Source organism: Haliotis asinina, chromosome 7 (assembly GCF_037392515.1).
Source record: "Haliotis asinina isolate JCU_RB_2024 chromosome 7, JCU_Hal_asi_v2, whole genome shotgun sequence".
NCBI classification, from domain to species: domain Eukaryota; kingdom Metazoa; phylum Mollusca; class Gastropoda; order Lepetellida; family Haliotidae; genus Haliotis; species Haliotis asinina.
In genome coordinates this window covers 47,669,248-47,813,426 of record NC_090286.1, presented here as the reverse complement: position 1 = coordinate 47,813,426, position 144,179 = coordinate 47,669,248, and the positions used below count along the sequence as shown (strand labels likewise).

Below are 144,179 nucleotides of genomic sequence, written 5' to 3'. Positions count from 1 at the left end.
GAAATATTCTGTCTGTTTTGTTTTCGTGAGGCATTTTTAGGGGCACAGTAGCTTTTACATTTGCTTGTGGCAGAAGTTCCAGCGGACAGGATATGCACACATGTTCGCAAACCCTTGCTGTCGACATTACTTAATACACTTGTTGATTATATATTCGGCATCGTGCAATCGATCCTGCTTCCAGAAGAGATTTCTTAAGCATGTGTAAGGATTACATTGCCATCATTTGTAGCAACCATTAAGTCCATCTACAAAATAGATAGCAACTCAGTTAACACTCTTAAACTAACTTCTTATTATATGTACAGAATACATTGTTAAAGCTTGCGAGGATGCACAAATGCATTTAATGCAAATTCAACTTAAAAGATAAAAAAATAAAGCGAGGAAGGAAACCATCGAAATCAGAGTTCAAACGAGTCACTGAGTCACTAATTTCACCCCACCATGCAATACACAGTTTCAGTCACTAACATATACAGTTAGAAATTAACTTTTATCATTCTATACACCATAAAGCAAGTGAGCCAATGAAAGTCTTCGGTACACGCTCACCCCCACTGACTGAATTCGGTATCAAGGATGCTTCCTTTCGAGTGTTGTAACCCAAAGTACAAAATATTTCAGTTTTGATTTTCGATTGTACGCATATATTATCTGTCATGAATAATTGGTTGTTGTGTTTAATTATGCTTAATTTTGGTTGCATCTTAGCTTTAATGGATAAACTGGACCCAGTATGCATATTAGTACGACAACTTAACTCATGTAGGTTTGTGCTTATGGTCTGAACACAGAACACAAATGTGTAGACACTCTTTAACTCAGGATTCCAGTTTCCTTGATTTCTCAGTATTGATTTGAGCTATTTTCATATTCAACGGAAAACCGATCCATGTAATACATATGCTTACACACGTGCCATACACCTGTTACACGCAGCTTTACAGCTCGCCGAGCACCCGTGTCACATGCGTGTCATGTGCAGTTCTCTGGGGGCTGGTTCGAGCAGGGATCGCCTTCTCAACGTTTTCCACAGAAATGAACTCGTAGGAAGTTATCCGAACACTCAATGTAGCAGAATCATGGATCACAATCGTGGTCAGTAAACAGCCTGTTCTGGCAATGATTCATGACCGGTTTCCTGACGTAGTTAATACTACTCAATGTTAAGGTCCCAGCTTGGTTTCCCTTGGCCAAATATTGATTATGTCTTAAGACAGACATCGTATCTCTTTATTCCTACAAATATTTCACGTTTAATGTCTTATCAACACATTTTGCAAGGTTGGTAAATTGATTTCAAATAACGACCCAACTTCAACAATGCCAAAGTGAAAGTACGTACCAATTCTTGTCATAAGATGAAGAGCAAACATGCATTGGAAACAGTTGTAATTCAGTTCCACTGCCTCTTCGTCTTGCTTTAGAGTTGGTGCACGACAAAAATCCCACGATGCAGTGATACTGTCCATGAAATACAGTGCTTTAAGTGAATAGGAAACAGAATAATGAAACAATATAGTTCCCAAAGTGCGCGTTTAGAACAGGCAATGTTGATGTAAATCACACATACGAACCGTAGGTAAAGTTCTGTCAGATACTGTTCAAGCTGAAGGACAAACGTGGATTTCAAGAAATTCACACATCTAGACATATACCTGGGGTCTTCAAGGAAGAATATCGATTATAACTTTCCGTTGGAAGGCCTTGATGGTAAAATGGTAAAATCGTACCGAAGTTTTGTGAACATGATTAATTGCAATGCACGACGGGTATTTATGATATTTTAAGTTGACATTAAACGAGAGTTGGTCTTCCTGATAACTTCAGGGAAGTCCGTTAGAAAGAGAGAAGTCAATTATCTATTTTGCGTGTAAAACTGCAATTTTAATTGAGTTACTACTCATATGACGTAATTAAAGGTCAAGCTAACAAAATGAACAGCACGACTGGACAACGCACTTCTGCACGAATAACCCGAACCTTTCTTGACTCCGTTCATAGCCTCATACTACACGCCGTCCCTACATGTCCACAATCCATGTTTTTCTACTTCAACAACAAACACTACACATCCAAACTCCGTCCACACTCCACATTACACGTCCAAACGTCGTCCATAGTCTCGCACTATACATCCAAACGCCGTTTGTACATCTACAACGAACGTCCACAATCCACGTCTTTCTGCACCAACGACAAACACAACACATCCAACACATATGCAAACGCCGTTCGTACATCTACATCTCATATCCGTACTCTATCCCTGCAGAAACGGACAGAAGTAACACTCTCCGTCCATGCATTCAATACTCTTCACAACCACACGCCATATCTGCACCCACGTACACATCAACACTGTACATACATTCGTTCTAGAAGCGGTATAATACTATACTCACAACCATCACAACCGAGAAGATCTCACCATGGCCCTACCAAACTTTTTTCTGATTCTTCTCTCCCCTGCATCTGAAAACCCTACTGGTTTCCGAAAAAGTGTGATCAGATTTGATTTCACATATTAATCCTCATCAAATTTCATTCAAGATGTTGGAACAGTGAGAGCATATTCTCCAGGATGAAAAAGGAATATTATATTGCCTAAGAATATATAAACATACATAATGATAGATATCCCGAGAACGAACTATCTGAATCGCGTATCATAGCAAACCTGATAAAGACCCAAAGCAGTAAAAAGTTTCCCCCGAATTTCATCCTAATTCAACATAATCATGTTTGCAATAAATTACAGCAAAAATGCCAGATAATTCCGTTAAATAAGGTAATCGGATTTTCATAAACATTCTAATTAATTCCATTGAACAAACGATGATCTCTCACAAAGTGATTCCAGAAAATCCGCCCTACAGTTTTATGGAATAATTATTCCCGAGGCTCTTTATTCCAGTGAAGATTGATAATAGCCAGAAACACGTAACTGACAGAACTAAAACAAGCTTCTAAAGTCACTCCCATCAGTAATTCTCGTTTGGATATTTTTGAGTCCTGTGACTGTCAAAGCTTAAACCAAATATCTCACGATGAATTTGACATGTAACAAAATCGTTATTGTATCAAAGTTTCCATTGCTACTTTTCGCTCCAGAACCAGTTGCAGTGAAAAAGAAGGAAAAGGGAGTTTGTATTTAAATATTTACGTATTTACGCTTTTTTGAAGCGGCTTTGTAAATAATTGAATCTGGACTACACAATCCAGTGATCGAGGTACGATGATAAAGAATTGCCCAAGACTGATTACCCCAACCAGCACAAAGTCATGGGTTCTAATCCAAACCCGGAAATCCTTTGAGGTTAGGATTAGAGGGAAAGCAGCGGGGTGGTATACTGCACAAAAATAATGGTGATGACATACTGAATTCACTAGAATTGTAGGTGTGTGGAAGTGTTCATCGTATTTCCACTTTGAAGAATACAGACACAACAGAAGTAATGATATAACATTTATTCCGAGGACAGACATAGGGTCATGAGTCTGTAAAGTGGTATGAAATGTCCAAATAATGTTTCTTTAAGCACGAGGATGTTACATTTTCATGTCCTTTGCGCAAACACTTCATGTTCTTGATACCAAAAGCGGTAGTATGGTTTATGGGTACCAAAAACTCATAGCATCCTTAACACTGCCAAAAAGATGATTTCAATTATCCAGTGATATTCTGTCCCCTCCATTTCTTGTGCTACCCGCCACAAACATATGGAGGATCAAGTGTTTCATCCTAGCTAACATAGGAATAAGACAAAATGAGCAGTTTCACCAGACATCATGTGTTAGTACCTAATCTAATCCAACCCTATTATATTTTCTTGTAACGCAGACAATCCTTAAATGGAAATCACTCAATACAGTAAGGATTGTAATTCTGTGCACAGCGACTCAATTAGTTTTGATAGTTGAATCTGAATTGAACGTGTCTCTCAATCAAATAATAAAATATCAGGCAAACCATACTGTTAGATCTACTTTTTCAGATAATAGATTTTTGTTTTTAGAAAAAAATGAATCTATTCACGAATGTGTGCCTTTTGAAAAACACACAGGCCGTAGACATACATCAACAGTTAAGGTATGAACTATCTGGGGACGTGTATTCATGTGGTTAAACCTTCATATACCCTTACATCTGCAATTCCCCAGCCTCCCACGCATCTTGTTAGATCTAAATAGAACTTGGTTGTTATTAATTACCATACCATTTGTTCCTGATTGGTATGGTGTGATTTACCTGGCTTGAAGAAAGTGTGTGTGACTCCATACACAGACGTGAGAACATCAGAAAATAGATTTCAAATTGCCCTCTTTGGTTCCTATCGTGTTGCTGTGATCCCTTTAGTCGCCAAGGACACACAAAGGATGTAGTTCGGGTTGATGAAACAGGCTGCCGTGAACTGAAGGAGAACCAGACTGAACCATAGTGTCTTCCCTTCTACGTCCCCTTTTCATGTGAGAAATTACTTTGATGGTTAGCGGAGTTGTAAAGCGTGTTCTTGCAGCAACTTTGATCATTGCAATGGGTACATTCACATGCAATTTAGTATTTTCTATTGACGACGCAGTTTAGTATTTTCTATTGACGACGCGGTGGATTTGTTCTCATTTCAGTTTTAATTGACAAATATAGATGCGCCGTTCGTCTACACTGGAGAACTTTCCCGCAAATATGCAAAATTAATAACGTTCAAGAAAGTGAAGTATATTTAATCTATTTTCAGGATTAGTTTGTAAACCAGTCATGCTGCGATGCGCTGTGTATCGGCCTTCATTACTGCCCGTATCACTAATTCCGTCAAATGTCCAACCGTTGTTGTTACGATGAGGAAACACATTTTCATTTTTGTTTCGGAATTATACAATACAAGCATAATCTGCATGGATTTCTTGACCAAGTGGTAATCGTCGGAAACGTTTCAGAAATTCCTAACATTTCAACAACTTCGTTAGTTAGTTACATGTTTGTTGCGCACTGACACCTGTTTTTGCTGACAATCACGATAGGTTACTGTTTTGTACACAGATACACACGGAACTCTGTATTAGTTGCATACGTTTGAGGTTTGCTTTGGATTATGCTGTGATGGAAGCAACGCAATTCATGACGTTACACAACGTTGCCATTTGGAATGCCACACTCGATTTGGAGTGCAGTCTTACCACTGGAAATATGGGGTATGGACATAGGCAAAGTATGTGAACTTTGAAGTCAACTATAATTTGCCATAAATTTGCACAAATGTACACCCCGTTGCAGAGAATAGTTCCAAACCACTGCATTATGTTGAGTAAGGTTCGAAATTGTTGTGATCTTTGTGAGTTTTACAAAACTGTGCTCATGGGTCATTTATTTATCATATGTTTGTACACAGCCGGTATACATACCGAAAATAAATACCAAATACCCTTAATGATATGTCTCTGACACAAATGCCCTTTCACTGAAACACATAGCAATAACAAGCCACATTACATCAAAAGCCTTTCCGGTATCATCATGTGTGTCTACTAACACTCATGATTGAAATTATCTAGTGCGTCAGGTCCTAGTCGCACAGGATCCTGTTTGAAGGATGTTTATTTTGGAGCCCAGAGGATTAGGTCAGTTTTCGAGCTTCAGTGTGTAAGTGGAAGCTTTGTCTGTATGGCATAGGAAGAGAGCGGTCTGTTTAAGTTGTTTTATGAAACGATAAAAGTATCTCACTCGCTGATGTATGATAACATCATTTCGATAACATTTACTGACTATGAAACGTTAACAAATCTGAGAGTGAAAAGGTTTTCAAGAGGGTAAATTGACCGTCACTGACAATAGCAAGGTCTGCTTGAACCGATACAGTTTGATGTTATATCAATATAGTCTGCTCGCAATATCCCCAGTATAATGTGTGTGAGGTGTAAAATGCTCAGTTTGCAGATACTAGTTATAATGAATAATGATAGCTGTTTTATCTTCTCCCAAATGCCTTAATTGATATCCCATACTGTATTTTTGTAGTATAAGGGTAACGCTGTTTTTCTGGGCATTATCATTTGCAGAAGTCCGAGGTCTTTCATTTGCTGCCAGACGAAGGAGGTCAGTTGAAAAGGCCGAAGGCTCCTGCAAATGATAATGCCCTGCACAATAGCGTTACCGTTATTATAGTTAAAATGAAACGAATCTTTAATAAATTAGGGATAAAAACAACGGCATCGGTTTAGAAGCATTTACTGCAAACAACGGGGGTTACTGAGATTTTGCGGGCATTATCAAATCACAGTGGCCCGCTCATTTCTGACAACGTACGGGCGTTTTAATGACAATTCTATCCATTTTAGCTATAACAAATGGTGATCAAATGATTAATAATCATTAGTGTAAAATCCGTTCTTACATTTTAAATTTCCCCACGACCGAGGCCGTAAGTTTAACAGATATTTCACACTTTCACATGCTGACTGCATAAATTGTATTTATAAATGTGCAAAACGTTTCTTTTTCTATTTTCGACAGTACTTTAGAGCATTCTCTATCCTGTTCAGGCAAATATAGATTGAAAGTTTAGGATTAATGCAACACCCCTGGTCTCATTCAGTTTTTTGAGTAGTTTATGCACATGCATCCAATTTCACGATTATGGCAACGTAATAGGTACCAAGATAGAAGAGGTGTCGTGGGGATAGAGCGACAGAGAGGAATGTTACGTGCAACAATTCACTGAATAAGTCCACACACTTCCAGTGGATCGCCGAATTCCTCGTTAACACAATGTCATACACACAACCCATGCTCTATGTAAATCTTCAATAACTTGTCCAATAACTTCACCATTTTCCAACAGTGTGGATGTTGTCAACTGACACTTACGATTTATCTCTTTGACAGTCCAAGGCGATTTTCAAATTCGTTACCAAGATATTGTGTTTTGTAGCTCTGTGGTGATAGTATTTTACGAACACAATCGAACGTGTTTTGTGGCGGGCCTGTATATGATGGTGTTTGTTTCAATGTGTGACGTTCCGTAACTAAGTTTGGATAGGGTTGATTTCAACTTTCCAGCCCTTGGTATTTACAGTTTACAACCTTAGATGTAAAGATCATTCTGGCACTACAATATGTGATCCTCGATTCTGACTGGTTGAGAGCTCATCAAAACCGCTGTTTAATGACAGTTTAAGGACCGCCAATGAAAGTGACCAAGTAAGAATACAATGAACTTCTTGACCTTTTTGTTTGTAAACAAATATGCCTTACATCGGAGACACCGGCGGCATCTTTGATGTTTTTGAACTGAAAAGCGAATAATTCTACGAAGAATTTCTGGAGCCAAACGCAAATAAAGAAACTTCGATGCTGGAAACTTCTATAGGTATGAATGATTCGTTTCCATGATGTGACGAAGACCTACTTTAAAATGTTTTGCAAATGAACTGTCCAGAAGGTGGGTGTCTTCAGCTAATGGGTGATGGGGTATATAATTTTTGTCAGTCACATCCACCTTATTTGTCGTATATGCAATGAAAAGAAGAGGGCGAAGTATAGATCCCTGGGGTACACCACACTGTACTAAGGAGATTTGATGTATCCAAGAGAACTGCTTTCAAGACAAGATTGAAACCAGATTAAAGGCACTCCATGAATTCCAAACTGTACTTTGAGCTGATGGTCGATTGTATCAAAGGGGAAGGAGAGATCAAGCAAGGTAAGGGTAGCCAGTTTGCCTTCATCAACAGCTGTGAGCAAGTCATTAAGGACTCTGAGACTTTTATAAATGTTAGGATTGAGACTATTCTTTTTAAGCCAAAGGGGTGCATGTTTGAATGAATCTGGGAAGACGTCACTTGGCAAATTAATGTTCACTAACTTTGCAATCACCGGGAGCAAGAAATAAATGAATCAGTTTACCAAAGTTGTGGGAATGAGGTCCATGAGACATGTCTTTGGCTTCGAGTTACAGATAATTTTCAGTACGTCCTGTTCGCAAAATGGATGAAACTCTGCAAGTAGTGTGCCTGAAAACTCCTTGGTATCTGTGGATGTATCTCTAACACATTTGTAACAGGAATGAACCTTGTCAAATCGAAATGAATTCATGGGAAGAGTCAGGACGTTCATTGAGGAGGTTGAATCGGGAGTAGAACTGGATCGTTCGTTTTTTCAAGACGACTATTAATAAATTTATGCATTCAAATCAGATTCTTCTTGAAACATTAGCTCTTCTTAGCGAGTGCTATGTGTTTCCTTGATTGATAATACATTAACGATGAACATCAATTTGTACGCCAAAGTCTCTCAGATTTAGGTTTTTGAATCTTTGCTAAACAGACTTCATCATTATACAAGTGAGAATTTGATTGCACAACAGTTTTTGTAACAGCAAGAGCATGTTTATCTAGGACTGTAGTAACCGTATCCTGGTAGAGGTCTGTCAAAGTCATTAGAGGCCTAGAGGGTTTACTCACCAGACTCGACTTGACCTGATCAATATTCTCGGTTAGACAATCCTGGAAAGGTCCACATTCATCTAAGCACAGCGTAACTATAGATGTAGAAAAACCACAGTCCCTTACTGAAAGTCAACAGAAAAAAATGCTAAACAGATATAACACTGTTCTTCAGTATCTACAAACACTGCCACATGACAACCTGCATATGTAAGATAACCAGGCTGTCGGGTAAACTGGAGTGTTGTCATACCAGTCATTTTCACCTCTGTGCGGCATTACTCCATTACTCCTTATTATCACGGTGTGTTCGCCGTGATAACAACCAACAAATTGCAGGTTTCTTTGACGCATGACACATCGAATGTGTAAAATCAGCATAGACTAAATGTTTGCCGTTATCTGAAGACAACATAATGTAGTGCATGACATTACTTGTTGAATGCGTAGTGTGTTACATTAAATCTACAGAAGTCTTCAACATAGTGTGTGGCGTCACTTTAAGGCAAATGACTTGATCATGAGCAGCACTCAGGTTGCATTGCTTAACGTGATGTTGTTGGACTCGTGGATTCGTCAACATAGATTGTGTAGATTTCCTTAAAGGCATCACTGCATATTGCCATCATTACATTGCACACTAGGCTCCATATACCACACAGCCGGGTCGACTAAATAATTGATAAAAGAAATGCAAGCAGCTGCACCCTTAGGCAGATGCCCATGCAACAAACTCACGAAACAATCTATTGTGACGTATTGTGCCAGTTTCCAGCCGTCGGCAACTGCTACGGAAATTACATGTGATAATAAGATATTAATTGCAGACACTTTGGACATGAATGTATCTTGTGTAATCGTTTAAGGATATGGTGGAAAATGTTGGAAGTATCTGAGCGACTGTGTAAGATGGAATGGGATTGAATGTCCAGGGTTTTAGCTTGGGAACCCCCCGCCCTCTAATATGAAACGTGGACGATGCTTCTGGGGGTTCAGATGATTGGTGTGAGTCTGAGTGGGAATCTGTGCATATTTTGGAGATGCTGTTCTGTCTCAAGGACACTTTACCCAAAAAGTAGTATATGCCTGTGCATAGCTTTGCTTTTTTGGAACAGATTAAATGTGTTTAAGTATTGTGAATGGCTTAAACACAATAGGCACTCTATCTATAGCGATATATGTATCAATGTCGCATAGCGTTAAGCATACTTAAACGTTCATTTGTCAATAATGACACAATGTGAGAAGACCATGCATGTATTCGCGTTTCATGATGTTGATGGATGGGAATATCACCCAAACATAATCCTTTTAATTTATTAATCAAGTCAGATTTAACTTTAGTAGCAGAATCTCTACACTTATAAACAGCAGACCTAGTTCAAAATAAATATTGTTTCTAGTGAATGGGTAACTGGTTTCTCATGCATCAGTTGATTGTCTGCTCAGGAATCGAATATTTGCAAGCAGCTGTCCTTTAATAGCAGTTATTCTGTGCAGATAACCAGCAAACACCTATCTGGTACTACCGATGGGTGGGGCGGGCTTGTTCTTTTCGTGAGCACCCGTAAAACCTATAATTTTTAGAAATTTCTTTTAGCCTCAACAGGACGTGTTTAGCTAGTAGGTCGAGTATGTTGCTATTTTTGGGTCAGTTTGTGAAGACACCTGCCGCCAGATCGCTATATTGTTGATGTTAACAGTAACGATTACATCTTCCTCCCCCGTACCGAATACTTCATGTGGCATCAGGTGGCTAATGGCTTTACACACACACAACTGGACCCTGGGGGTGAAGTTTCAGACATGTTGCTGGTAACAGACAAATGAATACTTAGAACCTGTCGAGTGAAACTGATTTCAGAACATGTCCAACGTTGGGTCGTTAGCTCGCAATGAGGACAGTCATGCTGCATTTCCTATTCATAGAAGGACAGGCGCTGTACCTAGCGTGAACTGCGTAACACCCCATGTTGACGGCTAGATTCAGCCTTTGGTGTCTACATTACACGACCTTTAGGGTAAAATGAAGCATACTGTTAATGCAACGACTTCAAAGAGTGCCTGTCGACTGTTACTTAAGAGCTGTCTGAACGAGGATAAAACATCTCAGGTCTCAACAATGTTGGAAAACATTTCATAAAGTTTCCATGTAGCATACTGTCCCCGACTTATCTGTCGTGTATTTTCCATTGTGTGCGGGGTGGTGAGGTAGCCAACATGCGAGTGGTTAAGGCGTTGTGCAGAAGATCCAAGTTATATTACCCACATGGGCACGATGTGTGAAGCCCATTACTAGTGTGCCCCTACTTGATATTGCTGGAATATTGCTAAATTAACCGTGATACTAAACTCACTCGCTCGCCCCATTGCGTGGTTCTTCAGATGAAGAATGTACTTGCTTTAGCAGCTATTGTTGACGGGTGCCACCATTAGGGCCTGTTACATATAATCTCTATTAGAAAGCATCTATGCTTATAAAATTGTCCGACTCTTACATACTATCGAGTCGGACTCTGCTTTTAGCAAACATGTGTTACTGGTATGGTTATATACACCTGGAAATTAATCAAGCAACACCCCAATTTTTTCTATTGGAGCAACTTTGAAGTGTTCTGACAATCAAAATATGCCGGGTTGATATAGTTTGACACTTTTTTATTCAACAGACGATCTCTGACAAACAACTTAAAGGGAAAAAGTATCAAGACTTTGCTTTATTGCAACGAAATCCAAATTCTTAAAACTGTCTTAAATTCATGAAAAAATGGACACAATTTACTATTCATCCACAGACGTTGTTGTCAGGTGTATTAACACAAATGTCACATGGAAAGAAAGAACAGTCATCTGAGAGTCTGCACACCGACTTTCATCAATATCTAGTGTGTCCTCCCTGCGCACGCACCACCGATTCCAGACGCCTCCTCATTCCTTGGATGAGTCTCCGGATCTGATTCTGGGGGATCCTGTTCCACTCCTCATGCAGGGCAGCCGTCAATTCGTTGAGATTATGGACTGGTGGGTCTCTCTGCCTCACACGACGGCCAATAAAGTCCCACAAATGTTCAATGGGGTTGAGGTCAGGGCTCATGGCAGGCCATGGAATTCTGTCAATTGCATTTTGCCGCAAAAAATCATTTACAGCATGCGCCCTGTGAGGTCTAGCATTGTCGTCCATAAATATGGGTCTCGTTGCCAGAGGATGGTTCTCAAAATGAGGTACCACAGCCCTGTCAAGAACCTCCTGTTGGTAACGAACACCGTTAAGGTTGCCACGGATGGTAATGATATCCAACTTGCAGTTCATGGAAATGCACCCCCATACCATAACGGAACCTCCCCCAAAGGCCACAGTCTCCTGGATGTTCCGTGGAGCCATTGCTGTGTTCCTCTGCCTCCAGACCCGAGTACGACCGTCCACCATGTGCAGCAAGAACCGGCTCTCATCTGAGAAATGGACCTTCCTCCAAGAGGCAATGTTCCAGTGCAAACGGTCATTACACCAGGCCAGTCGGGCTGCCTTATGGGCTGGAGACAGTCTGGGTCGCTTGATTGGCCTCCTTGCCCGGTATCCTGCAGCTTTCAGACGATTCCGAACAGTCCTGTTCGAGATGGGTCTCCCTGGAAGCCACTCCTGTCTCAACCGAGAGCTCGAGTCGAAGGACCTGCGCCGTACAAGTCTCAGTAAAGCTCTGTCCTCCCGGACTGTGGTCTTCCTGGGTCTTCCTGGTCTAGGCAGGTCTTTAACTTCATTAGTGGCCCGGTATTTTTTCAAAAGTTTTGAAATTATGGAATGATGTCGTCCGATTTGAGTCCCGATTTGTCTTAGAGACATACCAGCATTCCTCATGCCGATTATTTGCCAACGAGTGGCCTCTGATAATTTCCTACGTGCCATGACATTGAAATGAATGAAAAACCGAATGCAATCGACAACCTGCGCTTGTAAACACCCCAGGGAAAAAGTGCATTTTTCGAAAGTTGAGGTTAAAGCAATGCACGTGCGCTGTGCAAGCTTCACGCGCGTCATATCAACCCATGAAAAGCTCATGCTGTATGTCAATACATCAAAATTGAATAATCAATCATCAAAATTACTTCGTTAAACTTTGTTAAGTTTTTATGTGTCTTTGAATTTGGTGTTGCTTAATCAATTTCCATATGTATAGATTCTGTCTCTTTTATACTGTGTAAGTGAGTGATGTTTTGTTTGAAAGCATGGGAATCAAACATTTAGTGTAAGGCAATGAACGCAACCAGAACCTTTGGGCATAACCTTAAAACTCGTGGAGAAGCTGGTTTGTCATTTTGTTACTCATAGTCAGTTGCGAGGATACCTATATTGTTTTCTTTTACAATAGCGCACAAAGACAATTGATGACAGGTATATATAATCATCAATAACAGTATTGATAATTCTGAACATTTAGCGTACAATATGAATATTGTTGCTCAAACGTTGCTTGTTTCTGAATTTGATGTTGACATCATCAAACGTATCCGTGTTTGTATTTGTGACCCAGACATCAGCCCACAGAGGACGTCGATCATCGTCACCGCCTTGGGCGCCGCACCAACTTCGGAGCTTTGTCAGAGCGATGGCATGGCGAAATCGGGTGCACATTGCCACTCAGACAAGGGACCGGCATTCCCAGAGGGGTTGAAATCGTCTACACAATCGTCTAGAATTCAGAAGCAGAATATCCTCTCTTCACTCCTAATTTTTCAGTTTCTTACTTGGGTTCAAGCATGATCACTGGGTACTGACAGACTGAGAAGTGTTACAGAATGAACCTTACCGTTGTATATTGGTTATGAACATTCCATATCGTACCAATAGTTATGAATATGTGGGCTAAACTAGTTTCAGACTATTACTCTTCCATGTTTACAAGCATCCCTTGCCAAAAGGCAGTGTTGATCATAGTTTCTACAGGAATCATTATCAAATAGTTATGGTAGCAGTATAATGAAAGCGGTGAGGATACCCTCCATCACAAGAAGCCCCTTTCACAAGCACATGTTAATATTTCTTCACCTGAAAACATTAACATAGGATACAGACAAAATTTCTTATAGTTTCTGACATCCCGTAACCGATGCGTTGTCTATGTGTTGACCATGAGACGCCATGAAGATGTTTCACTGAAGGGAAGAATGCCATCAAATCCTTTTGGGTGATATGTGCATGATGCTCTTCGATACATATCCCCGACTTTTTAAAAGTTTCAGCAGTCGTAACATTATTTGCCACAAAGAGGGGTGGTGGTGTGTGCGTGTGTGTGTGTATGTGTGCGTGTGAGTTTTGGAAGTTGAAGTCACCCCTTTTGCCATACGTACTTAGCTATAGAACTCTTCTACTTACACAGATCTAAATAAGATGCTTACGAACGCTGTCACCCTCTTCTCCTTTGTTGTAGTTAAAGGTCACATGCAACGTAAAACACAACTTTGCAGATTCTGGTACCTTTCGGTATGCACTTACCGAGACAAATCATAAAAAATGCCAATTCAACCTATAAAGTTGAAAAAAAAACCGCGATGATAAAAGCCCGCGAAATCGGAGTTCAAACGTTTCACTAAATTCCCCCCAGCGCTGGGGGGAAAACTGGTTTCAACAGCTGTGCTGTGCTGCGTCCATAACTCGTTACGTAAAAAAAACCTGGTTGATTGTGGTAAGCAGTCTCTGTCACAGAGAAAGCTCAGTGTCTGGTTTATTCACACCTATATCTGCCTGCCTGTCTGCTAAAGACAACACGCAGTACACAGCTTCAATCATTGACTTAACACCTTTCAGACTATACGACATAAAGAAAATAAATTGATTTATGACTCGTGCACCCGAATCCCGTCTCTGTCACATTATGTAATTTAGGCAGGTGTGATACACATGACATGTTTTTATGTCTGTGGGTTGCAAACAAACTACATCCATTTTTTTCGGATGATTGGATCTGACGGAAACTGGTGCAAACTCTTGTCAGTTTCAAGTCCTGCTTTGAACTTGGACGAATGACAGATTCCAGCTACGCAGTAGTTTACCATCTCTACTGATATGATTTTTGATTGGATCGAGCGCAGATTCAGAGAACATGTATTTTCAAAACCTAACATCACTATATACATTCTTCATGGATAACAACTTCTTTTAGTGTATATGATTTTTTGTTTGACAACAGTATATAAATCCATACTGAAACGACGCATCAAGTACACAAAAAGAAGTTGTTATCCATAAAGAATCTTACTTTCTTGTGACTCGCCATACTTCTAAAATGCCCATCAAATAGATCATCTTTCTATACACACAATGAACCCTCAGCATATCAGTAAATGAAACAGCCAATCGGAAGCCGTCGTTACACTTGAGTCCAGATCCACCCGCTATACACACAATGAACAATAGTTCCTCGGCGTGTACATTGCATCTGTTAATGTGCGGTGTTCCTGCTGTGTTTGGCGCAGCCTGAGATGTCTCCACGTCATGTTTTTAGCCCTATGTACAATGCTGTACCGATGTATAGAAGAAGAAGAAATAATCGGCTCTTGCACATTTTTATTATTGCTTCAGAATTTGACTTGCATTTTTGTTTTCCAGTTTCTTTAATGATTTAGTGAAAGGTCATAGCTTGATATTGGTCTCTAATGTTACCAATGGCATGAAAATTACTTTATTATGTTTTTTTAGAGTCGAACATAATCTGGATTCTTCCATTACAATTCAAGCATGCTATGAAATTTTCAAGAAGGCTATATGCGTATACAAATGAATTATTGAATCATTTTATTTTCAATCAAGACAAACGGTTATGCGGAGACAACATTTTCACCAAGGATGTCGCTAGAAAGCCAGTTCAAGAAGCTGACTAAAAGCTGAATGTTATTAGCACTGGCTATTGTTAGATTAAATGTTACCGTTATAATTTTATGGCTACTGAACATTATACTACCACTGTAATTAATTTGCACTAATTTGTGCAGCCAAGCTTGTGAGCCAAGCTATTTCTACAATTGTTAACTCGTTAAATTGTTAACGAATATAACGAATATATGTTATATTGTTAACACGTTAAATTGTTAACTCGTACAATTGTTAAATTGTTAAAGAGTAAATTGGTTGTTTTGTTTGCAGGTTTCACAACTGTGTCTTAATTGACTTGATTTGAATCGATATGCAACTACAAGCGTATCCATCTATCCAAAATTCATAAACCATGAATATGGAAAGGCCACATTGCAGTTAGAAGTAATCATTTAACGGAACAGTTTGTAACGTTTTAATTGCTTTAGTGCCCAGTAATAAATTTAGTTGGACGTTAAGGACGTCCACATTCGTGAAGGTATTGGTTTTGGGATAGCTTCTTAACTGAATTAATGCAAAGTGACAAATGGATACGGCAAAAAAATTCGAACAATGAAACGAGTCTCATTCCGACTAAACAATATCATAAATACATTCTCGTCGCTCTTGTATTTCTCCCCACCGGTAACCTTGTCTGATCGCTAAAGACAATTAATGTTGATCGGGTTGCCAGACAGTGACGTGTCTTCGTGTTCCTTTAACGTGGATAGTTGCTAATTATGATGTTACGGAAGGTACTGTTTAACAGGCGTTAAGCCTTCAATCATAGATAGCGAGAGATTTATAAATGGGGACCCCATGTCCAGTTTAAAGCTGTACGTGTATACTCTACTGCTGGAATTGGTATATTGGGTCTTTGATGTGGGAATGTATGAATGTATGTTTAGCCTTTCCTCCCTCTAATATATTGTTAGTGAGTGGATATAGTATTGGCAATGTCCTATCAGTATCACGACGGGGGACACCAGAAATGGGTGTTGACGAGATATGGTCATTTATGTAAGCATCGATTTATTTGAAAACATAACACAGGAGAAAGTTGATGCATTATATATGGGACAGATAGTGAAAATGAGGTTCACATTCATAGTTCAGACTTTTCAGTCCTTTATATGTTGACTACTTTAAAGCCAAGACAGCTCTGGCTCGGGATGGATATATATCACTGAAATAAAAGCACGTTCAAACATGAAGTATGGACTAATTGCACGTGTTTGTGGCTGGTGTCTAAGCAGCGAGAGAGTAGGTTGACACCAGGTGTCGTTAATACTTGATTGTGATTGAATACACACCCTGATGATATGGACTTACAACAGCGCTTGGTCATCATTACCAAGGATATTGTGCAAATGAAATTTAATTTCAAAGAAATTGCCGTATTATATCTGGCACAACGGTTCTTGCATTTCCACGCCTTTGTCCATTTGAATATTATACTAAACAAGTAGTACAACATCTGGATTTCCATCGAACATTATCATAATGCCATCAACACATATGTAAGGGAACGTATGATTTGAATGTAGATATCATCAAAGGGTATGTTTAAGACGCATAATTATATTAGTATCGTATCACTACATATATGGCAGTAAGCAATAAATTCAAACTGAATCCTACTTTCAATCATAGGCACATTGCAGGGCGAATGAAGCATGGTGTCCTGCTAATTGTGTGGCCCTAATGGTTTATAATAGGAGACAAAGAACAAGGATGGCTGGACAACACCACAGAAGGTATGTGTGCAGATGCGTGACAACATAACAGAGGAAACAAGGTTTTGCCTTCGATTCAGATGACAGAGCATGCTGCTGGTGCAATGACGGTATGTATGCCTGAGCAATGATTCTGATCGGTGTTTGGGCGTCAACGTTAGAGCCCTGGGCGGCATCATACAAGACAGGCGAAATGTTTGGTCTACTTTACAGATTCAGAGTTTGGGTCAGGGAATGTGATATATCGGTCGTTCTGTATTCAGCTCTAAATAGTTTACTTTTATACTAACATTGTCCAAAAATGCTGTTGTGATAAGGTGGTAATTTGCGTCAAAGAGTGCCAACGTAATCATAACATCGGTAGACTTACTTTGAGGAGAGTTAAATGCCCTTCTCAGGCTGACACGAGCATAAGAATGTTCTTCGTGACATCAAAGTTTCAGCTGAGAAAAATACCACTGGAATGATTATACCTTTGATGTCATTGAGAGTTTAGGCAAAGCGGCCCAATGGGAGTCGACTGAATGTTCCTACACAAAATTTGCCTGGTGGTAAGGTACGGCTATTATTTTGTCTTGTCACTCCCTGGAAGGCAAGAATAAAAGGAAATCCGTTCAATGATGCCAGTACATCATTGGCATGTTGCTAGAATCGCAAACCCACAAAAAACGTGAAGGCCGGGAATGCTAAACGTTTTCTGGAGTACCACACTTTGTCCTTGTTTCTAGGAATATAACACAAACTGCAGTTATATTTTCAATTGTCTTAATGACATGTCACGCGCTAAAGAAGAAACTGGAGGCAATTTTAAGCACTTGAAATATAACAAAGGATCTTTGTTGAATAGTCCAAAAGAAACGCACCTTATGCAGGTAATGGACATATTTTGTAATTTCTAATCAGCTAAAGTGACCATTATTTGACATGAAGGCAGAAGCCGATAAACAGTTTCCAGAAATCAGTTCTTGTCTGTAATCATATTCAGATAAAAATACCTTTTCTGAAGCTACATTCCTAACAAGGTGTTATTATGATGTTGAAAAAAATCTCAGTCGAGAAAAAGAAAATTACATAAATTATTACTCTAACAGTAGTACGGATGGACCAAATTAGTTTCACCCTCAATAACCAGATTCTTGAACCAGTCCCTGATTCTGTATGCTTAAGATCCACTGCTTGTATCCTTGACCATGGGTTCTGGAATCAAAAACATGTGTCAACAGCAATTATAATAGTATAAAGTCGCGTTGTTCGTCACTTATGCGTTATTTTAAAAGTTTAAATATAACTTTGACACTTAACCCAATCAAATTCTGTCAATCTCCAATCTTTATCTCTGTAACTGATTTGACATGATTTACTCAATGTTTAAAAATATTTGTCAATATCACATGGACTGGAGTCCTCATGTCCATTAAAATGATTGATTGATACACAATATTGTTCCAAATATTTATGAATTATACACATTATTTTATGCGCATAGACATGGTCTTCAGTGGTAGATAAAGTATTGGTAATTTTAGGAAACGATGATAATATTTGGAATGAAGACTTCCCTGTATTCCTTTGAATGATATCCACAGAATATGAGATTTGTAATTGTATTGAACCATGTTGTGTTAGATAAACATGAAACTTAAACTGAATCCTAGTTCTATCATGAAACAATAGCCAAAGACAATCAGAGCTCGCATAAACATCATATCAATGTAAATGGTAAAACACGACACGGGATATAACACTTTGGTAAATATATCAGTTAGGTGGGTCAAAAAAACACAAGACTCTTCACTGATGAAGCAAACCATTTAGCTCAAGACCCTGAATGTTTTTTTAGGTCATAAAAATGTCCTTTTACGAGAGACCTGTTTCTTCCGATGTTTCCTCAAGACTACCACATAAATGTCGCCTGGACGAATGCAGCGCTCGAGATTCCAGTACGCCTGAATTACAAACGGACATTTATCCATCTGTCTGAGAAGGTGTGTGTTTTGGCTATAAAAGAAGACCGTCGTGAAATGAGGAAAACCAGATTCGTTGATGCGTTTCATTAGTTACCAAACGGAAGAGAGAGAGAGAGAGAGAGAAAGAGAGAGAGAGAGAGAGAGAGAGAGAGAGAGCGAGAGAGAGAGTGTGTGTGTGTGTGTGTGTGTGTGTGTGTGAAGATGCACTCTTCGCCGCTGAAAGATCAATTGTGAAAGTTGGCTGAGAATGTTTACTTTGATGATTGATACGCAAAAGAAGGACTACTGAGATAGCACTGTTGAAAGATTCTCATCAATTCAATAAGGCAGGTGGAACATATTAAAACATATTTAAACATGTGTGAATGCGACAAATGTCGCATTATACGCTCGTAATATCCCCCTGTTAATGACCTTGGTTCAGAGTGGCTTTCCTCGGTTGGTTATGGGCAATTTCCATCCCGCCTTCTGACATGGATAGACCTCTTAATTTAACCAACAAGCATGCCGAAGACTGTAGTAAAAAGATCGAGTAACTGAACACTTTCTTATTATAAACGTCGAATAATCTTTGAATGCAAACATGAGTATTTACAAAGTGGCTTTTCTTCACATTTTTTTAGAGTAAACTGAATCAATGTCTTCTATCGCTTATAGAATTACATCAAAAAGACATGCGTGTTCCAAAATTGATTAAAAGAAGAACTGCTTCTGGCAAATCAGATATCCTCACACCTTGAATAAAATTAGTTTCATCACCATTTTTGTCATCTAACAAAAATTGCATGTTATTCTTCCATTTAATTCCGTAGTTACGGTGGTCCTAGTTCCACGTTTTTTGCAAAGAAAATCTTAAGACCGTAGGGCAGGAGACGCGAACCCTCACTATCGACACTATTTGATAGTGAATCATTAACGCAGACAGAGTCGGACACGGTGTAATCGAGATGTCTTAAGGCTGTTTAAGGGTTGTGCTGCCTTTATTTGCAGCATCTTTTAAGTCCATCTATAAAATATGACATATAATCAGTTAAGACACTCGGAATAACATATAAATGATGTATGTACAACATATATTGTTAATGGGTAGACTGGGATATAGTAGGATGCTTTGTGTAGATACGCATACAACACAAGTCAAGACAGCCCAAGTTTGTGTTTATGGTCTGAAAAACACTGATTAACTCATCATTTGTGTCTCATTGATTTCTTTTAGCTCAATTGAACCGGTTAACTGAAGGATGTATACCTATATACACGTCACAGACACCTGTCACAGACTCTCGGTCAACGGGTTCCCAACTGTATAGAAGTCTTCTAACATCCATGCCACATGGAAGGAACTTGTAGGCAATTATGTAAAATGCTCAACGCAGAAGGGTCATTGATCACAATTGTGGCCAGTAAAACAATGTGTTCCGGCAGTGATTCATGACCGGATTTCTGACGTAGTTAAAACCACTCAATGTTAGTGTTTCAACTTTATTTCCATTGGCCACATATTGATTATCGCTCGCAACAGACCTAGTGTCTCTTTATTCCTGCACATATTGCATGGTTATATACTTATCACGCAGGTTTTGTAAAGTGATTACAAATAAGAACCCCGTTGAAAGTAAAAGTGAAAGCATTTACCACTTATTTCTTGTTCTTCAAAACTCATCTACGTCATAAGATAAAGAGCAAACATCCATTAGACAGTGCTGTTAGTCAGTTCCACTGCCTCTTCGTCATGTTCTGAAAGTCGCGCTACGACAAAGGGCCTAATTATGGGTTAACTGAGGCAATTACCTGGGATCTTTACGACAGAATATCGAGTGTAAGTCTCCGCTGGAAGTCAGCATGAAAGTAGAGTTGTGCATTCAAAAACATACCAATGTCATGTAAAAATTGACTTTTTGTTTTTGATTAATTGCACTCTTTGTATGTAAATGCTGCGTAAAGCACCATGGATATTCATGATATTTTAATCTGACAATGAAACTAGACCAGCCTGTTCTATTTAACGTCAGTAAAATCACTTTGTCTTTTCAAATGATAGATGTCATTAGAAGGAATTGTTTTTGCTTGATGTTTGATAACTGTAATTGAATAACTATTCGAAAACATTAGAGTAAATAGTTTGTTATTTTATGTAATTAAATTGCAAGTGTATCAAGTAAGAAACACAACATTCCGTACCTATAAATTTAACCTTCACTATCCGTCCATTGCCACTACGTACACGTCCCAATTCCGTCCATAGCCTCGCACTACATGCTTACGCTCCGTTCATACCCTAACACTACAGGTTCAAACTCCGTTCATACCCTAATACTACAGGTTCAAACTCCGTCCATAGCCTAACACTAACACATCCCACCGCCGTTCCTACATCCACAATGCACAACCACACTCCATCGCTGCACCAGACATGACGCTCTGTCCATAAATCTACGGTATCTCACCCCAAGGTACACATCCACACTCTATCCACACTCACTTCACATTTGCACTCCATCGCTGCATCCGGACAAGTACTTCAGTACTATACAGTCAATGTCTGTGATTAAAAAAATCCTTCTTCAGGATGTATTATTCTAGCCTACATCCATCACGTCCGAAAATATGTTACTATGCCCTACCAACAACATTCCGACTCTCCCTCTCAACCTGCTGATGATTTTATGAAACATTATGATGCATAAGAATGGAGATATTTATGGACATCAACTTCTTCATTATGAGAACACAACGTTTCGGAGTTAATGCTTAATCCTTCATGACTCCTTCACCCGATGAAGGAGTAAGCATTAGCTCCGAAATGTTGTTCTCATAATAAAGAATTTGATATCCATAAAAATCTTCATTCGTATGTATTTCACTTCTAAATGCCCTTCAAAGACTTGATTATGATACAGTATGATTTGTAAAGACATATTCTCTTACATATTCTGATTAGGGAGCTGGGACAGTAACATCATATTGTCTAAGATGGAAGGGGAATATTGTATAGCCTAAAATAATATAGACGTTTGCATAATGGTGATGTCCCTAGAAGGAACTACTTAAATCGCGTGTATTCGTCAAAGCAAGACTGATGAAGACTCAAAACAGTGAGAAGATTTCCATAAAGTTACATCCATCCTCATCATTATTATGTTCCAATAAATTACAGCAAAAACATGCAAAGTAACTGTATTAAACAGTTAATCTCATTTTCATAAAAAGTCTAATAAATTGGATTCCATTGAGCAAACGTCACAAGGTGACGTCATAATATCCGTCCTACATTTTTATAAACCGAGGCTCTTTATTCCAATGAAGATTGATAATAACCAGAAACACATGACTGACAGAACTAATACAAGCTTCTAAAGTCACAACCATCAGTCATTCTTGTTTGGATATTTTGGAGTCCTATGACTGTCAAAGCTTAAACCTAATATCGACGATGTATGTCACATGCAAAGGAATCAGTAATGTATCAAAGTCTCAATTCCCTTTGTTTCGCTCCATAACAAATTGCAGTGAAATAGGAAATGGGTGTTTGGCTGATACATCCAGTCGTATTTACGCTATAAGTTAGCGGCCTAAGAATAATCAAATCTACACTACATAATCCAGTGATCGACAGTGCGAACATTTTGCCATGGGGTTCTATTTAAACGCATTGACCAAGATTGATTGCCCCATCCATTTAGCTCTCATCTTCCTACCAACATAAATTCATGGGTTCTAGGCATAGCCTGGGAATTATTAGGGGTAATCATTAGAGAGAATACAGCGGACTGTATACTGTTTCTGTGATACAGGTTTCCTGAATGCATATAGCAAAACATGTCTAAAGATGGTTCAAATCTACGGGTGCCATGAATCCAAATTGAGATAAATTGCGTTGTATATATTCATCGACAATCGGTTGTATGGTAAACATATCCTAAATAATTTTGTATGATATTATATAGTAACGATATTTATACATATTGCCTCTCTTATATACATGATAATGCCATTCAGAGTCACTTGATGTGCGTGGAAGAAACAATGTGTTCATTGTATTAACTCTTTTCAGATAGCATACACGAAAGTCATAGAGTTGTTCGGTGACATTTCGGTCATGCGTCTGCTAAAGTGATCTATAGTGTCAAATTGATGTTATTATGTGCACGGTAGTGAAAACTGTAGCATTACATTCACGAGTATAAAATACTCAAGGGATCCTTTACTTTAACAATTATTCCATAGAGATTTCAACTGTCCAATGATATCTTATCCCTCCACTTTTGCTGTGTCTTTGTCACAAACATATGTAGGGGCTACTCAATCTTTCACATGGGACCAAGCTGTATTAGCCAAAATGAAGAATTTGGCCCGACATTCTAGTAACTAGTTTCATCCAAATCAAATTTCTAATTATGATGGGGGTGAAAATCGGTCGGAAACGCTGTAACTACGTACCGTGGTCGTATCAACCATATGTCAACCGTAAAACTTTCTGGAAGGTCTGTTGAACGCTTTTAAATGCTGTAACCCAGATCAAACAACGTTTTGAACAAGAGTCATGTGATCCTCCGTGATCTTTTAGTGGAATGAACATGCTCGAATGGACTTCAAAAGCCGTGTTGTATACGCATCAAAGGCGACAACTATCAGAAGTTGATGAATGAAGATTTGAAATACACTGTAACATAATCTTGTGGATATTCCTTGCTACCCGTTATCAACAGTTCTAAATATTACGACACAGATGTAGCCGTTTCAGTGCTACCTGCTTTTGTTCAGAGGCGTACGTGTGAGGGAGGCAGCAGGCTGTTTGACCGTTATTCACCGACTCAGATAATCGATTTACCTTAACCTGAAGTTAAACATCTTGGTCAAGTTCCTGTGTTTATATTTTCCGTATATTCCGCGGATTCTTACATCAACGACCACATGTACAGTTACATTCAATCCTTAAATGGAATACACTTCATACATTAAGCAGTGTAATCCTGTGTGTATGTGTATGCCACAGTAATTGACGTAACTGATAAAATATCATGCAAGCTCAGACGGGAAAATCTACTTTTTCAGATAGTAGCAGTTTCTCGAAAAGTAAAAGTGTATACATCCACTAATGTATGCCTCTTGAAAAATCAAGGACGATGTTGTACATGAACTAAAACCACACAGGCCGTAGAGATACGCCATGAGTTAAGGTATGACTTATGTAGGGAGGTGTATCCGTGTCGTTAAAACTTCACATACCCTACATCCACACTTTCTCAGCCTCCCAGGCATCTAGTTAGATCAAAATAGAACTTTAATGTTAATTGATTACCTCCCCATTTGTTCTTGATTGTGATTAACATGGCTTGGAGAAAGCGCGTGGAACTTCATACAAAGATGTGAGAATACCAGGAAATAGATTTCAGATATCGGTTCCTATCGTGTTGCTGTGATCCCCTTAGTCGCCAAGGACACACTGGATGCAGGTCAGGTTGATGAAGCAGGTTGCCGTGAACTGAAGGAGAACCAGACTGAACCGTGACAGGTCATTAGTGTTGGGCATGTAATGTATTGTCTTTCCTTTGACTGCCCCTTTTTCATACGGGAAATTACTTTGGTGGTTAGCGGAGAGTCGTAACACGTGTCCTCTCAACTGCTTTGATCATTGCAATGGGTACATTCACACGCTGTTTAGTATTTTCTATTGACGATGCAGTGTGTTTTTTTCTAGCGGTGTATTTGTTCTAATTTCAGTTATAATTGACAACTATAGATAGGCTGTTCGTCTTCCGAGCCACTGGAGGCCAGCTTTCGCCTAATAATGCAGAATGAATAACGTTCCACAAAATGAAATATTATAATCTATTGCAATTTCGGTGTGTTTTCAGGATCGATTTGTAAACCAGTCATCGACATGCTGCGATGGGATTGTGCATTGTCCTTCATTACAGAGAAGTCTTTTTCCAATAGCTCCTCCAAATGTCTGTCCATAGGTGCCAACGATGAGGCAGTAAACGGTCAACATTTTGCAAACCCCAGGTATCATTAGTGGAATCATAATTTGCTCGGATTTCTGATGATTTCATGTTCTTATGAACCAAATGTTTTTGTTTTTGTTTTTGTTTTTCAATAATTAATTTGTTTAGACCTTAAGGCGCATTGATACCGGTTTGGGTTGAAAATTAAAAAAGTGTTATTGACTAGTGTTGACGGTGGACACCGCATTACTGTGGAAATGTTTTTGTCGACATATACAGTTACACTGAAAAGGCGTTGATAGCTATATATCTGTTTGCGATTTGCCTTGGATAATGTTGTGTCTTGAAACAACGCAATTCAGCGCAAAGCCGCTACCCAACGTTGTCACATTTGGGACAGCAAACTTGAACTGGATTAGAGGTTTACTTTTTGAAATGTAGACTACGGATTTAGCAAAGTATGTAAACTTTGAAACAGAAATCACTGATTATTTCTTGTAAATGCGTGTGGTACGATAATAAGAGACACATTAAAGTTAATATCATATTGCAAATGTCGGTGTAAAAATTGTTACATGTCCGGTATATTTTTTCGAACATGTAATGGCATAGGGAAAATAAATTCTGAATTCTTAAAGATATGTTTGTGACATAAATACTTCTTTCACTGAACTAGAAAGCAGTAGCAAGCCTTATCTCCACATTACATCAAAAAACCTTTACGGTATCAACTCTTGAAAGAAATTATCCTACACTGCCTCGCTTTCTAGTGGCACATAAAGGTTTGTTTGAGGATTCTGACTGATATGAAAATTCAGATGATTAGGTGCAATCGTTGTCAGGATTTCGTCAATACATTGCAACCTCCTATTGCAACCTCCTCTCTCAGTGATTCTGGTTTCTGGATACTTCGGATGGCACTTTCACAATTGCACAGGTACAGTCTGTCTTCCAGGGATGTGTACTTCACTCTCAGCAGTGGGCAACCTCCTCCAATGCCAAGAGCTGAGACAGAGGCCGTAAATCAAGGAACGTCACCTTGAGCCAAGGTCATTGCAAGGATCAGTATTATACGAGCGTTGTCCTGTTCTCAGTAATAGAAAGAAACACACACACACACACAAACACACACACACACACACACACACACACACACACAAAACAAACAAAAAAAACAGCTCACAGTCTACCTCTCACATACATGTATGGCGTTAGTTCTTATCACAAGTGTGTTGCCGTCTCTGCAATTATGTTACCACAGAAAACGTTTGTGTCTTTCCAAATATTCATGGAACAAACAACTTTTGTTGCAATCATACATCATTAAACAAACATCGATATCTTTCACTTGCCTGTATTAAATTGTTTGGCACTCACAACAGCATACAACAGTGTGATTTCTATAGTTCTTTTGTGCATGCAGCATCAAAGCCAACCTTTTCAGCCAGCTTTCACAATTGATCTTTCAACTTCTGAGCCAAAGAGCGCAACTTCACATACACAGTCATCCTCTCTCTTCCGTTTGGTCACTAATGAAACGCATCAACGAATCTGACTTCCCTCATTTCACGACTGTCTCCTTTTATTGCCAAACAGGCACCGTCGTAGAACATAGATATATGTTATCACTAAAACCGTATAGACGTGTTTCTGTTTGTACTTCGAGCGTACTGGAATCTAGTGTGTTGTCCAGGCGACATTTATGTGGTAGTCTTGAGGAAACATCGGAGGAAACAGGTCGCTTTTAAAAAGTGGACATTTTATGACCGAAAGAAATACACTCCGGTTGTTGAAATGAATAGTTTGCTATATCAGTTCATGAAGATTTGTGTATAAGTGTTTTATGTTTATTCATGATGGCAACCTGTTTGCGATATATTTAAAAACAAAATGTTTATACATTTTACAGTGCCATGATGTTTATCAGAGTTCAAAGGGTCTTTCAGTGTTTGTGAACAGATGTCTTAGGGCTTCTCAGCTTTAGGTGCTCAGGGCTTTCGACTGTGTCTTCTAATAAATGAAGCTGTGGTGTCCAGGTTGAGCATGAAATGAAATAATCGGGTCGGAATTGGTCTACAGCACAACCAGTACTATGTCTTGTGGTAATAGGCGCTAAGCGGGATTCTACGGTCAAGCTCACTAAACCATGTCTGATTGGAGAACCATGGTCACGGACATACTGTTGTATTACAATGGTGCTTGAACATAGATAATCAGTTAATGATGGCTGATTCAGATATGACGAAGGCATTTTGGGCATCTGTATCACTGCTGGAGTATTAATTTACCTTATATTTCTTTGCTAAAACAGTTAAAATGTAGATATTTCTTCTGTTGCAATGACGACTGATAGTACTTCTCAGATCTCAACAATATTTACCTGGTTGTATGTGGCGCCAAGAAAATACATGTGTTTGAAAATAAATATAGATCACGCAATCTAAAAGCTATCCGTTTACAAACTACGGTGATCATTACTAGGGTTTCCTCTTGTTTAAAAGGAACTTTCCAAAGAACACATGCTGTATAACCATATGATAACACCTGTAAGGAATGCAGACTTTAAAGAAATGTATGTATGTCTGAATTACGAATCTTCAGTTTTGTTTCCAGAGACAATATCAACAGAAAGGAGAATGCTTTTGCTGAAACTGTCCTTGGGTTTCTGCTTCCATTTAAAGTAATGGTTACTTTAACTGATTACAGATTATCAAAGACGGTACTGCACATTACCCGTTCAAAGCACTTTTCTGTAAGATAATTTCACAATTATCATTCGTATGTTTAAAGTAACTATAGTTGCTTCCAGATGCGTCCTTAACGCGCGATTATTTCCATCAAAACAGAAAATAAATGTGCAGCTTCTGATAAAATTCCGGAACCAAAGACAAAATGTAAAGTACTCCAGAAAACGTTTAAAATTCTCTGCCTTCATGTTCAGAGGGTGTTGGTCTAGTAAAGTAACTCACCACTTTTCAAGAAGATAATCACCCCTTCCTCGACAACAATGATGTAATGGTATGTTTTGAGCGGATTTCGTGCAAGAAAATTCAGTGGACTCCCACTGATCCGCTTTGCCTGAACTGTCAATGTCATCTACAGTATAATCATTCTAGCGTTATTTTTCTCCGCCACGTCATCTAAAACTTTGATGTAAGAAGAAAATTGCTGGGAAATGCTTTTAAATTTCCCTCTTCAACTCTCCAAAAAGTGCACGGATATCATGGTTATCTAGGCAATTTGTGGTCATAGGACATCTTGATATAAAAATAAGCTGAATAAAGAAAGGAGAGACGATGAGTGTGAATTATTCGCATTTTCCTTTGTCTAAAAGAGATTTACAAAAGAACACATGTTGGATAACCGATTATTGCTAAAACGAATGTCCGCAGATATCTCGAATGCCCTGACCCTAACCCTTTACTGTAAAACATACTTTGGGCGTGTAGATCACGAAAATGAGTGTCACATTCACAACACTTTGATGGTGAATAACGTGGGTGGTTGCCCTTTATAGTAAAGGTAATTGTGAATATTGATTGTTGTTAGGCCTTATGATAAGCATGTATTTTCCATCACGGTCATGTAGTGATGATACCATGTGTTGGAATAATCTGTCTCCATGGTGGCACCCGTCACAAACACGTTCAAATAGTTCGTTGGTAAACATCCCTTCATTTCAACGATTATCAGAGGCTAAGACGTTATTGGCTTGACCTGTAAAGTAATCAATATATTAAGGACAGGAAAGGCCTGACTTTTGTTATGAATATCGAACTATTCATTATCTATCCCCATACGATGAGAGACACCCCTCTAAGAGACACGATGACATGACATCAAACAAGCTAATCTGGTCACCCGTTCAGAATTAACTGTCCCAGGCGTGGTCTCGCTGGCCAACGGTTTGATTGAAGGCTTAACGACATAAATAGGTTACCTGAGGGGATCTAAGATAAGCAGCTGGAATGTATTTACGATAGTATTTCGTATGGATGAGATTCATTTCTCAGAATTTTGGAGGTCGAACCAGGCTAGCTATTCTCGAAACGTACGTAGCCGTACGAATTTCTTAAGCCCATTCTTAACACACTGGCTACGATCAAAGTTACGAATTCTTAGGGCTACCAACATTTCGAGAATAAGGGCCCAGGATTTTTGCCAGAGGAAGGTGTCACGCAGATTAATTAACTATGTTATCCCAACACCAGTAACAGAAAACGTTGCTTGCCAAGTTAAGGGTCTTTTCAGTTCAGTGTTACAATTTAAGATTAGCTTTTATATTTTTATTTGACAGGATATCCAAGGTGAAGATATTATCTCCACACAACCGTTGATCTTGATTTAATTCCGATGTGACGTGAAGGCCAACTCAACTTGATTTAATATGACACGAAATACACGTGAGCGTGTCCACTTGTATAGTTTTATTACCTTCTGGAAAGTTCCAAACCACGCTGGATTTGGCCATATTGATAAGGGTATCCAGATAGGATTTGCCTCTTAACAAAATTAAATACAGCTTTTATCCGGCTACTAACAATGGATAGTTGTCATTGTTATAATATCCATTATATATAATCCACATGTGACTTGTGAGGTTATTCCGTGTTTGACATTAACATTTAGCAACAGAATTTCCAGAACATATCAACGATAATGCCAAGATCACTTTTATCGAGATAAAAGGGCATCACCACGTTAAAACAAGTCTACACAGAGACATGACACTGAGACACGTGGCAACAATGTTTCAGTACCTGCTCATCACAGGTAACAATATAGTGACTCTGGCAGAACAAAGGAACTCCTACACGCGGTAAGACCACCATTGAAAAGGCTCAATGAACGGCTCTGCCTTCACGTTTTGTACGCGAGGAACATATTCCTGCCATTAGCTGCTGCACTGGTCTTCTGGTAAGCAGATACTAATTTTGCCTGGTAGTCGGCTACGTCTCTTTGTTAAAAAAGCCCCGACAATCGGGGATTAAAATGCTCATGTGCTGTACGTCAGGGACAAAAGAGGAACTGGCAATGAGTTGAGGTCTGTGGCTTAGAAGACCGGGTTTCAACTATTCCGAACTGGAGAATCACAGTATGACGTAGGACCCAGGGAACGTTGCTTTTTAGAATTCTGGATGAGTGTGCCTTATGTTGCGGGATGAATTGGCACATTTCCTTATACTGGATATACTATCGGACTGCTGAGCTCTATACCGACCAAAAAGACGACACCCAAGTGCACACGGCAAGGATTACGACCAACTTTTTGCATAACAACTACGTTGCTGCCCACACTGTGATATGGGTGTCCAGTCTGACATTGTTGCCACATTGAGCTGTATTTTATGTCCCTTTCTCTCCACTAAAGTGATAATGTTGGTATTGTCGTTGTTTAGAAGATAACTGTTGATATCAAACATGGATATCGGGGATTAAAATGCGCATGCGCTTTAGAATAATGAGAAAAGAGGAACTGACAAAGCGTTGAGGTATGTGTCTATTAAGAATGGGTTCCAGACTTCCTGAACTGGAGAATCACCGTAAGGCGTCGAGGGGGAAAACGTTGCTTTATGAAATTCTACACACATGGATGAAGTAGCGACATGCTATGAAATGAATTGGCAATGACGCCATAACACCATTGGTCGTATACAATGCTGGTCGAACTGCCAAACTCATACATACGACCAAACTGACCACGCTCGACTGCACATGGAAAGGATTACGACCAACAACCACGCTGACGTCTTGCATCAAATTTCAGGCTCCATTTGGGGAATTAAGTCGGATACCGTGAGACTTCATTAGACGTCTAATGTTCTCAGTTCAGCGTCGTTACATTAGATGTAAGTTTTCGCGTCAGTAGAGGTCAAAGATGTTTTTGATCTAGCTGATTTCAGCTCCTTTAGCTGACTTTATTGTGCATGAGGACACGAACTATTTGCCGTGATGCTAAACACTTGACCCCCACCTTCATAACAGTTAGCACATGCGTGACAAAATTACACAATAATCGCGATGGTAATGCTGCGGCGATTTTGAGCAGACTCTTGATTTTTCATCTACTGATGCATGTTTTATGCAAACATGCAAATGTGATTTGAGTTCATTTGGGTGACTTAATTGTGCATGAATACACTTTTTGCTTGATGTTTTGCTTCAGTACTAAACACGTGACCTCACCTTCATAACTGTTAGCAACATGCTGTGGTGAAACTGAGCAGGGCCTCTTGTTTTTTACGACGTCAAATGTTGCATGTTCTATGTAAACATTCAACGTTTAAAATCTCAAGTGGTATGGACTGAACCCTACTTTTGACAGAAAACTGAGTATGCGAATTGACGTTTCTTTCTTTGTATGCAGCACCATTTTTCCGAACCTAATTGTAACCGACGGGCAGTTATGGCAAGCACAAAAAACACGTTCTTCTGCGGCATTTGTCAACACTACTTTGCAACGTTTGGGCTTTCCTGATTGAATTATAGTTTACTTATCACCTGTTGTACTAACATGACTGTAAATCCATACTGCCAGTGCTCTTGCGTGTCATATTCGGTGAGTTTAATTGTCCTACCGACTTCTTGGAGGAAGAGACAAGGCTTCAACACGGAGAATAGTAGATTGGCAGTGCTCTTGCGATAGATGTTGGTCTACAGGGGCAATTGCTCGTCGATACAACAGTTAATTCAGATCCTTAGACAAAGGCTTGCAAGTTATCGCGTTTGGCTGACCAACCGCTGCTTGATCATAGAGCAATATAAAGGTACGATGTGACGCTTAAATTCACGTAGTCCAATATGAAAATCAGTCAGAAACATTTAAAGAAAAGTGAAACATACTTCCTGTGACTGACAATTTTACTGAGAAGTATCGCCTTTACACTAGTAATTCAAAAGAATATCGGAGAAGGAAAGTACCGATTCTTTGTTTGGAGTGCTCTACAAAAAGGCATAAAAACAGAGAAGTCAACCAGATATATGTAAATAGTCATGCAGTTAGTATGACATTCACGTGCTGACTCAAATGCATGCTTTTCGTTCTGTCATGTTACAAGCGACTGAGGGGTGTAAAACGAAATATTCTCACTGCTTTCTTATCGACGTGTCAATAAGTGAACAGTGCTGAAATTGAACCTAACTTTTTTTGGGCATGCCGAGGCGGAGGCTCCAGATTGAATATCAGTCACACTATCAATAGTCGCCTTGTAAGGAAACACGCAGCCACTGGTTACGTCAAGGATCGTCCACGACCAGGAAGGCCGAGAAAGACCACTCCCCGCGATGACCGTGGCCTAGTGCGCCTAGTGAGACGCAGGCCCATGGCCAATGCCAAAGATCTCAGAGAACAATGGAGAGTGGGTGTTCGTCTCTCAACCAGCACCATCCGAAGGATGCTCAGGTCCGCCTAACTCCGTGCATGTCGTCCAATCAGTCGTCCCTTACTCACTGATAGACACAAGGCTCAATGTTTGACGTGGTGTAATCAAAACCACAGTCTGAGGACATGGCGCAGGATCCATTGGTCCGATGAAAGCCGTTTTCCTCTTCGTGTTACTGATGACCTTTGCCAAGTTTGGAAAAGGAGTAATGAGGCTTATCAATAGCAGATGATCCATGCAGTTGAACCCTTTGGCGATGGCTCTGTAATGGTGTGGGGTGTATCTCCTATAACTGTAAGCTGATTCTTATCACCATTCAAGGGACACTCACTGGTCAGAGATACCGACAGGAAGTACGGGAAGCTGCTTTTGTCCCGCATTTTGATGACAACCCCTCGCCAATAGGCCAGTATTTATGGACGATGATGCTAGACCCTATCGTTCCAGAGCTGTTATCGTATACTTGCAAAACAACGCAGTTGACAGATTGCATTGGCCTGCGAGAAGCCCTGATCTCAACCCATTTGAACATTTATGAGACCATCTGGGGCGTCAAGTTCAAGTAAGGGATCAACCTGTTCAAAATATACAGGAATTAGCCCAGGCTGTTCAGGAGGAATGGCAGAGGCTTCCAGTGATGCGTATTTGGCGTTTGATTTCCAGCATGAGGAGGAGGGTTGCAGCAGTTACCCGTGCGAGGGGATGATTCACCAAATACTGATGTCACCATTGCTGTTGACTTAGGATTTAAATGTGAACGTTTTTTTGAACTCCGTATACGTTGAACCACAGACATTGTCTCTGTGACCATAGTTATGGACATGACTATTGATAACGTTTAAGTGCCTCCATATGACAGTCAATACATTACAGCCGAAGGTAGCAGCAGTGTTTGATGGATTGACACTTTAGATGGTTAGCGAAATTATAACCATGTATTTGGTTTCCATTTCATGAATGACCAGTGCGTCGTGTTAAACACAATCTTATACCATTACAATGGGTGGTGCTTAATTAATGCTCATGTGTATATTAACTCACTTACCATTACAGAGCTGATACCATTTGTAAAACGGCGTTCAATCAGCTCACGTACACGGAGCACCTATTACGACCTCTCGTGTACGTGGTATACGTACCATCTTGCCAGGGGAAAATATCCTTGGACACTCATTTAGGGTCATTGGTGGTGGTATCGTTTCAGCTTATATCTAAATCTAACACGGATTGTCTGTGTTCTCTGTCTATTCTCGAAAGACATAGTGCTAGTGAAACAGCTCTCCCATTTGTCTGAGTATGCTGGTGTCTATGTTGAATAATTACCGAAATTTGGGAATAAATTGTTGCGTTTACGCCGCCGCTCGAACCTTGGAGGAACTTCACATGGTTTCCAAAGAAAAGTCTTTCAATACTAACAACAATAAAGCAAGGAAAAAACGGTTTCAAGTAAAATTAACAGAAACTAGAAAATATATTTCCTGGATACATCTGTGCCTGGAATTAAGATCATCAGGGATTCCAATGTCTAAACGACAAAAGGCAATTTGGAGAAAATGAAAATTACAGTACAAGACAACAAAAGAAAAGGTACTTCTCCAAATTGTCGATTCCCTTAAGGCAAAAATAAAAATAAAGACAGAAAGATAGAAAAAATGGGAAAAGAGAAACAAATTTATCAAACGAAATAAACTATTTAGAAATAATGAAATTTTACAGGGAACTCAACACAAGTGGTGTTGATGAGCATGGTAAACGGCCTCCCATGGCTGCCAGTGAAAGGTTCTGGAAACAGTTGTGGTCTATACCCGGCGACTGTAACCTGGAGGCACCATGGGTCAGTGATTATGACCATGCAATGCATGAGAAATTAACCAGGTCGTTTGTCTGCTACATCTCACCAGATTGCCTGAAGACTGTTATAAAGAAGTCCAAATCTAATACAGCTCCAGGGCCTGATGACATTCGAAACCGGTATTGGAAACTGAAGCACCACTTCTTCACAGGGGTGCAAGGATCAACTTCTTGTACAGAAAGTGATTTTGGAGGAGGCTAAAGCGTATCACCGCAACCTCTCCATGCGCTGGATTGACTAAAAAAAGCATATGACTCTGTCCCTCACGAATGGATTCTGAAGTCTCTTCAGTGCATTGACCTCCCTGAGCAACTACTTGATTTACTCAAGTCTTTAATGAGTTGCTGGTCGACTCAACTTGAGATGTACTCGCAAGGGCAGGTGTAGACTTCGGGATCTATTCCAATCCGAAGGGGGATTTTCCAGGGGGACTCTTTTAGTGCTTTGCTGTTTTGTTTGTCGCTACATCCTTTGAGTTTTCTGCTCAGTAGGGGGGGGGGGGGGGGGGGGGGGGGGGGGGCTGGCTACCATCCTGAACCTCCTCAGCACAGATTCCCAACACCTTACTCATCTCCTGTACATGTTTGATATCGAGCTCCTTTGCCAAATGAGAGACCAATTTGAAACAACAGGTTCTCCTTATCGAGTCCTTTTCTATTGATATTGGGATGACATTTAGGACTCGACAAATGTAATAGTCTTAATTTAAAACGTGGCAAGGTAACCAATAATGGATCGGTCAGGTTACAAGGGGGAGGAGTTATTGAGCATCTTGTGGAAGATCAGGCCTACACCTATCTTGGAATGCAAGTTCGAGACAAGCTCCAGAATGCCCTGATTCAAGATAAACTTCGTCCTGTATAAATCGCGTTTGAAGAAAATCTGGGGTTCAGAGCTAAATGCTCGAAACAAGGTCAAAGCCACCAATGCTTTTGCTGTGCCAGTCCTCTCCTATTCCTTTGGAGTAGTTGATTGACAAAACAAGACATCCAGAGTCTTGACCACTTGACCAGAAGGCTCATGTCTGATAACAGAATCCACCACCCTCATTCCTCTCTAAATCGTTTATATATATGCCAATCAGTTTGATTAATGTGGAAGCTCTTCATGACAGAATTTTATTGAGCACATATTTATTTGTCGGATGATCCTCTGATGATGCACGTCAAGACTCACGATGAAAGCAAGGAATTCCACAGCTATTTTAAGCGTGCGAGGGTTGTTGGACACAATCTGAAATTTGAAGTTGATTTTGTTGATGGCAATGTAATGCTGGACGGTACAGTGATGGGAGTAAACCAGGTGAAGTCCTTTACCAAGTCTGCTCAGAGTTGGTCCATTGTAGAGAAGCGGTCTGAGAAGCCATTGCATCTTGTGTACATGCAGTGTGTGGAACAGATCGGCAATCTAACCGACTCCTTCGCCTGGGTGAAGTCGGCTGGTCTCAAATGTGAAACCGAGGGCTTCCTTTTTGCTGCTCAGGACCAGTCACTTCCCACTCGTTAACTAAAATGTTAACATTAAATGTCGACTGTGCAGTGAATTTTACACAGAGACTGTCCAACACCTTGTCAGTGGATGCCCTTTCTTGGCACAAACAGCATATCTTAAAAGACATGATGGCATGGCTCGCTGCTTTTACTCTCGTCTCCGCCATACCTGTGGCTTTGATCCTGAGGTCCATCCATGGTGTGTGCAGTGAATTTTACACAGAGACTGTCCAACACCTTGTCAGTGGATGCCCTTTCTTGGCACAAACAGCATATCTTAAAAGACATGATGGCATGGCTCGCTGCTTTTACTCTCGTCTCCGCCATACCTGTGGCTTTGATCCTGAGGTCCATCCATGGTACGACCCTGAACATGTCCAGGGCGTCCTTGAAAATGATGCTTTCAAACTTCTCTGGAATATGCCAATATACAGCCTAAGACGAATTCCTGCCAACAAACCTGATGTTGTCCTTTTTGATGAAGCAAATGAAAAAATTATTTATAGAATTGAATTTTCTGTCCCTTTTGACAGCAATGTGATTGGCAAGATTCAGGAAAAGCATGATAAATATGCGGACCTCGTCTTTGAAATGTCTCGCTTGCATCCCAAGTATACTGTCGTCAGGCTTCCGATTGCTCTCGGTGCCCTTGGTTTGGTACCTCCTGATCGTTTGTCGCAGATGAGGACAATACCCGGGTTCTCCACCGGGAGCATGGCCCTTCTGACAATCTGTGTAATGCAGAAGGCTGCAGTGTTGGGGAGCCTTCATATTCTCCAGAAAGTTCTTGGGTGGGTTCGACTAGGCAGTGTTTCCTGGGAGAAGTCCCATTCGCTGTCTGGGCTGCGTGTAGAGGGGACGAGGGCCCTGAGCTGATGATGAGCTTTACCAGCCTGATTGTGCCAGGATAACCAGAACCCTCTCTGCTGCATTCTATCCTAATATTTAGAACATAGTAAGGGTATTAAAAGAGCGCTAGTTCCACATCATTGAGGGGCATGCTCAAAGCGCGTATCACATATATGCATATGCACAGGACGGACAACAGTAGGTACAGTTAGTGGTAGCATTGGAAGAGATACGTTTTTAGTCCAGATTTAAACAGATAGCGTAGGTGCATTCTTGAGATTAAATGGGAGAGAATTCCATAATGAGGCAGCTGCATGTGAGAAGGATCGAGCCCCAAAAGATTTCAGTTTATATTTTAGTACAGTCAAGAGCAGTTGGTCAGCTGATCGGAGATTTCTAGAGGACTTGTAGTGGACAAACATCTCCTGAAGATAGACAGCGGGCAGCGTTTTTAAAAGACTTGTAGACTAAAGAAAAGATCTTAAAGTCAATCCTTTGCGAGTTGAAGGGCACTAGAAATTGAGGTTCATACGTAGAACTTCCCTTCTGTGCCAGATGAGAACTTGGATAAGTTGGTACTTTGTATGCGAATGCTCTTCTAAACCCCAAATCCCTGTGTCTTATTCTATTATTTCACAGACTGTCTAGAGCTCTGAACGAGGTTCTGTTTGAGACAAATATATCTAATTATCGGTGCAGACGTGAACTAACAACTCATGGAATCATACCCTTATATTTATAGTTATTGATGAGTCCGATTACACATCCGAGGGCCTTACCCCCTTAAACCATGTATAGGACAGTATTCTTTGAGCAAAAGGACGAAATGCTTTTAAAAAGTAACAAACTGAAACCTGCGACTCACCTATATAGGCATATATACACGTATAAGGTGACTGGATTGCCAAGAAGCCCTACAATAGAGTGGTAAAGCTTGTTTAGTACACGATGGAACTGTTTCAACAAATTCAAACAGAAAAACCAGTAGAAACAAAAGTATTACGATTGTTTCGTTTGAGAGGAGCCTGTGACAAGTTGATGTCCTTGTTACTGTTGTTAATGGTTACTGTCTCTTGACGGGAATTGCTACCTGTGTGTATAACATTTTGAAGCATTTGGTGATAGAGGTGTTTGATTCCACCCCACTCCATGCTGTGGTCGGTGTTGTCACAGATATAATCGATGAAGCTGACCTGGAGCCAGATTTAGTAATGGAGCTGTATGATTCAAAAATTTCAGTATATTCGACGATCCGTCAATTTATGCATGTATCAGTGAAATAGAATACAGCATCATACATCTCATCAGACATTTTAGTAGTGATAACAGATACAGCTTCTGACCGGAGTAGAATTGTCTCACTGTAGAAATGCATGTTGTAAGAGGCAACTAACGGGATCGGGCGGTCGTGCTCACTGACTTCGTTGACACATGTCATCGTATCCCAAGTGCCTAGACAGATGCTTATGAAGTTACAGTTACAGAACCATACAGTTTCGTTTATATAGCCTCAGAGATTCAAATCATCAATTTGTCCAAAATGGGAGCTTTGTCAAGAAAGCCCGAAAACGGTATACTAAATGCATGTGAATCGGATATAAAAACAATGATTTTTCTTTTCAAAGGCTGCACTTGATCCTCAAGCAAATCAAAACTCAGATATCGTTAAAAAGCGGTAAAACTGATTTATCTGCCTGAACCAAAACTAAAGGAGACTAGTGTGACCGTTTCAGTTAGTTTCCTATTGAGATCTGTGTTTATAGAAGAGTTCAGAGTAGCAAAGACCGCTTCACGCGATTGTGTGACAAGAGGGGTGATTTCAACTTTGCAGTAATCAACCTTCCCCTTATGGCAAACAATAATCCCACTGCTCCAACCTTAAAATTGATAAGAGGCGAGGATGTATTTTCTAAGACGATATCAACAAGTGTCATGGTAATCTCGCTCAAAAACGTTTTAATGGATAAAACCATCTCTACAGTACAGACATGCATACAATTATGTATTCCCTGAGGCATGCTTCTGATCAGTCGACCACTGCCATCTTGACACGTGTTGTTCCGCAGTTGTCGGGATTGTGTGTTGGTAATGCATGACCCAGATGTTTTACGAGGAGCACGTGCATTATCATCTTTCAACGGAAAACGTTTCCCAACACATTCTGGAAATGAGATGACAATTATGTTTTCCGATTAGTATTTGACTTGTAACTCTGCCATAGACAATATGAAGCGCAGTTCGACCAGTTACTGTGATAACCCCCAAACCCCAAACCATCATTAAACCATCATTAACGCCCATTTACAGTTCATTAAGAAGTCCCTAAACTTGGAACGTTGATTATCCCGGTGCTGATGTTCCCTGCACCACTGATACTTCTGATTCAGATGGCGTGGATGAATGATGGTCCCTTATGTGGCAGCCGTCGTGCTATTAGTCTGACTAAGCTGTCACAGACTGGAGCTGATGCTCCTGGGACGCCCACAGTGGCGTACTCTGTGTGTTGTAGCATGGTTCACAAATACGGCTGATGATGACAGCTTCGACAAAAAAGCAACGATTGAGCAACAGTATTCAGACATGTGTCTGTTAATAATAATTCACTTATATAGAGCCTAGTATCCACCTGGCTAGTTGCTCACTGGACGCAATAATCAGAATCGGAATCTTATTACCCCAGATAACCCAAGGTGCCACCCAGGCACTAGAAGGCTTTACCCTCTGCTTGGTGAACAGAGGCACTTTTAACAAACCCACTTTCCTGAGGTGAGACCACTTGTGCTTCGTTGTGGGGCATGATTGAAGAATGTCAGGATTCAAGCTGCCAAACACGGTCACCCATCCACGGACCACCCGAGATCGACGGTGCTTAACTTCAACCGATTGCGCACAGGACCGCTCGTAACCACGATACATTTTACACGAATGTTGTACTTTAAATGTTCAGAATGACCAATACTCAAACTTCTATGATGATTATATACCTTTCTTACATACTCGTGGGTGAGAAACCCGTTGAGAAAACGCATGTGTGAGATCGACTTCTAATCCCGTAACTCCATGGTGATGACCTTGGGTCAAGTTATGACGGACTACTTTCCTGCTTAAAATTCATTGATAAGTTACTCATGCTTCAATCGAACAGAAACCCGTTACTTGTGTGTAAGTGAAACTTTACATGTACATGTTATTATCGTGATTGCATCATAAACGTGTATTTACAATAAAACACAAACAGAATATATATATCACGAATGTATTTATTTTCTAATTCCTTTTATTAAAACTTGTGATTCCAGTCATGAATTCAAAATGGCTCGAACAATCAGAGATAATGTGTAAACAAATAAATCGCCGTTAGAGATAAATCCCGGGATTCCCTTCGAACATTCAAAATGTATGACACTGGTACTTTTACTCAAGAGATGCGGCATGTGTCACGTACCGTCTTGCAAAAACACCTGCCACGATAACGTCAGTGCCTGACCATTGTGGGATCGATGTGCCTCGTTGTTACATTGATGAATGGGTGAACGTGACTTTTTCACTGATTTACATGATGATTCTTTCGATAAAGATCCACTTCCAGCTAAGAGCTGATATCCGATTCCAGTGTTTACAATCAAATGTCATCGATGACAATCAGATCCAAAACACACTTGTTGAAACAATGTACAGCATGGATGTTAGCAAGCGTACAATAGTGCAAAGAGCAACGCGCGTCTTTTCTATTCAATTGAAAATGGACAGGAATGGTTGATGTACACGTACCGTCATTGCTTTTAAGATGTTCCTCCGGTGCATGATAATGCAGAATTCAAGTCGTCATACCACACAGCATGAAATCAGCTAACATACACTGACAACTCCGCAAAGTCCACAACATTTAAAGTGGCCGTTTAGGCTCGGGAATAGGAGGAGACTCCTATAGTCCCCTATAGATAGTGAACGTAACCCCAGCAATGTCACATTCAAGCACACGGGTTCATACCATACCTTACCTCCGGTCGATGAGAGAACACTGAACGTACAGTGGTACACAAGTACAGATATCCAATGTACGAACACTTCCAAAACTATCTTAAAATGGCGACAACCACCAAACGATCATGATAACGTCACACACTCAACCGTGTTATGCTTGCAAGAAGTAAAATCATCCATATTTACATGGTAACATCGTCGTTTTAGACGGTTTGAGTATTTTTATGTGATATTATCTATCTTGCATTATCACCTTGGCTTTGATGACGCAAAGATGTGGCTGGAGCTAATGTTGTGGATGTTTACCGAGGGGATGAGCAGTGATTAGGAAGATAAATGACATATCTTATTCATAAACTTGCGTTGTGTATTATTGCGCAGCTATGATGAGTTAATATGAAACTTTAGTATATTCTACCATGAAATGTTGCGAGCTTAAGGTGTGTAAGAAACAGATTACCGCAACTCGTTGTAAGATAAATGGTATCTGACAAGATACTCGTTTAGTAATCTATTTGGCGCTATTTAAAAAGAAACCAGCATGTATTTGTTCGTAAATGAGTGTTACTAATATGAATAGGACAAACCAGCTCTTGCGCGATCATTGAGGTCACGTCCAATTGTTGTGTTTGGCAACTTGATTTTTTTTTGGATAAGAAAGTAAGTAAGAAAGTAACAACACCCATTGTATTCAGAAATGGGCTTCAAGCATTGTGCCCATGCGGGGAATCGAACCCGGATCTTCACGTTAAAGAGCGAACGCCTTAACCACTTGGCTACCCACCGTCCCATACACAATGGAAAACATACTGCAGGTAAGTATGAGTCGTTATGTTAGACGGTCAAATTTAAGACGTTTTCCACTTTCAGCGGACAACATTGTAGAGGCCTCAAATGTTTTATCATTCTTCAGACAACTTTTGAGTGTGCGTTAAATGACGTTCTTTGAAGTCTTCGCGTTGACAGCATGCTTAATTTTTACCCAGAAGTCTTGAAATGTAGACACGAAGAGCTTAAAGTAAACGCTAGCATGGGCGTGTCACTTCACACTGCGTCAATCCTTCTATAAATAGGAAATGCAGCACGACTGTCCTCATTGCGAGCTAACGACCGAACTTTGGGCATGTTCTGAAATCAGTTTGGCGCGACAACATCATTCGAATAAAGTGGCAGGTTCTAAGTATTTATTTGTCTGTTACCAGCAACATGTCTGAAACTTCAGCCCCAGGGTCCAGTTGTGTGTGTCGAAAGCCATTAACCACCTGATGCCACTTGAAATACTTGGTACCGGGAAGGAAAATGTAATCGTTCCGAACATCAACCGACAACAATATTGCAGTGTTATCGCAGTTGTCTTAAAAAACACGAAAATACTAAAGTACTATATATATCAAGAGAATAATCAGTCTTGATCCTCTCGCGAAACACATCCTGTTGGTTTCGGGACGTTGCACTGCATTTCTGCATACATGGGACTGCCTGCTGATAATCAAGTCTTGACCAGACAGTCAGGTGATAGACAGTCTGGTTACATGAAAACTCTACTCATGAGACTAGAAACGATGTATTTGTTTTGAACTCTATGAATGATTATGCTGCTTACGTTTAGTCTGACGTTTAGTTCATTCATGAATGCCTAAAGGATTATGTCTGAGTGATATTTCCATCCATCAAAATCATGAAACGCGAAAACAAGCATAGTCTTCACACATTGTGTCAGTATTGTTAGCTGAATGATCACTTGCAGTACGGCATTTATACATTTATCGCTGAGGTTGTATTGTACGTTCATAGTGTTAAGACCTTTCACAATACATTAAAAAACAACAGCCAGGAACCCCGTGTACAGGCATATACAATCTTTGTTTAAAACGTATATCAAGTTTGGAAAATAAACATACTGACTCATAAACATACTCATGCACACAAACTCCCACTCAGACTAATGACACCACACCAATAATCATCTTAACTTCAATCAGCCTCACCCACACTGGCATCCCTATTATCTGCATCCCTGTGGTCTAGAATGAGGGGGATATTTTCCCCTAGGCTGACACCCACACTCAACCCATCTCCCTCACAGAATCACATACATATTTAATACATTGCGAGCCATTTCCTTAAACGAACGGCTACACAAGGTAAGGGTGAGTCCATATTTTTGATCTACAATTCATATCCTATTATAACATGTAATTTCCGTTATACAGTTGCCATCGGCTAGTGACTGAACGTCATAATACAGTATAAAAACAGGCTTATAAAACATTGATGCAGATATCGGTATAGTTATAGAGTCCTTTGAGTTGAAGCCTCTCTCAATACTTAAACGTATTGAAGGTATTCCAAAAGGAAACAGTAACCCTATGTACAATCATACACACCTTTTAGGTAAACTATCTTTGGGAAATTCCAACATCTCCATAATTATGTTAAGATCTATATAAAATATGCACAGATTCCCACTCAGACTAACAGCTTCACACTTGTAATCATCTAGACCTCGCCCACACCGGTGTCATATTAGTGGGGTGTATTTACCCGAAGGTAACACCCTCGGCAATAACCCCTGGACAGTCAATTCCATCTTACACAGTCGCTCAGATGCGTCCAACATTTTCCTCCACTTCCGTAACCGATTACACAAGGTACAATCATGTCCAAAGAGTCTGTAATTAATATCTTATTATCACATGTAATTTCCGTTTAGTTGCCATCGGCTAGAAACTGTCACAAAACGTCACAATAGATTGTTTCGTGAGTTTGTTGTGTGGACTTCAGCCCAAAGATGTAGCTGCTGGTATTTCTTTTATCAATTATTTAGTCCACCCGGGTGTGTGGTTTATGGAGCCTTGTGTGCAATGTGATGAAGGGTGAGGCCTTCAAGGAAAATTGTACAATCTATGTTAACGACTCCATGTGTCCAACAACACCATGTTAAGCAATGCAGCCTGAATGGTTTTCATTATCAAGTCATTGGCCTTTAAGTGATGCCTGACACTATGTTGACTATCGTACAGTTGTTCTGAAGCTTTAAGGTGGTACTTTGTATTGTGAACACGATACTTCGCGTCGGATGTCTCATATGACGCTTTCAAGTGGCGTCATGCACAACTGTACACGTCTGATGCCTTCAGAAAACGGCATGCATTTAGTTACTACAGACTTCACACATTTGACGTGTCATGCTTTAAAGAAACTTGCAGTGTGGGCTTGTTTCACATATATAGATTGTAATTTGGAGGTGTTTGTAGATACTGAAAAACAGTGTCATATTTGTCTAATATTATTTTTCTTGATACTAAATAAGGAGCTGGTTTGCTATATGTGTGCCTGTGCCTGTGTTTAGACCAACAAAGCACGGACCTTTCCAGTATGAACTAACCGCGAATATTATGGGCAGTTCCTTAACAGTTATACTTTGCATACAGGGTGCGTCCTTTTCTTAGTCATGTCACCTAACATCTCACATTACAAGGATACCATCCGTTCTGTGAAGATACCTTGGTTCTTGACCTATTTTTGAAGTTTGATTACTGTTGCACCTGCAAACAATTAACACTGCCTGCGTTGCTATGTTTTATATTACAGTACCTTTGAGATTTATAGTACCGTTGTAATTCCTTTGTAGTGTTTATATTTTTTGTGAACTAACTAAATACAGTCCTTTATTATATCACATCCCTTTGTTGTTTGTTGGTTTCACGTCAAGTTCTTTCCAAACAGATTTCCAGTTAACCGGATAGTTAAAAGTTGGGCATCAGCACGCAGCAAAGAAGATGGGTGCCATGGGCCATTAGGCCCACGCCTTTTCCTTAGTCATCTCACTTAACATTACGAGGATACCATCAGATGTGTGAAGATAAGAAGATAACTATATTACATGGCCTACTTTTGAGGTTTAATTTCTGTTGCAGCTTGCTGAAAACAATCAACACTGTCTTTGTTGCCTATGTAAACATATTAAAGCTAAACGAAACCTTACGGAGGCCTTAACTACGGTAACTCTGATCAAACAACATCCAAACAAGAGTGGAATGATGTTTTTTGAAATGTTAGTGAAAGGGCATAATCGAGTTAACCTCCAAGGTTGTTATATGTAAGGACCAAAGCCTGGAAATTCACAACTGGAAAGTTGAAATTAACCCTATTCAACATTAGGCTGGTACTGGTAATAGTTGGTCAAATCCCTTTCCTATTTCCCATTCCTAGTGCTGGTTTGTTGGCTTGTCTAGGAGACCAGATGGTTCAGATAAAGCAGAAGGACGTTCATGCTTAAAGACATCTGCAACATTCTTAGCAGATTCTTTTTCAACTGTAACTAAACGCTGAAATAGCAGCTGGGGGTCTACGTAGATTGTATCATCATCAACTCGCGCAGTAGATTCGTGACCAATCACTACTTGGTCTTTCTGCTAGAAAGGACTTTGTGATGTTGTTGCCAACTTCTGCTCTGTCTGCATCAACTGCACCATTAGTTGTAGCCCCAGTGGCATTGTTACGAAGAGTGGGGTTAAATAGATCCCTTTCCTGAAGAAACTAAAGTAGTTTCATTGTCTCCTTGTCATCCCGTATTCGTCTGGTATCAGCAGGGGTCGATTTCGTTTTTTATAATAGACTGCACCTTGTGCAACCATAATGAGTAAATGGGCTGCTCAGAACATAATGGTTGCACTATAGTTTCACCTGTTTCTCATTACTTTTGAAATTTGAAAAAAAAAGAAAAAAAAGAAACAATAATGGAAAAAAGCTTGATCATATGAAGTAATTTGAACAGTTCTGTTTGCTCCATTTCAGATTTCAACTCTTCTATGCTCTCTGACGCGTCACTGGACCATGCAAAGTCACTCTCAGGGTCATCCTTGTTCTTTGTCACTGTTTTCTTGTAGGCATGTTTGCTGTAGCGTTTTGTCTCTCCAATCCAAAGTGCCATGCGTTTCCTGGGCCAAAGCCCTGTACATTTGGTCCATTTATTTGAATGGACATTAGATCTGTGAGGCTATTTGTGGTCAGGTTTGATCTCCAGTCAGCCTTCACTCTTTTAAGCAGAGAAAATCCCCTCTCACAAATTGCTGTATTCGCAGGTAAAGAGAGGATCATTCTGACAAGTGCTAGCAAGTCTCGCTGCTGTTTGTTCATAGAGTTTGAAACAGCTAATTTTTCTACTCACCAAGCTAGCCACGTTTTGGTGCATATTTGAGCAATCTGAGCACCTGAATTTTTGCAGATGTCCAGTGATTGAGTATATTTTCAAGCTGTATTTGCTTTCTACTGCATTACGGATGTTGTGAAGACCAGAACCATCAGTTTGGAATACCAAACTCAACTTTGCAAGAAGACAATGTAAAAATTCAAAACTTCATAAACATCACAAATTTGATTGTTTGCAGGTTCATCAGTATTTTTTCGATTCTTCCCGATTGTCCTTATTTCCAGTTTTGGCTTCAATTTCTAAGTGAGTGACAAGAGCATCATACGACTGATGCACAGCTTTGATGGCTCGCTCACGGTGGGGAAGCCACCTCACGCCTGACACTTTCACAGGGTGCAACCGTCTAACATCCATGGCCTCAGTAGTAGCTTGCAACCCGTCCCACCTATTTGCAGAGTATTTGTAAAGGCTATATATGTCATGAAGTGCATTGTAATTATAGAAATATATACGTATGACTTTGCTGTATCTTTAACCACCAGTTCCAGTCTGTGGGCGCAAAAATATATAACAAGCAAATGTGGTGAAAATGTTTTACGTCTAACTGCAACTCCACTTCGGCAGCCCATCATTACTGATGTACCATTAAAGCACACTCCAGCAAGGCTTGATTGTCACTCAGTAGCTCCACAGCCACGTGTAGAAGCAAACATGTCTAGTAGTACTTCCTTAATGTGAACTGCATCTCGCGTAACTACCGCTGAAACACATACAGACGCTGGTTTTGGTTTGCCTTCATGAATGTAGGCAATAAACTGTATTTCTTGTTCACTTGTACTCACATCTGTTGTACCATCACAGAGAACAGAAAAGAGCACTTTTCAGCTCAGAAATGATTTCTTTTAAAACTGTTTCATTCATACACATGATAAATTATCTTGTTTTTTTATCTGTAGAATAGCTGTGACCTATACCCAAACCCAGCGATTTCAAGTGGTCAACGCTCTTTAGAAAATCTGTGTAGGGTTTCTCATTCATTGCAATGTGGCATGCTATTCAATATAATCCCATTAATATTGCAGTAGTTTTACAGTCTATCTTCATAACGGCTTGTTCTAGTGGCACTTTTGATGTACATGTTTATGCAACTCATGTTTTTCGTGAATTTTAATCTCTTGAAGCCTCAATGAAAAACAGCCCGATCTAAAAGCATTATGTCGACACTTTTGTCATGTTTCTGACAGAAGGTACAAAACATCGATCTTTCAGTTTCACCAGCCATTCTCTACCTTCCAAGAATCGCGAAAAAATACTTTCTCTTTCTTGACATCAGGTTTCTTTTCATCTTTTGATTCAGATTCTGCACTAGCGTCGCTCGATTTGGACACGAATCATCAACATATGCAGTGACAGTTTTGTGTAACACACTGACAGTTGGGCGGGTATCAGCACTTCTAGTAGTGCTTGCCGCAGGGTTTTTTTGGATGAAAAAGTGTGTTATCGAAGCCTGTTTTCCATTTGCTATGACGATACTCAGGCCGAAACAAGCTTATTAATCGTCACAGTCGATGTGGGCCTAACATCTTCAAGTTCAATTCATCTGCTAGTGAGACACACAGACAGACAGACAAACAAAGTGTCATAGCCAATCAAAAGACGTTTGATAGGATAACCTTCGCGCGACTAGCCGAACGATTAATGTTCAAGATAAACTTTTACGTTTCGTACTCTGATTGGCTGACCTGTATATTTCATGAGGATCCGGAGTTTAATTATTCAAAACGAATATTTCAAACATGTTCGAGGGCCTATCTAAGTTTTCTGTTCAGCTTGACAAAAATACTGGATCGCTACTGGAACCGGTTTGCTTCTCTTTACCTTTTGTAATGTGATCGAAAAAATCCTCGTTTTAGTTGAAATGGAAGTAAAAGTAAGTGATCGAATCGACGATATTTTTGTAAACTTACACGTTCTAAAAGGGGTTTGTGACAAAGGGTTTTTATCACTGCACTGGGTGCTACCTCAAAAACAAGGTAGTACGAGCAAGTACAATCTGGAATGGATAACAACCACTGTGCACGTTGTGATGCTTTCAAACCCCTGCCTCTTGCTAAACCACGTCCAGACGACAGTCCAGCTCAGTATCTGTCGCTACGGTGGATGACGTGGTAGCCAGAAACAGCTGAAATACTTCTGGATTTGTTCTTCTTCATCTTCAAGATGAAGTATTTCTTGTAAGTAGATGTATGTGGATTTAGTATACAGGTTGTGTCCAGAAGCAGCAAAATAAGCCAACGAGACCTTCATGGATTTGAGATGGAGAAACCAGTTGCCTGCCCCTTCTGTTTTGATGAAAATTCGTAGTAGATCAGTCATCTCCATACACTGTTGCCACAGACGAGCCGTGCGAGAAGAATCCAATGATTTCACACTGCTGCACTCCATCAAGCACCCCTATGTTCACAGACAAGATTGTAAGAGAATACTGCATGCAGCAGCTGATTAAAGAGAATTCATGTTTCAAAGTCACTCAACTTAGGAGCCTCATAAAATTCACGATGAAGTATCGATGCTGTTTTCCTAAATGTTACAACACAGGTTTTTCCATTTATAGCTGTCACAAGTTACGAAAGTAATCTTCAATTCTTTTCTTTATATACTTGATACTGTAGGGGTCGTGACACCTAAATTCCTTCATTTTCTGATCACTGATGGTTAACTGTTCATTGTCATTTTCTATCAAATATTCTGTGATTCTCTGAAATGCTTCCTCCCTCTTGTTATCCCTGGATCATCCTTGAGTCTTTACTTTTGCAGTGCTCTCAGAAAACCCAAGGGAATCTGTTTGCCCGTTCTAAAATTGTTATTACATACTAAGTGATAAACAGCATCATCGGCATGTAAATCATGAGCAAAGCCAGTTCTGAGAAGGACCTTCTGTGAAGTGTCCTTACGGTCCATGCAGATCTGGCGAACTGTTGTCTGGAAATCAGACGTTCTGACTGGAAACACGCCTTCGCACAGAACTTGGCAGGGCAGCAGGAGAGGCAGTGTTCGCCAAATATGAATTCTGGTTCCTCGGAACGTAATGTTCTAGACGTTTCGTTTTCCGGCTAGATTTTGTATCTTTGTTAATATTGTTCTTGTTGCAAGAACATTATCTATTATTCTTTATCTTTATCTTTATTGATCGCATTGCTGCCCTACTCTCTCAGCACAACAGTTGGTTGTCCATTGTCAAGTTGCTCTTTGCAAATATGGCAAACATCCATGATGAGTCATCTGAAATCATAATACATTCAATTCATCACTTTTGATGCAATTATATGTTGCCCACGGTTGAAAATACAACTTTTATAAACGTGAAAATAACATGACATTTCACTGACATTTTGCCCCTAAAATGTTTACATACTTTTTGGCGGGTAACTATAATTTACTTTTTTCAATGAAACAAGTTGCCATTTGATCACAAGTCATCACTAGACACATAAAAAAATATACATTGAGTGACGTTTTTCTCAGTAACAATTCAGACGTTCACGAATTTGACGTTGACATTCAGTTTAACATTCAAAAGCTTTCTTTTACAACCAAACGGTGCAATTGTGTTCTGTCATTAAATATGTATCAAATTCACATAATTCGGCCGTAGCTTACCCACATTTATTGATCTTGCCAAAACGTCTTGTGCAAGACTGGCGTCCTAGATGTCTGCTGTTAGAGTTGTCACCCTTTGATTCTACAGCGGTCGGTCGGGCCATAATTTTACAGCGTTCCATTTACACATATTAACGCTTAAAAGGGTTTTCCACATTTATCTACATTTTTATTATGTCTGTTTGAAATAATGTTTCTTTCAATTCCAAAGGGATTTTCTTTGCAATTTGTTCTAGGTCTAAGTGTATTTCCTGGACTAATGATGGAGTATAAGTGGCAGAAATTCGGTGTTTCGTGTGAATTTCCCATTCTTAACTTTAACAAATATGCCATTTACGAGGTAGGCAAATGTTTACACACGTATTGTTGCATATTTGTGGATTGGGATGTAATTTTACAGTTCTTTCTGATTAAGAAGTTAGATATCGTTTGTTTATGTTTGGGTTGTGTATTGTAATTGAGACTGAATATTTTTATAATAGAAGGTTCCCTAATACTTGCGGAAGTAAAATCACATAAATGCATTTGTTCGAATTTTATGAAATGTTTTGTAAGCATTTACATCATGTCTGTTGTGTTGATATTAGTTATGTTGATGGTCAAGCTGAAGCAGCGTGGCAGTGTTGTAAACGTGCGCAGTGAAATCAGTCGCAGTTTCAATCCAAACTGATACCATCTGGTTTTATTGATTGTCCAATTCAAGCCTTTCACGTACCCATGGTAGAATCGGAGATAATTTTGAATTTTCCACGAATAAGGTCGACCTTATTGGATTTATGTATCTCAAACATTTACCTCCCATTTTTGGTAATTTTCGTCTTCAAACTTTTTAACTAATGACTGAGAGAGGAGGCTGAACTATGTTGACAAAATCGATTCTTACAAGTCTTATGTGGAATACATATCACTGAAGGCAGTAAGAGATGCTAAAGCGGGATTACGGAAAAGATTAAAAACTAGCATTACTGATTATATCTATAATATCTGTAAACCAAACCATAATGCGAATATGAAACTACTTGTTTAATGGGCATTCTAGAAGTTGGTGAGTCAAAAAGGAAACATAGAGCTCTATTGATTTACAGCAGCTTCTTTATTACATTGAGCGACGTTTCGAAGCTTCTCACTATTTGGTTGTATTCACATTTAGCTTGGAAACGATGTAGGAATCACAGAATAAATAACATGGTTTCGTCCCATCTTAGCGCTAGCAGAGCTTCGAAAATCTAGCTCCAGACTATAATGATATAACTTTATCAGTTGAAACAGATCTTGTCATTGTCAGTTAAGGTCATTTTACTCTCTGGATCTTGGAATACAGACCTTTCCACTCTCAGATCTGTTAGTAAGTGGAACTCAGACGCATCATATGATGTTATCATGACGCGACTTGTCAGATAGTGACAATGTTATCGCTTCTTGAAAACAACTGGAATATACCTGCCTGCTCTGACGGTGAACAGACTAAGAGCTTCCACTTAAAAACTGAATAAACTAATGGACAAAAAGATGCACCAAATCATCTGGACTCCCATAATGAATAAATTCAAACAGGAACCTTAAAAGTTATTTGCGGCTAGAGCCTAAGACAATGTGGAGTAATTCAAAACAAGAGTGTCATATACACATGTGCTAATACCGGAAAGATTTTTAATGTAATGAGGAGACAAGGCTTGCTGCGGAACTGGTTCTAGGGCTTTTTCTTCGTGACTCTTTCCGGTGTTTTGCAATGGCACTGTGTTTCAGTAAAAGAGGTATTTTTGTCTGAGATGTTTTCATCTATCTACCCAGTACCACGACATTACATGTTCGGTGTATATACCTGATGTGTAGGAATTAAACTGAAATTTACAATATGCTAATTAACCATTTCAGGTGGAATATATTTACATTGCCTCTTAGCAACGTGGGGTTTAAACAGACCGTGAGCCTTGACATCAAAGTATCAGATATACATACACAAGCGCGCGCGTGTGCGTGCGTGTGCATGTGAGTGTGCGTGTGCGTGTGCGTGTGCGTGTGTGAAAACGTAAACAGGACAAATGTTCCATGAGCAGATTTTTATGAAAATCTCTTTTTAAATTAGCAATGCTGTGCTTTTAACAATCTTTTCATTATTGAGCAACGACAGGGGTGTGAAACTATTCTCTTAAACTGGCTTTACATTTAGAACAAATTTATAGGCAATAATAGTTAACGTCTGTTTCAAAGGTTATACAATTTGCCTGAATCCATTGCAAACATGTACAGCGGTAAAACTCAACTCTAATTCAAGTGTGCCATCTCAAATGTAGCAAAGCTGTGTTTCCTTACTAATGCTTGTCGGAAGCGGCGTGACACCGAATTGTTTTGCTTAAACTACAACATAATCCAAGGCAAATGTCAAACATATCGAACTAACAATGACTTTCATGTGTAGCTGCATACATTCATGGAAAGAAGTGACAAAACAATTACCACAGTACAAAAGTATTTACCAGTCAATAATCTCTCTTGACTATGAACAAAACAGGCGTCAGTGCGATAAGACACACACACGCAAATAATATATATATAAAGAAAGTTATGAGATTACCGAGCGTATAGTTGTAGATATATAAAAAGTATATTCCGAAATAATGCACGGATCTTCTCCTACGTGTTTCATTCTGCGCATTCTGTCCCTCAAGCACTCCATTTGTCCAATATATTCTTCATGACACCCTTGGCATATAATAACATAAATAATATGTTTAGCGGAGCAGTCCATGTTAGAGCGTACTTGAAGCATTTGTTTTCTGTTTTTGAACTTAATACATGAGCTTTCAAGCATATACTCACAAGTTCCACAATTTCCCCGTTTACATTTTGAGACACTGAATTCTGTAGGTTTAATACATGAGTCGAATTTGGCACGTGTCAATATGTGTTTTATGTTACGGCTATGGCGTTTACTTTTTATCATAGTTACATTTTCCATAATTTGATTCATTTTAATGTCAGCATTTAAGATTGAAACATTTTGTCTTATGATATGAAAAAGTTCCGGATTCCTGGAGTTTTGTGTTGACACATAGGGCAGATTGGCGGCATTATTTATTTGTTTAAGCAAAACACATAAACTACGGAAACTACTTCTTATATATAATATATGTGTGGTCCTTGTATGTTGTTACAATACATATATATGGTCGTTGTATGTTGTTACAATACTGGCCATGTAACAGTCAAGCATCTGGCTATACACAGCTGACATTAGTAATACAACAACCTGAATTACAGTTGTTCAGATAAGTTTGAAAAGATACGATATGAAATATGAAGTTTACACACATTTTACTATGTAAGATAATAAAACAGATAATTGTAATTATAGAGATGCAAGAACAACATACCAGTGGTATGACCTCTAAGTCACACTAGGAGGCCATAGTGGACACCATCACTTGCCTTCAACAGTACCTACAATATGTAAACAATTAACAACTAAATTCCCTTAACAATGTCGTTACACATGTAAATATTATGATGAAACCAGAGCACATATTTACAGACCTGGCATAGCACACAATAAATACTGAACACACTAATACTTTCGTAAATGCACATACATTCACAACACATACACTAGAAAAGCTTCATAAACATATTCCCGCCATATAGCTGGAATATTGCTGAGCGCGGCGTAAAACTAAACTCACTCATAAACATATTCAAATATCTGACTATCTAGGAGATTTTGTTATTTACTAAATCTCTCACAAATGTTCACTTTACCTTATTTGGTAAAAGTAATATAATGTTTATGTAACCTTATCTGTGCAAAGATAATATTATACACATGTGTTTATGTATTTTATATAAAATAAACATACCTTGGCAGTATGAAGAATGTTAAATGTTTGAAACTTGCTGAAGTCTGTTCGTGACTTCTCTGTCTGGTGTTAACTGAGAATAATAGAGTGAGCAACTCAACCAGAACATTTGCCCTGGTTTTAACAAAAGAAACAAGTAGGGTGGTGACTGACTCAAGCACTGCTAAGTTAAGATATTTAAATGGTAATATCACCTCTTAATTAAAATCCTTTTCACAAATAATACAAACTAATATCAAATGCTTATATTAATACTAATACATATACCTAATACTAATATCAATAGCTGATAGTAATACTAATAACTACTACTAATACCTATACTAATACTATATACACTATAAACTATTATAGCTAAAATGGATTGAATTATCATTAAAACGACCGCACGTTATCAGAAATGAGCGGTCCACTGTAACTTGATAATGCCCGCAAAATGCTTGACGACGGGGCATTATCAAGCCCGTTGTTAGGTGACGTCATAAGTAGCTCAGCTTGTTGAAGTTCAGTCACCTACGGCTCGTTTGAACTTGGGTTCATTATTGACCATATATCTGGCTCACATTCGTCACATGTGCCCGTGCGATTATGCACTTTCCTGCCTGTGTCAACCATACCAATTGTACCATAAATGACAACATACAGCAATGAAAATATCGACTTGAAGTCTAACGTTGTTGATCACTGAAAACAATGGCGGCTGGTAGTATGAGCATAGGTCAAGGTCGAATGTCGTCACTCTCAATAGTGACATCATCTGTGTTCTATGACGTGACTATATTTGTAAAATGTGTGTCAGTGACCTCCGTCGTTTTGTTGTTGGCAGTAAATGCTTCTAAACCGATGCCGCTGTTTTCATTCTTATTTTATTAAAAATTCTATTCATTTTAGCTATAACAACGATAACGCTATTTTTCAGGGCATTATCAATTGCAGAAGCCCTCGGTCTTTTCAACTGTTATTGAAATTTGCTTCTGCAAATGATAATGCCCTGAAAAATAGTGTTACCCGTATAATAACTAGTACTGATACCTCACTAAAACTAATAACTAGTACTAATACTAACATTAAAACTAATAACTAGTACTAATACTAACACCAAACCTAATAACTGGTATTAATGCTATCACTAAAACTAATAACCTGTACTCATACTATCACTAAAACAATAACCAGTACTAATACTAACAATAACTACACTGTACAAAGTTGACAGCCATGTGAATGTATGTCACTGCCACGTGTTTATAACCCATAAAAGTACATCACTGGATCGTTACAAATCCATAGCTAACTAGCGAAGTTGTTGAAATGTTGCGAAATTGTGAAAATGTTCAGACCATGTCTATTTGGTACATATATACAAGAAATCACCAGAAAGAAGTGTATTGTATGATCCCGACACAATCATGAATGTGCGTTCATGTAACACTGCTAAGAGATGATGAAAGCTTTGGCTCCCGAAACGTTTGTCGTTTACCGCCTCATCGTTGGCACCAACGGCTGTATATTTGGCTATGCATAATTATGTCGATGACTGGTTTACAAAATGATTCTGAAAGCACATCGAAATTGCAGCTGGTTATATATATTTCATTTTGTGAAGCGTTATTAATTCTGAATTATTAGGAGAAAACTGGCCTCCAGGATCACGCAAGATGGACAGAGTATGTATATTTGTCAATTAAAACAGAGACAAGAACAAATTCGTTGCACAAAATACTCCACAGCTTCTTCCTGCGTCGTCAGGAGAAAATTCTAAATTGCATGTGAGTGTACTCATTGCAATGATCAAAGCAGTTGGAAGACCGCGTTATAGCTCTCCGTTATCCATCAAAGTAATTTCCCGGAATAAAAAGGGGCACTCAAAGGAAAGACAATATTTTACATGCCCTACTCTAATGACCTGTCACGTTTCGGTCTGGTTCTCCTTCAGTGCACGGCAAACTGCTTCATCAACCTGACCTGTATCCCATTTGTCCTTGGTGACTAAGGGGATCAGAGCAACACGATAGGAACCAAAGACGGCAAACTGAAATCCATTTCCTGGTGTTCTTAGGTCTTTGTATGAAATTAGACAAGCCTTCATCAAGCCATGTTAACCACATCATACCAATCACGAACGAATGGTGGAGGTAATTAATAACGTTCAAGTTCTAATTAGATCTAACAAGATGCGTGGGAGGCAACGGGAGAGCGAATGTAGTGTATGTGAAGGATAAAGAAGTGTGAATGTAGTGTATATGAAGGCTAAGGAAGTGTGAGTGTAGTGTATATGGGGTTAAGGAAGTGTGAATGTAGTGTATATGAAGGTCGAGGGAGTGTGAATGTAGTGTATATGGAGGCTAAGGGAGTGTGAATGTACTGTATATGAAGGCTGTGGAAGTGTGAATATAGTGTATTATGAAGGTGAAGGAAGTGTGAATGTAGTGTATATGAAGGCTAAATAAGAGTGAATGTAGTGTATACGAAGAATAAGAATGTGTGAATGTAGTGTATATGAAGGCTAAAGAAGTGTGAATGTAGTGTATATGAAGGTTTAACGACCTGGATGACATGGCTGGCCAAACTGTATGACCTGTATTTCAAGAACAACCTAATCTTCGATATTTTAAGTGGTATACATTCTTGAATATGTACAACTTTTTCTAAAACCTACTCGTTACTGCCTGAAAACGTAGAGTTAACCGTATTTATTTGCATTATATTTTATCATCTAATTGACAGCCGGGTTCAATTCAAATTCAACTATCAAGGCTATTTAATTACTGAATTACTGAAATATAAATTCATAAAATATATGAATTGCGCAGCCATGCCGTCATCAAAGGCCAGTTTGTGAGACATAAAAGCAAATATCATCTGAAGTTTACTGAGAAAACAATACGTGAATGTAAAATGCTCATCGAACTGTTTCTTTATGCTCATGAATCGGAATTTTACTCGAACTGGAAAATAACTTCAGCTTAAGATTATTCGATTATCTGAATTGCTCAATAACGGCCAAATAGTCAGCTACCTCCCACTCTCGCCTCTCAACGAAAAAGATGTAACAGCGAAACGGTTGCATCTGTTTCAAGATTAGATCTATTGATAATGAGTGGTATATCTATATGGTTGTTCGAAAAGAGCGGGTATTTCAAATGTTCATTCATCAAACGCCCTGCATTTATCTTTGGTGTGTACACATAACAGCTTTTGAAGTACGTTCGAACAAGGTCATTCTCTCATAGATCAGAAAGGATCATGTGGCGCTTAAATAATGATAATAATTTGTGCATTTACATTGCGCTAAACTCCATTCACGAGGTGAATGCTCATAGCGCTAACAGTTAATGCAGGCATATAATTACCCCGGGTAACCCAAGCTGCTTGTTAGGCGCGAGAAGGTTATATATAGTCACATGACTTATTCCTCCGGGTATCCATTTTCTACTGGGTGAACAGAGGCAATTTTGAGCAAACACACTTGTCTAAGATGAGACCACGTGCCATGTGCTTCGCTGTGGAGCAGAACTGAAGTCTTAGAAACTCTCAGGAATCATACTGCCGGTCACACATCCGAGCACTGTCCTCGCCCATCGTTGTTTAACTCCACTGCGACCGGAGTCTTATGCACAAGACCATACGCTTGTACAAAACGTTAATTGAAATGGGTTACAGTATATAATGCGCTCAACAGAGCTTCCAGTACGTTTTATGGCTTACATGATGTAGATTTTGCACCTTTCCCGGCCGATTGTCTTCGTTATACAGCTTGGTCCCATGTTATATGAGTAGTCCCTACATACGTTTGTGACAGGGGCACAGAAAAAGTGGAGGGACAGGATATCATTAGATAGGTGAAATCTATTTGAAAATATTAAAGAGTTAGGGATCACATGAGTATTTTATACCCATCACTGCTTTCAGTATCAAAGAACATAAAGTTTTTAAAAACAGGCAGCTACAATTCAGCGTAATGACAGCTGAGTGTTGCAGTACAAATCCTATTTCCTTTCACACTGCAAATTGTTCTGGAGCGGAATACAGGGAAAGGAAACTTCGATGATACAATTACGATTTTGTTACATGTCAACTACGTTCTTAGATATTTGGTTTAAGCCCTGACAGCCAAATCCAAAATATTGAATCGAGAATTTCTGGCCGTTGTGACTTTAGAAGCTTGTATTAGTGCTGTCAGTCATCTGATTCTGGTTACCATCAATCTTCATTGGAATAAAGAGCCTCGGGAATAATTCTATTACAAATGTAGGACGGATATTTTGGGATCAGCTTGTGGGAGATCATTGCTTAAACTATTTTAGACAACATAATATTCCTCTTCCATCTCAGACAATATTATGTTACTGTTCCAGTTCCTTGAATGTAATATAATCGGTATTTGTAAGAGAATATGATTTGCCAAATCAAAATTGTGAATAAGTTTTCATAAAAGATCAGCAGACATTTCAGATTCAGCGGAGAGTCGGGATAGGGTTTTGTAGGAGGTCTTTACGGTCAAGAGGGGTGTAGCAGCAAGAACACAAGACTTGAAACTCGCGCCACAGGTTTTAATCATTTTCGTTTCATCGTTGTACGGTCGTTTACAATAACAGTATAGCGTTGAACAATTCATGCCGAGGAGTGGCGAGGTTCAAAAACTACAATAAAAACAAACAAAGAACCTCTGTACTACAGATCATATAAAAATATCAAAATTCATATGCAGATGTTAACAAACCTTGTTTAACATATTGTTACTTATTTGGGGCTTTAAACAACATTTCAAAACCATTTTACACATTTCATTTCGGCTTAGTCATGAAAATAACAAAAACATACAAATTTACAGTAAATTTCCCTTCAAATGACATATTTCACACCAGAAACATTTCTAAGACAATAATGGCAAATATTCATTACATTAAACATACCTGAAAGCAATTAAATAGGACATATGACAAAATTTTACTCACATCATGTGTAGCCACATGGACTTGGTAACCTTTTCAAAATGGTGTGACCTTCTTGACTGCAAGGTGATATGCACTCACGTAGCCACCAGGGGCAGACTGATATGCAAATTAGGTCACCTGACCTACTGTTTATAAACATTGCCATGTGCTTTTGTTATGATTTTGCAGGTAGTGGCTTGATCACTGTTATTATTTGGAAATATGAATTTGAAAATGAAATATTTTGAATTTAACCTATTTTGTGATAATAAATGAAAACATAAATTTGTCAATAAATGAACTTAATGAGCATTTTTGCATAAAATTGAAAAATAATGATTTTAGCCTTTACACATTCGGCCTCTTAAACATACCTAGCATTTTTAACACACAAAATAAAGGCTAAATAGTTCAGACAGAAAAACATACTAAATTCACTGATTGCTTGCTAGCAAAAGCACAAGCTTGTGGATAGGCCTACGAAGTGTAGACCCCTGTGTCTTTACCGTTACAGTTCTGACATATCCTTGTTGATCAGGTTCTGTTTCTACGATTCGTCCCATAGACCAGTAGGTTCGTGGTAAAGACTCATCCTTTAACAATACAATATCTCCAATTTCCAAATTACGTTTTGGAGCATCCACTTTTGTCGTTTTTGTAAAGCAAGGAGGTATTTGTTTTTCCATCTTGTCCAGAAGAGATTGGTTAAGTGTTGAACACGTCTCCAACGTTTACGCATGTAGATGTCGTTCTTCTGGAATTCTCCAGGTGGGGGGATGAAGACTTTGCTTTTCACCATGAGGAGATGGTTCGGTGATATAGGTTCGAGATCAAGTGGGTCATCAGACATCGTTGTCAAGGGGCGAGAATTGACAATCCCTTCAACTTCTGTCAGCAGTGTTCTGTAGGACTCGTCATCTATGCGTTCTCCAAATTCTCGCAGCAGCGGGTTTAGAACAGTGCGGACTGACCGTATTAACCTCTCCCAGACGCCGCCCATATGACTAGCTGAAGGCGGGTTGAATTTCCAGGATATGTCTTGTTTCAACAAGAATTCATCTATTCTTGACTGACTCATCTCATTTACAGATTGTTTGAGTTCTTTGGCTGCTCCTGTAAAATTCGTACCATTATCACAATGGATTTCTGTAACTGGTCCTGTTCGAGCAATGAATCTCCGTAAGGCCTGTATAAACGAATCAGTGCTCAAAGAATTGGCGACTTCAATGTGGATAGCTCTGCTGGTGAAACATGTGAAGAGAGCCCCGTAACGTTTGACGTTTTTTCTCCCTTCTTTCACGACATGTGGGCCGAAGAAATCTACCCCACAATAAGCAAATGGGGGCGCTGGATTGACTCTCTTCTCTGGTAAGTTGGACATCAGTTGAGTACTTGTCTGCATCTTGTATCGTCGACATGTAGTACAGTTGCTGATGATGTTACGGACAGCGCTGTTTGCCTTTGTTATCCAGTATTGCTCTATCAGCGCTGCTAGAACCTGGGATCGTCCAACATGTCCAGATCTCTCATGTGTCTCTCTGATTATCAGGGTGCTCACAGGGCTGTTTCGAGGGATCAAGATAGGATGCTTCATATCGTCCGGTATGTTTGCTCTTGAACTACGTCCTCCAACACGCAGTATTCCATTGTGAAAATATGGCCTCAAGCTCTGGATACAACTTGTTCTTGATACTGATCTAGATTTCTCTATGTCTTCTATCTCTGACTTGTAGTGCTGTGCCTGTATGTACCTGATAATACACATTTCAGCTTCTTTCAATTCTTCCACAGTGAATTTCTGCTTTGTTTGCAGAACTTTCAGGCCACGTTTTGTTCGTGCAGACAAGATCTTTGCCAATCGTTTGTGCACTGCCACAGCTCTTTTCAAGCGATACCATGATGAATAATGGTCTATCAACTTCTCTATACCACAAGTTGACATTTTGGGCTGATTTGAATGTATAGCGGCAACACACTCTTCGGCCTCAGTGTGATCTCTGTCATATACAGTGTCTACAGGTTGGGACGGCCATTCTGACTGAGGTTGTCTAAGGAATTGTGGGCCTTCAAACCATGATTTCGACTTTACCAGACCTTCACAGCTGCTTCCTCGCGAGGCGATATCTGCTGGGTTGTTGGTAGAATCCACATAGAGCCATTGCGGAGGAGTGGAGAAGTCCCGTATGAGCTTAACTCTGTTTGCTATAAAGACTGGGAATATTCTGTGCTCACTCTTATGTAGTGAAGGACGGTGGTCGAGTCTGTGAAACAGGTGATATGTTCATCATCAATATCAAGTTCACCAAGCAATTGTCGGCCAATCTTTACCGCCACTGTGGCTGCTGTCAGCTCCAGTCGAGGGATGCTCTGGGGTTTCAGCGGTGCCAAACGTAACTTTCCCATGAGGAGTACAGTGTGAATATTGTCGCTATCATCTGTGAGTCTAAGGTAAGCCGAACATCCATATCCATTTGTGCTGGCGTCAGAGAAAACATACAGATGCTTTGCCGTAATGTTTCCAAACGAGTCCGGTTTCATGCAGCGGTTAATTTTCAGTGTGCTGAGATTGTAGGTTTGCAAGCCATGTGTTCCATAGTCTCTGATTCTCTTCGTTGACTAGATCATCCCAATCCAGGCTCTTGTCTTTGCACAAGTCTTGTAAGATCTTCTTGGCTGGTAAGAGTACAGGGGATACTAGTCCACGAGGGTCATACAATGAGGAAACTGTCGACAAAATACCTCTCCTTGTCAAGGGTTTGACTGGTAAGGAAACAGCGTACTGAAATGTGTCAGATTCTGTGTGCCACTGTAGTCCAAGTGCACGCTCTACAGGCAACTTGTCATAATCCATATCTATGGTCTGAATGTCTTTAGATCTGTCTTCAGGAGGGATAGATAGCACAACCTTTTTGCTGTTGCTAACAAACTTTGCCAGTCTGAATCCACCTTCCATACATGCTAATTGTAGATCCTTAATCAGTATAATGGCATTGTCCTCTGTGTCGACAGACTTAAGACAATCATCTACATAAAAATTTCTCCTCAGTGTTTCTGTCACACTTTCGTCATACTTGTTTTCAGACTTGTCGGCAGTGGCCTTAAGTGCAAAGTTTGCGATCGACGGAGATGATACGCTTCCAAACACCTGAACTGTCATGCAGTACTCCTCCAGAACTGAGTCTAGGTTCCCATTAGGCCACCACACGAAACGGAAGAAGTCCTGATGTTCTGGGGGTAGTCTGGCCTGGTGGAACATAGCATCTATGTCTCCCATGAACGCAATTCTGTCAGTCCTAAAGCGGAACAGAACACCCAACAGTGAATTTGTGAGGTCGGGACCCTGAAGCAAAACATCGTTCAGACACACACCTTTACATCTTGCACTGCAATCGAACACCACCCTGATTTTGTTTGGTTTCTTTGGATGGTAGATTCCGTGGTGGGGCAAGTACCATGCACGTCCAGGTCGTACATCATGTTCGGCAGGTGGAATCTTGCGGGCATATCCTTTCTGGAGCAGGGAGTCAATGAATGATACATAATCTCTATAGTAGCTTTCATCACGGAGCATCTTTTTCTTCTGTCCCAAGGCTCTCTTGACAGCGATTTCTCGATTGTACGGCATAGTTTGATTCAACTTTTTGAAAGGAAGTGGAACTTGAAAATGTCCGTTGGTGAAACAGTGTTGACCTTTAACGATTTCCATAAACCTTTTATCCTCTACCAAGAGTCCTAATTCACCCGGACATTTGCCTTGATCGTTCTCACTAAAGTCTTGTTCAAACATCTTGAGGACAGCTTCAGGCATGCACTCGTTCGCTATAGTGACTGGACGAAGAACAATTCTGTTACAAACCACTGTGTCGTTTTCCTCATTGTGCTTTACGTGTATAGGGCCGTTAATTGTCCATCCATGTCGATAGCGCACGGCAAACAAATCTGAGTTCTTGTCTGATCTTACTTCAAATGGCTGGTGGGCAGAGGAACAGTTTATTCCAATAAGAAGTCCAATTTCTACGTTTGGCTGGTACGGAGGCAACTTGTCGGCGATTCCTTGAGAATGCTGCCATTTTTTCAAAACATGACGTTGTGGGATATGACTGTGATCTACAGGCATCACATCTCGACAGAATGTCTTGGGGAGAGCAGATTGATTTCCATCAGACAGGTCAGTAATGATGAGGTCGTTTACAACATTCGTTTCAACCACTTCAGTTCCATTCATGGTTGTAAGCTTGAGTAATGTCTTTATGGCTTCAGCATTCAGCTTTTCCTTCAAGTCATTGGTTATGAAACATCCTGTGCTTCCATTATCTAGGAAAGCATATGTCGTTATTACCTTGTCTTTGCCTTTCTGCTTTATTTTGACAGGAATGATAGGCTGTAGAACTGTCTCCACAATGCTTGTCCCAGTAACATTACAGGCTGTCCCTACACTTGTATCCTGACCACCAGAACCTGATACTTTTTCACTGTTCATCTGTGATGTATCCTCTGGCTTGTAGTTGTAGTCATGTAAAGATGTAGGATGGCGTCTCTCACAAACAGCACATACACGACGTTTCAGACATCCCCTGGAAGTATTGTTTTTACCATAGCATCCAAAACACCTTTTGTTGTCAATTAGGTAAGACCTTCTCTCTCTTAGTGACTTCTGTTTAAAAGATTTACAGTCATCAATATCATGATTCTTCTTGCAAAAATAACAAGACCAACTCTTACCATCCATAGGTCGCTTTTCCTGTTTCTGGTCGTTGCCGTTTACTCTTGCAGGAAAACTGCTGAATTCCTGTTTCCGAGAAGTCTGGTTGCTCCTTTTGTGATCCTCCTTTCGGCGCTTTGACGATTCATTACAAGCTGTTAGAGCTTCCTTCCCGAAAATTGGCTCGTTTGCAGATTTAGCTGCAAAATCGACAAAATCTACTAAGGTTTTGAAATCAACATCTTTCTGTCCATCCACTATAAGTTGAGTGACCTTATCTCTCCATTTGTTCTGCAAAGCGAAAGGCAGCTTCTGCACAATAGCTTGAAGGTTAGGAGCGTGATTTAGCACTGACATGTGAGAGATACTATGCATGACGTGATAGCACTTAAACAGCAAAACTGATAACTGTTTTAGTCCAATGTTATCGTCGTTCCTAATTGTCGGCTAAGAAACTACTTTGCTCAGATAGGCCCTTGAGACACTGTATGGATCTCCATATTCTTTCTGCAAGAGTTGACGTGCCATCTTGTAGCCCTCTGTTGGTTCTATGTACAAACAGCCTGATATCAGATCCTTCGCCTCGCCCTCTAATTGCTGGTCCAGATAGTAGAGTCTGTCAGCATCACTACTTGTATGGGGTACAATGCGCGCATCGAAAGACATGATAAATGTTCCAAATTCCATACGATCTCCTTTAAATGTAGGAACTTTGGGCTGTGGCAATAGCATCGCACTTGTCATCTGTTTATGAACTTGTGTCATACTGTCATGTGCACGTTCTCCCTGGTTAGTGTACTGTCTACTTGAACTGCCCACTTGCTCCATCGTACTGGTAGGAATCTGTCTGGGGTAGTTACTAGAGGCTCCTGTGTAAGTCACATGATCATCTGGGAGTGTCCCTGATTTCAAGGTTGTCATGTGCAGAGGTGAACGATTATGAATCTCAGCATCTTGTAAGGCAAGTCTGTTCATTTGTTCAGTTGCCTTGAATACTCCTTTCACTGATGTCTGTTCCATGCCATCATTTTCAGCAGCAGCGAATACTCTCTCACGAGCCTGTACCTTGGCTATTTCAATGTCAAGCTGTAACTCTTTGGCCTTTTGTGCAGCTCCCATCATAGAACGCTCTGCCATCAATTCTGCAAGTTTAGCCTTCTCAAATGTACGAGCAGATTTAGTAGAACTAGCATCTGACGGTTTAGATTTCACACTTTTAGACCTATGGGTACGCTGAGAACTTCTATTAGACACAGAATCATATTGTATTTCATCTAAAAGCTCATGTTCTTGTCGTTTGATAGCTTCTAACACCTGTATGCGGAACTCCTTCATTGTTTGTAGCCTTTCTTGAGCCTGAATAGTATACCCCTGTATCTCCTCTGCAGACTCCATTGCCTTAGTATAAGAATCAACACATTTCTCATAGCTGAAACACAAATCATGATATCTACTGAAACATGACTTAATCAAATGCAAATTGTCTGTATTAGATTCATGCAACAGTCTACTGAGTTCATTCTTGCACTTAGTCACAGCAGTGAGTGCAGCAGTAGCACCCAGTCTCAAACGGTTCAAAAGTTCAGTCTTTCCTCTCTCCGTTAGAACTCGGTGTCGAGTAGGACGTTCACTAAACTCAGTTTCATCAAAGTCTAGATCAGTTCTATGCGTTTGTCCTATACCGAGCTGATCGTATGTGTTAGTGTCAAAGTCACTGGTACCACTTCTGTTGGACATATCCATATGAATCATTAATGTCCTCCACAATTAACATAATACAATTACAACAGAACTGTCACCATTCACAAGTCACTATTCACTGCGTTCTTCGTTGTCTGACTTGTCCTGTCAGTCCCGGCCTGGCATCCTCATCACGTCAGTCCATCTTGTAAGATTTTTTGAACTATGTAACAGCAAGAACACAAGACTTGAAACTCGCGCCACAGGTTTTAATCATTTTCGTTTCATCGTTGTACGGTCGTTTACAATAACAGTATAGCGTTGAACAATTCATGCCGAGGAGTGGCGAGGTTCAAAAACTACAATAAAAACAAACAAAGAACCTCTGTACTACAGATCATATAAAAAATATCAAAATTCATATGCAGATGTTAACAAACCTTGTTTAACATATTGTTACTTATTTGGGGCTTTAAACAACATTTCAAAACCATTTTACACATTTCATTTCGGCTTAGTCATGAAAATAACAAAAACATACAAATTTACAGTAAATTTCCCTTCAAATGACATATTTCACACCAGAAACATTTCTAAGACAATAATGGCAAATATTCATTACATTAAACATTCTTGAAAGCAATTAAATAGGACATATGACAAAATTTTACTCACATCATGTGTAGCCACATGGACTTGGTAACCTTTTCAAAATGGTGTGACCTTCTTGACTGCAAGGTGATATGCACTCACGTAGCCACCAGGGGCAGACTGATATGCAAATTAGGTCACCTGACCTACTGTTTATAAACATTGCCATGTGCTTTTGTTATGATTATGCAGGTAGTGGCTTGATCACTGTTATTATTTGGAAATATGAATTTGAAAATGAAATATTTTGAATTTAACCTATTTTGTGATAATAAATGAAAACATAAATTTGTCAATAAATGAACTTAATGAGCATTTTTGCATAAAATTGAAAAATAATGATTTTAGCCTTTACAAGGGGTGTGAGTATAGCATTACACCGATTCTAGAAGGAACTTTCAGGGACTTCACAGGACTTAAAATAAACGGTACGTGGGGCCGATATCTAGTGTGGGTGCATTGATGGCGTGCGGTTGTCAAGTGTGGTTGTCTCTGTTACGAATGTGTAGCATGGGTGAACGTATTGACTGGTGAGATTTATGGACGAAGAGTCATGTGAGGCGTTGGTGCACAGATGGAATGTGGTATGCGTTGTGGATGTAGGAACGGCTTTGGTGTATGTAGTGTGAGGCTATGGACTGAGTTTAAACCAGTAGTGTGAGGCTGTGGACGGAGTTTGGAAGTGTAGTTTGAGGCTATGGACGGTGCTTGAATCTGCAGTGTGTGACTATGAACGGAATTTGGACATGTAGTGTAAGGCTATGGTTGGGGTTTGGATGTGTAGTGTGAGGCTATGGACGGGGTTTGGATGTGTAGTGTGAGGCTATAGACGAATTTTGAATGTGTAGTGTGAGGCTGTGGACGGGGTTTGGATATGTAGTGTGACGTTATGGACGAATTTTGAATGTGTAGTGTGAGCCTATGGTTGTGGTTTGGATGTGTAGTGTGAGGCTATGGTTATGGTTTGGATGTGTAGTGTGAGGCTGTGGACGGGGTTTGGATGTGTAGTGTAAGGCTATGGACGTGGTTTGGATGTGAAGTGTGAGGCTATAGACGAATTTTGAATGTGTAGTGTGAGTCTATGGACGAGTTTTGAATGTGTAGTGTGAGGCTATAGACGAATTTTGAATGTGTAGTGTGAGGCTATAGACGAATTTTGAATGTGTAGTGTGAGGCTATGGACGAATTTTGAATGTGTAGTGTGAGGCTGTGGACGGGGTTTGGATGTGTAGTGTGAGGCTATGATTGTGGTTTGGATGTGTAGTGTGAGGCTATGGACGGGGTTTGGATGTGTAGTGTGAGGCTATAGACAAATTTTGAATGTGTAGTGTGAGGCTATGGTTGTGGTTTGGATGTGTAGTGTGAGTCTGTGGACGGGGTTTGGACGTGTAGCGTGAGGCTATGGACGGGGTTTGAATGTGTAGTGTGAGGCTATGGTTGTGGTTTGAATGTGTAGTGTGAGGCTATGGTTGGGGTTTGGACGTGTAGTGTGAGGCTATGGTTGTGGTTTGAATGTGTAGTGTGAGGCTGTGGACGGGGATTGGATGTGTAGTGTGAGGCTATAGTTGTGGTTTGAATGTGTAGTGTGAGGCTGTGGACGGGGATTGGATGTGTAGTGTGAGGCTATGGTTGTGGTTTGAATGTGTAGTGTGAGGCTGTGGACGGGGATTGGATGTGAAGTGTGAGGCTATGAACAGTGTTTGAACCTGCAGTGTGTGACTATGAACGGAAAGTGGACGTGTAGTGTGAGGCTGTGGGCGGAGTTTGGACGTGTAGTGTGAGTCTATGGATGGAGAATGATGGTGAATTTTATAGGTACAGAAGCGATATGTCGTGTTCCACATTTGGTTAGGTTTCCCTGTAATTACATCATATAGTAGAGTATTACGCTAAAGTTTTCTAAATGTTGTTCAGTTACAATAGCATCTATTAAACATAAAATAAACAATTCCCCATAATACCATCGGGTTTTGATAAGATTGATTGATTTTCCTGACGTTAAGCGGATGAAAGAGGCCACATTTCATCATATCATAAATACCCGTGTTGCATTCGGCACCAGTTAAATACAACATGTACAATATAGCACGTTCACAGAACGCTGTTACGTTTTTCAATGCACATCTACCTTCCTGCTGACATGGGCAGCATTTCCAGTCGATATTCCATGAAGATACCAGGTAATTGCCTTGAGTAACCCATAAGGGAATTTGTTGTAATCTCCTTTTGACCTTCAGAATGAAGAGTATCTAATAGAACTTTATTTACGGGTTGAATCTGTGAATAACAACCACAAAATGAACGGGGGGAATCATCAATATTACCTACTCCTGTTTCAAGAGGGCACTTTTGAAAATTTATTGTTTCATTATTCTGTTTCCTATTCAATTAAAGCACTGTATTTCATGGCCAGTATTACTGCATCGAGGGCTTTTTTGTCAACAGCAGCTATGAGGACAAGACGAAGAGGCAATGGAATTGAATCACAGTATTGTCCAATGATTGTTTGCTCTTTATCTTATGACTTCGATCAAAGTCTTGAAGAAGACGACGTAAGTGGTAAGTAATTTCATCTTTGCTTTCAGTTGGGTTGTTATTTGAAATCAATTTACCAAATTTGTAGGTTGTGTTTATAGGGCACTAGGCATGAACTATTTGCAAGAATAAAACGAAACGTGCTGTCTGTTTTAAGCGATAATCAATATGTGGCCAATGGAAACAAAACTGGAACCCTACCACTGGGTGATATTAACTACGTCATGAATCATTTCCAGAAAAGCTTGTTCTACTGACCACGATTCTGATTAATGATCCAGCTGCATTTGGTATTTTGTGTAACTGGCTACAAGTTCATTCCTCTGAAAAGCATTGAGAATCGGTCCAAGCTCAAGATCTTGTAACACGCATGTGACAAGGGTGATATGCGGATTCTAGAACAGCTGAGCACACGTCCACAGCGCGTGTTTAACATGTTAAGGCGCGTATTTAAGCAAACGTGTTTCACGGAACCGGTTTTCAGTTGAATGTTAAAATGGTCCGAATGAACATCGAACTAAGAGAAATAGTGAGATTCAAATCATGAGTTAATGAGCGCCTACTCACTTGTGTTCTTCAGGCCATGAGCAAAAGCTCAGGCCGTCTTTACTTGTGTGTCTACAGAAAGCATTTTACTTGGGCCCAGTTTACCCTTTAACAATATAGCTTGCACATATTCAACATGTTATTCGAAGTGTGTTAAATTAGTTTGTGTGCATTTTGTAGCTGGACTGAAAAGATGATGCAAATAAAGGCAATGCAGCCCTTTAAACATCCTCAAGATATCGACTGCACGATTCCGACTTTATCATCACCCTGTGTTTATGAATCACTTCGAAACAGTGACGATAGCAAGGGTTCGCAAAATGGTGAGCGTATTCTCCCCATCGCTGGTACCACCGTAAACAGAAGTATAAAGGCAAACCGTGCTCATGAAAAATGCCTCAAGAAAAACAGTCAGAACAGTTGTGGATTGCAAATAAAAAGATAGTCTGTTTACTGAGCCTCAATTCTTTTGACTAAGGTGAGCTGGGTCCCACGCTACTTAACCTGCATTAGGACACTTGTGGTGTTTGTTTGGTGAATGGTGAAATGGTTGAAAAACAGTGGAACATGGGATAGCTGCTTGTTTAGTGCTTGACTGGGGGCTTTCAGGATTAGGTGAGAATCAAGTGCTTTTCTTGTGACAGGTAATCCAGTATAGAGTGGCTAGATGAGAACCGTTTTGTGAGATCGACCTCCGTTACCACTCTGTATGGAATCATCCTGGTTTATATAGATCCGAATAAGCACCGATGCTTTTATCTATTGTCGTAAAAGCCGATGGGGCGTCGGTACACAACACAAACAGTAAAATACAATAAATATATTTTGCTAAAGTCTCACCATTTCTACAACAGGTGTTAAGTACAGCATTTTGAATATTTAAAAGTGCCAGCCAAAAGGATTACCAGAGACTATATTTTACAAAATTAGGATACTTTATACCCATCTAAAAGGAGGGTTGGGTTCTGGTGCACATTTTTAAGGAAGAGGAATTGCACAGTTTATATTCACAGGAGTTTCATTGGCCATTTCAGAAAATTTCAGGACAAAAGATGTGGTGCGCACCCCTGCAGCCCCACCCTCTGGATCCGCCCATGTATTGTTATAAATAAAGACATAATATGAAAATATACCAATAAGGAGTTTAATAGATGAAGTACACAATTAAATATTATTATAAGTAAATCATTAATTCATGATGACCGCCCCACACTGCTCTGGGGGAGATGTTTGCTCAAGCTTGGCATCTGCTTGGTCCGTGGGGTATGCTGACACAAGTAGTGAGGCGTCGGCCGACCGGGACTATCAACTATCAACATTGCATTCATGTACTGACGCACATTCGTAAAATAATTAAAGCAACACCAGGTTCTGTACTCACATAGGTTTACTCAACCCCTTTCTTCAATACAAGGTGACACTGCAGGGCAAGCTCTTTACCAAACATGGAACGGCGACGATCGCGATGTGAAACAAGCACCACTTTACTAGTGCTAACGGTATCTTTTAAGGTGTCCCGATACACCTAAAAGCAAGGTGTTCGGGTTACTTCGATCAGGTAGATCATTGCTGCATTTGCAGAACAGAAATTTCATCTTATTTGGACAACATGTATCGACCAGAATGTGAATAAACAATTTCTGTAAAACTGAATTAACCGCCCCTGGTAAACTCTTAACCTAATGTGCAGAACATGACTTAGTACATACATTTCATCTTCATCGTGTAATCGGTTGTTCACCGGGCATCCTCTAAATCCTAGAGACATGTCGTTTACTAAACGCACCTGTACTAATGGCATGGTGATCATCACCGCAATGTTTCATGACATTCAATCAACAAAGACATCGAGTCTGATCGTCTGATCCATAAAGTCGCCTCTTGTGACCAGCATGGAAGCTTTGACCCTTGATCTTACCCTGAATTCTCGCAGGTTTATTTCTCCTTGTAATTTACTTTGCAAATCCGTGAAACTAGGTCAGTCCATCTGGGTAAACTACAAAAACCATTTACTGGAATAGTGTTGCATACAACATCAATTTATGTTAGATGACAAAAATGGCGTTCAAGAAAATTTAATCACACTTGCGAGGATTTCCAATTTGCCAGAAGCAGTCTTTCTTTAAAATAATTCTGGTAGGGACATCTGGAATCGGTGTTGGAACACTGCAAGAAAAAGTGAACATTTCAAAGGAAACGCCAAGTAAAATTACCCTTTCAATACATTTGTGTGGAAATATAACAGTAAAGAAAAGTTCCATGTAATCGCTGGCTCGATGTATCCTCTGTCCAAGTAGCGTGTGAGTGGTGTGGCTCTTCAAGTAAGTGACTGGCCATCTTACTGACCACATTGTAATTCTCAGGATGGATACAGAAATTAGAGAAAGGAGATGGGACTGTGGGTGAGGGTGAGGTTTCGGGTGTGCAAAGTTATTTTAATCCGTTTTTATGAGAGTTTCAACTGTCACTTCGTGACAAAGGAGGCGAAGCCTAGATCCACCTATGATCTAATACTGATAGAAGACAAAGTATCGCCATGAAGTCGTCTCATTATCAAACAGTGAGACATGGAGATACCAGTGCCGTTGTGTTTGTATCAAAATGTAAGGTTATCCCTGACAAAAAAATGTTCCATATTGTAAACATTTATGTGTGGGATATCAAAGAGTGCTCTGTGCACCGTTCGTGTTCAGCTCATTCCATTCAAAAGTGACGTTTAATGTGTTTTATATATCAAATCGTTAAGTTCCAGAAAGACCCAATGCATTTTACATCTAAAGCTCTTCTGGAACCCTGAAACAGTGTGTCTGGGATATAGGATGTATAGATTTGCAGCATACCGAGTCTGCATGTCTTATCCTTCAAAACAGCCCATGGTAAGTTTCTAGTCCCATTTCAGAGCTGCTCCACATATAGATCCAAAAGTCTTTATCTTTCTTTCCAGAAAGATCACTTGTAAGGTTTCGAAGAAAAGTAAACTCTTATCGGCAGCTCCTAAGAAATGTAAACTTGAAGCGTGTGCCAATCATACATGGTGCTATAAACTGCTAGGCTAGATTAAGAGTATTATTATTTTATTTTATTAATAAACTATTATGGGTTCCCTTCTACTTCTATACAGCAATTAGTATCTCAAACATTCGTCATCTTGCCAAGGAATAGTTTATGATGCCTAAACAAAGAGGATATTCTCTTTTACAAAAGCCTTTAAAATCGATAAATCTCCATTGTAGAAAACCCACTCCCTTCACGTTGTGTTGTAATTGTCATTCTATTGCTATGGTCAGGAGCACAAATGATCTTCCCCATGTGAGTTCAGCGGATGCCAGTTGAAACGTAAGTCTATAATCGATGCACCCAAGATAATTGCTCACTTGAGTACTCAGAGGCTGAACTGTGCGTCATTGTTATAGTCCAGAGGTTCTTAAAGGGGACCACTCAAACATACTTCGTGCTTTCTGAATTTATACCACTTATATGTATCGTCCTAGAGACTGCCATATCGTCATGGGTGTGTGGGCAGCGATTCGTCTTTGAAAAGCCTTCAACAGAATCGAATCTCATCAAATATATCGTGGAGTGGCATTTTAAAAGCTGCAGTTGCATGGATTTTACATTTCAGAAATATCTCAGAAGTTGAAATCTATAAGCCAAGCCGGCCTAGATATGACACATGCTGAAGTATTGCAAATATTTTAGTGAAGTTCCTGACGTTAGGGCTTTGATAGGAAACATCGCTATTTCACTTGAAAATAATCTATTGTCAATTTTGACGATTGAAGGTCGTATCAAACTAAGTAGTTGGCAAGAAAAAAAAGGAAATCAATGCTAGGTGCATACACACTGTAATGCCATCTACCTTCAGTTGTTGGCGATCTATTGCCGGTGTTTTATAGTGTACTGTACATGTCCGCTTTAATTACTGGAAGGTTTTACTTTTCCATGCTAGTTTTATGCTCATCTGTGATACCTTGTCTTTTAACTGTCCACTGTGACAGGTTTCATTCTTCAAAATGTTTTCATTTTTCTTATATAAATTGTCTTCAACACGGTATGGATGTGATATTGCCGGTGTGACGTTAAATATTAACTCACTCTCTGACTGTAAATCTATGTGTGTTTCATAAACATTGTCGCGAATTAAAAGAAGTCATAATTTGTAGTGTAGTCATAACAGAAGCCAAAGCATTCTCCAGCTAATGCCAGTTCCGAGTAAAAAATGTTGACATCACAGAGAAATGTCTCAACTAAGATTAAGTTGCCATGTTTGCAACAAAACATGCGTGGGGAATATTCGTGAACATTCTTTTCAGGTTTGCATTGTATTTTTGCAATTAATGTTATTTTTGAAGTAAAGAACCCTTTGATCATACGTCTCACAGTAGCACATATCCATTCTGTTTAGAGCAGCAATGGCTTACGTGTGTAAACTTAGGATTATCGTAAAGTGAAATAAGCTAATGCTTTCAATGATGACGTAGTTATTTTGTGTCAAAGCGTTACTCCCAACATCAATCACCGGGTTGCTAGATCACCAACAATGTTTGTCATAAGAGGCGAATTAGAAGATCCGATGCTGAGGTTCGCTGACATAGTTTCTTGCCTGTCAGTGCAACCCTGGGTTGTGAAACTTTGCTCTTAACATCAATCACAGGGTTGTTAGGCTCTGGCTTTTTTTATTTCAGACCGTAAAGATGAAATAATTAAAGTTGGTCATGAAACAACATACAGGTGAAACTAGACTTATGTAAGTGCTAACATGAAACATTCGGCATTCAAAGGGTCATAAATCCGAGAACAGCAGATCGTGTCAAGGATAAGGGGAGCAACTCCTTGGGCGAATCGCATCATGGTCATAACTTCTGTTTTCTTTATTTCAGTAATTTGAAAACATAACATGTTGTATTTTTAAAGGTTCTTGTAGATAACATTTTTACAATGGCGCCATTCAACGAAAGGTACTATTCACATGAGACATTGTCTGTTTTATGCCAATGAATGTTTTGTCGCTATTTGGCCAACAATTAATTTGTTATTTAAAGGTCCAACCATGCAGTATTAGCGATGCGTTGACGTCAGAGAAGACAAAAACCACAAGGATACACGACTTTTTCATTTGCTAGGTAGACACTTGACACACACAACCACCAGGACACTCCTGTTGAGAGAGAAGGGATAAGCACATGAGTGTCATATCAGCGACATGTTTCCTTCACAATTTCTACTACAATTTCTTTAAGATAAGTTGCAAAGGTAAAAATGAAGGCAGTGAAAATGATGATATAATTATGTTTTTTAAATCACGAAGAAGGCGTAATTTCTGAAGTTGAAAACAAGTTAGAAACAGGTCAGTCAATAGTGGGCATCAGCAAATGCAAATTGATTAACTCACACAATATTGTTTTATTCTTCGAGGGCTGTTCAAGTGAAATGTCAGCTGATGCCTGTATACAATGTAACCAGTCTATGAAGGTATACCATTCTGGGTGTGTGAATGAGTTGTCTGCCAACACTCACAGCACTCAGTCAAACACACACACACACACACACACACACACACACACACACACACACACACACACACACACACACACACACACACACACACACACACCGTGAATTCATTAAACATAATATTCTTATCTTTTTTTTTCAAAAGTCACATATGCCATTTCGAATGTTGTGTTTGAATTATGTAGTTTTAACTGATTGAAATGTGTACAAATGTGTATGCAGTCATTTTTCGAAACGGGTTACGGGTCGAATATATTATTTAGTAGTGTTCAGGCTGAGAAGCTGGACATTAGTCAGACACTGAGACAATGGTGTAGATTTAAACAAAAGCCAAATAAAAGTTCTTGTAAGTCAGGATTATATGGAAAAGAAAGTTACACAAACTGTCTTTTCAGAATTGGTTTGCATGTATCATCTGAAAACAATGACCATACCTTACGCTTTGGAGAAATACAATTAAAATTGTAACGTACATAAATACATAATTACACATACACATAAATATCTATTTTTTTCATGCAACTCTTTTAACCTTTGGATCAAATTTCATTCAAAAGAAGAGAACGCTTACAATAGATGGCAAAAGGATAGAATCAAATAAATAATGGGATACACATTTGTCAGAAATTTTCCTTTTGCTCCGCATCATCTGGGTTCACTAACTCTGTGAAAGAAATCGTTTCGTCATGCACTGTAGGCATACCTCGTTCACCGTCTTAAATCCGTGTTTTGGACATCAAATTTATATTTGTGTGTGCTTTAGCGTGGAATTATTTCGACTTGAAATGCAAATATACGGCAAGACATAGAACTAATATTTTTCAAGTTATTCTCTTCAAAGCAGGTGAAGAATGATAAACGTCATCCAAAACAGGTTAGACTTTGTCAAAAGTGAACACCTTGAAGCAAAGATAAAAAGTGTATATATGTTTAAATAACGTTTTATCCGTTGGAGGTATGTAGCGTGGAACCAACACAAGGTTACAAGGTATTTGTTCAGCGAGACGGTTTTATTATCCTAACATTATTCAAAAGGGCCACTTGTTATTTGTGTGTCATTTATTTCACAAAATGTGCTTCCAAAGCTGTGACAAAACAGGTTGTTCGTCAAAACTGCACAATACAATTAGGCATCTTTGTCATCCCATAACACACAGTTGTTCATGCTGTTGATCACTGGATTCTCTTGTCCAGACTCGATTATTTACAGACCGCTCTATATAGCTGCAATATTACTGAGCGTGGCGTTAAACAACATTGGCTAGGTGGGGTAGTCTCGAGGTTGAAGAGTCCGCCGGTCACGAAGAGGACTAGTGGTTGAAGCGTTCACCGGTCAGACAGAAGCCTGGTGGTTGAATCGTTTGCCGGTCACGATGGCCCGTAGAGGTTGAAGCGTTCGCCAGTCAGACAGAAGCCTAGTGGTTGACGCGTTTGCCGGTCAGACAGAAGCCTAGTGGTTGAAGCGTCCGCCATTACCGCAGAAGCCTAGTGGTTGAAGCGTCCACCAGTCCCGCAGAAGCCTAGTGGTTGAAGCGCCCGCCAGTCAAGCAGAAGCCTAGTGGTTGAAGCGTCCGCCAGTCAGACAGAACTAGTGGGTGAAGTGTGCTCCGGTCACGCAGACCCCTAGTGTTTGAAGCGTTCGCCAGTCACGCAGAAGCCTAGCGTTTGAAGTGTGCTCCGGTCACGCAGAAGCCTAGTGGTTGAAACGTCCGCCGGTTCCGCAGAAGCCTAGTGGTGGAAGCGTCCGCCGGTCCCGCAAAAGCCTAGTGGTTGTAACGTTCGCCGGTCACGCAGAAGCCTAGTGATTGAACCTCGGGCGTGATGTTGCTGGAATATTGGCAGGAGCGGAGTATAAATACATTCGTCCATTCACTTACGTCGGCGTCTTGTTAACGCTACATAATTTTATCTTATCAAGGCAAGGGTGGACAACACATAAATGTACATGTAGCTTTGGATATCATTACTGGGAAGACGTATTGAAACATTGGATATGCCGTTTGCTATTACTTGAAAATACATATGATACAAGTTAGACAATGTTATTTAAATACAATATATAATATATAATATATAATTCATCATATTCAGGCCTACTGTACACTGTCGGGATTTCCAGAATACAATGTACGGTATTGGAGATAATTTGCGGTGCCAAACTCAAAGCAGACAGTATATTGGGAACATGGCAATTGTTCTTGTATACGTTCATACATAAGTTTCTCAAAATACAGTTAACGGATGGTGTTGACAGACAGAAACGGTTACCTCGGAGGTTGTACTGCAAGAGTAGCGTCCCTTGACACGTGTGAATCTGACATTGCGTGAGACATTGCGTGAGGCTTGAGAATGTTATTTTTTAAATCTATCACATGAACACACCTACATATTCATGAGGGACAGTGCATTAAGTTCAGAATGTTAGAAGTGTCGACAGTGATTGACTTCAGCATGTGAGACTCGTAGATACAGTTGTTTAAGTCATAGATATATTGAATAAATTGCTTGCTGAGTATGGATATGTGGTGGAGTAGGAGAGACGGGTAAGAACGTATTGTCGGTGTTTGGCAAATGTGTTTGTGTGTGTGTGTGTGTGCGTGCGTGCGTGCGTGCGTGCGTGCGTGCGTATATTGGTGTGTGCGTGCATGCCGTTTTGCAAAACATGGTTTGTTACAATATCGCGTTTCATGCCTATGCTTGTGATTGTGTCAGTGATTAGTCAATCCATGGTCGGTGGGGTAGCATAGCGGTTTAAGCGTTCGCTCGTCACGCCGAAGACCCGGTTTCGATTCCCTACATGGATACAATGTGTGAAGCCTGTTTCTGGTGACACCCTCGTGATATTGCTGGAATAGTGTTAAAAGCGGTGTAAAACTAAATTCACTCTCACTAACAAACCATTCCAGTATTGACGTGCTATGTTAAAGTTAGTGAGGACTTAAAATGATAAAATCGATGCTCCACTAGCTGCTAACCTGAGATCAAAATAAGATGGTTCTACACTGTGGTGCAAGGACATGCAACGGGGAATTCTGTAATTTTGTAATTTTGATGGAAACAAGTAATTCTACTTTCATTATCGAAAAGGAACTCCGGTGAGTTTGAAGGTTCAGGAGCTGAGGAAATCTAGACTTGCATTGCGAATAGATGTGTGCGGAAGAGGTGGTCGTATCGCTACGACTGCCGTAAGTCTATGTTAAAGTATGGGAGTTAAAATCATCCGGTTCCTTTCATTCAGTGTTATGACTCCTGGCAGAGGCAGTATATATCTCAATGGGTTTGTTTTATGTTGAAAACTCCAGTGCTCTCTGGTACACGTGGTGTGTACTCTAACCCACAGATTATGAAAGTCATAAAGTTTACTGATACAAAAAACACACCTAATTCCTTCGTATACAGTACCATTGTTATGTATGGGTTCAAATTCCTTAGACACTTCGATTATTAACATTGACCTGCACATACCGGCAGGTCCGGGTTCGAATTGATCTTCAGTAACCCATGTTTGTCCAGAGGAGACTAACGGGACAGGATGGTCAGGTTTGTTTATTTGGCTATAATTGCGCAGATCGATGCTCATGGTGTTGATCACTGGATTGTCTGGTCGAGACTCAATTATTCTCAGATCGGGGTCATATAGTTGGAATATTGCGGCCTAAAACTCACCCACTAACGCACTATTCTGGACAGTGCATATGCTGATAGTTTCAGCAATTAGGTAGACTGTTCTCTTTACACACACTCATATGAATATTGTTTAAAGCGACCCTGGGACAACATCGTTGACTCACAATAGATTCTCCAGAATGCTGGTATCAGAAACGTCTATCAGACAACACTACCGAGATTCTGCCATCAATCATAGTTACATAGCGAACGCCACAACACTTAGCGGTCAGTATCAGTTATCCCAATTTCCTCTTTACTTCTCACGAACAGTGATTGATAATTCAATATTCGTTCAGATCAAGCCTGCCTACTAACCTACCTCACTGACAGTTATACGTCGCCTATTATCGACCGCATGGTGAATGCGAGGGGGTTGTCTATTGTCGTGTCTATTTCATGGCACGGTGTCGTATAACAGCTATTATATCGGTAAATATTTCTCAGGTGGTTGCACATTTCAACACAGCCATGTCGAAATGTTGTAAATAAACCTTTCATAAACATCTATAGAATTCGACACGATCGTACATTGAGAATTGAACAGTCGAACCAGTAATGAGTTTGCTTTAGCAAAAAGAGACAAGGTTTGGGGACACAATGTCATTGATACCGTGAAAAGGGGCAACTAAACGCCTCACAAAGGGATCCAATGGGCTTGACTTGACAAATAAATCGCCAAGTGATTTCAGCTAAGTGGTGGCTATGGGCTTGTCATTTTCAGGGGTGTTCGCTTGACAACCAGTCAATACACAATGAAAGTGACAACCGCTTGCATGGATATACACCGCTAGTGCCCGGATTATCAGCTAAAAGTGGATTATTAGAGAAAAACAACGTGTGAATGGATGTATCTTTAACTCAGGTATGTTCGGAGTTAAATTAAGAGGTACCTCCAGAGGTTTTAGCTAAAGATATTGGTGAAGAATGAAGAGTATGAGTAGAGCAATGCGTATCTAAGACACTGATGAAAGGATCTAACACCACCACTGCAAATGATTTAACGTGAACAAAAAATCAACAGATTTCATTCAACAGCAAACAATCATCCCAGATAACACTTATAAAATGACACCCTTCACCCTAAAATGAAAACATAGTGAGAACGTGTTGTATTTGATCTGTGTGATATGTTTCGTATGTGTTTTGTTTTGTTCATAGATATTTATAAAAAAGTACATTTCGACTATCAAACGAGACTGTTTTATAACCTAGACGGTTTGTCAGTAGCTATGGGTGTTAAGTTTGATTACCAATCGAACATGAAAGTTGAATGCAATATTCGTACCCTCGCTAACCTACAGATCAATTTACTTCATATAAGTGATACCCGACACAGATTTACACAAAATCCTACAAAACTGACCCATGCCCACTTGGTCGGGAAATCCTGCCAGTTTGTTTTCAGCCTAAACGTATTTATTAACAGAAAAGAGTTCAGTTCGAATGATTTGAAGTTAGATCGTCCTCTATAATGGCCTGCACATTATGCACTCTTCACAACTAGTACTTAAACGTAAGACAGCTCTATTTGACTTGTACGTGTTCACATTTATTGTTCTTTTAAACCTTTGTTGTCATTATGTATCTATGCACTTACTATTAGGGGTTTTATTTCACTTTCTATTAGGGGTTTTATTTGACAGGATGAGGAACAGAGTGCTATTGTCATGGAGACTATTACTGCTGTGCACGTAGAAATATATTGAAGGGGACATAAGAAATTGTACATGATTCATTTATCCAAACACTTGTGTGTCTATGTATCTTCTTACCTAACGTAAAATATAGTGCATTATGTGCAGCAGTGTAAGTATCTCGGTACTTTTTACAGTCGGATAATGACACCCTTCGCATATGTATGCCTACGGTGAACCAGTATTACTATTATCTTGAAATATGTCATAATCTCACGTCCACAAAAAGTAAGGGTACATTATACCAGTGACTCAAAGAGTATTTATCTGAAAGTGTATAAAAGTGCTTGTACATTACACACTAAACAACTACTCATATTTTGTTAAATATGTGCAACTGCATATTTCTGGAAAAAGGCAACATGACGTAAAAAGGATAATCATATATAACATTTCCAGATTCACAATGAAGTCCATCATTAAGGCTTGACACAAAATAGCTGATTGTAAAGTACAGTTTTACCCAAAGAGCGCATACCTTTCCAAATCTGTGGAACCAAAATGTAACATTTTTATGGCCCAATGAGTATGTACTAATTGGTAGTTTTTCGGGTTTTTAAAAAAAGTTATTGGCAAAGTTCCTCGAGTGTATTTACGTATAGTGTTTTTATACTACCGTATTCAACTGCTTGATGTAAAATACGCAACTAGCGTATACGACATCATGTACGAATCGAAGCACTAAAACCTTCCTATAATCATAAAATATATCAAGTATCATCATAAAAACACACACACGCGCGCAAAGACAGCTGAAAAACTCACCGGAACATATCGTCAAAAGTAGAAATCGAACATCACACTTCTCACAGATGCGTCACATTTGGAAATGTTCACTGCATGTCGCTATGAAAGCTACACTGTGGCATTGAACGTTGTCGCCCTGATCAAAAACATTTTGAGCAATGGGGTATGACGTTGTTTGAAAAAATGAATATTCTCGGTATGTAGAAGCCGAGGGATGGAGCTGCTGGGATATTGCTCGCTCACTCATCACTCAATTTCCTATGAAATATCGATACTGTACGACTGTACACTCACGTACATGGGTTAAACCATTTACGTACATGCTGTCACAGGGATGAGCGGCAGTAGGTTAAGATTAAGCTAGTCTCGTCGAAGAACATGGTTCGATTCTCCACAATGTATAGAACCCTGTCTGGTTGGTAATCAGAGTTTTTATTTGCCTACTGTATTTATCGATAGGCAAATTACTGTATTTGTTGTATTGATAGATATAGATTCATATGTACACGTGCTCTTTAAAAATTCTATGCCAGTACTTCTGTAATCTGTCTAAATTGAAAAAAGACTATCTATAGAAACACATATATCTTGACCGTCCCCGTTGTACCCAATGATAGTGATATTGTGTGTTGACCTACCCGTAATACATACAAAGCTCAGCGCCCAACCAACATAAGCAACGTGTTAATAAAGGACTAGGGTGGATTTAAGAAAGTGCACAATGACACTTGGTCAGAGAGTAACTCGGTGTACATAGTAACGTAGGACTGTGGTTGTTTGGTTGGGGTCGATAACGTCTAGCGAAGGGAAAACAAGCAGGAAATATAAAACAGTGCACTGGTACACCGGGCTGTCGAGGGGGCTTGTGACACAGCTAGCGGAGTATGGGAATAGGGTTGTGTCCGCTGGACGCCTAGATGTGTAGATAATGGGATATATTAACTTTGTGGTTACATATTAGTTGTTTATGACGTCACAGATAATGGTTTGATCTTTATCAAAGTGTATATACTGGTAGACTAACTCTGCAATCGTGCATTGATATCAAGCTTAGAACCAGTAATACTGCTGCTGCTGCTGCTACTACTACTACTACTACTACTACTACTACTACCATCACCACCACCACTACTACTACTTATACCCAATACTACCCTAATACTACTACTGCAAAAGTCACGTGCGTAGTATCCTCTACTAATACTACAATTACCACTTCTGTTGTTACTGCTGTTGTTACCAGTTGTTACTGTTGCTGCTACTAATACTGCTATTGTAGCTGCTGTTACTATGCAACTACTACTTCTGATGCTGCAGCTGCTTCCAGAACGACGAAAGTCAATACTGCGCTCAATATCTACAACCAACAACTGCTCCTACTGCTGTTGCTAGTCCCACTACTACCAAAGTCCTAAATACCTGGATAATGTCACTTTGATTTAATTACGTGAAAGGAATTATATCAGATTATTTAATATTACTGCGCGTATCTACATGATATTAGGTCCAACTGAATTACATTTGTTCATAGACTTGGTTTGTCTGCTTCAAAATCCTTTGAGTCTCTGGAACGTGATTGTAGTTGTGTGGGTGGCAATAAGATGAGTGGTTATTACACAAAGCCTCTGTACAAAAACCGTTAAATACGGAAAAAGTGGGAATCCCATCAACATTATGCTTCTTCACTTCTCCTGAAACTGTTAATACTGATTTATTACTAACATATATCTGCTTTTAGCATTTTTTGGTGTTACATAACAAGAAATATTGGACACCCGCGACATGTATATAAATTGGCTGTAGTTACGCGAACATTTCATTATGCTTTTTAATAGCTCTCAAGGCGACGTTTTTCAGGCTCCGTCGGACATAAACTCTCCACACATTTATCAAGTGATACTCGAAATCAAACAACTAAACCAATAGTATTTGCATATTTACAAAGGAACAACAGCCTTTCCAACATGACAGCTTTAACTGAAAGGCATTCCCTCCTAACACTACTGCGAATATAAATGATTTTTTTTCGATTGTAAAAAGAAATTATGCTATACACAGTCAAACCCGACGACCCGTTGAAACTAAATGCAAGGCAAACACAACTTTATTATTCAACAATAATTTGAAGCCATGGGCAATGAGATAAGGCTTTGTTAGTTGAAAGTTTTCGATCTGTTCCTCGTGGTGGTTGATAATAGCTGGATAAGAATGACACGTTGGGAGGGAGATCAATCGTGTCTCCCATTCGTACGGTAGTTCGGAATAATACTCGCTCATTGTACCTCCTTGGTCATACGGGATAGCTCTAGATAGGGACATGTGATCGCATATTTCGTCGACTTCTATTCCTACCGGGACGACTGTATCTTGGGACCAGACGTACAGTGCGGCAGCCATAGAACAACATGGCCGCTTTGTCGTCTGGTCAATGCGTTACAAAATGGAGAAGGGACAGTTTACGTCCACCCTCATTTTCTTAAACGGAAAATGAAGCACTTTTCAGTATTTACTTATTTGTGCGTATTTCAGAATGAATGGACGTACATCTTACAAGGTGTCTGTTGAGTACAGAGGCACAGAAACTGTCGGCTGAAGAAAGTAAAAGCAAGAAAACAAGATGTATGAAACGACGACTACACACTACTCGGGTTACAGACCTGGCGGGCACTACCTCACATCACTTGATGTCGGAGGTGAAGTATGCTTATGTCGAACATTTACATAGTGGACATTCCGTATTGCCTGTTTGATTTTATATAACTGATGACTTTTATAGTGTTCAAGAACTAACCCATGCACATTTCATGCTGAAGTTATTGGCCAGTAGTTTGTTCAGTGACTATTTGGATCACAATCCTGGGGAATCATTAGATTATTTTGATTGGAGTTACTGTGACAGCCAAACTAGTGGCTGATGGCATGTGTTATCGACACTTCACATATGTCAGTTTCATTTTGCACGTGTACCGGTGTTCCTTGCTTACCGGGAGTATTTGAATCTGAGTGGGTTTTGACAGTTCGAGTTTCTTCTCTTCAAACAGGCTCACCTTCGAATGCTTGAAAACATAATAACACACGTTCATTCATGTCCTTTCGTATGAAGCCGTGGTTCATGTTCGACTAAATCAAAATATACAGATGTATACTGACTGCCATATGGATAGGGTGGGTATGTGTATTTACAGATGTCGTTATTTGCATTGTTCCAGAATATGGCGAGAGGGCCAGTGCCAAGAAGAGGAGGCAGAACCTTTACAAGGAAGACCTCCAGCTGCAGATGGCTGAGAGGAATGCAGCAAAACAAAGGTGCCTGGCCATAACTAGTGATGTTGAGAGAGACCTTACTGTGTCTACTTGAAATAGGTAGTGGGAAAGTCAGAAGTAGTTTGATGACAGCACCATAATGTGATGGACGAATCAGGGATTCGAACCCACGTAAACAGGAAAATGTCCTGTATAACGCACAACGCTCCCTGACCTTTTCTGCCATCAAGTGTTTTCAGCATGTAATATATTTGCCACCTGTATTCATATCACAGGAATCTTTGTTTAGGTATGAAATGAGTCAGAATCGCTGTTGAATATAATGCGTTTTAGACGAAGGTGGAAGGGTCGCACTTCGGATTGTCACCAAAGGGATAGGTCCGGGGCGGATCCGGGTTAGAACTGGTCTTCAGTAAACCAAGTCGTAAGATGCGACTAACGGGATCGGATGGTCAGGCTTGGTTGACACATATCTTACCTCAACTGCGCAGATCGATGCTCATGTTGTTGATCACTGGTCTGTGTGGTCCAGACTCGATTATTTACAGACAGTCGCCATATAGCTGGAATATTGCTGAGTAAAAGTAAAAAGTAAACTCACTCACTCACCCGAAGCGATAAATGTCTGAGACCTGCATCACAGGCAGATTCTTGATGAGTTGTATTTGCTTACACCACGAATATTGTATTACCGTGTCGGCATGTACAATGTTCTGTAAACAGCCTCATCAAGGCCAAAGTTTTACCGATATTTTAATTACTCTATTCCGACTCTATTCATTATTTAAGATGTCACTTTATCATTCGTTTAATATATTTTCATCTCTATATGCATTGAGAACGGCATTAGTAGGCAATCCGATGTTTCCATTTCGTACCATAGAATATGTGTAAAGAGAAATACCTGCAGAATTTAAATAGGAATTTACGAAGCCTTTTCAAGCATTTGAGAGATTTCGGGAGTTAGGACACAATATCGGGATTGTACAGAATGTGCTTGTTTCGCGAATCAAGTGCGATATTGGATTCACGATGAACGCTGGCAAACTTTATTACTCCATAACAGAATAATCATTCTTTGATCTCATTTGCTGGTCACGCACTTGCTTGATCTTTATGACCGTATTATTGCCTGTTCCAGAGAAAGGATCCAGGATATGAGCGTCAATGCATCCGGCTACCTGGATCCGGAGAAAGGCCCGGAGAGGTTAAAGCCCCTTGGAGGCACTGACTGGACACAGTATCGGTCAAGGTGGGACTCGAGGGTTCGGCCATATCACACGCTGTTCCTGTACGATGAAAACAAGTAAGTATAATAAACGTACTGTTATCTCATAGTACAGAGTTTAATAACGATGCTAGTTGCGCACTTCCCCGTAGTTTTGTTGTGGCACTGTTGTATCATACATTAAGAATGCTTGATCCAGATGTCATATGCCTACTACATATAGTTTTATTATTCATATACGTTCACGAATTCGTTGACGAGAGTTATCATTTAATAATATTGTTCACAGTTCATTGCCTCTTTAAGATATATGTTATGGCTTCACAGAAATACCTCTAAGTTCCATAAGAAGCAGTATGTTTTATCAGCTCATTTTATTTCAATTTATTTTTATTTATTTATTATGCTTCTAAATATTGCAGAAATGCATCCATGCATACATTACCCAACTACGTTAATTTAAAGAGTAATTGGATTGTTGATGTGATTGATGATTTCGTTAGTCTTCGCATATGCACATAGAGAATATTTCATCGTATTGTAAATCATGACTTAAAGAATCCGTCACCCATTATCAAGTTAGAGTTATGGAATAGATGATTGAAATACATCTCAGCGACAATCAGACAGGGATTTTGGACTGTTTCTGTGATGAAGAAAAACAGATTCATTATTCCACTTTACTGTCATGTGTGCGTTAATATAAGTGACCTTGACGATAGGAAGGTGTAGTACTTATACTTGTCTGTCCTTTCTTGATAAGGCGGCCTCGTGCACCACCACCTGTAGTAGTACATGGTTCAATCTCACCATCGCCCACCGTAACAGTTCCGGTACGAGTAGTACCCCAAGCATCTTCTCCCGTCCGTAGAGTCATCTGGTAGGCTATTCACGATAAGCTCTCTCTGTAGACACACCTATCCTGTGTAGAATGTGTTAGTAGGTATCAAAACTATGAAGCTGAAAAGGAAATTTAAAAAATAAGAAAAAACATATTTGAAAATAATATGACAGAACGTGAGTGTTCAAAGTCACTGCACAGTAACTGTGAAGCGGTTTTACTGTACTTGGTTATCTGTACTTACTGCAAAATGAAAGTGATAGAAGTCATTGAAAAACAGCAGTATTTACAATACATTTCTAATTTCATTTTGCATTCGTGGCTATTCCAACTGTTTCAGTTTAGCTTAATAAATGGTCCTGTCTTTATTGTAATATATTATGGCATCCTGTTTATATTGTGTGGATCTCTGAAACAGAAGAACGTGCGTGTTTTAAATTTCTTGGGTTTCGTGCGATGCAACATGTCATGTTACATCATATTGGCTGTATACATATATATCCTTGTAGCATTAGTTATTCTTTGTCAGATCTTATACAGTATTATTGTAGCTTTCCAATACGAACAACGCATTATATACATAGGAAGGCGGTACGATTATTAGATTCTTGATAACTATAGTTTACTAGTTTGTCATGTTTCCGGTAAACATTTACAACTGCACTGCGAGCGTTAAGAGACCCAAGAAGAAGCTAAAAGCCTGCCAGGCATACACAATACTTCGGGTTTCGTCAAGAAATGTTGCCTAAATTTTCAACAGGCAAGGGTCTCCCCGTACAGCTAGAGTCGATTATTCTCCCCGTCCCATGAGCTTGCCGTCATATAGTGAACCACGAGCAAGACCAAGGGAACCGATAGTTTCCAGTGAGAAGCCTAATTTGGGTACTCTTGATCCACCCCATCGGTTAAACTTCACAGCTCCGTGAGTTTTCTTCCTTGAAGATGCCTCTAGAGGCAAAGCAGTGCTTTAGAAGATTAACCCTCCTCTTTCTTTTATTTCTAGACGTGTCACACATGCCACTGTAGTTGATGTGTAGATTCTTTTAGGGATTCTTTTTAACTTTTCACGTTGTATTTTTGTCCTAGAGATGTCAAGCCAGAGAAACCAGAACAGTAAGATATGTGTTTGTGAAGTGTGATGTTTGAATCCCTTTATGCACCTATATATGTGTGTGTGCACATAGACATGACCTTGTAAATCGGTGCATCACATCAGCACATATTGCAGATATTGACAAGATATCTTGAAGGGGTTATATTGTCGGCACGTTTAGACCGACCTGGCATATTCAGGTGATTATTTTCGGAAGAATAAGCGCTGTTTGGTTTCATTGATTATCAAGGCATAACACTGGGGAAAAGTAAAAGTCAAGTATGAATTCGTACATCATAAGGATATTCTAGCATGTCGTGAAAGCTTGAGATATTGATTTCTTAGGTTGGAAGGTCATGTGTTAGCCTACTGTATTCAACCACTGCAAAACAAATATCCGTTTTACTAGTGTTTACGTCATTTAAAATGTTTCAACTACACAAGGTTCAGTTGATCAGTTTTCTTTTTATGAATGTAAAGTGATCGGATTATAATTCACAGGTAATTGAAACAGAAAACAATAAAACCGTAAAATGAAAGTTAGGTGGTGTATTTACACATTTTTGGTATCCTAAGTATTTTTCATAAGTCGGAATCGAAAATCGATCGCATTTAGCAGATATTTCGTCGAAAGGGCTGTGCTGTATATATACTTTGCTGATGTGTGCATCGAAGGGCTGTTATTATCACTGTATTCTTTATGCATGAACTCTTTCCACAGTCCCATCTACTGTGTATTCTACTAAATCTGTCAAGTTTCTGGAAACACTAACAGCATGCATGGACGTGCCATTATCACATCAACTGATAGGCATGTCTGTCAGATCGGTTTGATTGGATCGGTTTGGTTGAAAAGAAGGGTATTGTTAAAAAACTTATGTCTTCATTTTCTGTCCTTCCTGCACGGCTTTATCATCCTCCCTTGCACACTGATTACTGAAATCCACATATATCTTAAATATAACATTTTATTCAAAACAATAAAGAAACTAGCTAAATTTCATTTAATCTGACTATCTTCATACTGGCTTTATGTATATCGGGACAATTCCTTTGTCAATTTCGTTGCGTGAAAGTGACTAAGGTTTTCCACAAGGCAGTGTATCCATGTCTGCATCAGGAATCAGTATACGGGATATTTGCACCACAACCTCACAATTGTCTGATCCACCGGCTAAATGTTGATAGCTCAAAGACACACAGTTCTTGAAAGGATGTTTCACATTTTTCAGACATCATCTCCAGGCATTGATGTTTTGATAAAGTAGGCGTTAAGTATTGTTGATTAGGGACTATATTTAAATCGTGCTTTTTACTAATGCTTTTAGTTGCTTTAGAACAGAGTATAAAGTAACATTAATGTTAATGAATTGAATAAATGATAATTCATATCTCAATAGTCTCGTGTTTCATGTTTAAATGCCTAATCTTTCGTACGAAACCTTCACACCATTTGAAATGTACTAGTATGTTAAAGCACATTGTATTGGGTGATATGCGTGTATCAGTGCATTATCCAAACACACCGTTGCTACGCTAGTTGTAGTGAATCTATTGGCTTGTAAAGGCAATAGTGCTTTGTGGAATTCTTTTCATGAATGAATGTCCTCAAACGCACATAAAAGATATGCTACTCGGCTCCAATTCTCCTTAAGAGAGACCCTTGAAAGGCTTAACTTAATCAATCACCTCTCCACATAAGAAAATTCTCAATACGTATGTACACATAGATTCCTATGAAAGTCTGACTATCCATTTACTTGTCGGTGACAGATATAGTACATTCAGCAATATAAATGTCATGCCTGACTTGCTGCAATTTTGAAGGTAAGACTGTAGTATGAAACAAACAAGTGGGTTATATATTTGCTACGTACTAGGTAGCACTGCATGGGAATTGCTACGACCTGTCCTATTACGTCTGCGAGTTACTAAAATTGTACATTTTCTACCAATACACACATATGCTTCATGTTTCCTACACCAAGCAGGGTGCCAGCACCGGCTCCACTGAGCTACAGAGCCCCAATGGACAGTGGTTACGGCATCATGGCGGCCAGGGACATAAGTCTAGGTAGGTTGTATTTCAACATTTAAATGTCATTTACTAATACAGATTAAGCAATGTGTAAACGTGGTTTAATGTTATTTCGATGCAATTTTACGTTATGTAAATATGGCTTATTTCGTGCAAAATACTGTGTTATGTGAATAAGCATGGACTGGCATTATTTGAATGTGGGTTTATGATATGTAAATATGGGTTATTTTCATATAAATGTTGTTCTATGCCACGTATTTATGGTTGTTGGTTGTCATGGTAATTGTCGTTAAATGTCATGTAACTAGGGTTGCAATTTTAGGTAAATGTGGTTTATGTTATGTAAATATGGAACACATCATGCCAGTGTTGTTTCATGTCGTGTAACGATTTTTTTTAGGTAAATGAAGTCTTATGTCATCTAGCTACATGTAAATAGACGGTTAATGGCTGTCTCAATATGCTCATGTTGTTTCAGTCCCTCAGGTGCCACTAGTCCAGCCCCTACAACCTATACACTACCCAGACACCAGGCCGATCATCATACAACAACCTGCACCAGCCATTCCGTGGTAAGTAGATTGCCAGAGGGTCAATACTTTTGTTACTGAAGTCTCTGAAGGGCGTTTGAAGTAGACTGCACAAGAAAAGCAAGATTTCTGGATGTCAGCTTCTTTATTGCGAATAACACGACGTTTCGGGGCATACGCGTGCTCCTTCATCAGGTGAACAGTAGACACTACCAAAGGGGTATATATTGATGTACCTACAAAAGGCACTGCAAAGAAACCATAAAGAATGAAAATAGAATGTTGTTTTAGTGCATTACTGGCCTCATGTTTGTATATTTTCATTCTTCACGCATGTTAAGCATGCTTTCATTGTAGTACCTCTTGTATGTATGTATGTATGTATGTATGTATGTATGTATGTATGTATGTATGTATGTATGTATGTATGTATGTATGTATGTCTCTCTGTGTATGTATGTATGTATGTCTCTCTCTCTCACACACACACACACACGCACGCACGCACCCCATTGGTAGTGTCTACTACCCGTATTCACCAGATAAAGGAGCTTGCATACGCTCCGAAATGTCGTGTTATTCACAAAGTTGACATCCAGAAATCTTGTTGCTCGTTGCTAAAAAATACCACCGCTCCGTGAGAACCCCCATTTTTTATTATTCTGTTCACAATCAGATGCAGCTTTTTTCTGTTGAGGTTAAAGTAAACTCGTTGAATACATGATTTCACGGGGTTCATTGTGAGGAATATTTGAACAAGCTTTACGTAGATCCTTTGACAGAATTTCGTTCTCTTGACTTGATGTTTATCTCCGCACTGAACTATATTCAGCAACACGTCACATGTAAATAAGCAGCCAGATAATCCAGTGACTGATATTATGAGCAACAACGGTTGCATATTCTTATGCGGCGATCAACTGGTGTATTTTGAGCAGGTCATTGTGACATCGTGTATGCTTACCCCAAGGTATGTGTTTTACAGGCAAGGTCCGAAATACAACCCTATCCAATTGGGTAAGTACTAATGTACTAATACACACTCATGTAACCTTCCTGTCAGTTGGGGGTTAGATACTGGAATGTTTAATGGGTTACAATGGGTTAAATACTCAAATGTTTCGCTTACGTTGAAATGGAAACATTATGCGGAAACCTTCGAGTGAAGGCTGAGTCAAAAGTGGATACAGGACTCAAATCATGTAACTCACTGAACAACTCATAACACTGTTTCAGATATTATAAAGTTAGATTCACCTACACATTCATATATTTGTTTGCGTCTACTTTCAGAGGTTCCAGTCAAGAGCTCAGCATTGCTCGTAAGTTACTTTACTAGATTGTAGCAATCTGATTTTTTGTTTTGTTTTTTTAACTACAGTAGTAGAAGTTAACCGCTGGAATTTAGACATTATTCTTCAATTAGTAAATAGTATAAGTAATGTAATTATTTAGCTTTTAGTACAGTTGGTATAGATAATTCATTCATGCATAATAGAGTGGTTTAACATTTTTTTTTGTTCACATTGTTTTCTAGAAGTGTTCAGTTTTCACTGTGTAACTACTAATACTTTTCAATTAGCACTACGTATTAGAACTATAACATCTAAATGACTGGATCGTTTATTTCACGTTATTTGCATTTCGTCCTCTTTATAACCCTTCTTCAACTTCATCAGCCTGAGCCTAAATACAGAGCAGCCATAGACAAACCGCTGGATGATTTAAACGACAAGGTAACATGGTGAATGCCAAGATAGTTATAACCATCTGTTAAATACAAACTTCCCTCATTGTCACTTTCAGAGAAAGGCCAAAACGTCCTGACTTTTCCCTTGCCCGTTCACACTTCACGTTTAGAGAGATATTTGATTCATTAACATAAAATGTGTCTGTATATGAGATGGAAGTTTATTTCACATCACTAATAGAATCCATGAGGTATCACTACCCATTCACATATACCTTGATGATGTTCCATGGCGATACAATATTTGGCTGAGTGCTGCAGTGAAATATCAGTAAGAAGTAAAGTGTCTACTGATGTATGAAGTGTGATACGATTCGAGAGTTTAGTGTGCTGAATTCGTGCTTGAATTCGTTTTCAAAGAATGTGCAAATTAAAGAGAGAGAGAGAATGAGCTTGTTGCTTATTAGATTTAGTTTGAAGACTTCATTCAATTGGTTACGGCAACTCTGCTCCTCTTTAGCTCCAGAAATTTGCTGTGTAGTTCCATCCCTTGACTGAGTCGGAGACCCATGATAATGGGTTCGAATAACGGTTTGCCCCCTATTATCTTTCTGCTACTATATCAGTGCAATACCCATTGGGTTCTGTAAAAAAACTTTAACCTTACGTTTGTATCACTTGCAATGAGGGTTTTCTTATAGTAAGTTCACACGCCGTGATATCATTGATATACAATTGATATACATTGATATAACAATGGATGTCAACCGGTGAATAGTTACGTTACATAAGCTGACAGTATCTCTAAACCAAAGGCATTAAGCATCTCATAAAACAACATGTCAGTATTAACACCTTACTTTCCACTACAACGTTCAGTTTATTGTACTTTTACGAAATAAAAGGACAATAATATCAACTGCCTATTTACATCTCATTAACAGTTAGAAGAAGCTCGGCTGAAGATCAAACTGGAGAGGGACAACGAGGAACACAAGAGGAGATTGCAGCGAGAACTTGACGAGAATCAACGCCGTCTCCGAGATTCAGAAGCAGAGGTGGGTAATAAATGATTAAACTGATGATAATTATTTTCACGGTCATGTTTCTTCCATTCAAGTCAACGGGTCATTGTTCGTCAAATCGGTGTTCCGCGAGTACCAGAGCTAACCGTTTAGTCAATTCTTCCAGTATTCAAACAGGCCATAGTCAGAGAAAAAACAGTCTCGAAGATCCGCCTTAAACTATTACATACCGTCAAAGCGGTGGAAATTACATGAATGGATCACTGAACATCAGAGTCGACTCCTATGGTTTGTGATGATAATGAGGGAGTTCTCCGCACCTAGTAATAGTCCAGCTATATGGCACCGGCCCGCAAATAACCTAGTCAGGACCAGACAATCCTGCAATCAACAGCGTGAGCATCGATCTACGCAAATGGGGATACGATGACATGTGTCAACCAAAGGAGGCCCGTTAGTGGCCTCTTACGACAAGCATTGGTCACTGAACAAGATTTATTCTAACCCGAATCTTCACGTGCTCATACAGTGTTCCCAGAAATTATTGAGAAAATCTTTGTTTTTTTTCTAATGATGCTAAGATTGGAAAAAGGGCTTTCACTATGCACTAAGCATACTAAATAAGGGAGACAACTCTTGAAGGCTTAGAAGGCAGCTCATTGCATCAAGAGTTATCTCCCTTGTCTGAGCAGATGGCTTCCTGTGTTGACATGGCAGCATTTACAGCAAGAGAAAAAGGAAAGCTCATTCTAGATGATTTTGAAAGGGGTGAGGCTGATGCTAAAGTGTTAGCTTGTAGACATGGTATTCCTCTGTCTACAGTATACAAAACTTTGAAGAATATTCAAACAGGAACCGGGATAGAGCACAAAGCAGGGGCAGTTCGGCCTAGGAAATTCAGTGTTGTGGATCGCCGAAGACTTGGGCAGATTGTGAGTAGGGGCAAATTGAAAAGTGTTGAGAACATCAGAAATGAAATGATTAGCAGAGGAAGTCCTCAGGTATGCAATGAAACAGTTAGGCAGGAATTACAGAGACTTAATTGGGTGAAAAAACGTGGAATTCCCTCGCCGTTGATAAAAGATGCACAAAAGGAAAAACGTTTAAACTGGTGTCGGGCTCATGAAAATCAAGATTGGGATAATGTTTTCTTTTCGGATGAAAGTTCTGTTTGGCTTTTCCCTAACTGTGTGAATATTTGGACCAAAGATACTGTCAAACCTATCTACCAGCGACCAAAACATAGCCCGAAGTTTCACATGTGGGGTGGCATATCGGCTCGCGGAGTGACGCCATTGTGTGTTTTCACGGGAAACTTGACAAAAGAAAGATACGTTGACATTCTAAATGGTCACCTTCTTCCGACAGCACAAACATTGTATGAAGATGATTGGATTTTCCAGCATGATAATGACCCAAAACACACTGCGCGCTACACAAAACAGTGGTTGTCGGGCGAAAATGTTCAAGTTTTAGACTGGCCCAGTTACAGCCCAGACATAAACCCATGAGAATGTGTGGGGAGTCATGAAGGACAGAATAAACCAAAAGGGACTGAGAAACATTGAAGATATGAAGGCCGAGGTGGTCCAATATTGGGATACCCTGTCACACGATTACCTACAAACGTTGATGGGTAGTGTGCCTCTAGCTAGGCGTATTCAGGCATGCATTGCTGAGCGAGGAGGTCTAACAAAGTACTAAAACAAGACTGAGGTTGTAAAAGGATGATGTTTTAACATGTTTATGTAAGTAAAACGCCAGAAGTTAATAAACGTAATGAGTTACATGACGCAACATGATTCTCAATAATTTCTGGGAATACTATAATAAGTAGGAAAGGTCTGTACAAGGATAACAATCAACAGCTTTGTTCGGTTGTAAATGAATTTCTCGTTGGTTGGAAGGATATGTTGATATTTGTTTTATCTTGGCAACAACCTGCCACAAAGCGCTGCCCTAGTTCATCTAAATTGACACGATTTGTTGGTGTTGTTCCAGGCACGGCGTCGTCTCGAGGAACTACGTCTTGAGTCAGAGAACAGAAGGAGAGAGGCGGAAAGACAGCGCAGAGAATGGGAAAGACTAATGAGATTAAAGGAACTGGAGAGGGTGTGTCTTTTCAAACGTTTGTGTCAGTTATAGAATAATTAAATCTATTTGTCATTCCAGGGAACATTACGCAAGTTTGAACTGACATTTGTTGTTTGTTTCTTTCAGCCGAGATCCATTCCAACAGTTGTGGTTAAACCAGGAAGTAAGTTGCACTTATATAATACCATTGTTTATTCTTAAATACCTAAAATTGCAAATTCCAGTTGCTGTTGCATTCAAGCAAAGGATGGATTGAAAATGAATAATTACAGAATAACACACAGTTCGCCTTATTACTTAATCTAACATATACCACTTCCTTACAATTATATTCTAGGTGGCAGGAACCGTCTCCTTGACGACATGGATCTGTACCGTCAGAAACTCAGAGAGGAGAGGCGTATGATCGAGGAGTTATTAATGAATAGAAGACCAGTATGTTACTTATTCAAGTTACTATCGTCATTTTAAATCTCGATTTTTTGACAGTACGTTACTGGTAATGTATGTACAGTCTGCACCATTTAACGCATGATATAGTTCTGTGTATAAACCTACAATCTAGCTGAACATTATCCTTTATTCAAGAAAAGCAAGCGTTAATTATGAAGTAACTACAAATATCTTTTTTTCTCCATCTAGATTGAGCCTGGCAAACTTGATATTAAAGTTGTACGGAAGAATAAAGAAAGGTAAGCTGTTCTGTTATACCTCATGAGAATGCTTGTTTCCTCCTCCGTCCTAATGTTGCATTACATTGCTAGATATGTGTCGGTTAAGCCGGCGTTGTTCACATTTGGGCCAAGGATAAATAACGGCGCATCTTTTCTATCGGCTATTTTCTTCCATGAATAGGTGAATGAACAAGTGGGTGAGTCTTTTTAAAGAATATTTCAGTTACATCCGTTAGGGCCGGTTTGTAGTATTCGCCATGTTGATGAAGCTTACAAACATGATGATGATTCTTTGTGACCAAGGACCAAGGGATCTAACTCACGCAGCGAATAGCCTGCCCTGTCTATCCAGCCGAAACCAAATTCAAGTATCACATATGGCATCATATTATCATATGGTAATCATATACTGTTGCTCAAAAATGTTCCTATTTCAACAGTTTTTCTTACTGAACTGTTTTCCTATTTCAGACAAGTGGATATACCGCCTACACCCAAGACAGATGACAACGCTAATCCAGAAAATGTCCATGTCTTCACAGATCTCAAGCACAGAGGTACAAACAGGATATTCAGTTATTGGCTCATTATTTTTAGTTTTATAAGATAAATTCCCAGTTCTTTCGTGATTTGGATCCCTTGAAAAGATTCAACATTACAGCTGAAATAGCTTGACTGTCAACTCCCCTGCCATATTTTCAGACTATCGGTCCCGGAGGGAGTTTAGAAGCATCTTCCCGGAAGTGCCGTACACCAACATGAAGCTAGAGTGGCAACAAGGGGCGCTGCTCAAACAACAGGAAGAGGCCTTGCGTGCACTCAGAGGGGCTAAAACAGGTGATTTTTCTGAAAACAGTACCAAGTCATTGATTCAAATGTCTCGCATCACAGACGGAGTTGCGTAACACGGCTTTGCGTTTCTGAACAACATGAGAAGGAGAACTTGTGTGTGTTTAGAACTGAAACTACAAATGAACTTCAGGCAATGAAAACATTTTTCCTTCAAGTTTACACAATAGAAGCTCTTCATTAGGGGAAAAATACATATATGATTTGGTAAAGGACACACATACGTAATGCATGACCTTTTCTTGTTCTGCAGATTCTGAGAAACAAGTAATCATGAAGAAATATTTCTTTACCCGCCCAGTCTGGATGGATCGGGAGATCACACCTTTCGCAAGAACACGGGTTTGTTTCTTTTCACTTTGTCCAGACTCAATACAGATACATGGGAGAATACGTCTCATCAAATCATACTGCCAATCAATGTGATATCTTTCACAGTGTAAACTTTCATAATTCCCAAAATTCTTAACAAGTTTCCCTACACTGGAGAATCCAAGTTAACATGTTCGGCATACGATTCGTAATGCAATCTACCTGACATGATGTCTAGGTTTACGTTTTTGCTTAACACAGAAATATCGCGGTTGTGGCACTAGTGTGGACATAGAGAGTCGACTCGGGCGCATTGATGAAGGTACGTGCACTGGAATACAGGAAATAGGGAATTATGTTTATCGTTTTGAGTCTGTAAGTTTCATCTGCGCGCCAAAGTATGGTATGATAAGATCGGACAGCCAATGTCACTAAACCGATGGAACCAACACTTTAATAACCATGATTATGACAACCATACAAACACACAGGATTTCAATCCACGTCTTCAAACCACCTTCAGTCCAAAACGCTGTGCTGCATCACAGAACTATCCTGATGCTGCAGCTGCCATTCGTTCACAACAGGAATCTTAAAGCATACTTCTGTTCTTATGGCAGTCTTTGGAAGCTATGCGTACTGGCTGTAAAGCTGTTTGCTGACTAACAGATTCCTCCAGCAAATTCAATGATATGTTTGCCTTTCTATTTCAGATGGACTCCGATTCAGGGACCACAGGTAAGGTACCTTTTTGGATAGGTCGAAAACTGTGGTCATTGTAGGTTGAGTGGCTCACTATAACATCTTTATCAGGTATACCTCGATATTGCAGGATGCAGTGTTGGTGTAGCTATGCCTTGCGTTCTCTGAATAAATGAATAAAAACATATGTTAAACAAAATCATATGAATGGGAGTCCTAATGATTTTTGTCAAGTGTATGTCACAGAATAGATAACCACTGGCTTTAAAAAAATATCCATATGCCACGTTTCCAACAGTTCTAACACTCTGTGATTTTGTCACATCCGCTAAGTATTAGCTGTGATTGACAAAACTTAATGAATAACCCCTCAACATACCTTTCAGACCATCATCAGCTGACACTCTGAATGACGACACGTGGTTACGACCAAGCTCTGCGGATGTGTAACAGATATGCGCTGAGCAAGTCCCTGGCACGATAGACCACGTCGATGAAGGACTTAGATGGGAGCTATATATACTACCGACAAGAAATAAGGGAACTAATGAAATAATAGCGAATTTGAAACTGCTTTAAATATCCACTAAATCAATTTTGGGCGTCAAGTTCAATATCTGGTGTGCCCACCATGTTGGGCAACACATTCACAGCACCTTGGTGGCATGCTGTTAATCAATTTCCGGATGGTTGCCCGTGGTATTGCCCGCCATTCCTCTTGGAGAGCTGCACCAAGCTGGGCCAGGTTGGCGGGTCCTGGGTCCCTGGCGTACACCATTCGACCAAGAACTTCCCAGAGATGTTCAATTGGGGACAGGTCTGTGGACTTAGAGGGCCAGTCCAATGTCTGGATACCTTCTTGTCGGAGATAAGCGGAGACAATTCGGTGGTCTGGCATTATCATCTTGGAATACAAAATTTCGGCCGATAACTCTAGCCAATGGAGCCACAACAGGACGCAATATGTGGTCAACGTATCGCTGACCAGTCATGGCTCCGTTAATGATGACCAAATCTGATCGTCTGTCATGTGTAATCCCACCACACACCATGACAGTACCACCTCCATATCGATCATGGTCAAGAATTGCTGCTCTGGCATATCGCTCCCCGCTCCGACGCCAACAACGTTTTCTGCCATCTGTGAATCGTAGGCAAAACCTTGACTCATCAGAGAACATGGTGTAACGCCAGTGGCGCATAGCCCGTCCCTGATGCTGCCTAGCCCATGCCAATCTTTGGCGCTTATGGTGAGCTGAAACGGTGACACCCTTAAAAGGCCGTGTTGCTTTCAGACGAGCTTGATAGAGTCGGTTTTTAACGGTTGAGGTTGAAATGCGTCTTCCAGTGAGTGTGCGGAATTCTCTATTGATGGCAGGGGCCGATTTAAACCTATCTCGCAGAGCAATTACCGTAATGAGACCATTCTGTCGTGGTGTCGTTGATTTTGGTCTACCACGCCCAGGTCTCGTTGTAACCCCACCCGTTTGACGGTACTTATCCCACAGGCGTGAAATTACACTTTTTGATTTACCCATCTGCCGGGCAACTTCACATAATGATGTCCCCCCCTCTATCATCCCCACAATTCTCCATTTTGTTGCTTCACCGAGATACTGCCTCGGAGGCATTTCTGTCAGTAAGTGTCAATCTCTATTGCATTAGTGATTGCGACTTCTCCAGTACATTTACAGGAGGTAACTTCTGTATGCACGTGTAGCACGTGCTGGGCATGCATTATGCGAAATTCCATTGTCATTGGATGTTGCGTTTGGGAGATACGCCACGATAACGGACCCTGTCACAGTCAAAGTCATCTACATTCAATTTCTTGGTTCCCTTATTTTCTGTCGGCAGTATACTTGCATTGAATTACCTCAGTAACAACACAAACGTACATTTCGCACCTCAGGATTTCGATATTGATGGTGAACTGGACGTGGGCTTCAATGTAGGTGTGATATGGCATTTCAACCAAAATGTGATCTGCATAAGCTGTGATAATGTACATATAAAGAGAACACGAACCTGCCAAAATATATTGTACTATGTACAGAGTACTCATGACCAGGGTACACAATGGACTTTAGGAAACATAGATTCAATGTTAGTGATAAATGCATAACACAAATAAAATGTAGAAACACTGTTGAGAAAGTAGAGAAATGTGCACCAGATAATACTACAGAAATTATGTTCCTTCATTTAAATCCGTTTATACCAATCAGACAGAGTTCAAGTTCTTATCAAAGAAAAATGAAATTGACATAATTTGATCGATAAGTATTGATTTCAATACGTGGCTTCAAACACGAAGCAAAAGTGCTCTATCAATCAGTTTGTTAACACGCCTCTTTAAGGTGGATACTACTGCAGAAAAAATAACTAGGCATTCAACACATTGGGTCAGTTCACAATTGTATAGAAAATGCGTTGTTGCAATAACCCGTAGCAACGCTAACCTGAACACCTCTCACGACTATAAATCCACTGCTAAATTAATTGAAGGAATATTTCATATAACGCACCAAGGAATATATCTGACGGATGAATCGGGTCGGTTCTGATTATAGCTGATATTGTCTGGGACTACTGTGAAGCACGTGCTGTTTCCCTAGTTTCATTTTGTAGCAACTGGTCTTTTATTATTCTTTATCAAAAGAATAATAATGCTAGATAACATGTACAACCAAATTGATGCATCTGCAGAAAGAATCATGGGAAGACCCAGTCCAGCTCAGTCTTAAATTACTTACTGACCGGCGCGATATTGTAAGTTTCAAAACGCCTTCACAACATTTCAGACATATAGTGACCCGGCGTTATATGAATGCCATGACAATATTTCAGACATGTAGTGACCCAGCTTTATATGAACTGAATAGCTGTTTGGATAGACAATATTTACTTTGAGAAACGTTATTCATACTCCAAGTAAGTTTTGGGTACCTCTGAGAGAAATAATTCTGTACCAGATCTGCTGTCGCGAATTAACAGAATAATTGAGAACTATGTAATATACTATGCGCAATATCAATCATGTAGAAAGAAGATACAGATATATAGAAAGAGCTGTATATAGTGTAAGTACTAAGTTATTATTTTATGCATGGAAAACAATGACAGCATGAACTATTGCTGTCACAGTGCATTGGAAGATGAATAAATTCTTGTCACACCATGGAAAGGGCTTGTCTCAACAGTGAACTAAACACAAACATATGTCTCATGATGAACATGTTTGTTATCATCTGTGCAGTTATAGAAACATCAACACTAGAGAACAAAGTCATTGCATTGAGAAACAGATTGATGTGGAAACATGTTAAGGATGAAGCTTCTGGTCCTGATGAAATTCCTTGAAATTCCTCCTGTGAACCATCAGGCAGACAAACAGACACACACAACACATACACAGACATGCATACATGTACCTGTAGTTTCAGCTTGCATATGCACAGTATGGAACCCCTTGGCCAGGTTCACTATACATGCCGTCTTTCATGCTACATTAAAACGGCACATTATTAAACATGAAACATGAAAGAAATGATTCAAACTCTGAAGCAGTATACTGAGAACACACCTTGCACAACAACCTTGTTTAGGTGAACTGTCAATGTGACGGTGTAATGCTCAAAAGAACCAAACACAGGGTATGAAACATATCACCAAAGCTTAGTAACGTTGGTATTAGATTTTATTACAAATTGAAATGGTTATTTTGGATAATTTAACCAGTAGTGTAGATAACTTACATATTATGTAATAATAGCCTGACAAATGACCAAGGCAATTGGGCTACAAGTTGATAAATGTTTGAAAGGACAAAATGAAAACAATCAATCCACATCCATGATAACTTCCCCGTCACGTTTATATTGAAAAGTATGTTAGACAAGCACACAGGCACATATCAACAGTTTAAAGTGTATGCTGTGTAAGTCTCATAAATTCTCCTTCAGGGGATATGAATGTTAACTGCAAACAAAATGATGAAAAACACTTCCGAAGGAAACAACAGAATCAATCATGGCGTTATCAGAAAAAAATTTAGCACCAAGGATCATGTTTAAACTGTCACAGTTTACAACTAAAAACAGACAGGGTTTATATTCTCATTAACTTTTGTCTCTAATATACCAAAAAATCCAAGATTGGAAAAGCTAAAAATTCATCAAGATACTGCTCAAGGACATTTCAGTGATGAATTCAAACACTTATACCTGGATGACTCAAATTCTGTTTGACAGCATTGCTTAAGTAAAATGAATACAGTTAGTAAGCATTATTGCAAGAAATTTGAAGTAGTAAAACAAAATAATCCCAAAACACGCTGGTCTCACAACAATAAAACACTTGTATGAACTCATACACAAAACATGGGAACAAAAATGGATAACTGTATGTTTGATTACATACTCTTCAGAAACACTCGGGGAATGTTGTCTTTGTCCTTTCATTTCAACACACACAAAACAATGCATAATATTTGTTCTTACAGATTACATGACATACACAGCTGTAATTTTCAACCCAATAATGATGAGCAATACACTTTACCATTTGCCTCTCACATAATTTTGTCAACCAAAAATAATAAACATTAGGTTCATTATTCATTGATAAAACTGATGAGCGAGTTTACTCTTATGCCACACCCAGCATTATTCCAGCTCTATGGTGGCAGTCTGTAAATAACTGAGTCTGGAGCAGAGAATGCAGTGATCAGTAGCATGAGCACTGATCTACGCAATTGGGATACCATGACACGTGTGCACTAAGTCAGCAAGCCTGACTACCTCATCCTGGTAGTTGCCTTTCATGACAAGCATGGGTACTGAAGATCAATTCTAACCCAGATCTTCATGGGTGATAACACTGGTGATATCTGAGATACTTACAAGTATTCAAGGCAAGGCTCACATATGGTCTTTTCACTCTAACATTTTCAGGACTTCATTGTGCTTTTTTCAACATTCATAAATACATGCAAGGTCATATTTTACAAAAACTCTTTCAAACACAAAAACAGCATCCATTCTCAGAAGGAAACAACTAACGCACCATCATCAGGGATATCATGAGCAGATTATGTTATTTATCAGTACATAAATGAACTGTCCTCTTCAAGCCATCTGATTAATTCAACACAAAAATACAATCACTACTGCCATATCATCTTTGGCATTCTCACACAAAGCGTAATACATTTCCACCTCAACATATACAAATGTGTTTTAATTCTGACAAAAAATGGCAGCTGTACTTCGGTAATAAATATATAATATACCAAAAACCACTTTCAGGAAGCATTTGAAGTCTTGATTATCTATCAATACAAAATACATGAAATAACACATCCAGTGTGCAGTTCATATTTGCTATATTGCACAATATTCATACATACCTAATTTACATTAACTATAGCGATAACTAAGAACTTGACAGCTGTATTTACATAGTTTGATGTCACCTGCTAACTACTCCTAACACCTTGACACATGAAGCACATTCTGTTGTATTAACTGTTATATTTACCTACATGATCAACATATTTATTACCTTTCTTCTAAACATTTATCAGTTTATGTCTTCTACATACAACATCATGATACACATTCAATGAATAGTTTTATGAATATCTTTGATTATTAGGTAACAGGTATTAAATAACTATAATCTGGCTTTCTTAGCCTCAGCCAAAACTGCATTAACATTAACTGATAATCTATGGAAACACCATTTAAAATGTGTGAAACATTCCTTTTCTTTCTGGAACTAATGCCATGGAGACACTGTTAATCCTTGTCTCACCTCTCAAGATTCCATTTAGTATCAATTGTTAAGATTAGGCCTTAGCTTAGGTTCAAACAGTATATACAAAACAGCTTGGGTGTGTTTTACTAGTTCCATTTGTCATTATAGGAAAGGATGTACACATCTACAGACGTACAGTCTCAGAGATCAATTGACACAATAAATACTGTTTCGAAGATCTAGAAACGGTGTCAACACATCCAATATTATGACAATTTCATTGTGAGAAATGTTCTGAAGAAGGCACTCTTGTGTTTGCCTTTCTCAAAGCTACAGATAACACATTAGTTGGTTTGCTTTCAAACTAACAACTTTTCAATAGGGAAAGGTGCATATGTTATGATAAACTGAAATTTACCATAGCTAGTCATATGATTATCTCATTGCCCAAGTTTCCAAAACAGCATAAATCTTCCAAGTCAATTCATAGGTACAATGTCTAACAATGAACTGCCAGCTTTTGCAGCCATCTGCTATACTTAGCTGCGAGCCATCAATTAAAAATGTTGATGAGATTGTGTAATGTCCAGTGATCTTAATATCATACATAATATCAACAAGGTAATATACCTAAACATGTATTCTCCTGACATTAAGTATCTCACAACCAGATTACAACAGAACTCTGGGTATGCCATTCATTTTCCTTGTGTGTTAGTTTAGTTGTTAGTTTGGGCAATATTCCATCAAAATCACAGCAGGGGACACCGGAAATGGCCTTCACCCATTGTAACAATTTGGGGAATCAAATCAGGGTCTTCTGTGTGATGAGCAAAAATTTCACCCACTATGCTAGCCTACCATTCCCAGTGACTAAAGGAGTTTGAGTGTTTTTTGTTTCAGTCAGAATTGTATGATTGACTCAGCTTTTAGCAGAGATTTCATATGAATGTGAAAATGGTTTTATTGATTTCTTTAATGATGTTTTCACCACTAGATCAGTTATATTGTGGAAGGAAATCAAGTTTCTAGACAATTACCAAAATGTTGAAACACAAAAACAGTGAAAGCTTCAGCAATCAACCATTTTCAGCACAGAAATGAATGATTGCCTAAGAGCATACTAGAGCAGTTCCTAGATCATCCAAACTATAACAAATAAAACAACATCAATCTTCTGTAAATAAACTACAACTACAACAACACATAATGAGAAAATAACAGCCTAAAAAGGGAAATGAACTTGTACCTTGGTAAATAATACATTTTAATAAAACAATGGCAGCAAGAGTTAAACACATTGGTGCTTCATGTGCAAACATCAGATGAGTTCAACATCTGATTGATGGCTTTGACCTGTGAATATACCAACAATCAAGACAAAACAGAAATATGAAATGTTGTCAGGACTGTCTTACGACAATGTTAATATTTCACAGGTTAAAATTAAGGGGGGCAGAAAATCAATGTTTATAAATATGGACTATCATATTTTTCAAAGTTTCATTTCTAAACACATACCTCATTCAAAAACCTCCTATCAATGTTCCCCTAAAATACCCCACCATCTATTCCCTTCTTTTTCTTATGTATACAATACAAGTAAAATAAAGTCGAACAAAATAGTCACACTTGATGTGTATCACATTTATCAGTGGTTATTCTATGTAAACTTTACTTAAATGTTTTTGCTTACAGATGAAATTGTTATCAGTTTCCTGAAGATTCAGCATCTTAATTTTATAAATTCATATATAAAAACCCTGTTTGCTTGGCAAGACACAAGACTGTCGGGATAATTTTTTAGCGTAACAAATACTAAATGTGATGATCTCAAATCTGACATAAATAAATGTTTCACTTCGAAGTCTGTATTAGTCTACATGCATACAGAGGAGTATCATTCCAACACTTGAGCATGTCATTATCGCTACTTTCATAAAACCTTTAAAGCAATCATTAAATATCTTCTTTGGCAAGATCACTGGTATCCATTCACTGGTACAAAGGTTATTTACATAGTGTTTTGGTCAGATGATTCCATTTTTTGACAAGTTATATGTATAAGGGTTACTTATGTATTGTTTTGGTCAGATGATTCTATTTCTTGACAAATAAAATGTTTAAAAAAGAGTGTTAATTTATAAAGCCAGGATGTCAGTAATGCTGACTTAGATTCCTTTTTCCATGAGAATGTAGTAAGTCCTCCCAGGATAACCAGACATTCCTGAAATATAAATCTAGTCAGCTTATATTTTCACCTGAATCAAATGATGATGTATTATTTACACACCAAGTTTTCAGCTGTATGATAGCAGTTCGGTAAATGATCAGTTCTGTACCAATGAATTCAGTTACTGATACAATGAGCAATGCACCAGGCATTAGGTTGCCATGACCTACATAGAACTCAAACACTGATATCTCACCCCTCTATTCGTCAGTCACCTCAAGTATATGAACAAACCGTCTTTGTTTCACATCAGTCACAAAAGCTAGAAGTCAGATAAGACCATTAATTGAGATAGATTTCAAATTCTTTCAGAGGGTTGCCATATCTGTTGATAGTCTGTTGGTATTTTTCCATTTACATATTTCACAGCCATATTCAAGTCAAACAAAACATCCCTCTCAGCAGGTGGGAATGTGCAGATCAAATACCAAAAGATGACATTAGCCAGAAGATAACATAGATGATGGCGAGTGTTCCGACAATGAGCCATGCAGCACTGTAGGAGCCTGAAACAGAAACAATAGACTCAGGACCTTTCTCTGGTCTAGTCTGTACAAGAGAAACCAGTAACTGATATCATTATCATTATGTCACTATTTGGGCCTGGATTTTTTTAAGCTCTCGCAGTGCTAAAATGGTTGTAAGTTAATTTAAATGAATGGCACTTACGACTATCTTAGCGCTAAGAGGGCTTCGAAAATCTAGGCCGTGGGCTTGTTGACATGGTATTGTTCAAGTTGCCAAGTCTCATCACCTGACCTATCAAATTATGACCAGCTGGGGCCAAATTTAACCTGGAATCCTATGGAGATGACTTTGCGTGATGATGGACCATGTGGGTAAGGATTGTATTGCACTGACACTAGTGTTATAAAGGTTTGCATCACAGTAGCAGATGCCAGGAATGCATACTGACAAGGTGTTTACAAGCAGGAAGTCACATCTAGCTGTTGAGCATGATGAAAATTGTACACAATGACACTGAACGCACTGGGATTCATATGACACTCAGTTATGAGATGTGAAACTAGCTCTGAGGGGGATACTTGGCAGCAAATACTGACAAGGTGAAAATAGAGAAAGAAACTTTACTGCTTTGTTTATGATTATCACATTAAATACAATGTGTCATTTCAATATTAAAAGTGCTTCTGAGTTTAGGAAAATAAGAACTAAAAATCCTTCCACTTTAAACAGTTAGTCCTTATTTGTCTACTAAGGGCACTAGTTGAGAACTATAGATGAATTCTTGCTACACAGATGATGAAATACTGGAGTTACCACAAAGTTACTACTGATACAGTGATGACCCTTCTGTTTAACTTAGAAGAGATATTTTTAAGGGATGGACAGAATTGATTGGATGCTTCAAAGAAAGAATAGTTCAAGAATAAGTTGGTTGCAATCCATTTTGTTTTCAAAGGGACAAAAATTTAAACTACACATGAAATCTTGAAGAGATTACACTAACATCATAAAAATTACAAAACAATGACTTGTAGCATGCTTACTGGACAAATAGAAGCAACACCAACATTATAATGACTGTGGAGAATTAGAGTAATGCCCAGTAACATCTCTAGACATCAGTGCATTAAAAGTCCCACCTGCAATACACACATCCTTAATGCTGTCTTGTCCTGTGCACATAGGATTGTCAAAACCCATACTTGACCTACTTAAAAACACTGGCATATAATATTGTTTTATAAAGAAAGACATGATGGGCGTTTGCTGGAACTTAACAATCAAAGAAAAGCTGTAAGTGGGAGGTACCTCTTGGTGCAACTTGGTGTATCTTGATGGTGTTGTCTGCAGAAATGCTGAGCAGTGTAAAATCTTGGCCCCCTGTCACAGCACGGGCCCCTTCAGAGCTGGGCATGAACTCCACCCCAGTTACAAATATACTGTGAGCCTCTTTCACATGGTACAACCTCTGAAACAGGAACCAGTCATGCAGATATTTACAATCACACAAAGTATTCTTCATCTGACTGACAATGTTGTTAGATCACTGTCAGAGTTATCTCCCTTTATGCCTTTAGCTAACCTTTTCCTCTTTCTTTGATTTTTAAATGATTACATACAAAACATATTCATCACTATCACTTCCATTTACAAGGAACCAGTCATGTATTTAAATGAACATGATACATGGAAAAGGATTTCTGAACTTCAAATCAAAGTTTTCATTAATTTCATAATTTTCAAAGAAGGATTTCTAATATGAACAAAGAAAGACAGACTACTCATTACAGTCATTGTGATCAATTATTAGTCTGCTGAAACAGACTGATTATGTCAATGATTTATTTCAACATCTTAAGCGGCTTCCTTCATTAAGAGAAATCAACTGATCACTTACCTGTAAACTAAATGATACATAAACAGACACACTTCCAGATATTGTTCCAACACCAAGGTAGATACCATCATCGCTGAAACAAGAAAGGGGGATAATAAAGCATACAATTTTATGGATGACAACTTGTTTATTGCATAGTGAGTGAGTGAGTTTAGTTTTACGCCGCATTTAGCAATATTCCAGCAATATCAAGCCTTGGGACACCTGATATGGGCTTCACACATTGTACCCATGTGGGAAATCGAGCCTGGGTCTTCAGCAGCGTGAAGAGTGGACGCTTTAAACACTAACCTACCTCACTGCCCTTAATTGCACAGAGCAATATTGTTGTCAGGAAGTTGTAACACTGCTTTGATCATTCAGTTACATCAGTGACCTGGGAGGAAAGCTGGAAGTGATGCAGGTCTTGGATATATACTATCTTGGTTAGACCCACAACAACATATTGCTGCCAACCCTGGAAGCACGATCACAGGGAAATCCACCCAATAACCAGATGGTTTCCAAATGCAGATTGTGGTGCTTTCGATTAATGGACCACCTGTGTCCCCTTTGTATATAGCAGTGCGTGACTTCAGTGACTTGTTTGATGCACGTGTCCTGTACGAATCTGTCTAGCTAACATAGGTACTAACGTTACAAGTAATAACACTAAATTCTACTTGGAAACAGTATTGGGCTACTCTCTAAAAATGTTTTGACACAGACAGAACCAAGGTAAAACGGCTTGGAAACGATACTATTCATCTGACAATGTTTATCATAGTATCAAACTGCAAAATGCACTAGAAACTGCAAACCCTAACAAAGTGTAGTGCTTCCTTTCTAACTTCATCCAGCCAACCATTACCTGACTGCTAATGATGATGAAACGTCAGTCCCTGTGCTGGTATGTTTCTTGGGTTTAAATGTGCTGGGATCCCATAATGTCACATAGCATGGTGAGGGTTTGGAAGATCTTTTGCTTGGTATGCTCAGAGTATACAAGTTGAATTTGGCTTTGTTGCCTTCAATACACCCATATCTGAAAAGTAAAATTTGCAAAGTCACAGATTGCTTATGTCCTCACCATTGCAGAACTTACATATTGTAACCAAATTTCATGTCTGATCTTGGCTTCAGCGATAATTATGCTCTCAGCCATCACAGTGTTTCCAGCCAAGATACCAGCCTTACGCTGCATTTTATTAAGTGACATACCTTTATGTAGTCTGCTTCCAAGCTACAATCTCAAGTATAATAGTAATTTCCAATGCACGCAACGTCAGTCAGATGTAACCATCTTGGATATTCTGACGTCATGCTTGTGTATCATGTGACTCTAGGTCACTTATAAATAGAGCTGTCAAGGTAAGTGATTTTGACTTTCACAAGCAAGGTTGGGTTCCAGGGCTACATCACAGTCAAATTTTCATTTTCTTGTGATGAGACATTTTTACTGGATAACTTCAGTCTGAGTAAAGGTAGTCTCAGTGTTATTCGTTACACTTCACCAATGAGACGAACAAACCCTAGCAGAAGGTCACGTCAGGTAACCTTTCAGTGACCTATGACTGTCCAATCAATAATGAAATGGTTAAATACACTTAACCAATCAGACAACAGCTACTACTTTGTGATCGGTGGGACTTACAAAATATTCAGGTCACTGACACAGATCTCTCCACAAACAAAAATCTGCATATAACAAAGTTATTTGACCTGCAGTATATACGTTTTAGGGTCTCTGTTTACATGGTTACCATTAGCTAATATTTCTGCAAGATGACATCCTTGAATATTGCCCAAAACACTGTTTTCTGTGCTAACTCACCGTTGTCATGGTTGTATCACCCAAAAGGTATCGTATGCTAAATAGCATTTGGAATCGTTTGGGTATGAACCTTTTCGAGATTAAAAGCTCAAAGGGTATGTGCGAATGTCCACTTTCGCGATTTGGTTTTGGTAAGCTGTGTTCTGATTGGTCAATCTCAAAGGTTACCTGACGTGACCTCGCAAAAGGTTTTGTTAGACTCAAGTTGTGGAGTGTAACGCAAAGTACTGAGGCTTGGCTTACTTAGACTGTGGATAACTTTTAATTAACAAGGATATTATTAACACTTGGTCTGCACTCTAAGTATTTATTTGTGGATAAATGATTTTTAGATCTAGGGGGTTATTTTCAACCTAGCTGACATCCGATTCATTCTGACGGAATATCCTGGATCATATGATTCAAGTGTACAAGTTACAGATACAGCTACACTCACAGTCACAGTTGTCGGTCGCAAGTGAGTATTACATTTCCTAGTTTATTTATTGCTCTGACAGTCACTGATGGTCTGCGTGATGTGGAAGGTCCAAGGACATTCCAACCTGCCTATATTTACATTATCCATTTACAGTCTCTGCTGAGGGTCTCTTCTACAGGGGATTATTGGAAACGTCTTAAGTCGAGACATACATATTTCAGTGTAAGTTACAATAGGATCCGACTTTATTCTTACTTGCATCACATATATACAGCTGCCAGAGGTGAGGCCTCCTTGTTATTCATTCAAGATCATGTGATTTTCGGAATATATTGTTTACATTATCTGGATCCAGTTGCGGTTGCTGCATTTGGTTTCAAGGTTTGAAGTTTATTGTACAATCAATCAATTTAGTGGCCCAGGTGGCCCAGGGTTCTCAATACAGACTGGCATACAGTATTGCAAGACTGCTACAGTCACGAGGATACAGGATGATGAGCAAGGGATCCAGTCCAGATGACAGTTGGTATCGTGTCGAGACCATGTATTTTCAGTTTGCTACTTTATAAATAAACTTGTTGTTGGAACTTTATCTACTTCTTGTATGATCCTTCTGCATTTTGCCAGTTTCAACATTCATTATCTGTTAGGTCCTTGTGATATATTTTCACTAAATTTTGTCACCGACCTCTGGTATTAATTGTGTCACATTTTATGACTGGTGGCAGCATCCATTTAATTTTTGTAGTTTGTCAGTTAGTATTTTTGACTAGTTCTTGGCCGTTCCGTTGAAGTATAATAACCAGTTCTCAAAGTCAGAACTCGCTCTGAACTGAAAGATGGGACAAAACAGAGAGACAAAAAACAGTTTCAAAAATGGTTCAGGATGGCAGTCTGTGAAAATTGTTGAAAATACTCTCAGTCATACGTCTAGTTTTCAACATATTCTTGCAGAAATAACAACATGATAAATTTCTTCTTTTATCAATGCTAAAGATGGTTCCAAACATATATATCATTATAAGTGCAGTGAGAACATTCAAATCCTGCGTTTCAAGTTCCGTGCAGTTAACGGCTTGACTGCATCTCTGAAAATAAAATGAGTGAGTGAGAGAGTATAATTATATGGCACTTTAAGAAATATTCCAGCAACATCAGGCTCAGAGACATCAGAAATGGGTTTCACACATTGTAAGCATAAGGGGAATCAAACTTGGGTCTTTGGCATGATGAGCGAATGCTTTAACCACTAGGCTACCCAACCATCTCTCTGAATATAAAGTGACACCAAACTTTATCATTCTCTGATTAGCAAAATACACACCTACAACATCTATATCTATATTGTTCAGCTGGTTGTTTCTTAAACACCAGGTCAGACACTTTCTTCCCTTCTTTGGCTTTCCACACAGAACCTGTGTTGTCTCTGGACACTGTAACTATCTGCAAACAAGTAAATGTTTATTGTCAGCTATCATCATAAAATCAGGTTTTATAATGTCCAGATTGAATGAAGAACATAAAGTTGTTCTTTTATTATGAAGGGCATATCAAAAAGGTAAAATCTCAGAAAATATAGTTCCAGTAGCTGCAATGTATGACTGATCCACATTACAGAAAACTGACTACTGGTATCTGTCTACATGATCCCAGCGAAAATAAATGATTGTATAACAGTATGTAATCTTAGCCCTCTAAAGTAAGATCAAATCCTGGTACTGTGAAACTTTGATTACGCTAATTACAGAGTATTTGCTATACAGTGGAAGCTGTCAAAACCGGCATCTGTCCATGCTGGTAAGCTGTCAACACCAGCACAAAATCTGTCCCATTAGTGGCTTTTATATTCATCATCAGCTCCCAATTTGGCACATTGTCTAAAATGGATTATTTCTTCAGTCCCAATGAGTGATGGTTTAGACAGCTTCCACTGTTCTCAAAAGTACTTGCTGGTTCTAAAAGAGTCTAAGTATTTTGGCAACAAATAAATTATCTGTGACAGTATCTTCATGTCACAAAGTCAAAAGAATCATGATCATAATTTGTTAATAATATGACAGACATGACTGTACTCACGTGTTTTCCACATGGGCTGACATCCAGGTCATCAATGTCACTGTTATGAGCTTTCACTTCGTAGACCTTTTTCATGTCTGGATACTATAAAATAATGACAAACTTCATTTCTAAAATATGCTTTCTGAAAGGTAGTTATAATGGTAGTGTAAAAAACTGAATGGATCAATCAGGGTGAGAAGTATGGATTATTGGATGTGGCTCTAAGATGTGGTTAACGATTATAAATAAATAAATTCAACCATCAACCATTCCATCAGAACAGAAATCAGCCATTTCAGATCATATAACGGTCCATCCCCATCACCAAATTGACTGGGCTGACTACACCATCCTCTCAAAGAACCAATCAGACTTCACGAAACGAAAAATAACTGAAGCTATCAACATCAAACGATACCGACCCCTCATTAACAAGGCAGACCAAGGCTACCCCATCCCCACGGCTTACGATGAGCTCATCAAACCACTCTAGCCTCCTGTACAAACACTCTACTCTGTGTACCTCACTGGTTTACTTAGTTATCATCACATAGTTGTCTTGTATTCATACTATGCTCTGTGTATCACTGGCTTCTATGTTTATCCTTGTATCCATTTTTAACCCCCTTTTTGTTATCATCACTTGTTAATTAGTTTTCTGTATCCTGTATCGAAACATCATGTTCTAGTATTAAAGAAGTTGTCATCAATATGCACTTATCATATTTGACTTCCAACTTGTAAATATGCCACTCAAACAGGGTTAACAATGATGATGGGTTACTTCCACATTTAGACAAAAATCTGACCATGGAATATTCAATGGATGCATATTTCAAAGAGACATAATGTATAAACATTAAACACACTGACAAATAACCACTGAGCAAAGATTGTAAAGCCCATACGTTCAGTGTGAAATATAGGTCCGGCTCTATGCTGCACGATGTGAGCATAATCTGTTCTAAACTAGCCCAATCATTGGCGAACCACTGTGGATGTGACTAAACTCTTAACTCACTCACTCTAACCATACCTGCCACACTCTGATGAACCCATCAGCTCCTCCTGTTGCAAGAATAGAATGGTCGGCACCAAATCGTACCACTTTCTGAAAACTGCCATCTTTAGCAAAGTCTGTAGTAACATGTTTCATTGGTTCAATGTCAAAAGTGATATGCTTGGTATCATTGCTTTTCTCTTTTGAGGAATTTTCAGTTTCGCCTTTTCTTTTTCTGACCTTGGCTTCCTTGGATTCTGTGGATGTATAGAAACAAAAATGAATCAATTTACCTGACTACTAACATAAGATTCCAGTTCAACAAACATTGATAGTGATTCTGCTCTGTAAGGGATTGAAAATAATTACATGGCATACTTGGTATAATCAGCAATATTGATCTTAAGTTGTTTAGTTTGATATTGATTTATGACTAGAGAATTTATATTCAGGACTTTCATATCATAGGATTACCTACATGTACAATGGCTCCTGTGATCAATGGCAAAACAACAGCCTCTTTTAACAACGTTCGGTATAATCAGCAATATTGATCTTAAGTTGTTTATTTTGAAAATGATTTATGACTAGAGAATTTATATTCAGGACTTTAATGTCATAGGATTATCTACATGTACAATGGCTGCTGTGATCAATGGCAAAACATCAGCCTCTTTCAACAACATGCACAGGTTATATATACAATATACATGATCATGATACAAATTAGTCACTTCAGTGAGTTATTCTTTATCATGTTTAGCACTGCTGAACATCACAGTGGCAGTAATCGTATGTTACGCAGAGCTCCAGATAATATTTCAAGCGACTGTACTTCCTTCCATGTACGTTTATGTATGAGTAAATGCATTTTTTGAGGAGAAACCACCATTTTGTATATTTCTACAAGCTTAAAGAATTGAGTACTTTTACACAGAGTTCTTATCCTTATTGGGTAATTAACACTTCTAAATGCATAAATAAAAATGCTTCTCAATAGACCTAAGGTCTTAGTATTCTTATCTTGCAAAATAGTTGGCAGCCATTTTTAAACACTCAACAAAGAAGTCACATGACTAATACATTAAACTCTGGACAGTGGCTACACCTATAATAGTATATGTATATATAGGCATCACATAACATTTGCTAGCGCTGTTTTAGAGTTAGGATTATTTTACACAAGCCAGTTCAGTATCTGATTAATGTACGCAACGTATTATAGACCTATTAGGTTTTAAGTGATTCTTATATGTTTTTTGTACACCCAGACTTGGAATTAATTGAGTAAATGTGATTTTTATTGCATAAAATATGCAAATACACACCTTATCTCGAGCTCTGCTTATGGCCTGTGAGCATGGGGAGTGACATAATGCTCATTGGCACTTTTTCTGTTGACCATGCATGATAATGTTGGGCAAATTAGATATGTCTGTAACTATCTTACGTCTGGATCCAGAAAAACAAAGACACTAAGAACATATTAACCAACATTTAGCTCGAAATTGGCAGAAAAAGGCACTACAGACCATAGGGAATCAGTCTACCTGGCTGTTTTTCTGGAGAAACAACTTTGTATTTGAGGGAGTATGTGTGGCATTCATCATCCTGTCCTGTTGCTAGGTAATGGTTACGCCCATCATAGAAGGTATCACAGTTCATGACCGCCTGAAGTCCAGTATCATGGCGACACAGACTTGCTGACAAAACCTTGTTATCAGACAACTTCAGCTCATATATTTCCTGAAAACCAAAATGCCAGATGAAAATTCTTTGCATATACTTAAATTTAATTAATCATATTTCAGTATGTTTCCCAATCACGTTTCTAGATGGCAGTGTTTACTTGCACTATGATAAGGTAGGTTGCGTCATATTCTGTACTCGCATGACTCCAAGTGTATGGAATAAAGTTGTAATCAACATGACATTGACAACATGAAATTTTACTAAGTGTCTGAGAAGATGTTATTTTATGATATATACTTTTTATCTATTAAAATGTTAAATACCCTTTCAGAGATTGGGAAGGAAGAGTACTTTGACAGTTGGCCATTTTCAGCATTATTAGTCATTTTTTAAATTTAGAATGGGCCACTGCCCTTGTATTAATAGTAAATTTCAAAATTCTCATGGGCCATTTCTTATTCTATTGTGCAAAATGGCTGGCTAGATTGCAGTTTTCCAGGCGACAGTGAGTCTGTGCTACTGCTTGACGCTTAGCCCTGGGGCACCTCACTTTACGATACTTAGCCCTTGGATACTCCCTTTACGATTCTTAGGGTATTGGGTTAGGGTTAGTGTGCCTGGTAAAGTGCAAGACACCCAAATGGCCCATAGCCCAAGCCTTTCCGAATCCTGCCCTTGGCATTTAGAGCAAGTTCATATAGTCAAATTTGCAACTAATTTGTGAGGTTGAACTAAACTTTTTTCCATGTCTATAGCATCCAACAAAATTAGATGGTGTTGTTGTTTATTGTCATTCACTCTTAAGAAAAAGTTTTTACTGAAGTACACATCTTAAACTATGGCTAATTTCTATGGGGTAAACATACACATTTGTTGCACTGCATGGTAGTAATATGGAATATAATCCACATTTGCAACAAACTTCTTCAGCTTAACCGACTTCAGCACATGTTTACTTTTGAGAAATACGTTTGCATTGCCGAAATTTCACTATTGTTATACACTGCATAAATAACACTGCACTAACACATCCGCTGCGTGCCCAAGTGTGAGCACAGAAGTAGCACTGTTGTCAGTCACTGAGTGTCGTCTGTCAACGTGGAACATGACGCGTCAGTATTTTTGGTAGAAAACTTATGCAAACGAAAACGGCCACTCACAACAGCATTAGGAACACCTGTTTTAGCCTGACCACCCCCTCCTGCTACAAGAAAGTGTCGATCTCCAAGAGACCGTACCGCATACAGCGGAAAATCTGTTGTTGACAGCAGAGTGCCCTTCTGCGGCGCCATATTGGATTTAAGCTACCATTAACTGCGTTATGATAGTATCTTTTTATATTAGATATATACAGTTTCATATACTTTTATTCGTATGTAGTTTATGTAACCTGCCTAAAATACAACTAGTACTGTTTAAGTCTTTGTCTTTAAATTTCATCCATTAATAACATGGTTCAATCAAGTGCGAGCCTAGTGTTCTGTATTGCATATGCTGGCAACTACTCTCATGTGGTTCATTGCAAAGTGGCCTAAAGGGGTCTTCCCAAAGATATGCTCCCCAAATTGTCAATCAGTGCATAACATGAAAGGCTTTGTGTACACAATCTTCATACAGAAAACACACACACACACCCATAGCGTAGTGTTCACTTGGAGACTGACATATATTGTCTCTGTAGTTATGTTACTATGAATTAATCAGTTACAAAATATTTTTTTAAAAACTTCTAATGTACAGCGTGGCAATATGCTTAATATCTTAATATCAGAGCAGTGTAAGCCAATGAAGTTAATTTCTGTATTTTTTCCTACAGGGTCTGCATAGAAATGCAGACTTCACAGCTCATTAATTTATATTGACTATCGCATCTTCATGCTGAGAAAAAGAGGATCATTCTGATGTAAAGTAAGTAGAGGCACTAAGCTTTGGAGGCCAAGTTACATATTGTCTTAGTTCAAATATAACAAGTTCAACTTGTGAAATATATGTATTGGCTGCACAATAATTGTTCCCCAAAGACAACCAGGAGCTGAAACGATCTGGCGAACCTAACGGTGTCATGAAATCTGGAAACACAAAGGGTCTAAAAATCAAAATGAGTTGCAATACTAACATTCACTAGAGTGCTTGTTTTCAAATGTAGAGTAATAACTAGTTAATGGAAAATAGCTTCCAGAAAAAGAAGTTCATCCTTGCCGGTTGTGGCACTGTTTTTCCGATTTCGGGTTAGCAATTGATCTTATCATTCTTGCCATTCTAGCGAAAACGATTTAAATATGTTTTCAGAAATTATTAATGGTACTTTCAGTCGTTAGATTTGGTGCGAAAAGAAAATCTTCAACATGACAACCACCTTAGCAACCGGTCATGTGATCAAGCACTGTCAATCAAAGCGTTACAGGTGTAAACATCGTAACACATACTTGAAGGTTCAGGTGTTATTAGTGCATTCTGTGTTTAATGAATACTGATTTGTAAAGTAATAGCTTAATACGAAGTAGAGTTTGGATATCTTTCACAACATAGTAAGTATAAATCGATAAAAGCGTGTTATTTGCTGCCACCTAACTGTCGGCGTTCTTCCTCAGTCAGTTCACGTGTGAGAATGTTTCCATTCAATTTATGACAGCGGAAGGATCTTGTATATGCAGCGTGTATACATGTATTTAGTCAATGAGAAATCGGATATATCTTGTTGTATATACTCATGATTTTTAACATGTCATGTTGCTCCACTGAGGACCCTAACTTGACTATTTTTCATAGGATATATATATCATGAGGCTCGTGGTGATGCTCGACTGCTTGACATGACGTAGTTCAGCTAGCTATACGTCGTGTTCCTGCCAAGGCATACACCGATATACACGACGTTTAGCTAAATGAACGAGACGTGACGTTGCAATTAATCTCGCTTTTAATAATATTAATAAGTCTCTTGTCTAAACTTATAGGAATTAATGACTGACTGAGATGCGAAATTGTCTTGAGTTGCCAATGAATTTATTCAGTGTGCTTTTGTGTATGATTACATTTCCATGATATCAGAACAATTTACCAGTCAACTTAATCCCAATTAATGACGCGTGATGTGGTTTTTACATAGACCATTTCCTCTTATGAAGTTTTAATCCAATGTACTGTGGAAAAAGAACAGTGTTCACGAATAGTGTCTGACCCTCTGACAAATCTGGCCAATTTGCCAACAGACGTCTCCAACCTGCTGGCCCCAGTGTCTGACTGAATATATTAAAATGACTTTGTCTGAAGTTGTTATTTGTAGCATCTGACACTTGTTCACTTTTTATGAATTTATGTTTATAATGTTTGGCATTATAAAGTGTTAATAATTTCAATGCCAATTATGAGAAATGTTAAATCTGAAATCTGTGTTGAATTTTGTTCTGTGGGTCCTGTGAATTTTCAGTGGGTCAGACAGTCATCTGAAACTTACAGGACCCAATGTCCTGTCACTTTGAAACGCCATTCGTAAACACTGAAAGAATGGACCAAGTACACATATTCAAAACTCTAGTGAAGCAGAACATGAAATGTGGACTCCAAAAAGTGATGACATTAGTGACAATATGCTTCTGAACTGGCCCATAAAAGGACATATAAGGTTGGAGATCATTCATTCAGTCACTGTCATTCATCATTCAATCAGATGCACATTTACTATCTACAGTGCTCCAGATAACTTTTAGGGGTGTGGGTGTACTTACACCTCATGTTGTAAGTGGAGGTGTCCTGACAAATTTTTGTGCGAGAAAGTCGGTGATGTGATTTGTTATTCATAATATTCGACAACTTTTAAGCTACTAAACGTCATGTATGTTAGAATTACAAAGGTATTTATGTGCGTACATGATGCTCTGCAAATCTTACATTATGTCGTATGTCATTGATTTTTTTACATACATTAGTACATTATGTCTGTATGCCCCTTATCTGTAGCCTTGTCTAAATGCCTCTTAAAGAAGTTAATGACTTGCATTGTCTAATGTTTGTGGCTATATGAAGATTTATTGAGAAGTTTTGTTTTCAGATATTTATTTTACCCCAGTTCCAGACTACAATCTTTCAAACATAATGCCCATGACATGCAAATTTTTACTAACTATTTTATTAAAAACTAAGATGTTATGTTTATCATTTCTTAAATTTGGACATATAATAACTTTGTACTAAATATTAAACTTAGCTGTCAATCATTTTCCTTTTACTTCCTCGTCAGTAAAACGCAGAGATCGGCTCTACAACCTGATTATATTTGTTATAGCCATGCTAACATATACTGGGAAATTTGAATTTTGAGACTTTATTACATTTGCTGCATCAGACTCAGAGCAAGTCTTGATAAATCACTGTGACCCAACACCCTTGAATATGTGCCACGGGCTGATTTTATAAGGAAATATGAAATATTTTTGTTACAGTTATTTTAATGGTTGAAATTTGCTGTTAATACTTCACATCATGATTTTCACCTTTCCTGTTTGTTCTTGTTCGTTTCAGAAATGTTAAACTATACCCAAGGACTGTACAGTAACTCTGCTTTGCCATGTCAGTAAGGAGCTTTGAAACATGGACCTTTCCCTGTTATAGTTTGTGATATATCAGCAACCAACATGCCCAAACTGACAATAGACCTCATTGCTCGTGGAACATCTGGATACACAAAGAAGAAGCGGGATGAGTCAATGCAGCAGTATCTTCGACGATTGACACATCTTTACCTGGAGGACAAGTCTATAGATGAAGTGGTATGCAGAACTACAAATCATTTTATTTTTCTTTGAGATGACATATGATGCCATCTGACATAAAGAAAGACGATCAAATTCAGCAATAGCAGTTTTCTAAGCTATAAAGGTACAGAGGCCTATAATTTGCCCTCATAAATGCTCTTATTGGTATTTTAAAATAATTTAATCAAGGGACACCAACATTTTTAATGTATAATGTGAAAGGTTTATACTTGAAGTCTTAGAGACCCTTCTATTTTCATGCTCAGTTGTAATAGGTATTGGTATTGGTGATGCTTGTGGACTTGGTGATGTTTCCGGACTTGGTGATGCTTGCAGGCTTGGTTGATCCAAGTCACTATATCAGAAGCGCATAGATTGATATTTTTTATGTCAATCACTAGATTGTCTACTCTTAATTACTTTTATTTTATAGTTCACTGTTAAAAACTTACATACCTGTAATATTACTTTGTGTGGTGCCAAGCAACATTCAAACTAACAAAATAATATACCCTGATTTGAAACAAGGGCTATCAACATATTGCAAACATATTGATGTTTTTTCCTAGTTATTGATGTTGTGTCACTAACATACCAGACTGTGAGTTGTTATGAATGCATTGATAGTTCAATCAGTTGTTATGTCCCTATCGTATGAATCAATACACACTGAAGTCAGCAAGCCTAAACTTGTCATTGTGCATGTTTTTCCTTGTAGGTGGTACATATGATCATAAGAAGCCAAATTATGCATACTTGGAAGACTTAGAAAATACTTTTACTTATTTTTTAATCCCAAAGCGACAATATGATTGTCATGACTTCATTTGCACTAGACATGGAATAAGAAGAACAGGTTTTATTGGAATATGTCCAAGCCTGACTGTGCCAGATGTTTTTAAAGCTGGGCCTATTCTGAAGGATTGGTCATGATCTGTTTATCACTTTAGGAAGATGAAATGTGAATTCTATCACTCAAGATTCAATAGTTATACTTGTCCTAGTTCTTGATATAGTGATTGACAGAATTAGCTCTGTGAGTTTGTCAGAGTTTCATACTGTTTTTGTACTGAAAGTTCCACATGAGAAGTCAGAGAAAAGTATCACAGAAGAAAATTTGAAATTTGGAGGACATGGAAAAGTGGCTTACGCAGCAGTGAATTTCTGCTCCTAGTGATAAATATATAATCAGACGGATTACCTTTCACTGTCAGTCAGATAATCCCCTGTCGAGTTCCTCCTCACATGTCACTAATACTAAACAGTATTGGCAGCTGAAGAGCCATGTAAACATTCACTGTGGATTTATGACTACCTGTGGTACTTCATATCCAAGTTGTAGACAGACCTATGCGCATAGTGAAGTGTGAATTTAGTTTAGTCATTTTCGTCATGTCGTCATGTAAGATCTTCATTTTTCTTTGGACCCTGTGTTTGGACTTGACATGAAATGCTGTTGTCATTTGATATAACTGAGAGAACCTGAATTGCCCCAGAAATATACTACCCATCAAAAGACTCACTAGGGTAAATATAGCAGCTTATTTCAGTCCACTGTTGTGAACTAGATTTTCCAAAGTATTCCACACTGGATAGAGGTATTGTTTAAACATGAACTGATGTATTGTAACACAAATTCAACTGAAAAAGTCATAGTCTCAATAAATGATGAAACTCAGGGAAAATTGGAGAATTCTTAAGAAAACTTTACACTAAAGCACAGCTGTTAACATACACAATATTTGCACATGCTTTTCAGCTATGTGATGCATGATCCTTATGCAATTCATCAGCTTGAGGTTTGCAGCTGGTTCCTCGAAGTTAGTGGAGAAAGTCATCTTTGATGTTATCACATATATATGCATAACATATAGTCAGTGCTATAGGTGAGTCAAAACATTTGATTGATAGTGTGTTTTTTAAGCAACTGTCATTTTTGGCTAGCATGGTCAGCTGTTTTTGACCTGAGTTTCTACATGTACATCAATTTAAGGAAGGGATAGCATGTCATTTTTGAATTTGCGTTGAACTCAAAAGTTTCTCAAATAGTGAATCTCTCTGAAGGAGTGATGCATGAATATAAAAAAGAATATACAAGGTCATTATTTTTTATATATTGAACTTCAGAAGGGCTGGCAAAAATGATTGATAGTCTGGAATATTGTCAGTGGGAAGAATTCTCAGTGATTGTTGACATGAAAATTGTGTCACTGATAATTTGCCTAGACTTTTGGGATGAAATAAACTTTGAACTTACACAAACAGTACATAAAGGTAAATCTTTATTTAGGGCCTCTTCTTAATTCTGTTCAGCATGTTGTAATCCAGTATAAATATGATACCATTCACAACTTATAATGAAAATATTGATTCCTTTTAGACCTTTTTGACCAGAGTTACTTCTCTCATGTATATCTATAATCAATTGATATTTTGATCCCTGTGATCTGTATTGATATCCATCTTTACTTCAGAATCAATTCAAGACATCAAGATTGAAAAAGATTGACTGATCTTCTTGTTCTCAACAAAATCATGTTATCCTTAAATGTTCCTTTGCTTTAAACAGCATGAAAGAATGCATTTGCAAGAAGTAGGCAGTACACGGTAAAGAAAAATTTGGTGTGTGAAAGATTTGGTGCGTAGAGCAGGCTAGTGTTGTGCTCTGCATGATGATGAAATTGATTCCTCATGTATCTGTACATGCCCTGCTCATTACAGTAAGACTCTCACATGGTCAGTGTAACAAGCTGGTAGTATTTGGATATAGAGATACATATTTTGAGAGAATTAAACATGTGTCGGTGCTCAACTTGGCCTTGTTTTCCAGTATGTTTATGATGAGGTATGCCAGTTGTTGAAGCAATTGCTTGTTACACTGAAGACCTTGGTTCTATGGGTACATGGGTACAATGTGTGAAGCCCTTTTCTGGTGTCCCCACCTTGATATTGCTGGAATATTGTTGTAAGTGGCATAAAATTAAAACTCGTTCACTCACTTATGACATAATGAATGTTATCAATAGTAGATAAAAGATACAAAAAAGGAAAATTTATCTTTTTTGATAAATAGTTTATTAAAAGTCGGGTTTTAGTACTACTTAAAATTTTAGTTCCAGATCTGGAATTGAGTTCAACATGACTTGTGACTGATATCCCGTCAGCTTCAGATTTCCCCTTCATCTCTCACTTGTTATTCTTTTGGGATGATAAATTATCATAATTATGCATCCATTATGTATAATGAAAAATGTCACTGTTTCTGATCATTACCTGCCATGCTATTTTCCCTTTCTTGTTTGCCTCAGGGTGAGGACTTGGCATTGTGCCGGAACCTGATAGTTCTCTATCTCTATGACAACCAACTGAGTAAAGTGCCGGTCCTCCACCACAACCAGAGCCTCACTCACTTATACCTCCAGAACAACCACATCAGCAAAATAGAAAACCTTGGACCCCTCAACCGACTCGTAAAGCTGTGAGTTGCACCAAGGTTTTACAGCACTGATTTTCCATTTGAGTTTCAGTGCTGACTGCTGCTCAAAATGTTATGTAGATTCTTACCATTTTGGTAATATTACAGGAATGTCTTTTTAAACTTTGACACAGGCAGAAGAACTTTTGAGAATGATACGGGGGTTGCCTTGTGGTTAAAGCGTTCATTCATCCCAGCAAAGACCCGGGTCCAGTTTCCCACATGGGTACATTTTTGGACTGTCCCCTGACGTGATATTACTGGAATATTGCAGAAAGTGACGTAAAGCTAAACTCACTCACTGTGAATGACACCTGCCTCCAGCAAATGTACTGGTTAATAATGGTATCATTGTTCATTTAAAACAGATGGAGAACATACGCTGTACACAAAGGATAAATTCTGACTTAGTTCAGTGAATTTAATATTGTCTGCAGTTCATCCTGTGGGGGACATAATTTGTCACACAATGATTTTATGCTTTGCAACTCACTCATTGCATAGACTGCAGTGCCAGTGACAATGTAGGTTTATTTGATTGTTCTCCATCACTGAAAGCTGACAAGAGGTTGCAGTCATATAATCTGTTTCCTGCTGTTTATTTAAATAAAGAAAATTTAAGTATTTTACCAGTCAGTGGATTTCACTGGAAGCAGTCTTGATTGTCCACAGCTGTGATATGGCTGGGACACAGGTGGTGTAGAGAAAAACCATGACTAAGTCACTGTGAGATGCTATAGGGAGAGACATAACCATTAATTCATTAGTCAAAGACAATCAGGAGACAACCTAGTTTGAACCACTTGTCTGAACTGCTCACTAGTTGGTTATGACCAGTGGTGGTGAACTTTGTGCCATGTGTTTCAGTTACATCGGTGGCAACAACATCACGGTTGTGGAGGGGCTGGAGAAGCTGGACCAACTACAGGAGCTGCATGTGGAGAACCAGCAGCTACCCCCGGGGGAGAAGCTGCTCTTTGACCCCAGGTCACTCAGAACTCTTGCTGTAAGTACATGAGATGTTCTTGTAATAGAAAATGTAGGAATTATGGTGCTTTGTGATATAGTGTGTGGGTGTATATACTTTCATCCCTCGCAGAAATGCCCTTCGCTATATACCATTGAGTAATCAATGGCTCCCACACATATTTTTTCCCAAAATTATCACACATATACAAAGTATCGAAAAATATATAGTGCATTAACAAACGACCGAATGCAACTAACATTGTATGTCCTTGAATTATGGCTTCAAGTTGTTTAAGAAACAGTTGTTTGTTGCTAATTACTTGAACAGCTGTGAAGTATTGAACTGACTTAAAAGAGACAACTGTATCATTATGACATGCCATCATCAGAATATTTACTATGTTTACATGATATAACACTCCTCCTTACTGTTGTTCATTTGATTTGACAGGATTAAATTCAGTCCTAGTTTCATTTAGTAATTTAGTTTATGTGAAATGACATGCTCATTTTGTCCCATATGCTTAATGTGCATAAGTTCAGCTTATCCTGTTCCATAAAAGTCAGCTTTTCCTGACACTGTGATACACCAGTTCACAGTATTCTCAGAAATCACAATCTGATTACTGCCTTGACAGCTCTCTTAGTTGTCAGAGAATGAAAGCATGTCAAGTCACATATGTATATCTTCAATACTTTCACTCCTTGAAAGTAATATTTGTTGTTATTGCATCCACAGTAGATCTGACCACCTGGTATTTTGAGGTTCTTTATTGAGTTCAAATAGTTTGAAAATGTAATAGATTATTTTTAACTTTTGGCATAAAAATGCATCAAAATTATGTTAGCATTTCTTGCAGGCATTATTGGCCATGCACAGTCACTTTGATGGTAGTATTATGTGACTTTACTTCCAGAACACTTTACAAGTGCTCAACATATCAGGCAATAACTTGGACAGCATCAAGGACCTGGAGGTTTTGAAGGGCCTCACTCAGTTGATGGCCAGTGATAACTTCCTCAATGACATGAAGGAGCTTGCTCATATTCTAGGACTGTGGCCATTTCTGTGGAGACTGGAACTGATGGGTAACCCAGTGTGCCACAAGGCAAAGTACAGGGACAGGATTATTGTCATGTCAAAGCATTTAGGTAATTAGGAGACACCTTGACTTCGCCATTCTTGTCTCTTATATTAGCCCTAGTTTGTATTTTTTGTCACCAGCAGTTAGAAAATTTGTCACTTGTATTGTAAATCAGTATGTTCAAAGAAAATTTATCAACAGCTGCTTTGAGAGAAATGCCACACATTAAAGGGGGATAACTCTTCATTAACTAAAATACCCACAGACCTTTTAAACTAGATTTTCTGCGCAGTTAACTCAGAAAAGTGTTTATGTTGTATTTATGAAACTTTATGTAATGATGGTTGTTGTACAATGGATATGTCTACAGAGATGCTAGATGGAAAGGAGATCACTGAAATGTCACGTCAGTTTTTGTGCAACTGGCATGCCAACAAAGAGACACAGAAAAGAAAGCGAGACGAACTCCTTCGCAAAGGAACAATGATGACGGACATGTCTGATACCCATGGTAAGTAAAAGAATATGTTGCTCTGAGAATAATAAGACATCTCTGTTTGTGTTGAAGCAAGGCCATGTTGCTGTTTCCATGACAATCACAAATCAAGGAATTTCACCATAATTAAGTTTTGCACCACTGAGATTATTTAGAGCTTATGTTTTTATGTATGTTTATGTACTGTTTAGTTGGAGCATTTATCCCCACTATGTGTAGAAACCAGGACCTAGATTTTCAAAGCTCTATTAGTGCTAAAATTGTCTTTAGTTCATGTCAATGTGTGGCACTCATGACTATCTTAGCGCCAAGAGAGCTTAGAAAATATAGGTCTAGGAAGAAATAAATCACTGGAATGTCCTCACTTTGTTTCATTACATGAGTTCTCTCCATCAACATCCATGCAAAGAATAGGATCACTTGCTGTGGTCAGCTTAATTGTTTCAACCCATTTCCTGTGCATATGATTTTTCCTTTAAACAGTCCGTGGGTGAGAATATTTTCATAGTTGAAGAAACTTATCTATAAATGTAGATTTGTTGTTGAACTTTGTGTCCGTATGTGTGTTTCTTGCCTTGTGTTTGAGCTTAGATATTTTGGTGCTTGATTTGTGTTTTGAAACAAAACAGACTCTTTTTCATAGGGATCCTCCTTGGGGTACTTATAAGCATTAAAATGTTCTTCTAATTCTTGCAACAGTTGTAACCATATTTTGAAGAAAAAATATGTACAAAACAAAAAAACGTTTTTGTCTTATGAGACAACCCCTACCAGGCCCCCTGGACCCGTGACAGCCAAGAGCAGGTAACTCCAAAGCTATGGCCTCAAACCAAACATTTCCTTATCTGTTGCTTGTCAGTACAGATGTGTTCAGACTGTGTTCTTCCAAGCTTCACTTAAGTTCATTCTTGTTCAAGATGAGTAGCGCCGAGACTCAAACTGTCCGTATGGTTTCTTTATTAGACGCATGGCCATTCTAGAAATCGTTTTTACAGTGCTATTTGTCTAGACATGTTGTACTATTTCTTGTCCCCACCTGCTTGCGATGTGGCCTGTCAAGATGGTGGATGGGAAATTTTTCCCTGCCAAATTGTTTACCATGTGCTACTGTAAGTCTTTTTGCGGCGGGTCTTTATAATTAAGGGTATTATGTAGCTGGTAGTTGTTAATACGTATTATTATTATATTTCTTCAACCTTTTATGTGTTAGGTTGTTGTTGTTGGCACTTTGCTTTCAGTAGTCTACATATGTAGTATTGGTTAGTTAGCTTGTCGCCCATGCATGTTTGTTTCATGTTATGTTACATTACGCACATTAGTAGGTTGCGTTTGTTTGTTTTGCAGTTTAAAACCTGCTCTACATGCAAATCTACGATCCCTGCTAAGGATCTTTATGATGCCTGCCTAAGGTGTCTGGTGGAGTGCCACCACGACGACCAAGCAAGCGAGGTGTGCGCTGGGTTTACTCCACAGACATGGAAATCCAGACATGCAGATTTTCTTTTTACACCAACCTACTTAAGGATTTGGGAGGGGGAGTGGAGGGGCAGGGGGGAGACATTTGGGCACAGGACCCTCCGTCCAAACGGTCCCATAAAAAGAAAGAGGCTTCATCCTCTATGGAGGGCTCAGCAAAAAAGGCCTGGGTCGCTAGGGACCCTTCCCTTCCTCCTGCATCTGTAACCCCTGCACCACCCTCTGTTTCACAGGCACCTTAGGTATCTATGGTTGCTATTAATACATTGTTTCAACAGCATATGTTGTCGGTCCAACCGTTGATCGACTTGGCGTTGTCTGGGTTCCGCAAGGAACTCGACACCCGGGCAGCTTTGTGCTGACAGGGTGCTTTGGTTGGAGGAGGCTGTGGCCCAGGCTTTCGCTTGGGGAACACTCCTCCCTCAGGACAACCATTAAGTGGGTTGGCCACAATCTCGTATATGTCCAGGACAGTCGGCTTTAGCTTGACCCATGGGGCAAGCAGCCTAGTGCTGCCCAGCCTCTGGGCATCTCAGCACTCTGTCCTCACCCTGGGCTATCGGGAAATCCTCCATTGGGGGGGCTCTTTCCAGGTACCCAGGCGACCTGGTTCGGGCTCTGGCAGGGGTGAGTCAAGTGTCTCGGCTCTTCTCAGTCCTTCGGCTCCCTCGTATTTTGTACATATTTTTTATTCAAAATATGGTTACTACTGTCACAAGAATTAAAAGAACATTTTAATGCTTATAAGTACCCCAAGGAGGACTTGATTCAAAGAATCTGCAACCTCTACAGGCTTGTTCGAATTTTGAAATGTGTACATTTCTCCAGTTGTTACAAAGAAAGATGAGGATGAGGATGAGGCCTTAGATGGTAAGTACAGGCAGCTGTAGTAGGTGGTCAGCTGTAGTGATGCGGAGGTTATATTGATCTTAAGCTACTTTACAGGAGTACAGTGTGTAACTAGATAATTTTATGGTTTGTTGTAGATGGTTACTGCCTCGTCTAGTTAATGATAAACGACTATCTTACGTGTGTGGAAGTTGTGTGCCCCACTGTATTAACATATAATATATGAACTAATTTTCTGAAAAACTTTAGTGAAGTTGTAAACTCATGTAGTTTTGACCTGTAGTAAGTGTATAAGTATTTTTGTTTCAATATACGGTGAAAACTAACATAAGATGCAGTTTTGCTGATTTCTTCATGAAGAGGTGTCTGGATAAAGAAATCTGCAACATAAATTATCAGAAAGGCATTAGCATGCTACCTCATCTCCCCCAGCCCTAAAACTTGTGCTTTTGATAAAATGATTGAACCAATTTGCTTCACTTGACAGCCTAGATGTTTTTATCACAGGTGGAAGTAGCAGTCAAGATGGCTGTACTTTAGATTCTGAAAATTAACCAATAGTTTCTGCATATTATAATTGTTGTAGATATTTTGCCTTTCAATTTTGAATACAATAGAAGTAACTAACAAGTACTATTTCTTAAGAATCAGAAAACTTATCTACCTTATCCTAAACACGTGGAGTGGATAGTGGAGAATAGTTACATTATTAACCAACATTGTGGCAATCAACAAGAATTTTCTCATAATGAAGAGCATTCACTTGTTAGTGTGCCTAGCTAGTATTAATGCCTTTAATTTTTTGGGGAGTAAATGGTTTTAAATTGTTAGTGCAGTAAAGTAAATGCTTGTTCCAGTATCTTCTCTACACTGTCTCAGCTTTTGATCATATTTTTTTCAGCTTCATAAGCTGGACATGAATATACATGGCCTATATCTGTTTGTAAATGTCTCACCGTAATCATTTCTTAATTACAGTCAAATCCCATTGAGTCGAATTGCTGGGGATCACGTAATAAATTCGATGTATTCGAGATATAGGTATGTCTGTTATAGTAGAAAAAATTGTTGGGACTGACAGGTACCTCAAGTAATTATATTTGAGATACCAGCGTCTGACCCTTGGGATTTGACTGAATTTCATATTTTCAATGTTTATAGGGGATGTGTGATAACCATGATGTTATTATCCACTCTTAAAGGTCACATGCAACGTAAAACACAACTTTGCAGATTCTGATACCTTTTGGTGTGCAGTTACCGAAACAAATCATAAAAAATGCCAATTCATCCGATGAAAAAGAAGCCCGCGAAATCGGAGTTCAAATGATTCACTAAATTTCCCCCAGCGCTGGGGAAAAAGTGGTTTCAACGGCTGTGTTGCGCTGCATGCATAATGCATATGCAGTGAATAGGTTCGTGGAGCCTGAAACAGTATGCATGCCCGCAGCATGAGGTTGTGAGCAGTAGTCTCATCTTGGTTGTGTACACAAACAAGTAAGTAATCTACTCGTTACACACAAAAATAACCTTGTTGATTGTGGGAAGCAGCCTCTGTCACAGAGACAGTTCAATGTCTGGTTTACTGACACCTATATGTCTGCCTGCCTGTCTGCTAAAGACAATATGCAATACACAACTTCAATCATTGACCACATGCAATTTAAACTTAACACCTATCAGCTAGGCTATATGCCATATACAAAATAAATTGATTTATGACTGGGTTCGGTCTCCTGAGGGCTTTGTTTCGAGGGAAGTAAGCCCAAGTACAAAATATTGCACTTTTGAATGGCGATTGTACGCCTATGGTTTTGTTTATTTGTTTTTTACAAGCAGCAATGTATATTATATGTCATGAATAAGTGATAAATGTGTTTTAATTATATTTGATCTATTGGTTGTATGTGATCTTTAAATTGACATTCTACATGCTCTAAGTATAATTGCTGATGGATCCAGTTAGTATATAACTGTGTCAGATCTGGAAATGTGAAATGAGCTCTGGTATGTTGACATTGAGATATACACCTGACAACCATGCTGCTTATACCGATTGGTTAGGCACACTGATTGGGTTATTTTATGAATCTGAAAAGAATGGACAACAGTTTTGGTGAAAAGCAAACAGCTATTTTATGGTGATAAAAACTCCCCAGAACACATTCCAGCATGCCACCATTAGCTGAGCCATACATGTGCATTTGAACTAACTTTCATTAGGGGTATACATATTCATTGCAGATGTACTCTTGTAAGTTGAATACTTTTATCTCTTATTCCTAAATAATTAAAATTATATATTACAACAGAAAGCAATTCAGTTAATGCTGAATTGCTATTTGTTGTAAACAATGTGTTGTTTGTGTATCATTGATTGAATATTTAAGTATCCATCAATTCAAAATTGTATGTTTGCTAAGTATTTTTATCTGATAGTTAATCTGTACATATATTAATAAAAACAACCATCTAGACCTGAAATTATATAGTTCTATGCTCATAGAAACTAGATTGATCCTTAAAATGTCATACCTTCACATTGTCAATCTCAACCTTGTCAGTCTTAATGACTGTTATTTACTTGGAGCATTTAATTAGTGTACATGTTTATTAGTTTGTATGAATATTCTTGGTTTTGTATTGATTCAGCATAGACATTAAGAACTTGCTGATACTTTGCCATCATGGCAAGATATTACATTGCTGCTACAGTCTACATGGTGTATATGATACCAAATTAAATAGATGCTGTAATGTATATGTTTTTTAAATGCTTGAAAGCATGCATCTAACCTGAAGTTCTGTGTTGTAATTGTCTTGTTGTATAAAGCAATATCTGCCATGCTTAAGGCTCATAGTGATTTATGAATGACATGAGTGACACTATACAAGCTAAATGTATGGAATTCAATATGATGTAAGTGTAGAATGCTGAGTGAAAGTATGCCATATTGTGGTTTGCATGACTCTCCTTTCAATGAGCATTATGAATACTGGCTCACACATGAAGTCAGTTGTCACAGGACATGATCATGAATCTACGTAACCAGTGTGTAAAGTCATGTCTTCTGCTGCAGGCCACAAGGATCTCCCCCCTGTGAAAGGCCCACCAAAGAGTTCCAGCATTCCTGGATACTTGATGCCAGGTATGAACGTGATGTCTCTCATTTGATTTTGTCAGTAATTGTCTCCAGGTGGTGTAGATAGTTTATTACTTTCTTGAAAGTGTTGGAAATTATATTTTTTCTATGCTGTATTACCATTTGGTGCAGGAATCTGGCATTGGAATGGCAGACCTTTTCGCTGTTACACATTTCACAGTTGTCATGGAGTAACTGTTAATGTTTTACCAGGATTGCCACGGAAACAGTTTGATGAGTTGTTGGCTAAAAACAACATATCTGACAACACTGTCAACACTACTGTCAACAACCGTGCAAGTAAAACACGCAGCGGTGTTCTTCGTGCCAAGTAAGTATGTTTCATGGTGAATATTTCAAAATAATATGTTCCATAAAGTTTTTGCTTTAAAAACGCATGAATGCTTTCTCATATCTTTTCAACAAATTATTGGTTTAGAATTTATGCTTGCATTAATAATTAAAGATAATACCAAATGTAAAATATTTGAGATTTGTAATTGATCAGGCCATGGCTAGAATGGTCCAAGAATGTCATAGCTGATGGTGATAGAATAGTTGTTGCATGGACAGTTCATATGTAATTTGAAACTTTCTATTTTGAGATTGGATTTGTTTTTAGGGTTATCTTTGCCACAGTGAATCTTATCAAAATGTGTGATTTTGACCAATATGAACCCTTTGTTCATATGCATCTCTGTGTTCAGAGCCAGGATATAAAAACAAAGCAAATCTATGAGCTTCTGATTTACTTCAGAAATGTACAAGATTTTGCTATCTTTGAGGAGGTATGTTGAGTGAACTGTTGCCGATGAACAATCCAGATAAGTTACTTCCCTTTTCCCTTGCCCCCAGCTGTGGAAGGATTATGACCAACCAGCCTACTGGTATTTGTTTATTGGATAAGAACTTGTACTGATGCGACTGGTCAGGGCAAATAGAATTAAATACAGATGTTGTAATAAGCATGCTCAATGGAATTATTGTGGGCAGTTTGCAGTTTTATTATTGATTGTTCAGTAATTAGAGTGATAAGATTTGAAAGCTTATAATATTTAGTCAAAAATGTTCTAGTACGAAGAAAATTCTGTTTATTTGAAAACTTTCTTAGATTCTGTTTTAGATTTTAAATAGTTGTGAACATATTTGCAACTTTCGGAATATTTATCTTTTTGAAAACCAATCATACACAATATTTCATATGTCTGCACAACATAATTCATTTTCACACAAAATTAAAATTAAAATTATAACTTTCATTTTTTTCTTATGATACACCTTATAGCAAGATAATTTCACCCTAAAACTATGAACACACTTTTTTGTAGCATTACTTTTTGATACCTCAAAATTTCCAGTATAACACTTTTTCTGAAATCATGGATCATAGTCCTTCCATATATTGAGACTAATACCCACACCATTTTTCCCATTGGATGTTATTGCACTTATAAGTGTGTTAAAAGCATGACAATAATCTTTTTTTGATCCCAAAACTCAAGTTTGAAATTTTATTTGAATGCTTGAACCCATAATCTTGTTTTCAGATTTCCTGAAATCCCCCAATCTTATATCATGAGACAAAGGGAGGCAACTTTTAGTGCCTTCGGATCATCTTGATATGTGTTTGTATGTAATGACATTCATTTCTCTAACACCCAATATCCCACCTGGTTGCTGCTCATATATAGCATGTTTGATGCATGCCCTGCATTATTGACGATGTGATGTGAATTTCACTTTGACAGATAACTTTGTCAATAACAATTGTAGTCATATCACACTGAGCAACTTAAAACGTGTGGATCTTTTCACATTTTAATTCAGCATGGACATGCACAGTGCTGGATAGGGAAACCACGATCTGGGAACACGTAATGACAGTCAGAAACTTCACCTGGAATTGATTACTGTAGGAAGCGATAGCGTTTGATTCTTGTGTGCACAAAAGCAATATCCCAGTTATGTATGATGATAGAATCATGCCATCATTCTGTGATAGGATAAGTCCCACAAAGCTATACTTGTCGAAGAGGCATCTCAGTGCAATTGGTGGTCAGATATCATTGTACTTCATGGTTTCATGGTGTGGATGGCATAGTGTCAAGTATATAACACTAGTAACAGCCTGGATGATCTTCTCCATTCCGTCTGAATCTGTTTTACAATGATATTAGTAAGTTGTACTACAATGCATCTGCATTTCTGGTGTCAAGGCCAGGTTTGGGAGCTGCACTTTATGCAGAGATTATTTTTATTCTTGTTTTGTAGTAGAACAACATGCTGCACTCTGAGTGACGCAGGAATTACTTAAAATAGAACTCAAACTGGTCCCAGTCAGATGTAGGGTTTCATATGGAGAGCACACGTCACACAAATGCAGTCACCATAGTTACTTGAGTAAATCAGTGTTTGACAAATGAGTAACTTGTGTTAGAACTAGCTGAAGCTAAGCAGTTTGGGGTTTGTTTGTTTGTTTGTTTGTTTGTTTGTCAGAGAAGCAAATGAATTAGCTCTTTTTGATGATCATAATCATTCTATTGCCCATTACAATTTTGATAATCAAATCAGACGTACAATTGAAGTTTCAAATTTAGAGCAAACATTTTTTAACTTGTTTTTGGTGAAGAAATCAGTGTCTGCCATAGCAAGTTCAGATCTTTGTTGTAATTACTTTAATTTCATCTTTTCAATTCAGGATCATTTTTAATAGAAGGAAACAGTACAACAAGGTTGTTATATTGAAATATGACGGAAAAGTAAAAGTGCCACAGCAAAGTGTAACTATTTTGTCATCATTGATGTATTTTTTCGAAAGCTTTTCAAGTTGTTACATATCTGTAGTTAAAATACACAGCTGAGATATTTGAATTTGTGGTTTTTATTCTACATTTTATCTAAAAAGAGTTTCAGCTGGGTAAACTATTAAAGCTCTTACTGTAGTATTGAGTAATTAAATCATAGACCAACACATTTTGTCTGGATATGGATTCCTGTGTGAGTAAACCTTCTTCATGCCATTGTCACCTTGTGCTATTGATTGGTGGCTTTCAGCAAATTTCATGTCCCATTTAACATGTGAAACTTTGTCAATATCTGTGCACTAGAATTATATGGGTTGTGGTTCGCAACTTGACAAATGATCAGTAATTGCTGGTTTGAACTTGACAGGGTGTCTAACCCAGGGAGCCCTCGTAAGTTGCAGCTGTGGGCTTAGCCTACATAACCTACAGATGTAGTACAGTCTTAAGGCCAAGGATACATAGTTCTAACAGGTTTTTCATGCAGACTGGCTGCATTGATTCCATGTACTGTAACATCTTCTCATTGAGAAAGGTCCTTACATCATGGCACACGTGCATGCTTGACCTGTCTTGAAAAGAATACACAGCAAATGGAATTAGTTGGGAGTTATGGATTGTAGTTAGCATGTTGGTTTATAATTTGAGATACATATTTTGTTAAATGCTTAGAATTGTTTTATAGTCTGCTTATATGTCAGAATAGTTTGACAAGCTCACATCAGTGTTTCTATCTGTGTTAAATAGCTTTTTTTCATTTATTGACTGAAAATTTACATTAATGATAGAGGAATAAAATATGTGTCTCTGAAATGATTTTACAGTTTATTTCTTGTATTAAGTAGTTCTGGTTTGTTTTTCAGGAAATTTATAATCCTGCTACCTATTGCAGATAATAGTTTGTAACTAACGTTTTTGCTTTCATGCTTTCCCCCTTCTCATTGTAATTTTACTCCTAATACTAACTGACATTTGAATTATCATCTTCCCTGAAATATCTGTATGGAAGTTAAAAGTCACCTGAAACTGAAATCTTGGAATAAACAAAGTCTGATTATATAATGAATGCTGAAACGGTGGTGGTCCTCATAATTCTTTTCAAGAGCTAACATTGCTAAGACTTTGGAAAAAAATCTTTATCTTTCATTTCTCCATAAGCATGAAAAAATTTCCTCACTCTAAGTTCTATTTTCATTTCTGTGAAGGATCTTTCAGAAATATGACACACCTTTACAGTAAGTGCACAGCAGGTATAGCATCTGTGCAGGCTGATGAACATGGCTCTTGCACACTTCCTGCTGTTAATGATCTTATCTAGTTGCATATGCAAGATTTATCTTCATCTGTCAGTTTCATGGATGATATAAGAAATGATTGGATTCCAGTTGTGGCTTTAACTGTGTTTGTATATTTCTGCATACCTACTCTGTAACATGTGACTTCATCTTACAGGTACACTGACTCGCAAGGTGTTGTCCACATGAAGCCTGTGTCCTCTGCCCCAGTTCGTAGGCGCCCCCTCATGAGTGTCAGCTTTGAGGTGACTGGTGGCCTTGGAAACCAGCACATTCCTCAGCATTTTCTTTAGAGATTCATCCATTGTCCACACATATCACTGAATGGGGGCATATTGTTTGCTTCTCACCAGTTTCATCATATTTTGCACTGCATCTCCGCTTCTGCTCTTTTCTGTAAGAGAGCAAGCATCTGTGATATCTTTAAGTGACTGTTTAGTCATTTCTGGATATAAACATGGCATTGGACAGACTTTTTCAGCTTGGCTTTATCAGTTACTTCCAGTTACTTAGACATCTAGTGTAGACTGACACATTCACTTCTACCTTGACCAATTTGTTACATGAGAAGCCAGTGCTGTCAAGTTGATGATTGACCTCACATAGAAGAGATTCCATTATGTATAATGAGTGCCCTCATCGATGTTCACCTGAGTGTATGTGTAGAGCACTGTTATATCCATTGCTTTTTTTGTCTCATATTTGAAAGTGCTACATAACCAGATTCATTGTATGTTATTTGTTTGAGAATGTGACTTGTTGATTTATCAGAACAATCTTGCAAGAACTGCAGACGATTTTGTTGTATGGACATTTGGATTTTATTTCAGCAATGCTTATGAATATGTTAACTGATCATTCTTCAATGTATGATACTTTGTAAATATGATACTGCTGTCGATGTATATATTTTGACAATATTTATTTTCTTTTATAGTCTGAGGTGATGAATTGATACTGTTGATGAAGTGATTATCATAATAATTGATATGGTGCTTATCAGTAACCTATATATGTGTATTGTACATAATCTTACAGCTGAATGCTGGTAAAACAACAGTTCAAGCAATATGAAGATCATTTTGTTATTGCTAGTCTTTCTTTGCTTCAAGAACAATGTAAATTATTTACATTGCCATTGGATTTTTTACTCTGTGACTCTACCTGATTACATGATGTGATAAACATGACAAGAGTTTAATATCCCAAGAGGAGTTCAGATCTCCATATCCGAACTGTTTCAATTCTATTTATGTGTCAGGACCAGTTAAGTAGGTAAATGGAGATAGTTATGAATACACATACAGCAATGTATATAGACTATTTTTTCAAAGCTGATATGTTTTTGTAGTATTTGATCATTGCCTTGATGCTATTGCATTACTTGACCTTAGCAGTATTACTGTTTCTTGATGCACAGTCTTGGTTTAGTGTGTTGTCAACATTAACAACTAGTTTGGACATATTGGTGAAAATATGTCCAAGTGCACTCATTTAAGTGATAATATACATAGCTAGAGTGAGTTTAGTTTTATGTCGCTTTTTAACAACATTCCAGAAATGTGCTTCACATATTGTAACCATGTGGGGACTTCATCCATTATGCTACCCCACCACCCTGCATAGCTGGAACAGTGATGTTTAGCACACTCATGATCACAATAAGATCTTAGTGCTAAGATGATTAGTAGCTCCTATACTAAAACTCATACATTCATAATGCTAGTGTATTATTGTGATGTGATATTGCTGTCTGCAATGATGTATCTGAAATGTTTAGCTTGCTTTAACATTTCATCAGTTTACAAAACTTGCTGATCAGGCAAATTTCACCCCCTTATTCATATCCAGCGTTGCATTCATTTACCAAAATCAAAATATTTTGATGCATGTTTTCAAATATGATTTATTGGAGAACACTCTTTATTGATAGCAAATTAAGGATGTTATATTCATACCCATCTCATACAGTGTTTATGACATGTTCATATTTCCTGAGTGAGAGAGATATATACCGACATTTAGGCACGAGTGTTGTAAACACAGTATGTTATGATCACAAATGTAATATTCTGTTTATTACCAAAGTCTTTAAATTGAGGAAAATGAACCCGAATCTACTTTCAAACATGTGCTGGCTGCCTTCGTTTGTGGAATGCAATGACACAGAAGAGAAACCCTGACATCATGGCATTGTTCATGATGTCATGTTACCATGACAAAGTGATATTTTGTCCTATGGCATTGCATGAAAATATGAAACCCGGTATGTTATCCCTCATAGGCAATAAATTGTTTTATGGGAATATGTGAACCTGTATAGTTCCCAAGTGACGAGTTAGTTGAGGAGTCATGTTCCTTATTGTGTGTACACCCAAATGAAATGTTACCTTTTGATGCTGGAAAAACAAGACAGGAAGTTTTAACAAAGAAATATTTGTTGATGAAAGTAAAACTTTGATAGAGGAATATATTTTATGACTAAAACTTGATTCAGCTGTATCCCTTCAAAGTATTCTGTGAGTGTACAGGATCTAAGTAACCTATGACTGTTTTTATGGATTATTAGGCTTGGTGAATTGTTTTTCTATTTTCATAGTTCAATGTTGAGATGCAGCTTTTGAAATTAATCATTAGTTTGTGTGGTTCAGACTTTCATTGTTTAGACTGCTGTGGTATTGCTGACAATAAGCAGATCAAAACAATTAAATTAGAAAGGAAGGAATTATGTGATCTAATCAAAATGTTAACATGTTTGCAATATTTGCTCAAGTTTAGTCCAGGTTTTACTCCTGTTAGTTTCATACCATGTAAATAGATAGCTTGAGAGTGGAGGTTGCATGTTGTGTTGGCTTTGTCACCATAAAGTAGTTTAGACATCAACTGTATTTGTTGTTTTTCTACACACCGCCACAAAGTACCTTTTTGGTGGTCATAGATGGTACAGTGGTGCATCAACTTGCTGTGCAGAGTTGCATCTTGTGCCAGAACTTGCCAGAACTCGCCAGACGTCTGTAATACAACACCAAATAAGTACATTCTTAAACCTATCCTAGCTCACGATTTGCACTTCTCTCTCTTGCTTCGACGTTGAGTGGAAGGAATAAGAACTGTCTCTCTTGGCCTCTCTCGTCCATACGCCCGTGTTTCCCAAGTTGCTAGGACATATAGGACAGGTCCCTTGTCCCATGCTGAGCATACATGATGTCCAGCGCGCTCCCTATTTACTACCGTGACTACCTCAAGTGATCATTCTTCTTGTCGCACCACCGCGTGGACGCTGTGAGAGTTTTCAGTTTTTCCTCACAAGTTAACGTGAGAAATATATCATGTGTAATTAACCAAAGTTGCGTTATTTTTGCGCACAGGGTAAACTACAATTTCTTCTATAGATCCTCATTCGTCTTATGTGGATTGTATTGGCTTGTGTACCTGGACTGACTGGAGCATGCGTTGTCGGTAATGTTTTTGCCTTATCTAAGACGCTTTTTGAGCATTTTGACGTGCTTGCTCACATTGGCTGACAAACAGAACTCGTTATACTCCAACAGAGCATGGTCGATCGCCCGACAAACCCACTGCCTTTTGGTGTCCGTCGTCAGACGTCTACAGTACTCGTTACGTACAGTGTCTTATACTTTTTTGCTGGGTCGAATCCCATGCGGGATTCGAATACATTGTATTCTCAACCATTCAGCACTTGGCGGCAGAACTCTGGTCGTCCCTATTGATTCAATCAGACAACTCAACAGTAGTATGGAAAATCAATCATCATAACTTGACAGGTTCGGCAGCTCTGCTCCAGTGGACATTTCGATTTTACCATCTAATTGATTCTCCCAACATTATGACCAGAGCCAGACACACTCCCGGGGCGAGGAATGTCACAGCCGACGCCCTGTCACACCCCAAACGGCCATCACTAGCAGTGCGAAAGTTATGTTCCGGTATCTCGACCAGACGTAGACCTATTCGTCACTCAGTACACCTATCCGCTTCAACGATTCGTGTCCCTTAATCCGGATCCTCAGGCATGGGACCATGATGCGTTAGCCATATCATGTTAGGGTGTACACTCTTACGCTTTTCCACCTCTGGCTCTGCTACCCAGGTAGTTCAACGTTACTTGCAGTGAGCAAGATTCGTCTGCTCTTGCTAACTTGACAGTTGGTTAAAGCTAGCAGAACCGAATCCATCACCGCTACCCGCCCGAAACGACCTACTTCGTCATCTACATTCGGATCTACACCACGAGTCATCACAAACCGCAATCTACACGTATGGCGCATTTACAGAAATCTTTGATAGCCAAGGGCTGCTTTCTCAGAGTAGCTGAGAGGAACATCGACCCGATCATTGTATGACGATAAATGGAAGAAATTTGAATATTACCGTAGAATAAGGTGAATTAATTCTCCCATAACTTCATCACCTCAGACTGTTGCTGAATTTCTACATTTTCGGGCTATGGAGAAACTCAAAGGTACTGCATCGTCAGCCTATTTGGTTGCCATTAATGCTGTTCTTGCCAAACCTATTGGAACCAAGGTGTCTACTACTCCCGAGCTCCAGCATCGGCTTCATTTGTGCAGACCAGTCTACTGCTGACGAATCTAGGAGGTTCAGACCTCCTGTACAGGATTTGTCAGTTGTCGTTCTTCACTTGGTATCCAGTGAAAATGAGCCACTACATGATAAGGAGTTTGAACAGATAACATTCTAAACTTTCTTTCTAGTAGCTTTAGCTACTGCGGCTCGTATTTAGGAGTGAGTGTGAGTGAGTTGGGTTTTACGCCACGCTCAGCAATATTCCATCTATATGGCGGCGGTCTGTTAATAATCGAGTCTTGAACAGACAATCCAGTGATCAACAACATGAGCATCGATTTGCGCAGTGGGGAACCGATGACATGTGTCAACAAGTCAGCTAGCCTGACCACCCGATCCCGTTAGTCGCATAGTCGCCTTTTAGGACAAGCATGGGTTGCTGAGGCGGTAACTGCACTGGATGCGAATCGTATTGTTTTGAACGAAACGTCATGGAAGAGCTTTTCAGGGATTGCATTGCAACTTTGTAGCAAAGAGCCAGCTATCAGGACAACCGGATAGAATGTTTCCTTTCTCACCACTATCAACGATCTTGGGCCAGATGATGAAGGGTTGTCTCCCTGCTCTTTCAAATCTCTACGGATCTGCGTCGCAGCCTTCTAAGACATCCCGCTGTCTACGCCATCCAAACCTGATGTCTCACGGACAACTTTGTCCTTTTGGATGCGTGCTATCATACTGAGGACGTATGCCTTTACTGAGTTGCCACCCCCAGCAGCATTCAATCCACACGAGACCCGGGCGTTAGACTCTACGATGGCTTTACTCGGCAAATGTTCCCTGACAGTCATCATGAAGGGTTGTTTTGGCGCTCAGATACAGTGTTCTCCTCACATTATCTGAGGGACTTATCGGTCACTGATATCCAGGGTTTGCACCAGTTTGGACACCTTGTTTTGGCACAGCAGCTATCATTGGCCTGTAAAGCAGATGAGTACAGTGCGCGTCTATGCATTCGCTCTCGAGTACATGCTGAATAAAATTCTGAATTCTATTTCTGAATTTTATTTTTATATTCTTCTGGGATTAGGACTCTTCACTCAATTTTATTGGATTATTGCCATTAGTTTCTATACGGATTTGCAGTGGTTAGTTCTCGTATTTGCAGTGTAGAAGTGACTGACTATGTCGTTTGCTGACCTCTACTCCACGGAGCAATCACGTCAGTGTACAATTTCGGGGGTACTCTGATAAATCGTGACAAAGTGAGGTGACTCGCCTAGTTGCGTCCTTTTGCGTGGCCGACCACCACATCGCTCGGGAGCACCCACTCCCTTGGGGCAATTGTACCCAGTAAGATAAGGGGTTCAGGAGAACCCATCACTCCCAGGTAGTATGCTAGTTGGATCCGGCCTCCCTTGTTCATTGCTATCTACGGTTGTCATTAGCCTATACAGTGTACTTTGTCAGTGCTGTTTGACCTAGGGAAATCTGCGACCCGCCGCCCAACCGCAGGACAAGTGCAAATCGTGAGATAGGATAAGTTTAAAAATTTGGAAATTTTAACTATAAATTGTATATTTGTATACTTATCCTATCTCACGCGATGTATGCCCACACAGCCTCCCCAGCTACTCAGATTACGGCGGTGGCCAAGAAGAGAATGATCACTCTGAGGTAGTCACGTGGGCAAATGGGGGAGAATGCTACATGCTCAGCATGGACTAAGGACCTGTCCTATAAGGAGAGCAGCCTGGGAAACACGGGCCAAGAGAGGCCTAGTAGGAAAGTTCTCATTCGTTCCACCCACCGTCGAAGCAGGAGAAAGGAGTGCAAACTGTGTGATTGGATAAGTAAATACATATACAATTTAGAGTTAATATATTTCATTTTTTTTATTTGTTCACGTGATTAAACATATTGCCATGTATACAGAGCAGAGGTACATATAGATGGATGATATACAGAAATTATAATCGCCATTATGATAATAGACACATACAGGTTGATATAGGTGATATATGACAGATACATGTATATAGAAACATTCAAATTTATCCAAGTACTGGGAAAAGAGGGCCCAATTTATGATTGAAATGGTGTATCTTATTATTTTTTGCATATATGTTTCTCGACAAAGAATATATCTTCTAGGGTTTTTGTAAATGAAGTTATGTTAGGATGGATATTCTTAATACTACATACATAAATGTGTCTTTTGGTTGCCAATGATGATGTGATTTAGTAATGTATGTCGGTGTAGAGTACCAAACCAAACCATATGTTGTGTAAAGTGAAATGGATGAGGGAATGAATTGTTAAGCAACTTTGTAGTTTTCTCCAAAAAGCGTGTGTCACTTGGCACTCCCAGTGCACATGACCAACACTCTCATTTAGATCCTTGCAGAAACAGCATATATTACTATCAACTCTCTTCATTTTAAGCAATTCTCTTTTAGTATAAATAGCACCTTGTAGAAATGTATATTGAAAATCTATGAGTTTTGTGTCTTACAAACCTTTTCTGTATCCTGTAAATACTTTTTCCCAGTCAAAGTCTATTTCCAGGAATAACAGCTGCCACTTTTTACAAACATTTTGGTATATATCATTTTCAAATATGTTTATCATAAAAAGCTCTGCATCCTTTAAGTGTTTTTATGAGACAAATCTGGCAATGGTTAATATTTAAATCAAAGACTGGTATTAAGTGACATTGGTTTAGAGTATTTTTCCAAGATTCTGGAAATATATGTAGTAAATATGTATAATCTAAAAAAGTACCTTGGATATCATATATTTCTTTTACAGATTCCAATGACAATAATCCACTTTCATCACAGAGATCCCTAAAAATAATAATCCGTTTATCTGCCCAATTCATTTTATAGTTTAATGAATTTTTGAAATTGTGATTAAACCATAATGGTCGTGATAAAATTTCATTGATGTTATTTGGGTAAATATAATGTTTTTGGTGAAATATTTGCCATGCTTTTAGTACATCCTGCCCAAAAGGGTTTTCAATCTTAATGTAGGCATCATAATTTGCTCCTAAAATAAATATGTCTTTGAAAGGTATGTTGCATGGATTTCCCTTTTCACCTTTGCCCAAATATCGTCGTGACGTACATAATTTCAAAGCGTCTATAAATGTTTTAATATCGATCATTCTCAAACCTCCTTCTTCATAGTTATTGTTGATTATGTTCCTCTTTATTTTGTCATTCTTAACATTCCAAACAAATTTTAAAAAAAACATTTTATCGACAGAAGTAATAAAATCTGCGGGTGGGTTGGGCAGGGAATTGAAAATATGAACCAGTTTGGAGATTGCTGGAGTTTTTAATGCTGTTATTTCACCAATAAGTGTTAAATGTCTATTTCTCCAAGATGCTAGGAGTCTATGAATTTCTTCCTGTCTTTTTCTTGTGTTAATTACCCATAGATCTTCTAAATCTTGTGTAAATGTAATACCTAGTAGTTCAAATTCACCAACTACCCATTCGACATTTAGATCATAACATATCATATCAGTAGATTTAGCTTTTGATCCAATCCATATTACTTTTGATTTATCGAAATTAATTTTCAAAGCTGACATTCTGTAAAAAGTATTAACTGTGTCTATTGCAGAGTACATCCTCTCTTCAGTCCCATTCAGAAACAGTTCAGTATCATCAGCATATTGATTCAGTTAATATTCATTATCATTAACTGTACCGTTGATGTTTTCTTATCATGCAGCCAAGAATCTCAGCTACAAAGAGGAAAAGATATGGAGATAAAGGGTCTCCTTGTCTACAGCCCCTTTCATTTGAAAAAAACTCAGATAGGTTACCTTGTTGGATGACACATGTTGCTTCATAAGTTAATGTATTTATCCATCCTATCAGTTTCGGACCAAATTCGAATTTATGGAGGACTAGATTGATAAAATCTTTTGAAACAGAATCAAACGCTTTTTCGAAATCAATATAAAATTATGTGAATATATTTGATAATTCATACCCACCATAAGTTGATATTGTGTCATAGAACTGAAATACTTCAGTCAAAGCCATGCCAGTAAGTAAACTAAACTCACTAATCAGAATGTTAAGGATATTGGTTGCATGAGCGCCAGTTGGATATACTGATGATATGGTAATGAAATAAATGTTGGGCGATCAATGTATGTAATTACCATGCTGTGATGTAATGACACTTATGAAGATCCAGGCTATAATTGGTCTTCCGTAATCCATGCTTCTCGTAAACGGCGACTAATGGGATTGGGTGGTCAGACTCACTGATTTGGTTTACTCTTCATCGTATTCCAATTGCTTAGATCGATGCTCATTCTGTTAATTACTGGACTGTGTGGTCCAGACTTATTTATTTACAGACTGCTACCATATAGCTGGAATATTACTGAATGCGGCGTTAAACAACATACCAATCAACCAACCAATGCTCTATAGATATTTTGGTGCCCCTGGGAAATGTGATATTTTGGCAGGAACGTGTTAAAATTAAATAACTGGAAAAAATCATCCAAGTGTAATATTTACTGTGTAGAAAGTACATGTTATTTACACTCGAACCCACCTCAACGTGCCATCGCATCCTTGGTATCTGTAAAATGTTTTTTATTTGAAAACTCTTAAATGGATTAAAAGCAGTTTTTCAGCTTGTGTCCTACTACGAGGTGGCGGAAATCCTTTCAGTGCATCCAGACTTTTAAAACATGTTTTATGTAGATCAGTATTTCATTTATGTTTGTCAGTACATTATAAGTCCCCTTGAGATGCTGGTTTTGACTCATTTTTGTGTAGATCATTTTCACACGCTTTGTGTAGTTGGCGTCTTTTCTTTTGGCAAGGAATACAAATGTTTCAGTCACTAGTTACAATAAACATAAGTACAAAGAGAATACATTTAGGATTTTGATGCAAATCAGTAATAATAAAGCAATGAAAATATGTGAGTATCACTCACAGTAAGGTGACCAGTGAACCAACACAGTAAGGTGACCAGTGAACCAACACAGTAAGGTGACCAGTGAACCAACACAGTAAGGTGACCAGTGAACCAACACAGACAGTGGAAAGGTGGTTGCCCAAGTGCGTTGAAAACACAGCAAAGATGTTTTTCAATCCTAATACATATGTGGGTTCTCCGCTTGTTCTTATTATTAATGTAACGTAGATATAGTTGTTAAGAATATTGAATTATAATTCTGATATCAAACATGTCACGGTATCTTAGTTTCACAGAACGCTGCTTATGACACCAATCACTGGTTGTCTGGCCAAAGCATGACTTCGTTATGTAGCTGGAATATCGCTGAGTGTGACGTTAAACAACATGTACACAATCGTTTTAAAGTAGACAAAAATCCACTGTATATGAGCACAATTCGTACACTATTTAGATGATGATGCGAATATCTTAAAATGCATGATGGGAAATTCACCAGATCCGGCCCAAATGACCTCTTTGTAACTGAAGGAAGTCTCCACTTTGTTTGGAATTTCCGTTATTTCATATAAAAGGTCATTGACCCCGGAAGGATGAAGTCGACTGTCTGGGGAAAAGATGTACTTGGAAAGTGTTGTGAGCAGTACGTCGTCAAACGTAATGTAAAATGGAGATGTGTGAATCATTCTTGAAATCTAATCATTCTGAAATAATTCAAGCTGCAACTGACTGAAAGAAGACTAATTACATGATTCACCATGAAATTCATGCATGCCAATCCCTGGTATTTTGCGAAGCAGAAG

At 38.8% G+C, this 144,179-nt stretch overlaps 3 protein-coding genes and 1 pseudogene across 5 annotated transcripts; 2 read left to right on the top strand and 2 right to left on the bottom strand.

The window, feature by feature from the left end:
- Window positions 1-58,537: 58,537 nt before the first annotated feature.
- Window positions 58,538-63,162, bottom strand: LOC137292040 (uncharacterized; annotated as a pseudogene).
- Window positions 63,163-82,458: 19,296 nt separating this feature from the next.
- Window positions 82,459-96,634, top strand: LOC137291684 (centrosome and spindle pole associated protein 1-like). Its single transcript, XM_067823112.1, has 21 exons — window positions 82,459-82,534; window positions 83,051-83,147; window positions 84,247-84,411; window positions 85,097-85,213; window positions 85,935-86,096; window positions 88,259-88,341; window positions 88,787-88,880; window positions 89,824-89,855; window positions 90,132-90,160; window positions 90,518-90,574; window positions 91,473-91,586; window positions 93,555-93,665; window positions 93,774-93,810; window positions 93,985-94,082; window positions 94,290-94,339; window positions 94,793-94,878; window positions 95,024-95,158; window positions 95,424-95,512; window positions 95,744-95,804; window positions 96,190-96,220; window positions 96,571-96,634. The coding sequence occupies exons 1-21, from the start codon at window positions 82,459-82,461 to the stop codon at window positions 96,632-96,634; spliced, it is 1,788 nt and encodes a 595-aa protein (XP_067679213.1).
- A 3,232-nt stretch (window positions 96,635-99,866) lies between these two features.
- On the bottom strand, window positions 99,867-114,840 carry LOC137291442 (guanine nucleotide-exchange factor SEC12-like). Its single transcript, XM_067822791.1, has 9 exons — window positions 114,684-114,840; window positions 113,382-113,577; window positions 111,868-112,088; window positions 110,850-110,933; window positions 110,098-110,216; window positions 107,393-107,566; window positions 106,543-106,615; window positions 105,954-106,113; window positions 99,867-104,683 (listed from the first exon to the last, which is right to left on the bottom strand). The coding sequence occupies exons 1-9, from the start codon at window positions 114,813-114,815 to the stop codon at window positions 104,598-104,600; spliced, it is 1,245 nt and encodes a 414-aa protein (XP_067678892.1). The 5' UTR covers window positions 114,816-114,840; the 3' UTR covers window positions 99,867-104,597.
- An 860-nt stretch (window positions 114,841-115,700) lies between these two features.
- LOC137290816 (protein phosphatase 1 regulatory subunit 42-like) lies at window positions 115,701-136,743 on the top strand. Of its 3 annotated transcripts, XM_067821956.1 has the most exons (10): window positions 115,982-116,051; window positions 118,045-118,292; window positions 121,586-121,755; window positions 122,620-122,758; window positions 123,639-123,873; window positions 124,177-124,317; window positions 129,708-129,776; window positions 129,984-130,101; window positions 130,528-130,558; window positions 134,024-134,103. In XM_067821956.1, exons 2-10 carry the CDS (start codon window positions 118,158-118,160, stop codon window positions 134,030-134,032), a joined length of 1,047 nt encoding a protein of 348 aa, XP_067678057.1. In that variant the 5' UTR covers window positions 115,982-116,051; window positions 118,045-118,157; the 3' UTR covers window positions 134,033-134,103. The 3 variants fall into 3 exon arrangements, with proteins under 3 accessions (XP_067678055.1, XP_067678057.1, XP_067678056.1); XM_067821954.1 differs by lacking the exons at window positions 115,982-116,051; window positions 130,528-130,558 and adding an exon at window positions 115,701-115,751 and having other exon boundaries at window positions 134,024-136,743; XM_067821955.1 differs by lacking the exon at window positions 130,528-130,558 and having other exon boundaries at window positions 134,024-136,743.
- Window positions 136,744-144,179: the final 7,436 nt, after the last annotated feature.

Excerpts from the sequence above, each read along its gene's own strand:
- LOC137291684 (XM_067823112.1), top strand. The coding sequence starts at position 82,459 with ATGTATGAAACGACGACTACACACTACTCGGGTTACAGACCTGGCGGG. Across the intron at positions 83,148-84,246 it reads AGGAATGCAGCAAAACAAAG|AGAAAGGATCCAGGATATGA; the intron begins GTGCCTGGCCAT and ends TGCCTGTTCCAG. Across the intron at positions 85,214-85,934 it reads CCCGTCCGTAGAGTCATCTG|GCAAGGGTCTCCCCGTACAG; the intron begins GTAGGCTATTCA and ends AATTTTCAACAG.
- LOC137290816 (XM_067821954.1), top strand. The coding sequence starts at position 118,158 with ATGCCCAAACTGACAATAGACCTCATTGCTCGTGGAACATCTGGATAC. Across the intron at positions 118,293-121,585 it reads ACAAGTCTATAGATGAAGTG|GGTGAGGACTTGGCATTGTG; the intron begins GTATGCAGAACT and ends TGTTTGCCTCAG. Across the intron at positions 123,874-124,176 it reads TGTCATGTCAAAGCATTTAG|AGATGCTAGATGGAAAGGAG; the intron begins GTAATTAGGAGA and ends ATATGTCTACAG.
- LOC137291442 (XM_067822791.1), bottom strand. The coding sequence starts at position 114,815 with ATGGCGCCGCAGAAGGGCACTCTGCTGTCAACAACAGATTTTCCGCTG. Across the intron at positions 110,934-111,867 it reads GGTTCATCAGAGTGTGGCAG|TATCCAGACATGAAAAAGGT; the intron begins GTATGGTTAGAG and ends ATTATTTTATAG. Across the intron at positions 106,114-106,542 it reads ATGTATCATTTAGTTTACAG|AGGTTGTACCATGTGAAAGA; the intron begins GTAAGTGATCAG and ends TTCCTGTTTCAG.